The sequence below is a fragment of the Anabrus simplex genome, chromosome 2, assembly GCF_040414725.1.
Source record: "Anabrus simplex isolate iqAnaSimp1 chromosome 2, ASM4041472v1, whole genome shotgun sequence".
NCBI lineage: Eukaryota > Metazoa > Arthropoda > Insecta > Orthoptera > Tettigoniidae > Anabrus > Anabrus simplex.
Window position 1 is genome coordinate 326774195 of NC_090266.1, and position 144179 is coordinate 326918373.

The following is a 144179-nucleotide window of genomic DNA, read 5'->3' on the forward strand; positions in this document are numbered from 1 at the left end:
CAATAGATTTTTGGTCAAGTAATGTTTTATTCTTTTCGAAATTTATTGACAGTTTAGTTCGTCTGTGATGTATCTCTTGCTCACGGGTTCGTCTTGTCTAACAACTTGTTTGCAGCATACTTAATGGATGCTTTACAATTATTGCAATTTATTGCATATATCAGAGAAATGAAATGGCGTATGGCTTTTAGTGCCGGGAGTGTCCGAGGACAAGTACGGCTGGCCAGGTGCAGGTCTTTTGATTTGACTCCCGTAGACGACCTGCGCGTCATGATAAGGATGAAATGATGATAGTGAAGACGACACATACACCCAGCCACCGTGTCAGCGGAATTAACCAATGATGCTTAAAATTCCCGACCCTGCCGGGAATCGAACCCGGGACCCCTGTGACCAAAGTCCAGCACGTTAACCATTTAGTCATGGAGTCGGACGTATATAACAGAAAAGGATTGATACAAGAGTTGATTAAATTAAGATAGAGGCTATATAATCCGCATTACATTTGTCTGCATAACTAAACCCCTTGCTCAGACAGCCCATTACGGGCCTTCGGCTTGCCTAACGGCTGAGATCCAGGCAGATGGAGTGTCACTTAGTCAGATAATGACTTCTTCAGCCGTATTGCCTGCATTTCTTGACCTAACTCACTGGTGCATACCGAGAAAGAAGGATTATCTGTACAAAAAAGCAGTGCGCAGAGATAAGAAATGAGGTTATGAAAAAGAAGCAGCAATCCAGAAAGGAGTGAGACAAGGCTGCACCCATTCCTCTCTCCTTTGCAATGTTTATATAAAACAGGTTAGGAAATCAAAGAGGAATTTGGGGAATCACAATCCAAGAAGAGGAAGCGAAGACTCTGAGATTTGCTAGTTATATTGTTTTTTATCTGAATGTGTAAAAGATATGGAGAAATTGCTGAGAGGTATGGACACAGTCTTGGGAAAGAAGTAGGCCTACAAGATGAAAATAAATAAATAGGTCCAAAACAAACATAATGAAGTGCAATCGAACGAAGTCGGGTGATGCAGGGAATATTAGATTAGGAAGTGAAGAGTTATAGGAAGTGGTAGATATTGTTACTTGGGTGGTAGAATAACTAAGGATGGCATATGTAAGAAGGAAATTACATGCAGACTAGCACAAGCAAAGAAGGCCTTTCTTAAGAAATATTTACTCACTTCAAACATTGATATATGAATTAGAAAGACGTTTTTTTAAAGACTTCCGTCTGGCGCGTGGCTTTGTATGAAAGTGAATCTTGGATAATAACTAGCTCAGAAAGAAAGAGAATAAAAGCTATTGAAAATTGGTGTTACAGAAGAATGTTGAAGGTGAGGTAAGTAGATCGAATCACGAATGAAAAAATACGGGATCGAATTGGTGAGAAGAGAACGACTTGACGAAATCTGACCAGAAGAAGAGACAGAACACATCTCAAGACATCCAGGACTTGCTCTGAGGGAAGCGTAGGCGTTATGAACAGTAGAGTAGACCAAGGCATGAATGCGACTAATCGATTAGAGTAGATGTGGGCTGTAGTAGTTACGTATAAATAAAAAGGTAAGCACAGGGCAGGGTGACATGCAGAGCCACCAGCACAGTCTGTGGACTGATAACCGAAACACCAACAAAAACACGGCTTAAAACAGAGTTCATGAGGGCTTGATTGTTTCCATGTTTTCTTCAGCTTCTGTTTAGCAGTAGCCAACCACCTGAATCAATTTCATGAACGTGTGCTGAGCAATGGGGTCATTTTATATTTTTAAATGGGTCAGATAGATCTTATTGGTTCCAACAAATTGGAAAACGGAACGGCAGTAGATTCAGCCAGAAAAATAAATCAATAAAACATATTTTTCTTCCCGTGACTTACAGTAACCATCTGTGTACAGCATAGGGAAGCAGTCTGTTACCGTTCATCAGATTTAGGACTACACTAGCTGTGCCCTCTCTACAACGTTACACAAATTCTCTTGTTGCAAACATCTTTTACGTCAGTATGTTTAGCAAATGTGGTTCCAGTTCTCGTCGAGCTGCTATTTGATATTACTGAGCAACATTTGTATGGAGCAGAAGTGTCCGGCTGCATCAATGATCCATACACAGTGAGTTCAGTAGACGTCTGGTGATCGGCTCTATTCAAAGAAAACAAGTCGTACGATAAATGAGAAGGTTGTTTGTATGAACTGTGGTCTACACCTCTCTACCTGTCTCTGAGCGTGGCTCACCGTGAGGCCCTTTGAGTGACATGCCTCAATTAGCCTCGTGTATTAACTGAAATTATAAATTCTTGATATTATTAATATCTTGAGTAATCTTTGATATATGTATGTGCTCTTCGTATTTATTTCGAAATTGAAGGGTTATTTTAAAAACAAAACTTTTGAATGTTTTTAAAATGGAAACTTCTTAGGAAATAACTTTGAAAATTTGTGGTCGATGATATATTTAATATTTACAAAATTCCATTACCTACATTATTAACATTCCAATAGGGCAATAAGACATTTACATATATACAAAAGAGAAAGTCATGTCGGATAGTCGGAATTGTTGACTATACTTCAACGAGGCGTTTGACTACCGGTACTTCTGTCATTCTCTACTACAATATCGTAGACCCAAAGCCAACTTTTGTTTGCCTGTATAGGCGAATCTGTGCTGGTCTACCTGAATACCCCGCGTACCCACATGCTCAGGTGTACCTGTGTTGGCAAAGCCAACTTTTGTTCGCCTGTATTGGCGCATCTGTGCAGGTCTACCTGAATACCCCGCGTACCCACATGCTCAGGTGTACCTGTGTTGGCAAAGCCAACTTTTGTTCGCCTGTATTGGCGCATCTGTGCTGGTCTACCTGAATACCCCGCGTACCCACATGCTCAGGTGTACCTGTGTTGGCAAAGCCAACTTTTGTTCGCCTGTATTGGCGCATCTGTGCAGGTCTACCTGAATACCCCGCGTACCCACAAGCTCAGGTGTACCTGTGTTGGTTTCAGTTGGCCAAGGCATCTACAGATGACGATGATCTAGCTCTAGCGGGCTTATTATTTACAACAAATTTCTTCAAACGCAAAATAAATAGCACATTGTGGTGCAAGGAGTGGTTGAAGAAAAGAAACATCTATTCGCATGTTAACCTGTTAAGTGGATTGAAGGTGGTTCCAGAAGTTTGGCATAACTATGTGCACATGAATGAAGAAACGTATTTGAAGCTCTTCCCTTTAGTTGCACTGTTAATTCAGAAAGAATATACCGTTATGGGGGTGGCCATTTCACCACGCGAAAGATTGACTGCAACTTTACGATATTCAGCACAAGGAAGAACCTACGCAGACCTGAAATTTACTACTTTAATTTCACACCAGGCTCTCTCCACCATTATAGCAGAGACAAAGTTCTACATAAGACTTATCTAAAATAATCTTGCATTTGCTGCGTCCCTTTTTCCACGATTGTGGTACTCTTTGCTCTTAATTTTCCACAAGCAAGGTTCACTATGGTACATCTCTGTGAATTCCTCGTTGCACTGATTGTTATTGGTTCTCGACGCCACTGCGGTTGTTAACTTGCGTTCCAACTTGGCGCCTTTCTTTTCATTCGAACCTGACTTAGATGGCGCTACACACACACAAATTTGCCTGCACAGATAAAACTGAACAGGCGTATAGAATGCTTTCTTCGATTGTGTTCCGGCAGCCTGTTCAGGTGACAGGCGAACCTGTCAGGTAGACCGGAACGTGCGTAGCGGCCTTTTGATTCACAAACAAAACAATAAACCCGAGGCGTTGATCTAACAAGAAGTCTGGTGCCCAACTAGATGGCCTTCAGATCTTGGAGTGTCACGTAATCAGCTTGACGACATCCCAGCTATATTGCTTGGTTTCCATGATCGGAATAGGTGAGCTCGTATCACACAGCTCCTCGGTTGACCTCACGAGGCTGAGAAAACCTTATTCCTGGTCTCAGTCTGAAATAAAATTTCTTGGACTGGCCAGGAATCGAACCTAGTACATCCAGGTTAAATGCAGACACGCTACCCGTGTGTCACGAGGCTGTTCTACCCATGTAGAGGAATGTATTCACTGGTGCCTGTTTTTGTGGTGGATGGCAGTGTATGTATATTATGAAGAGGTATCAAACTATGTACTGAGACCAACATAAACACTGAGATCTCGAGTTGGAGGAATTAATCAGGTGTAGTTAAATTCCCCTACCCAGCCTGAAATCGAACCTGGGCCCCTCAAAACAGAATACCACGACGCTATTCATTCAGCTAAGGAGCCGAACAATTAAATCTACTGCAAAACTTGTGTATAAAGCATGCTATACTTCAATGCAGCAAATAACACTTCGCCGTCGCTGTGGTGTAGTGGTTAGTGTGATTAGCTGCCACCCCCGGAGGACCGGATTCGATTCCCGGCTCTGCCACGAAATTTGAAAAGTGGTATGAGGGCTGGAACGGGGTTCACTGAGCCTCGGGAGATCAACTGAGTGAAGGGGTTTGATTCCCACCTCAGCCATCCTCGAAGTGGTTTTCGGTGGTTTCCCACTTCTATTCCAGGCAAATGCCGGGAAGGTACCTCACTTAAGACCGCAGTCGCTTCCTTCCCTCTTCTCACCCCCTGCCCCCACAAGTCCTCTGTTCAGCAAAGCAGGTGAGGCCGCCTGGGAGAGGTACTGGCCCTTCTCATCAGTATCGTCCCCCAACCCAATATCTCACGCTCCAGGACACTGCCCTTGAGGCGGTAGAGGTGGGATCCCTCGCTGAGTCACCCCACCCTGGAGTATGAACAGATTAAGAGAAAAATAAATAACACTTCACTCCAAGAAGGAAGGGTACTTTCTCAAAAGCAGTAAGAGACTTACTTTCTTCCTTACTGTTACCGTATTATACCCACACACAGCTAATATTTAAAAAACCAGCACTGCAATCCCATTCTTGTGATCATTAGCCAAAGTACTTAGGTATTTGATGGTTGTGTGTGGTTTTGTGACATGTTTGTTTATATTTCACTGGAATTGTTTCCAGCGAAGTTGAAGAAAGCTGCCACGTGATTAAATATTCGACACATTTGATTCCCGCCTCTGCAAACAATTTAAGAGACTGGAACAGCGAGCACTTAAATTCCTCAGATTCACGTATCACAACTTATTTTTTGAATTTGTTTTACGTCGCACCGACACAGATAGGTTTTATGGCGACGATGGGATAACAAAGGTCTAGGAGTGGGAAGGAAGCGGCCATGGCCTTAATTAAGGTACAGCCCCAGCATTTTGCTGGTGCAAAAATGGGAAACTACGGAAAACCATCTTACAGGGCCGCTGACAGTAGGGTTCGAACCCACTATCTCCCGGATGCAAGCTTACAGCTGCGCGCCCCTAACCACACGGTCAACTCGCCCGGTCGTATCACAACTAAGTACAGTAGCAAAATAAACTCTTGGTTATGCGAGAAGTCATTGACACATAGTTTTTGCATTTGAACAACATTAAATGTCACCGACTTCAGCCAAGATCGAACCCGTTATTTTGGGAAGAGAAGGACAATGATGGCCTGACTTCCACTGACGTTAGCTCATAAGGTGATAAGGTTACCTTCCATAGAACTCACAAACTTTCCTCAATTTCTAGAAAAGCATGTAGAGGCCATTATTTTGTTTGATAGCTATTTTTGTACTGTTCGGAGTTTCTACACTGACAGAGGTAGGTAGACAGATAGATCTCTTTATCAGGTATCATTTTACGGATCACATACACCACTTACTGACAATGAAAAGCAAATATCCTAGTCTTCATTATTCAATAATCATGCTAGCTTGAAATGCTCACCGATGGGAAATGATAAAGACATCAAAATGTGACTTGGAACATGCCTGTATATTGCAGCGTTCAGTACTTTGCTGCATTATCGAGAAGTCACGAATGTAGGACACAATTAAAAGTTGAGTTCATGTTACAAGTGTTGCTAGGAGGATCGTTACGATAAGGTACCGTCGTGTGCAATCAGGTTCTTACATCCTCTTTTCACATTGTTCGCATAACACGTACAGTTGCGTGCAGAAAATCTGGCCCACTCCCATCGGTCACAATAGCGTTTTCTCTTTCTCTAGCACTTGACTTCATCCTGCCACTACTACTTCCCTCTGACTGCCTTGAAGTAAATCCGCAGAGACAAAAATAAACCAATAAACGATATTATACCCGAGCGGAAAATAAAGAGGTCAGAAACAGCTTCCTTTAATGAAATTTGCAGTGACTGGAGTAAATTCAGGGATGAGCTAGCCCAGTGTAATATTATAAGAGCTGGGCCGAGTGGCTCAGACGGTTAAGGCGCTGGCTTTCTGAGCCCAAGTTGGCCGGTTCGCTCCTGGCTCAGTCCGGTGGTATTTGAAGGTACTCAAATACGTCAGATCCGTGTCAGTAGATATACCAGCATGTAAAGGAACTCCTGTGAGACAAAATTCCGGCGAATACCTGCCCAGAAAGCCATAAATGTAGCCAGTGGGACGTAATGCAATAATATTAAACGAATATTTTTAGAGACTGTACCTTTTAGAGAGAGGTGCTTATCCATTGCAGGGCCTCTCAGGGGGCATGCGCCCGTGCCGGCGCAAAGTGCAGGAGACGACTTCACTAGGTTGACCAGAGTGCAGGATCGAACCTGGGACAAGGGACCGGCTGAGAGCAATTCTGAGAGCCTTCTTTAAATTACAATCAGACATAGGGCTACTCGCACGCAATCTAGTTTTCGTACAAGTCAAAACAGGAAAAAAATACCTTTCACATATGCATGTAGAACCAAACATAGAAATAATCGTATCTGCTTCTCGTTGCAGCTTAGGAAAATCTTCCTTCGACAAATTCTCGTAGAATTCGAGCAAAGGCTTTGTATTGAGAAAATAATAGATCTTTTAGATGACCACATAATTATTGCCCACAGACTAAGCATTTGGCTTTATCGTCACGACTGAGAAAAAATTACGAAAGTTCCCAGTTCGATTGAAATGTACTTTCGAAAGTCTTTGCTTTCTTCGAAACAAGTTGCTCCATTATTATGCTATTGTCTTGCACTTATCTATTTCACTGACCACCGAACGCTTCGTCGCTCTCAGCACATTACACCATCCGAGTAAAGCCGAGTTGAGCCGAGTCGGACCGATGCACAGTGCACGGAGTCTCTGCGCCTCGATTTACACGCGTGAGATTTTGGGCATTTGAGAGGCCCTGCATTAGAGGGAGGGAAGTAGCCTGAACTTGTCAGTCATGGTGTTAGGAGTATGCAAGAGGGACAAGAGAGATGAGTCTGTTAAACATTTAATTTTCAATCTAAATTGCCGTTCCTACATGGGCCACATGTTCTGCATGTAAGCGTATATCGTCGCTGCACGAGAATTACCGCGCATCTGACAATGCTCTTCCTATCCATATTCTCCTTAAAACTAGTCATCGCCAATAACATACGGAAATGCATTCCATCAGAACAATATTCGTTGCATCCATTTTCCTATGTTTATGTGTAAGGGAAAATCAACATTACCATACCGCACTGTATGAATGATGTTTGCATGACGTATTTACACACTCCCACAATAATAATAATAATAATAATAATAATAATAATAATAATAATAATAATAATAATAATAATGTATTTACGTTCCACTAATTATTTCTTATGGTTTTCGGAGACACCCAGATGCCGGAAAGTCCCGCAGGAGTTCTTTTACGTGACTGACGTATTTGAGCACTTCAAATACCACCAGACTGAGCCAGGGTCGAACCTGCCAAATTTGGGTCAGAAGACCAACGCCTTAACCGTCTGAGCCACTCAGCCAGTTAGATTTCTACAGTATAATGCATTTAAGGTTCATTTTCCTTCGCACATTAGCATAGGGAAATGAACACAACGAATATTTTTGTAATGGACTGCATATCCAAATGTGGCTGGGAGGCGTGATCAGCCTTAAGGAATATAATGGATAGGAAAATTGTTGTCAGATACGCGGTATTGCTCGCGCAGCGACGGTATGCTAGTCCGAGCCCACGTTAGTTCAACCACGGTCCAGGGCACGCGTCCATCTCTCGGTGCGAGATATTGCGAGCTTCCAACTAATCGCCACATCGTGTGTCCTTCATTCTTCTTACATTCGGTCCATTAATGAAGGGGCTAAAATCAATAGAAGTGAGGTTCAGTTAGCGTGAGACTCGGCCAGGTTCCATGCAGCCTATAGCTTTGCGTTTCTTTAAAGTAGCAGTATATTGACCGCGTAAGTTTATTTTTAATGAACCTTCCATCGTGCAGCGGTAGTCGCACGGAAACAGGTAGAAAGAAACCATCTGCCAATGAGGTCTTTCCAAATATTTAATGCATGGAAGATATACGTATTTCCCTATCTCAGTCAAGTTGGATCGTGGGAGGTCAACGAAACACACATCCATGCAAAGGGAGATGGGTGGGAATAGAAGGAAGAAACTATTTTACAGGTTTCATCACTTGTAACGCGATGTGGAGGAAATAGTAGTAAATTTTATGCTGCTATCACAAAATAAGAATGAATATAGATAAGGAATTCAAGAAAATTAAAATTGCTGTTTGCATTACGTCGCACCGACACAGATAGGTCTCATGGCGACGATGGGACAGAAAAGACCTAGGAATGGGAAGGAAGCGGTCGTGGCCTTAATTAAGTTACAGCCCCAGCACTTGCCTGGTGTGAAAATGGGAAACCACGGAAAACCATCTTCTGTGCTGCCGACAGTGGGGTTCGAACCCACTATCTCCCGGATGCAAGCTCACAGCCGCGCGCCTCTAACCGCACGGCCAACTCGCCCGGTAGGAAATTAAAATTGGGATATCAATAATCAATAACCAAATAAAATATACTATTTTTATTATAGAGGTGCCACTGAATGCGATTATTACTTTATATTTTAGATTCCGAAATTCGAAATCAACACGTTCGATTTACACATTAATAATAATGTTATAGTGTTTACGTCCCACTAACTACTTTTGTGTCAGGTTAGGTGGCTCACACGGTTAAGGCGCTGGCTCTTTGAGCCAGAGTTGGCTCCGGTGGTATTTGAAGGTGCACGAATATCCGTCCCTTGTCGATAAATTTAGTAGCATGTAAAAGAATTCCTGCGGAACAAAATTCGGGCACCTCGGCGTCTCCGAAAACAGTAAAAGTAGTGAATTGGACGTAAAAACAATAATATTATTAACTACTTTTGACGGTTTTCGGAGACGCCGAGGTGCGTTCCGCATGAGTTATTTACGTGCCAGTAAATCTACCGACACGAGGCTCACGTATTTGGGCACCTTCAAATACAACCGGGCTGAGCCAGGATCAAACCTACCAAGTTCGGGTGAGAAGAGACGAGCGCCTAAACCGCCTCAACTCCTCGGCATCTTCGAGAACTGTAAAGTTAGTTAGTGGGACGTAAAACCAATAACATTATTATTATTATCATCATCACCATCACGAGGAAGAGACAGGGGATTATGAAGTGTTATTGACGGGTGTTAAAGACAGAAGGGCAGAGTGTGAGAGAGCACTGATCATCAGGATTATTATTGCTCGCAAGTCCGACTCGTTGGCTGAATGGTCAGCGTACTGGCCTTCGGTTCAGAGGGTCTTGGGTTCGATTCCCAGCCGGGTCGGGGATTTTAACCTTCATTGGTTAATTCCAATGGCGCGGTGGCAGCGTGTTTGTGCTGTTTCCAATATCCCTGCAACTCACACACCACACATAACACTATCCTTCACCACAATAACACGCAGTTACCTACACGTGGCAGATGCCGCCCACCCTCATCGGAGGGTCTGCCTTACAAGGGCTGCACTCGGCTAGAAATAGCCACACGAAATTTAAAAAAAAAAATTGCTCGCAACATAGTTTCTGTTAGGCAGGTAATTATGGGTAGATTTAGCAGTTGCAGGAATTAGGATGAGAATATTCGCAGTCTATTCACCATGTGTGAGGGTACAGATGAGGAGGAAATGGCAAGTTTTATCAAACGGCGAGTGACATCGTAGTCAGGATCAAAAGCAAGGACAGGATAGCGCTAATGGGCTATTCCAATGTGAGAGTTGGAAATATATATGAATGACCAGGAGGGATTAGCCAATAGGGGAGCGTCTTGAAACATCTAGGGTGGTAGTGAAACTATTAAAATATGTTTTCCCGGACATCAACATTCATTTAATATTTTAAACCCAAATGTGGGTTGTACTTATGTTCCATACGCTTCATCCGACACACAACGAGTTTACAAACCTCTCTGTTGTCTAAAATTAAGTTTTGTGTGGGTTATTAACTTTTCTGGCCACACCCATAAAGTGTTAACTTCTGTGGTTCGTTGTCATGTACAAGCTTTGCGGCGAGTCCATATTAATATAACCTAGTCTGTACCATTGACGTTTTTGTCATGCTGCGATGTGGCGTGTTCAACTCGTCCCTCCACTCCACTAGACGCAGGAGACACTTTTAGTGCAATATTCTGACAGATTTTGGTTCCCTACGACTTCGAAACTAGGCAACATATCTACCGGTTCTTCGGCAGGAACAGAAAGGAAACACAACGGCACTCTATGCGACGGTAACAGATAACTCTAAGCAACCCATGTCGGAAAGCATTTCGGTATTATATATAATGAAATTAAATTGAAAGGGTTTGGGGAATTCCACGTAGCTAGATAGATAGATAGAACGTGATGGCTTAGAGAATTTGTTCTTAGGTTCTTACCGGGCGAGTTGGCCGTGCTGGTTAGGGGTGTGCAGCTGTTAGCTTGCATTCGGGAGATATTGGGTTTGAACCCTACTGTTGGCAGCCCTGAAGATGGTATTCCGTGGTTTCCCATGTTTACACCAGGCTGTACCTTAATGAAGGACATGGTCGCTTCCTTCCCATTCCTAGCCCTTTCCTATACCATCGGCACCATAAGACCTGTCTGTGTCGGTGCGACGTAAAGCAACTTGTAACAAGAAAAAAATAAGTTCTTACCAAGGCGGCCACTGTTTGAATCCTGATCAATGCATGAGATTGCGCATATCATTCTGGGTTCCATTGCTAATGACTCATGCTACGTAAAAATTCCTAGTTAGGTTTTTGGTTACTCGTTTAAGAACGTCCATGTTCCACCAAGGACGATGCAGCAGACTATCACTTAGCGGATATCAACCTTAGCAGACAACGACAAGTCATTCCGCACGTTGCCATTTTTCTTTCTTTTCTTTCTTAATCTGTTGACCCTCCAGGGTTGGCTTTTCCCTCGGACTGAACGAGGGATCCCACCTCTATAGCCTCAAGGGCAGTGTCCTGGAGCTTCAGACTCTGGGTCGGGGATACAACAGGGGAGAATGACCAGTACCTCACCCAGGTGGCCTCACCTGCTATGCTGAACAGGGGCCTTGCGGGGGATGGGAAAATTGGAAGGGATAGACAAGGAAGAGGGAAGGAAGCGGCCGTGGCCTTAAGTTAGGTACCATCCCGGCATTTTTCTGGAGGAGAAGTGAGAAACCACGGAAAAGCACTTCCAGGATGGTTGAAGTGGGAATCGAACCCACCTCTACTCAGTTGACCTCCCGAGGCTGAGTGGACCCAGTTCCAGCCCTCGTACCACTCTTCAAATTTCGTGGCAGAGCCGGGAATCGAACCCGGACCTCCGGGGGTGGCAGCTAATCACGCTAACCACTACACCACAGAACGTTGCCATTTTAATAGAAAATAATCCATTGGATCACATGGGTGCGTGAACACTCGGGTGAGGGTTTGAGGTACGGGGTATTCTTCGTAATTTTATCAAATAATCCCTGAATAAACGGCCAGTATTTAAGAAATCACGAATGGTTAAAATATTATGATATGAATTTCACAATAGAACCAGTTCTTAAGCGTATCACAATCAGATACTATATGTATTAAATGATTCCTTTTTCACAGTCTTTAAATTGACATATAACTTACTGTATGAATCAGCTACTTCTCCGTGGCTGAGGACGTTAACGGGCCGATGTTCAGTCGTGCGCTCGAAGGTTCAAACCCGGTTATGACAAAATGTCTTATGCTTTTATGACAATCCTACATGAACCGTAGTAATTAAGACCAATACTAACTATGATTACATATCACATTCGACGTAAACAATTTATAACGATCCATTATGTGCAGTACAATCGCCTCGCCCTTTCCTATTCTCACGTCGGCGAAAACCTTCGATGTGTAAGTGCGGCGTTAAATCACTAGCAAAAATTAAAAGAGAATTGTTGGCAAAATTGCCTTGTTGTAACGACGACTGTGTGTAGTATCGAGCCCCTCCTAATCCCCGATAATAGTAAGCATTCCTTATGTATAGTAGTTTGCCTGCTGCCATTTCCTGATGGATAAAGTATTTTTGTATCCATCTCTTGGCACAGGCCAGAGTAAAGTGTAGCTTTCACCGAAGTCCCAGTCTCATCCATGGCTGTGACAATATGTAAGCTGCTGGGGTATGGGTGGTGCTGAGTAATGACATTCAGAGCACGACTAGTGCATCTGAGTGTTATGAAATGTGTTGCTCATAGGGTCAGCCGTGCTGCAATAGCACTTTCTGACCCAGTGAGGAAAGCAATGGCAAACTACCTCACTCCTCGTCTTGCCTAGTACGCCTCATTTTGGTGCTGCCATTGGTTTTTGCGGTTTCCTTATAATCGCATAACTTTTGGTGGTGCTATTTGAAGATCCAACCAGCCTCTGGGCTGATGACCTAACAGACATGTATAGTAGCTCAAATAAATGAGCGCATGGTATTGTATAAGTTCCTCACAGGTGCACTTTTCACACAAACAATTCAACCTGTAGATATAATGTTTGTTGTATGTATCCACAGAGTTTATGTTTACTTCAGAGGTGAGTTATATTTTAATATTAATTAACATTAAGTATGATAAAATATTAAATCCGAGGGACATTCAATACCATGCCCTCATTCTTTTTTGTTGACTCTTGCACTTGACTGAATGGGTCCACCATAACGCTGATATTGGTATACACAATGCGTTTATCCGTTGTCATTGCTTAGGTTGCGATATTCATTATTTATTTATTTATTTATTTATTTATTTATTTATTTATTTATTTATTTATTTATTTATTGCATTTTCGTTATAAAGATATTTGAGACTTCGGGAATGTCAAATCTTCATAAACCATGCCTGTCCGAGTACAAAATGAATATAAAAGCAGTCATGAGTAGAGGAAGGTCCGACTCTGCCATGCATAATTCCTCGTAGGTATTTTTAGATAGTTACAACGTGCAGGTCTGCACATTATAACTCTGTATTACTAGGAGACCGAAAGTTCTCACTTCGAAAATCTGCTTGTGAGTTACAGCATTATGGCCATGTTGTTAGCCTTTATTGAACGATCTAACTGCAGTATTTACATGGCGAAATCTGTCTCGTCAGTCGTATACCATTTGTGTGCCATATTTTATACTATAATTTGAAGAAAAAATACTTTTATCTCAATTGCGATGAGACGAGACTGTTCAACAAACATGTTTGTAATTTGTAGCAATATATCACGTCTTCTTTGATATCGATTTGCCATTTTATCTCATAAAAATTGGGTTGAGCCAATCAGATACGCAATTTTCCACTAACAGATACCGGGTGATTCACCAGCCCTTTGCATCCCGCCGCGTTTATTACAATTCTTAAATGCATCGTTCCCTCTCCCTAAACCGTGCTAATATAACGAGATGTGTGATTACGGGCTAGAAGCCAGCAGGAATCATGAGCGCTACTATTAATTTATTGTAAGTACCCCGCTCGTTTTACGAGTTCATTCGTGGTTATCATAATGACGCTGACGATTCTTTCTGTCTTCTATCCCGTAAACAATCATCGTGTCATACTACCCCGGTTTAGGGAGAGAGACCGATGTATTTGAAAAATGTAGTAAAAGCGGCGGAATGCCTAAAAGTAAATGGCAAGGGGCTGGTGAACCTCCCGCTATAGGGGTGGATATATTTTGCACAGGACAGTAATATTTCATAAATTTTCAGACTGCAGTAAAATAATTAGCGAATTTCATTTCATCTCATAGAATATATTTCAATTCCTAAATTTGGCTTTAACATTCCTTTAAAGTAGGGATTTCTAACCTTTTGTTTATGAAATACAGTAGGTCAACTGCATACAAAAGCGCTAATCCTTTCTCAGAATCTGGGATGTCAGGTGCCTTTCATTGTTCAGAGTTTCTAACAAACTATATGCAGTCTTGAAAGCGTTACCCCGCTTGGTTGTTGTGGTGAAGAGTAAATTACAATAAAAACCGTGGACATAAGTGAATATTTATGACGGAAATCCTTAAAACTAAGGGAACCTAGGATAGGTTACAACCTGATTCTAATAATAATAATAATAAAGCTAAGTGAAGACATATTTTCGTGATGATACGCGACCCTGGTATTCTTTTTTACTCTAATAGGTTTAATAGACATGTCTAGGCCCTGGTTTCTTATGAAATTACATATTCCATTCCTTTCTTGTAAACAACTAAACATGAAAAATGCCGGCCAATTGTGGTTCTGATATTGTTATACCTGTGTTTCGCGTTACATATTCCTACATATATTTCTAATAATATTACATATTTTTACATATTATGTGAAGAATGTAAACTTTTTTACTTAACTAGTTAATTGCTACAAAAGTAAATAAGAATTGTGTCAAAAGAAAAGAAATTTAGGTTATTCAAACTCTTCATCTGTTTGCAAGATCATTAGTGGCGAATGAGAGGAGCCCCCAGAAGATAATTCACCCAGCTAGTTTGATCTTTTAAAATATGCACAGGTGACTTCCTACGATGTTGAAGGGTCCTTCTCAGACTACAAGAGAATTTCATCGGATCAGCGCAAGAATATCACAATACAAAACACGCAGGGTGCCGGGGGGGGGGGGGCTAAGTGGACTAAATGCGCATCATGATAAAAAAAATGTTACTGTACAATTTATGTTACTTAATAGGGGTATAAAGACAGATTATAGATTCACTTTATTTAGTAACATTTATCTGTTTCATTTTCAGGGCATGAGGGAAACCGGATATTAGTTACAACACACTGTGTTATATACTCCACGATTTACAGTGCAAACAGTTGTATTTTGATTCTGCCTTTAATTTGAATACATAATATTTTCATAATTAGAAAACAGTAGACTATATACATTATCGAAAGCAACAACGATGACTGTCATAAAATACAGAGGTATTACAACAATTTTATTGTCTCATATGATAACCATATGCCATAATAAGAGGACTACTCGAAATAACTCTAACTACAAATAACTCTAAGCAACCCATGTCGGAAAGCATTTCGGTATTATATAATGAAATTAAATTGAAAGGGTTTGGGGAATTCCACGTAGCTAGATAGACGGGTAGATAGATAGATAGATAGATAGATAGATAGATAGATAGATAGATAGATAGAACGTGATGGCTTAGAGAATTTGTTATTAGGTTCTTACGGGGGCGAGTAGGCCGTGCTGGTTAGGGTCACGCAGCTGTGAGCTTGCATTAGGGAGACAGTGGGTTCGATTCCCAGCGTCGATCGTTTTCCATGGTTTCCCATTTTCACACCAGTCAAATGCTGGGTCGGAAAATTAATGAAGGCCACGGCTGATACCTTCCCAACCCTTCATCTTTCCCATCCCTCCGTCGCCGAAATCCTTCCATGCGTTAATGCGGCGTTAAAAAATTAAAATTAAAACCCACCACATTCTGACCATAATTTTAAACGTATCGCATCCCGTATAATAATTGTTGGAAGAAAATTGGAATAACCAGTCGTAACAAACTTTGTTAGAAGAAATTAACATTTCCATCACTTTGATCTTGGGGATATTGTGGCTTTCTGTTTGCCTCCAACAGTGATAGCGGTTAATTCTGGACACTTGGTAATGCTGAGTTGTTTCAGTTTAGACCAAGTTAATTAATTTTATTTCTCTTCCAGATTAAGGTCGGCTTGTATGTTTTTGAAGATTAGATGATACTTTTGTGAGTATTCTTGAGTGTGAGTATTCTTAATGTAATTGATAGGCGTGTACAAAGTTGTGAGAAATAATCTATGCTTTGATCATCTCTTAAGGGAGTAACATCAGTCGATATTAACTTTGAACACTGCGCAATTGATCGCTCCTCTTGGTGGTTGGAACCCCACCACGTCATATTCTATTCCTCAAAGGGCTTAGTGATCACACAGCGACTAACGTGAGTCGACTTGTAATTTATGAAGTAGTGATGTCTAAAAAGGCTTAATAATGTTTCTTGTAATTGGCTCGTTATATTGCAGGGTCTATCAGGATGTATACAGTAGATACCGTCTTTTATGAAATGACGACTCTCTTTAGAGTGTTCATTAGGCACTTCATTTCAATGAATGTTTCAGACAACTTCACAGTTTGATCTTGGGCTATCAAACTGTTCACTATGACACTGGTGTAACTGACAGCTTCCATTCGAGAAGTGGTGGACTCGAACCCCACCGTCGGCAGATCTGAAGATGGCTTTCTGTGGTTTCTCATTTTTCACTAGACTCCAGTTTAAGACTACGGCCGCTTCCTACCCAGTTCTAGTTTTTCTCCCATCCTAGATTATTATTATTATTATTATTATTATTATTATTATTATTATTATTATTATTATTATTATTATTATTATTATTATACTTGGTACTTTGCCAGGTAGAGGGAATTTCCCCATCATTCCAGAAAGAGAAAAAAACAATTTGGAGGAACGTATGACGGGAAAGGGAACAATATTAGAGGGTCACAACTACTACCCTCCTGCTCATACGACACCGATCGTCAACAAAAGACCACACTTCTTGAGATGTACAAAGGTGAAATGACCGTATCACATGATGAATGAGTGGTGACTTGTTTCTCTTCGTTCGAAGCCATTGCCTGGAACACCAAGAGACTAATTGGCGCGGAAGAGTATTTTATCACTGTACATGGTGGAATGTTTCATGCTCCTTGTGAATGACTGATATTGCAACAATGGTACGAGGAGGACAGAACCGGTGGGGGCACACTTGGAGCAGTATCGATGGAGCGCTACGCTATTGAATTAGCTCGTCCTGGCTTGGCGGGGTGCGGGTGGAGTTTAGAGAGCGGATTCTACAGCAGCACGGGAGATGTCACCTAGGAGCAGCACATTATATCACGATAGCTTGCTTAGAGAGAAATTCTTTGAAGCTTATCATTTGGATAGCTTGTTTGAGCATTCCTATGCATTGTCTGATCAATTTTGCTTTATAACAGATTTATGTTTGGCTATATGGCTAAATGGTTAGCGTGCTGGTGTTTGGTCCAGGGGGTTCCGGGTACGATTCCCGGCCGGGTCGGGGATTTTAATCGCCTCTGATTAATTGTTCTGGCGCGGGGACTGGGTGTTTGAGTTTTTTCCCAACACTTTCCTCTTCATATTCAGACAACACACTACACTACCAACCACCACAGAAACACGCAATAGTGATTACATCCCTCCACATAGGGTTGGCGTCGGGAAGGGCATCCGGCCCTAAAACAGGGCCATATCCACATGTGCGACACAGTTCGCACCCGCGACCCCACAGGTGTTGGAAAAATGGTAGGAAAAGAAGAAGAAGACTGTACTAGGAATTTTTATTCTTACTTCCCAGTGAATGTATGCGTATCTTTAAAACATCCTGAGACTTCTGACGAGGAAGACGGAAATGAACGGTTATTTATTGAAACATATATTATGCATCTAAGAACCATAATTATTTATCAGAGTATTCTATATTTCTTTCCATTACTTATGTCTATTTTATTGGTAAGCTACAAAATCCCATGCGTGTAGAAGTGGGCTGGCTTGATGGCGTAGAATTCGTACATACTACTGCTCTTTTCTCACCTCAATGATGGTGATTTTGTTCAGAGAATTCTGTAGGGGTCCACCTCTGTGGTGTAGTGGTTAGTGTGATTAGCTGCCACCCCCGGAGGCCCGGGTTCGATTGCCGGCTCTGCCACGAAATTTGAAAAGTGGTACGAGGGCTGGAACGGGGTCCACTCAGCCTCGGGAGGTCAACTGAGTAGAGGTGGGTTCGATTCCCACCTCAGCCATCCTGGAAGTGGTTTACCGTAGTTTCCCACTTCTCCTCCAGGCAAATGCCGGGATGGTACCTAACTTAAGGCCACGACCGCTTCCTTCCCTCTTCCTTGTCTATCCCTTCCAATCTTCCCATCCCCCACCAAGGCCCCTGTTCAGTATAGCAGATGAGGCCGCCTAGGCGAGGTACTGATCATTCTCCCCAGTTGTATCCCCGATCCGATGTCTGAAGCTCCAGGACACTGCCCTTGAGGCGGTAGAGGTGGGATCCCTCGCTGAGTCCGAGGGAATAACCAACCCTGGAGCATAAGCAGATTAAGAAAGAAAGAAAATAATATAGTGAGTTGTCTTGAACCATTATGAGTGAAGTTACTTGAGCCCCACATCGTCCAAAATACACTTAAAGTAAATAATATGTCGCAACTGACAAATTGAAATTCACTTAGGTTTCTAGAAGTATTTGGTTAGGTACTCACCTCCTATGCAAAGGTTTCGGAATCAAGTTGGAATTTAAGAGTGCTTAAATGCGAAAGAACTGCCTGTGAATTTTGTACCACGTTAAATAACCCCTTTTTGGGACAATATCCCGATATTTAGGCTTCTCTTAAGGTCGGTAACAGTTAAACACACAGTGTTACTTATAAATTATTGTAAGTTTTATTATACAGTTTGATCAATTTTATGCTCTTTCTCGCTTTCTGAAAGGCCTATCTTTCCTTTACCATTTCCTTAACCGTAACTACAAACACATTTAAGACAATTCCTACGTCCACACTTACACTATGCTCCAAACTCTTTCTTCAGCCTAGAACATTAAAATATTATGCATGAGTTGAATGATAGGATGTATCTTAAATTATTATTAGATTTTTAGAAACCAAGTCGATGAAGATTCCAAGCCAATACATGTGAATTGTTTTGAAATGGAAGAACGATCAGAATTCACCTAGAAATCGGGGCCCGGGCGAGTTGTCCATACGGTTAGGGACGCGCGGCTGTGAGCTTGCATCCGGGAGATAGTGGGTTCGGGCCCCACGGTCGGCAGCCCTGAAGATGGTTTTCCGTGGTTTCTCATTTTAACACCAGGCAAATGCTGGGGTTGTATCTAATTGAAGGCCACGGCCGCTTCCTTCCCACTCTTAGGCCTTTCCTATCCCACGTCGCCATAAGACCTATCTGCGCCAGTGCGACGTAAAGCAAAAAAAAAAAAAGATAAAAAATCGGGGAATATGTAATAATTACCTGTCACTATTAGGATCGAACGTCTTTCTCAAGGGGGCACGAGCGCGTTTATTTATTTATTTATTTATTTATTTATTTATTTATTTATTTATTTATTTATTTATTTATTTATTTATTTATTTATTTATTTATTTATTATGAACATAACAGGACATGAATTCCAGTTACACAGTTCACGACAGTTCCTACCTGTATTCAAAATAATTAGCAAACCTATCTAAATTACGTACAAGTGACACACAAACAAGGTTAAAAGCAACTTGAAACGTACCAGGTATATCACATCGCAATAGAATACTATCACATCGTATTGCAATTGTTTATCAATAAGAAGAAACTGAGATAATAATCTCTACGGGGTGGTTCACCAACCCTTATTTTTTGGAGACAGGCAACCCAAATAACGCGTATACCCTGAAGATCCTTATAATTTAGTTTTATGAACACCAAATAACTTGAAATTTCTCCTTGTGGTCAATAAGACTCTCCCCTACCTGTGTGTCATCACTGTAAATTGATCCGTGGACCTAGGAAAGGAAAAAGTACTATGCACAATTCCGCGCCAAATACTTACTTACTTACTTAATCTGCTTACCCTCCAGCGTTGGTTTTTCTCTCGGTCTCAGCGAGGGATCCCACCTCTACCGCCTCAAGGGCAGTGTCCTGGAGCGTGAGACATCGGGTCGGGGATACAACTGGGGAGTATGACCAGTACCTCGCCCAGGCGGCCTCACCTGCTATGCTGAACAGGGGCTTTGTGCGGGGATGGGAAGATTGGAAGGGATAGACAAGGAAGAGGGAAGGAAGCGGCCGTGGCCTTAAGTTAGGTACCATCCCGGCATTTGCCTGGAGAAGAAGTGGGAAACCACGGAAAACCACTTCGAGGATGGTTAGGAGGGAATCGAACCCCCCTCTACTCAGTTGACCTCACGAGGCTGAGTGGACCCCATTCCAGCCCTCGTACCACTTTTCAAATTTCGTGGTAGAGCTGGGAATCGAACCCGGGCCTCCGGGGGGTGGCAGCTAATCACACTAACTACTACACCACAGAGGCGGACTTATATAATCATATTGCTCTATTAATTGGGGAGTTGGGGAGTTCTTGTGAATTTTGAGGATGGTTGTCCGGTTGTACTTCCTTTTAAAACAGTAATCACCACCACCACTAAGGATCACAATGAAAACATGTGATTTATTTCGCCTTGAAATAACACAGGTACCCGTAATACGATCCAATTAATAGGTTATGCCATGTGCTCTGTAACGTAAGGAAGTTAAATGAACACTGTAAAGCTTCATTGAGGACTTTGACACGTATGTTAACTTTCGATTTGGAACGGCCGTACTCAAGCAATAAACCTCTAGCAAGTATTATGCATGGTGACGTCGTGGCTGAATCGGTTAAGGAAAGGAGCAGAAGATGTGTGCGTGTCAGCAAAGTCGTGGATCGAAACCCGCATAACGCAAACTTTATGAGCGACTGATGTGCTTCATTTAGCGGGGTACAATAATACGAGTAACAAATAAATTTTTGCTATTGGTCTTAAGGGGTGTGCTCTGATTTGGCGTCCTTCCCCTAAGGATGGGTGGGGGAAAGGTTTGGGAAGGAAATTGCCCTTGGTCTTTTATTAAGGTACCGTCCCGGCATTGCCTGGTGGTGAAAATGGGAAACCGAGGAAAACCGTTTTCAGGATGGCCAGCATGGGAATCGAATCCACAACCTACCGAATCCAACACACAGAAATAATAATCTACACCTACCAGGTCACATCCCAGCACTTACTTATTTCCTCACGATGATTTCGTATGAAGAGTACGTTGAATTGTTTCCAATTTATGGAGAAATTACGGTCGAGGTCGACCTCTGTGGTATAGTGGTTAGCGTGATTAGCTGCCACCCCAGTAGGCTCGGGCTCAATTCCCACCTCAGCCATCCTAGAAGTGGTTTTCCGTGGTTTCCCACTTCTCCTCCAGGCAAATGCCGGAATGGTATCTAACTTACGGCCACGGCAGCTTCTTTCCCTCTTCCTTGTCTATCCCTTCCAATCTTCCTATCCCCTCACAAGGCCCCTGTTCAGCATAGCAGGTGAGGCCACCTGGGCGAGGTACTGGTCATCCTCCACAGTTGTATCCCACGACCCAGAGTCTCAAGCTCCACGACACTGCCCTTGTGGCGGTAGAGGTGGGATCCCTGGCTGAGTCCGAGGGAAAAACCAACTCTGGAGGATAAGCAGATTAAGTATGTAAGTACGGTCGAATTGAAATGTATGCTATGTGCTCCGTAATAGCAAAAGTTCAATGAACACAGTAAAGTGGTCAACATTTCGAACACTTGTTACTCTGAATATGCAGGGTACCCTACATCCTACCTATAGACCAGCACGTCGTAGTCCAACCTGGTTGCGTAACTTCTTCTTCCTCTTCTGCTTTATCTGTTTACCCTCCAGGTTCAGTTTTCCCTCGGACTCAGAGAGGGATCCCACCTCTACCACTTCAAGGGCAGTGTCCTGGAGCTTCAGACTCTGGGTCGGGGGATACAACTGGGAAGGATGACTAGTACCTCGCCCAGGCGGCCTCATCTGCTATGCTGAACAGGCGCCTTGCAGGGGGATGGGAAGATTGGAAGGGATAGACAAGGAAGAGGGAAGAAAGCGGCCGTGGCCTTAAGTTAGGTTTGCCTGGAGGAGAATTGGGAAATGGAAAACCACTTCCAGGACGGCTGATGTGGGAATCGAACCCACCTCTACTCATTTGACCTCCCGAGGCTGAGTGGACCCCGTTCGAGCTCTCGTGCCACTTTTCAAATTTCGTGCCAGAGCCGGGAATCGAACCCGGGCCTCCGGGGATGGCAGCTAATCACACTAACCACTACACCACAGAGGCGGACTTATATAATCCTATTGCTCTATTAATTGGGGAGTTGGGGAGTTCTTGTGAATTTTGAGGATGGTTGTCCAGTTGTACTTCCTTTTAAAACAGCAATCACAACCACCACCTCTGTGAATTTCAGATTTAGTCTTTAAAATTAAGACGATATTTCTAAGCCGACTTGGGTTCTGTGGTGTATAGAAGGAGGCTGACCGCTCCATGTTTGAATCAACTAGTTCTTAATTCCATGAGATGCATGTTTTCTAATAAATGGGGTTAATTTTTGATGAATGGGACTTTAAGTCCCTGAATGATACATTAGTATCATTGTTCCGCCTTATGCGTACAGTTCTCATACTCAGTCATATTTTTAGAACCTAATTCTTTACATGGATAATCAGCTGTTAATAAGAACTTCAAGACAGCTCTCTTAGAACTCAGGATAATTCACCACAGTCATTCAGCCTGGATATATTGTCACTGGCAAGTGTTGTGTATGGGTGTAGCAAGCGATAGCAGTAATGTAAGATGTTGTAGGCCTACCGATACTCTGTCGCTAAGGCCATGTCCAACTCCTTTCAGAAGTGAGTGAGATGTTTTGATTAGTCTTCGAGGGGATATAAGCACCTCTGGAATTTATATTGTGGAACCAGTCGAGCATTTATCAAGAATTAATCGTTCAATACTGACTTTGAATAGCTGACGATTTGTAGCAAAATAACATGAACTTCCGCGGCAACCATCTTACCCGAATCAACCTATAAGCGTTGTTAGTAGTCCTCTCGAAATCAACCAACACTGAATTTTGACAGCCATTTCTGAGCATACTGTAGACTCTTCCTCGCTCACTCCTGAAAAATACTACCAGAGAATATTTTTGAAGTCCTAAAACTCCCTCTCCGAATAAAATAAGTTAAACTTACGAGAATCAATCACTTACTACTGATCTGCATTTAGGGCAGTCGCCCAGGTGGCATATTCCTTATCTGTTGTTTTCCTAGCCTTTTCTTAAATGATTTCAAAGAAATTGGAAATTTAATGAACATCTCCCTTGGTAAGTTATTCCAATCCCTAACTCCCCTTCCTATAAAATATTATTTGCCCCAAATTTTTCCTCTTGAATTCCAACTTTGTCTTCATATTGTGATCTTTCCTACTTTTGAAGACAACACTCAAACTTATTCGTCTACTGATGTCCTCCTACGCCATCTGTCCACTAATACCACAGCAACATATTGTGTAACATGCAGCATGAACACACAAAATTTTCCCCGCAGCTGGGATCCCCCTGTCTTAAGATCCTAAATTCAAGCAAGAATAAGAAAATATACCAATCATATCATTGAAATTTCTACCACTGCACATGACTTTTGGCCGGAAAATGATCGGCTGTGCTAATCAAAACATTACGGGTATTATTATTATTATTATTATTATTATTATTATTATTATTATTATTATTATTATTATTATTATTATTATTATTATTAGGGTCTATTATTATTATTATTATTATTATTATTATTATTATTATTATTATTATTATTATTATTATTATTATTATTACAACTACACGGACTACATACAGGTAGAAAATCAACACACGTTACTTCATACCCAAGAACCCAACAGGAAGTAATTTGAAACTCAAAAACGCATGGAAGCAAGGAGGAAGGCAGGCCCAAAGTGAAAGGATGAGGAAGTTTTGGGAAGATAAGAAGGATAATAAGAATAAGAAAACCAGTGCTAAGAAATGTTTCTACGTGTGCCTTAGGGGGTAATACGCAGTATATATTATAATATTTACTAGCGGTTAATTTCACATTAACACAGGCAAGTTTCAAAAACAATGTAGGCATACAACTACATGCTTCTTACAGCGCAATTAACTCTCTCGGTGATGATGACGATGATGATGATGATGATGATGTTGTAATAGTAATTATTATTATTATTATTATTATTATTATTATTATTATTATTATTATTATTATTAAAATTATTATTATTATTATTATTATTATTATTATTATTATTATTATTATTATTATTATTATTATTATTATTATTATTATTATTATTGTGGTGGTGGTGGTAGTAGAAGCACTGGTAGAATTCTTAAGGATTAATCAGGGAGGAGGCGTGGTAGCTGAGTGGCGTCGACGCTGGACCCTCACGGGGGCAGCTGAGGCTCAAATCCCGGCCATTGTATGTGGTTCTTGAAATGATGTGGTATATACGTGTAGATCGGTTTCTACGTAGAATTGCATATGATCACTATATCAACAGTCACGTAAAATTATAAGTTTGCTTGCTTGATTTTTCATACGTAAATTGTTGGATGTTACTCGTATTCGTGATTACATTTTCTTCGCACTGTAGCACTATTTATTGCTTGGCAAGGTGATATTGGCTTAAAATTTTATTCTAGTTTAATACTTCTGTCCTTTACGTCTATGGCGATTTCAGGAGCTTATCTGCGGATGTTTTTGTCTTTCCTACACTATGTCTCTTATCAGAAAACGGGATTTGCTTATCTGTGCTATGAACAGTACTCTCTTGCAATTGAGGAATGATTGACTACGTGCAATGATACGAATCCCATTAGCTCTATTTACATTCGCTGTCAGTGGGGGTGCGCTGATCTTTTCAGTCCGAACAGTAGCAAGACTGGTCGTAGTTCTTGACGTTGCCGCATGGTATCTGATGGCAGCACAGAGCATGTTGCTTGATGCGCGGTTGTTTTGCCGCAGTCTCCTTACACACAGCTGCAGTGGTGGGTCGAAAAGTAGCGGAAAAAAGTGGCCCCAAAGCTCCGTGTGGATTGTGTTAGGTTGTGCGTGGGAAGTGCGTGCGGCGCGTGTTAAGTGAGAACTGATTACACCTTCTCACTAATGGCGCGAATGCACAAAAGCGTGTGAATTAATTTGGTGCAAGTATAACACGTTTGGAAACATCCACCGAAATACGATGGAATACCATACATTGAAAATTAACTGATGTCAGATACTAGGATGTCTGACAGTTTATTTGTGTACGAGTTTAAAATATAATGTTAGCAAGAGGACCCAGCTAGTCACGCCTCAGTGACGGTATGTTGCTTGCTATTTAAAGCCACGTGACCTCGTTTGAAAGTTTTAATTTTTTTAAAGTCTTAATGCAATAATATATAAAATTAACTTCTTCGCAAACCTTTGCATATTACATCTCTTATTGCATGATGTATTTATTTTCTGATAAATAAGCCCAAGCTACAAATCATTTGCTGAAGTATACCACAATTTAGGGTAGAAATCACGTCAATATTAACCTCGTGTTTAAATATTAGAGGCTATAGAGCAAATATGGAAAATTCTTTAATCTGGATGGAAAGGTCCATTAACTTGGGATGGATGACAGATCATGCCAGGAGGTGACATGTCAAACGTCAGTTGAGAGTAGCGATCTAAACTGGCGCCTATTTTGAGCATTATTTGAACAACTATTATGAGTTCAAAATTGTGAGTGCTGAGTATCTTAAAAATACTTACATCAGGGTACCAATATTATTGGAGGTCAAAGATAAAGGTATCTGGTCTTGGCTTGCCGTTCAATATTGGTACCGGTAAACGTATACACAGTATGAATGGCTTCAATAGATGTTCGATAGGTAATATCACGATATATTTTATCTAGTCGTAATGTGTCAAGGGTGAAAAATTGAACAGAGCTGTAAAAATATACTGTGTCTGAAAAGCTTTTTCATTCGCTTACTGTTTTTATTGGGTCGTGCTGTAACATTATCCAGTGACTTGATAGCTCTAAATGATTTGTCGATTTTTTCAAATGATGAATATCTGAAGAATTATAAACGAAGTGTTTGATCGGTGGATGACTTCAGCGCTTTCGAAGTCATTAATTGTTGGAGTTTTCGTAATCTTAAAAGTCGTAATCTGTATCCACCAAGCAGCGTATTTTCATAGTTAACTGCACGCACTTATTTAAAGGTATCACTAAGTTACATTCATACTCGACTAGGTTCTCTACGCTGGCAAGTAGAACTAAAGCCAGAAAAAATGAAATGAATCGATATCGTAGTTTGAGAGGGAAAACGTACGTTTGTCATGATTACTTACTGATAATTTTTTATTAAATAAAGGTACTGATATTTTTTCAGACTTTTACTGAAGTAGATCATGGAAGAAATTATAATATAGCCTAACTCAGAACTACAGCGAGGTACCTGTATATAATAGGTTGTATAGCGCTATGCACGACGGGTTTCTTAGGTTAGTTGTTGCTAACACGGCAGAATTTCACGAATTTCTAGAATGCAATAATTTTCTTTCTTTCTTTCTCTGTCTCTGTCCTTTCATCCTTGAGTGTTATGGTGTCGAGGCAGTAACAACAGGAGCCTTCCCTCGAATTTCCTGTCCCCACCCTTCGTACAACGATCAGGTGACATAAGCTTAAGCTAATTAGTAATACAAGGGGTCAGTATATGCCACTCAATATAAATACTGTAATTCTAAACATTATTTTCTACACATTGTCGAAATTTTGAAGCTGTCTCGTATTGGAACCAATAATATAGAGTCACTTTAGTTATTCCCTGATTGACGCTTTAAAGCACGTGTGCCTACTTGCTGAGAAATATTGCCGGAACCAGAGGTGCAAGTATTGAACATGGAACTAAGTACTTCCAACACATCTTTAAACTATATAACTTTGTGACCCTTTCTTGCAGGTGTAATGGCTGAGAAATCCAGTGCGTGAACAGTCTTGCTATTGGTAAAGTCTGATCCTAACACTAGTGACCGAATGCTCTAGTTCCTTCAACTTAGAATATGATATGTAGTGACCTAAAGAACAAATGTTCGTTAGACTTTTATAGAACAGTTGTTCGAATTCACTTTTAAGAAATTATCGTTGCTTCAATATCCATACGTATTACTTGAGTGCCATCTGGGGATCTGTTTTACAGTTGTTACGTTATTAGCATGTGTGCGTATGTACTATCATTTGGGGATAAGATGGGGTGAGGTGATCTGAATCTTGAAATAATATACACTCCTGGTATTTATCTCTAGGGAGCTTGAGAAACTGGAGGAGTCAACTCTGAGAACTAAAAACAAACATTGAAGGGCATGTTAGCCATGTGACATAGTAGCTGGCTACTTACTAAGGCGGTCACGGTTAAAAATCTCGGTTAGTGCATATAGGATTTTTGAAAGAAAAGGTTGCATCCCTGTGATTCGGAATCCCTGTAAAACCGGAGGTCCTGATCACGCCAAGTCATGTAAAACTACAAGCTTGGTTATCTATCATAACCAGAATTTAGTGGGTCTCATTTGGTCCGTCAATGATATTCTGAGAAAGACGATCCGTAGAGGTACTTGCATAGACGAGGAAAGTTTCACTTCTTTTCAAATATCTGTCTTACAAAGGAAGCAAAAATATGACAAATCCTTCCTTATTTATCAAAATACCCATTGTAGGTGAAACACTGCCCCCCCCCCCCCTGCAATCCCTCCCGAGGATAGTTTACACGTATTACGCGCATCATCTCACAATCTCATTAATGAGAATAACAGCTGATTCTACTTTTCGCCACACCTCTTGTGCAATGTTCGTATCCTGTGTCTAGTACGTCGTTCCTGCTTTCCCTCAGACGAGAAGATAAATTGAGCAAGAGGTGGGTATAATTCTGGCCTTTGGCACATTGCCATATAGACTGGGATTAATGTATCTGCGTGATTTTCAAACAGTATACATAATACAGCACTTTTCTAAGGTATGCTTACGTCTGAAAGGTGAGACTAGTTAATATAAGGAAAGGACGTCATTTCTATTCCAGTCTTCTCAGCATAGGAGGGTTCAGCTCAGTGAATGTAAAAAAGTGTCACCATTTGAAAAATATAGCAGAATGTGTAAGTACTCCCAAGGCCGAGGTCTTTATGAGTCTAACGAAACAATATGAGAAAATACATATCCAATTTGTTTGTTTTGTTTTTTGTATTGGTTTTACGTCACACCAAAACAGACAGGTCTTAGGCGACGATGGGATAGGACTGAAAACGAAGCGACTGTTGTTTTCATTACGGTAAAGCACCAACAGTTAAGTTACCTGGTGTGGAAATGGGAAGCCATGGAAAACCATCTTCATAGCTGCCAAAGGGGAAGGGGAGTTTGAACCCACTATCTCCCAAATGCAGGCTTGCAGCTACACGACCCGAATCGTGCAGCCAACTCGCTCGATATTCCCAGTTTATTTCATATCAACAGTTCACTGTTATCGTGAATTGCCATCAAAGCCTTGCTTAATGTAGTTCTAGTTGACGATAATTTTCCAGGCAATTAGCGGTTCAAATTAGAGAATTCTGTTATTTTGAGTAGGTAAGAATTTCTGCTCCATAATATAGAGTGTGGGAGTGGAATGACTTTATAGCTACCTTCTCATCAAGGCACCTGTGTTTAGAAAATCTTTCAAACAAGTGATATTCTTTAAATGGAAAAATTACGTCCAGTGGTGCGAATTCTATGTAAAACAGTTTTTTATGGCTTATAAATGATTGATAGTCTCATAAAACTACAAGACAATTAGTTAACTTCCACGCACTGTAAATTAATTACATAAAAATTACTTATGGGAATGCATAAAACATATGAATTGACAAATCCATAGTCACAGGTAAAATAATAATAATAATAATAATAATAATAATAATAATAATAATAATAATAATAATAATAATAATAATAATAATAATAATAATAATAATAATAATAATAATAATAATAATCCTTTAGACGTAAAACACTAAAGTAAATGGAGAAGGCTGACATATTAATGAATCTGTTAGGATATACGCTTCGCTTGTTATGGCCCTCATCGAGGTCTACAATTAAAATTTTAGCTTCCGGGGTTCGATTCTGGTCCTTGCCATGGACAAGTTGAATCAAGGTGTGAGGCTTCAGGCGAAATGTTCTCGGTTTTGTGAGGACGATTTAGAATAGTAGTGCGTTCGAATACCACTCTGAACCATCCTAAATGTGATTGTTCATGGTTTCACACTTCATCTTCAGGTGATGTCGGGATGGTACCTAATAAATAGACCATGACTACTTCCTTCCCAAATAATCACTAATGCACACACACAATTACTATTCATATTAAGTATGCGAGGCTGTAGCCCTTGATGTTCTAAATACCTAGAATGAAATGAGCATAGCAAAGTCATCGCCGTACAAGCCATGAAAGACCTGAACTAGCGGAAGGAAAGGACTTCTACTACCCGTAACCGAATCACTAAGTGCGATAAAGTGGTTAGCACTATCCTCAACAACCTTTGTCTTTGTGGGCTGAGTGAACACCGCGACTACGAGCCTTCCCACAATACGAAGACTCGTCTCTATGTGTTTCGACTTCATGACGGGAAAACGAACCCATGTCTTTCTGACAGAAGCGAGCACACTTTTAGGCAGCCATCATAACGAAGGGACATCTAGTAACTACTGACAACTTTGATTTTGAATCAAGTGGAATATTCCTTAATATATGCGCTTTTATTGTGTTGGGCTAGAGATTTCATAATACTGTGTGTTCAATGCAAGTTAATGTTCCAAGTGGTCCTGTAGTTCATTTATTTATTTATTCTTATTTCTTTCCTAATCCGTTCACCCTCCAGGGTTGGTTTCTCCCTCGAACTCAGCGAGAGATCACACCCCTACCGCCTTAAGGGCAGTGTACTGGAGCGTGAGACTTTGGATCGGGGGATACAACTAGGAAGGAGGACCAAGTACCTCGCCCAGGCGGCCTCACCTGCTATGCTGAACAGTGGTTTTATGGGGAGATGAGACGATCGGAAGGGATAGACATGGAAGTGGGAAGGAAGCGGCTGTGGCCTGAAGTTAGGTACCATCCCGGCATTTGCCTGGAGGAGAAGTAGAAAACCACGGAAAACCACTTCCAGAATGGCTGAGGTGGGAGTCGAACCCCCCTCTATTCAGTTGACCTTCCGAGGCTGAATGGACCCCGCTCTAACCCTGGTTCCTCTTTTCAAATTTCGTGGCAGAGCCTGGAATCGAACCCGGGCCTCCACGATTGGCAGCTAGTCAGACTAACCACTACACCACAGAGGTGGATTATTTATTTATTTATTTATTTATTTATTTATTTATTTATTTATTTATTTATTTATTTATTTATTTATTTATTTATTTATTTATTTATTTATTTATTTATTTATTTATTTATTTTCGAAGTTGGGGACACCTTCCGTCATGAGTCCTGTAATGTATCAGTCTTTGTTTTTGGGGACTAGTGCTTGATTTATGTCAACCGAGAGAGTTAGCCGTGCGGTTAGGGTCACGCAGATGTGAGCTTTCATTCGGGAGGTAGTGGGTTCGAACCCCACGGTCGGCAGCCCTGAAGATGGTTTTCCGTGGTTTCCTATTTTCACACCAGACAAATGTTGGGGCTGTACCTTAATTAAGGCCACGGCCGCTTCTTTCCTACTCCTTGCCCTTTCCTAACCTATCGTCCGTCATAAAACCATCTGTGTCTGTGCGATCTAAAGCAAATTGTAAAAAAGAAATTTAAAATAATACATCGGGCCTTAAGATGTGGCCCTTTTTCATGACGTGAAGGTGAAGATAACTAACGAACAACCCACTAGCCATCGGAAGGAGAGAACTATTCATGTTTTGCCTGCCTTCTTCATGTGGGTCTTGTGTATACGACTGTGACCTCAACTAAGTGGCTTTAGGACATATCGTTTATTGCCGGAACGTTAGGAACAGGGAGGATATCCCGGTACCTGGCACGAGATACTATCGCATTTGTTTAGGTTGAGTGACAGTAAATACAAAATACTCCCTCCTCTCTCGTAATTAGTGAGTAGCGTTTCTTCAACTATTCACATCACGTGCACTGTATAGTCTAGATCAGTGACTTTCAAATTCTTCCGTCGAATATTCTTTTGAATTTGTGTTATATATCGATAGTAGCTACCCGTCTTGGCTTCACTCGGGAGCAGTTATGAATTTATAGTGATAGGCCGTTATAAGGTTTCCCTGTTTCCCTCCTGATGAAGGTACAAAGCTCAGCGCGGCGTTTTTCCAAAGCCCTTCCGACCACCTACTCGTTGCCTCACTTCCTCCCTATACGATATTTGAACCATTCCTGCGCTTTCACTAATACGACGATAACTCCTGAATCATTCTTGCAAATTAAATTCGGTGCTGTAAAAGTGATTTTTGTCTTAACCAAATGAAATGAAATGGCGTATGGGTTTTAGTGCCGGGAGTGTCCGAGAATAAGTTCGGCTCGCCAGATGCAGGTCTTTTGAGTTGACCTGCGCGTCGTGATGAGGATGAAATGATGAGGAAGACGACACATACACCTAGCCTCCGTGCCAGCGGAATTAACCAACTGTGGTTAAAATTCCCGACCCTGCCGGGAATCGAACCCGGGACCCCTGTGACCAAAGACCAGCACGCTAACCATTTAGCCATGGAGCCGGACTCTCTACCAAATTATTGATGTGAATAAAAATTTATTTTGATACGGGTTACCTGATTAATTTTAAAATATATTTTCTAAGGTTGAATTTTTACTGCAAACTGTCCGGCTCCAGGGCTAAATGTTTAGCGTGCTGGCCTTTGATCACAGGGGCCCCGGGTTCAATTTCGGGCAGGGTCGGGAATTTTAACAATAATTGGTTAATTTCGCTGGCACGGGAGCTAGGTGTATGTGCTGTCTTCATCATCATCATTTCATCTTCATCGTGACGCGCAGGTCCCCTATGAGTGTCAAATGAAAAGACCTGCATCTGGCGAACCGAAATTGTCCTCGGACACTCCAGGCACTAAAAAGCCTTACGCCATTTCATTTCATACTGCAAACTATTACATAAAAACGCCTATTTTTTACTACCTGCTTTACGTCGCACCGACACAGACAGGTCTTATGGCGACGATGGAATATGAAAGGCCTAGGGGTAGGAAGGTAGTGGCCGTGGCCTTAATTAAGGTACATCCCCAGCGTTTGCCTGGTGTGAAAATGGGAAACCACGGAAAACCATATTCAGGGCTGCCGACAGTGGGATTCGAACCCACTATCTTCCGGATGCAAGCTCACAGCTGCGCGCCCCTAACCACACGGCCACCTCGCCCGTTAAAAACGCCTATTGAGGGCATTCTTTTACAGATTGGTATGTACTGCCTCAGACTTTTGTGTAGAGTTTTCTATGCTCAACATTTCTTCCACATATACTTGGTGGTCTATCGCTGAAGACTTAGGCAGCGTAAACCAAGAACATGCTCGGATGACCGTCTTTTCTTGACTTCCTGCACTAAAATCACCATTACTCGGCTCACATTCATTATAGAAAAAAGTGTTTTATACGCCTAAACTCTCCCCGTTTAGTGCTTTATACGGCAGTGAAAACCAAATCAAAATAATCATCCGCACAAACAAAGACGACACCTACCAATATAAAGTTAAACATTAATAAAACTGCGGGACAATTCAGCCGCCGTTATTAGAACAATGCAGGCTCCATGAGATCAGAATTCAGGACAGGTGTCTGTGAGAAATCGGTACGAGTCACTGCAGGTAGAACAACAGGAGGAAGATGGGGAACAGGGAACTGTTGCTGAGAAGTGTGGACGTAGGAGGAGGGGAAAAGGTAGGAGAGGGAAATGTAGAGTAGATGATAGGAAAAGACAGGTGGAAACGGGCCATGGGTGGGGGGAGGTGCAGGGAGGCGGAAGTAGCTCCTGCAGCTTTCAGGAAAGATAGGACTGACCAAGAGGGGAGGATCAAATGAAGTGGGTAGGGTTGAGATTCTGGTCATGGGGAATTCCATTGTTAGACATGTGGGGAAAGTGTATGGAGAAAATGGAACCAGGGTAGAGTGTTAACCAGGAATTAGGTTGAGGCAGATGTTGAAGACAGTGGAAGAGAAGGAGGGAAATGAGAAGGTGGTAGTGTTCCACGTTGGTACCAACAATGTAAGGCAAGCAAGTATAAGTATTTGCATAGTTGCGGATGTGTGGGATTTGGTAAATGCAGCACGGGTGAAGTTTAAGGAAGCGGAGATTGTTATCAGTGGAATACTGTATAGGAGGGATACTGACTGGAAGGTGATTAGGCATTTAAATGAAACTATGGAGTGGGTATGTGGGAAACTGGGAGTGAGATTTCTAGATCCTAATGGGTGGGTAGGAGATAAGGATCTGAGCTCAGATCGCTTTCACTTAAATCGCAGTGGTACGTATAAGTTAGGAAATTTGTTTAGAAGTGTTATAGGGAGGTACATTCAAGGAAACGGGGTGGTCTAGGGAGCAGTGATAACGGTACAGGGATCTGGAAGTCAAGTAGGGATGACATACATAAAAATGTTAGTGCTGAACTGTAGAAGTATTGTAAAGAAAGGAATAGAATTAAGTAATTCAATAGATTTATACTTACCATATACTGTAATAGGAGTTGAATCATGGCTGACAAATGATATAATGATCTCAGAAATTTTCTCATGGAACTGGGATGTATATCGTAGAGATAGGATAGGTATGGTAGGAGGGGAGTATTCATTCTGGTGAAAGAAGAATTTGTAAGCTACGAAAAAGTTTAATATTACAAGTATGAAATTCTAGGTGTAAGGCTCATTCCTAAAGATAAGAGGCAACTTGTTGTCTTTGGAATGTACAGTCCAAGAAAGGGTAAATCTGACGCTGATTCAGAATCACTTGATAAGATAATCAGCTATGTGGGAAGCGACATGGAAAGGAATGTGATTGTAGCGGGATATCTCAATTTACCAAATGTCAATTGGGAAGGTAATTCGAAAGACAGGAAGCATGACCAACAAATGGCAATAAGTTAATATGAGAAGGAGAGCTGATTCAGAAAGTGATAGAACCAACTATAGAGAAGAATATACTATACGTGGTGCTGGTAAAACCAGATGAACTCTATAGAGAAACCGATATAATAGATGGTATTAGTGACCACGAAGCTGTTTTTGTCGTAGTTAAAAATAAATGTGACAGAAAGGAAGGTCTTAAAAGTAGGACTATTAGGCAGTACCATATGGCTGATTTTAGTGAAATATGGAAGGGTATGTATAGTTAATTTAAGGCCGAAACAGGTTCCAGGAAAGACATTCAAGGAATCACTAATGAACAAGGGTAGTGTGCATGTGAGGGTCTTCAGAAGGTAGAAGTATTCAGACCGCATGAGGAAATTTAATAAAGTAACTATGATCGGTGAAAAACGATACATAAAAATGTAAACAGACCCTGGAATGCGTTAAAAGCAATTGTTGAGGAATGTGAAAACAGGTTTGTACCTTTAAAGGTGATAAGGAATGGTAAAGTTTCACTTTATTATAACAGAGAAATAAAGAGACTAGGAGGCGCAGATTGGAAAGAAATAGAGATGGAAATGGCTGTGGAAGTAAGGAGAAATTCAAGGAACTAAATAGGAAATTGAATCTAGCAAAGAAGTCAGCTAAGGATAACATGAGGTAAGGTAAGGGTTATTCTGCCCGAAGGCAGGTCCGAACCTCCGCAGAGGTGTTCCTGAGCCGGAGGTTGCGTGCGGTAGGGTGGCCAGTTCCTTTCCGCTCCTCCATTCCCTTACCCCCCACCAACAGCGCGTGGCAGCCCATCCAACTCCTGACCACGCCCAATATTGCTTAACTTCGGAGATCTCACGGGATCCGGTGTTTCAACACGGCTACGGCCGTTGGCAATAACATGATGGCAAGCATAATTGGCAGGCATACAAGTTTTAGTGACCAGGCGAGTTGGCCGTGCGGTTAAGAGCGTGCAGCTGTGAGCTTGCATCATGGAGATAGTGGGTTCGAACCCCATTGACGGCAGCCCTAAATATGCTTTTCCGTGGTTTCCCATTTTCACACCAGAAAAATGTTGGGTCTGTACCTTAATTAAGGCCACGGCCGCTTCTTTCCTACTCCTTGCCTTTTCCTAACCTATCGTCGCCATAAGACCTATCTGTGTCGGTGTGACGTAAAGCCAATTGCTAAAAAGTTAGAAATGGAAGGGTATGTATAGGTACTTTAAGGCAGAAACAGGTTCCAAGAAGGACATTCCAGGAATAATTAATGAACAAGGGGAGTGTGTGTATGTAAGGGACTTCAAAAGCCAGAAGTATTCAGTCTGCAGTATGTAAAGATTGTTGGTTACAAGAATAATGTCCAGATAGAGGAGGTGACTAATTCTAAAGAAGTATTAAAATTACCTATGGTAACTGTTACCGTGTTTTTGTGGTAGTTATGCGTGAAAGAAGGTGCGGGGTGGTGAACGGGTCTCAAGCTACTAAAGTAAAATTAATTAAAATTTAACCAGGTTATATTTTCTTTTCAAAAACAAAGGAATAACAAGCATGGCAGGTACAAAGTAGCAAGTCCGAGGGTAGTTACAATATTTACAGGATTTGGGCTTCGAGCCCTGAAAACACAACGCTTGGGCAATCAGCTCAGTTTTACCTCCAAACACAAGTTTCAACAGAGGGGCAGAAAACCCCATTCATGCCTAGGAGCCCTAGCTCCAAATTACACTGCAAAGCCTCCACGAGGCATACAACACTCAATTTTCAAAAGAGCCACTCGCTCTCAAATTTAAGCCTCTCCCAGGCCACACCAAACTCCACCTTCAAGTTGTCCTCAACGGACATAAACACAGGGGTAAAATACCCAATCTACTGAGGTCTATAAAATGAAAAGAAGGTTAATTAAATGACCTCTAAGGGAACAATTTGAGAGGAGGCGAACTTGCACTCCTAATACACTTTGATTAAGACCTACTTGGCACTAGGCCGATAATACCAGGGCTAATCCCATACTAAAGAGGTGACTTAAGAAGAGAACAATTTGTTTAACGTTAACGAGAATAGGTTGAGAAAAATAAGTTCACCTCAAAACAATATGAGTGGGAGCTCGAGAGGGTTAGCACTCTCTATCCCAGTATGTAGCTTTAAAAGAGAATATATGAAAAGAGTAGTTACATTTAGGAAAAGGTTACATGGTGGAACGCTTAGAACCCGCCCCGAGAGTTAAACTGCTGAGCAAGCAAAGAAAGAAGTTATTAATCGGCCATTACCTTGTTGTTGACCGCTGCCGAGGAAAGAGGCGCTTCCCGCCTCCTGCTATGTACTTAATACACTGAAAGATGGAACAGAAGTGGCCCGGAGACCCTAAAATCAGCAGTTTATATCCTCTCGCGGAAGGTTCTAGGTGTCAGGGGAATGAAAACACCCTCCCACAAACTTTTTATTGGGTAGGATACAGCAACATATTCAAGTTGGGGGAAGATACCTACGATTGGTCAGAAATTAATAACAGAAATTCGGGATTGGTTAAATGCAAAACAAGGGGAAAGAGAGGGGTATACAGCCAACTTAACCAATAACTGAAAAAAATTTCGCAAAGACAAACATTTGAAATAAAAATTTCTCCAACAAAATAGTTCTTTGACTTCGCACTAGGGTGCACTATTGTTGATCTTCAGTAGTGTCCTCTAGAAGAGAAAGTTCACACTTCTTACTTCAAGCAAAACAAAAACACATCAAAAATGACACAGTTCAAAAACTCAAAATTTTCCACGTGGTGACATCTTTTGAGAAGGTAGCGAATTAATAGCGTATATAAAGTTCAGACTTCCTCCAGCAGAGGAGTTTCAACTGGCGCAAATTTTAAATTAGCGGCGTGGAGGTGTACCGCCCGGTACAGTAACAATGACATTTACAATAAGATACAGAAGTTGAAAACTAGAAAAGCGGCTGGAATTGATTAGATTTCTGGGGATATACTATAGACAATGGGTTCAGTAGTACCATAACTGAAGTACTTATTTGATTATTGTTTGCATGAAGGAGCTATACCAAATGAATGGAGAGTTGCTGTAGCAGCCCCCGTGTACAAAGGAAAGCGTTATAGGCATAAAGCTGAAAATTACAGGCCAGTCAGTTTGACATGCATTGCACGTAACCTTTGGGAGAGCATTCTTTCTGATTATATTAGACATGTTTGCGAAATTAATAACTGGTTCGATAGAAGGCAGTTCGTGTTTAGCAAAGCTCAACTTTAGGATTCCGGCAAGGTATAGCAGATATCTTGGATTCAGGAGGTCAAATGTACTGTATAGTGATTGACGTGTCTAAGACATTTGATAGGGTGGATCAAGGGAGACTACTGGCAAAAATGAGTGCAATTGGACTAGACAAAAGAGTGACCGAATGGGTTGCTATATTTCTAGAAAATAGATTTCAGAGAATTAGAGTAGGCAAAGCATTATCTGACCTCAAGGCAGTATTACTGGACGTTTATGTTTTCTTACATACCGTTATATAAATGAGATGTGTAAAGAAGTGGAATCAGAGATAGCCTAAGGCTTATTGCGGATGATGTAATTCTGTATAGAGTAATAAATAAGTCACAGGATTGTGAGAAATTGCAAAATTACCTCGATAATGTTGTGAGATGGACAACAAGCATTGATATGGTGATAAACGGGGTTAAAAATCAGGTTGTGAGTTTCACAAGTAGGAAAAGTCCTCTCAGTTTTAATTACTACTTTAATGGGGTGAAAGTTCCTTTTGGGGATCATTGTATGTACTTAGGTGTTAATATAAGGAAAGATCTTCATTGGAATAATCACATAAATGGGATTGTAAATAAAAGGTACAGATCTCTGCACATGGTTATGAGGGTGTTTAGGGGTTGTAGTAAGGATATGAAGGAGAGGGCATACACTTCTCTGGTAAGACCCCAAATAGAGTACGGTTCTTTTGCATGGGACCCTCGCCAGGATTACTTGATTCAAGAACTGGAAAAAATCCAAAGAAAAGGGTGATTTTCGACGAAAGAATAGCGTTACAAAAATGTTGCAAAGTTTGAGCTGGGAAGAATTGGGAGAAAGAAGACGAGTTGCTCGACCAAGTGGTATGTTCCGGGCTGTCAGTGGAGAGATGGCGTGGGATGACATTAGTTGACGATTAATTCTGTGTGGTGTCTTTAAAAGTAGGAAAGATCACAATATATAAAGCTGGAATTCAAGAGGAAAAATAGGGGCAAATATTCGTTTATAGGAAGGGGAGTTAGGGATTGGAATAACTTACCAAGAGAGAAGTTCAATAAATTTCCAATTTCTTTGAAATCATTGAAGAAAAGGCTAGGAAAACAGCAGATAAGGAATCTGCCACCTGCGAGACCGCCCTAAATGCAGATCAGTAGTGATTGATGATCGTTAAAGAGTTTCTGTTGAGTCATAATTAAGTTAGGTCAGATACGTGAATGTGCGCAGTTGTATGGCGACGAAGTGCCAGCTGGAGGTGTTTAATAACAGAATAATATTTCTTGTGGAGGACTGAAGTAATACTGAACAATCGTAAATTCTTTATATATGTGTGTCTTAAAGGTGTGCTCATCTCCTCCTGTGTGTAGCAGCCGCACCCACCAGCGTTACTGTCAGTGTCTATAGTAGGACACATCCTCACGAAAAGAATCAAAAGGGAGTTACATTATTTATCCTCTCGTCGCATTTAATGAGCAATTCTGATCAAAATACTGTATATGCCAATGAAGTGGAAGGGCAATCCTTCAACAACAACGTGACCGTTTACCTCAAAGAGTCGGTATTTTCTTATCCACAGCTATATGTCGCGATTACCAAAACAAGACATATTAACATTTTCTGTCAAGCCCGTGAGGAACTAGGCCTTATATTAGGAAATCAGAATTGTTTCCGAGGCTGGTCGAGGATGCTCTTCAGAAGGTGATTCTCGTTAGAGTTTTGAAATTGTAAGAGGTTGATACGTAATTTAACATTATATAGACCATCTCACTAACATTCTTTCACCTTTAATCCTAGAGTTATGAAAAGACGGAAAAATCTGGAAAAAATCATAAAATGGGAATAATTATCGCACGTAACGGTTGAACGTTTTGAGTATAAGAGTATGACTGAAGCCAATCGGCAGCAGGAGGACCCCAGCTGGTGTTACTTCATAGCCATGAACTCAGAAATGTGATGATGGTGATGATGATGATGATGATTACGACGACGGTTTTTTCTTTTAAGGAGCCAGACATCGAGGTCATCGGCCTACCAAGGCACTATGTATGGCAGCTATTCTGATGATGATGATGATGATGATGATGATGATGATAATAATAATAATAATAATAATTATAGTATTAATAATAGTCCGCCTCTGTGGTATAGTGGTTATGATGATCATCTGCCACCCCCGGAGGCCCGGGTTCGATTCCCAGCTCTGCCACGAAATTTGAAAAGTTGTACGAGGGCTGGAATTTGGTTCACTCAGCCCCGGGAGGTCAACTGAGTAGAGGGTTTTCCATTCCCACCTCAGCCATACTCGAAGTGGTTTCCCGTGGTTTGCCATTTCTCCTCCAAGCGAATGCCGAGATGGTACGTAACTTAAGGCCACGGCCGCTTCATTCCTCTTCCTTGTCTATCCCTTTCGATCGTCCCATTCCCCAACAAGGCCCCTGTTCAGCATGACAGGAGAGGCCGCCTGGTCCTCCTTCCTAGTTGTATCCCCCGACCCAAAGTCTGAAACTCCAGGACACTGCCCTTGAGGCGGTAGAGGTGGGATCCCTCGCTAAGTCTGAGGGAAAAGCCGACCCTGGAGGGTAAACAGATTAAGAAGAAGAAGATAAATTAGAAGTACTGAAAATGAAACGTATACGGAAAACACTCGGCCCGCTAAGAACTACAGAACTCTGGAAATTAAGAAGTAATGATGAAATATACCGGCACACATAACAGATACACTGCGGAAGAGGCGATTGATAGCTTTTGGCCATTTATACGAGTGGATGACAACAGGTTAACCAAACAGATCTTCAAATATCTTTAGAACAAGAAGTCAACAAAAACCTGGATGCATGAAGTCAAGAAGTATTTGGAAAGAAACAATATAAGGGAAGAAGAAGCAACAGAGAGAGAAATCTCTAGAAAGAAAGTGTTAAAAGTGGAAGGATTCCAAGGTCGGGAAGGAAAGAAAAGAGGCTCAATATGGTCCGAGGAGAGGAAAAGGAGGCATAGTGAGCCAATGAAGGAGTATTGGGGGAAGGGGAAGGAACAACAAAGGATGAAGCATTGAAATTGTCTCGTGGTCTCCTGAAGACCCTAACGGAGAAATAATAATAATCATCATAGTTCAACTTCCTGTTAACTACTTTTATGATTTTATGAGACACGAAGGCGCTGGAAATTTGTCCGTCAGGTGTTTTAGGTGCCGGTAAATATACCGATGCGAGGTTGTAATATAAGAGCATCTTCAAAGACCACCAGACTGAGCCGGGATCGAACCCGCAAACTTAGGCTCACAAAGCCAGTGCTCAGCCGTCTGCACCGCTCAGCGCGGCTTGAAAGATTGAGAGTTAAGTCGTTTGAATGCATGAACTTTTTGTCGATATACAGTATATACTATTGTGTGAACTCATGGCCTATTTCGTCTACGCCGAGCTCGATAGCTGCAGTCGCTTAAGTGCGGCCTTATCCGGTATTCGGGAGCTAGTGGGTTCGAATCACACTGTCGGCAGCCCTGAAGATGGTTTTCCGTGGTTTCCCTTTTTCACACCAGGCAAATGCTGGGGCTGTACCTTAATTAAGGCCACGGCCGATTCCTTCCCACTCCTAGATCTTTCCTGTCCCATCGTCGCCATAAGACCTCTCTGTGTCGGTGCGATGTAGAGCAACTTGTAATTTCATCTCCATACAATTATTGTCATTATTATTATTATTATTATTATTATTATTATTATTAGTAGTAGTAGTAGTAGTAGTAGTAGTAGTAGTAGTAGTAGTAGTATTAGAAGTTGTAGTATCTACTTGAGCTAGCAGTCAATTATGAATTATTTTCTCTCTGACAATGGAGATACTACGATAGTGAATGGTGGGAGCTCTCATCGACCAGAGCACATCAGAGAGTCAGCCAATTTGACGAGTGACGTCAGGAACGGGAGACTGAATGGTTCGATTCCACTGTCGCGGATTTTTCTAATGGCTTTCTGTTGATTTTATTTTAACTGCAGGCGAACGGTGCCACGGCTTCGTTAACGTGCCCACGAACGCTTGTCTCCTCTTCCCCAGCTCCCTAGACTTATTTACTCCAAGTAACTGCTAGGACACTGACCAAGTAACATAACGTATTAGGTAAGATTTTCTATCCGCTCTTCGTTAAGGCGGCCACGGTTCGAATTCTGGCCAATGCACACGGGATTTTTGAAGTTAAAAATTATGTCCCTGTAGTTCGGACTCCACGTATAACTGGTGGCCCCGGGGCTAATGGCACGATATCAACAGTAACGTAAAACTACAAGATTCCTTCCTTCCTGCCTTCCTTCCATACTTCCTTCCTTAAAATAACATTCGCTACAAATTCCCCTAAAGACCGCCTGTCATTTTATTAACATAATAGAACTACGAAAGATTAATGACACAATGTGTATTGGGCAAACGCATATAAACAATAAGAGAAAAAATATTTTATTACAAAGAACCATAGCACGGACAAGGAGTACAAAGTTTGATACTTGTTCTTTCCCACGTAAATGTGACCAGTTTTGTGTCAGAAGCGTGTGTAGAGCTAATTCTACGAGTATTTTACCGTATGTCCTCAGTCCGAAGGCTGGCCGGATCCTCAAATAATACCACCAAAAGTTATGCGGTTATTGGAAAATCGCATAATATGATGCAAACTTTAACGGGGCGTACTACACAAGATGAGGTGTGAAATACACTACATTTCCATTGCTTTTCTCACTGACAGGGAGAGGCCAGACCGTGCAACCAACCTATTTCAATGAGCTTCAATATGCCTGTGGGGGAGGCACACAACAATAACTCGTGTATAAAGGTTTACGTCAATATACTTTCGTTTTCGGAAAAAAAAGAAAGAAAAAGAGGTCAAATGTCATGACGCAGGATCCGCTTGGGACAAATTGGAGGTGACAAAACATTGAAAGGCGAACAAATTTGAAATAAACACGTCAGGTCCGCTACCTAAGAATTTCCAAAAAATTGATGAAGTTAGAGTCTCGTCGCAGCTATGTTTCTTGTACAAAGTAAATTAATATTTGAGGAACTTGAAGATAAAAAGGGGAACAAGAATATTAAGAAAATTGCAGTACATTTTATTTTCTACCTGAAATGAAAGTCCGCCTCTGTGGTGTCGTGGTTAGTGTGATTAGCTGCCACCCCCGGAGGCCCGGGTTCGATTCCTGGCTCTGCCACCAAATTTGAAGTGGTACGAGGGCTGGAACGGGGTCCACTCAGCCTCGGGAGGTCAACTGAGTAGAGGTGGGTTCAATTCCAACCTCAGTCATCCTTGAAGTGGTTTTCCGTGGTTTTCCACTTCTCCTCCAGGCAAATGCCGGGATGGTACCTACTTAAGGCCACGGCCGTTTATTTCCATCTTCCTTGTCTATCCCTTCCAATCTTCCCATCCCCCCGCAAGAGCCCATGTTCAACATAACAGGTGAGGCCGCCTGGGTGAGGTACGGGTCAATCTTCCCCGTTGTATCCCCGACCCAAAGTCTGAAGCTCCAGGACACTGCCATTGAGGCGGTAGAGGTGGGATCCCTCGCTGAGTCCGAGGGAAAAATCGACCCTGGAGGGTAAACAGATTAAGAGGAAGAAGAAGAAGAAGAAGAAGAAGAAGAAGAAGACCTGAAATGAATATAGGCCTGAACGTTCTCAGAGTTACTGCTGGATCTCTCTCTCTCTCTCTCTCCCTCCCTATATATACATAAATGTATATGTATGTCCGCCTCTATGGTGTAGTGCTTAGTGTGATTAGCTGCCACCTCCAGAAGCCCGGGCTCGATTCTCGCCTCTACCACGAAATTTGAAAAGTGGTACGAGTCCTGAAACGAGGTCCACTCAGCCTCGGGAGGTCAACTGAGACGGGGTGTTAGATTTCCTCCTCAACCATACTTGAGTGGCTTTCCGCGGTTTCCCACTTCTCCTCCAGGCAAATGCCGGGATGATACCTAACGTAAGGTCACAACCGCTTCCTTCCCCCTTCCTTGTCTATCCCTTCCAAACTTCGCATCCCCCACAAGGCTAGAAGGGGGATTCATTCCATTCAGCATAGCAAGTGAGGCCGCCTGGGCGAGGTGTTGGTCCTTCTCCCCTGTTGTATCCCCCGACCTAAAGTCTCCCGCTCCACGACACTGGCCTTGAGGCGGTGGAGGTGGGATCCCTTGCTGTGCCCGAGGGAAAAACCGACCCTGATGGGTAAACAGATTAGGAAGAAAGAAAGAAAGGAAGAAAGAAAGAAAGACATATTTGTGGTACAAATGTGTTGCATTGTACGCGGGTGATTCATCAAGTTTTTCGGATATTTTAGGTTTGCGGACCTGACATGTTTAGGTAAAATGTGTTCGCCTTTTAGTGTTCTATCGCCTCCACTTGATGCGAGGCAGATCTTGCGTCATGACATTTGACCTCAACTTTTTCGAAAACGAAAGCGTCCTTATATACGAGTTACTGTTGAGTGTCCCCCAATGGGTACATTGAAACTCGTTGAAATCGGCTGGACGCAGGGTCTGGCCTCTCCTTGTGAGACAGAAAGTGCTATTGCAGCTCACCCTCCGCCTAACATCTTCCACAATCCAGGCCCATTAGTCGTGTTCCGAATGTCATTACTCAGCATCACCGTCAACTCTTGCTGTGGGTTTAATACCCCTTCATCTATTGTCGATATTAAAGGACTCCAGAGTACAGGAATTTTTCCCTTTGAAGGGTTTCTTTAATGTAGCAGTAAATATATTTCAAGCACCGTCTGCACCGGGATTAAATCCTGAAACCATGAATACAGGAGGTTGTGGCCTTTCCAACTGAACTACGCGTCAGCAAGTGTTATAACTGTGAACGTTATGACGTACTATTAAATACTAATTTCTAAATATGAGATTTAATGGAAGTTAGTTAAACCGTCGTTTTAGAGTAAACATGAATGAAATAATTTGCTCCAGAGGAGTGCGACAGGCTTCGGCAGCCGGCACACTTCATATCCTCGCCGCTAGAAGGGGGTTTCATTCATTAGATTTCTGACCCGGTCGAATGATTGGAAACAGGCCGTGGATGCACATTTCATTAATGAAATAGTGGAAATTTACTCTCTGGCTTTCCTGTTCGAACTTAGGGCAAAGTGATCAGCAACTCCGTGCAATTAATATCATGTTCGTGCAAATAAAATATCTTCAGAGGTTAATATTTTAAAATATTAATCCTTAAATCGTTAAACATAAATAGCAAACAGTCTAGTTGAAGAAGTCAACATGCTCCACTATGACCTTGCGCAAAGGAAAAACCAAACCAAACATCCTGGCACAACAGCCCCAGAGGGCCATGCCCTATCAAGCGACCGCTGTTCAGCCCGAAGGCTTGCAGATTATGAGGTGTCGTGTGGTCGGAAAGACGAATCCTCTCTACCTTTATTCTTGGATCTCTAGACCGGGGCCATGATCTCACCGTGACATACTTCTTCATTTGTAATCACATAAGTTGACTGGACCTCGAGCCAGTCCTTAGATCAAGGTCAAAATCTCTGACCTGGCTGGGAATCGAACCCGGGGCCTGTGGGTAAGAGGAAGGCAGTCTTTCCCTACACCGAGAGGCCGGCCCTTGCAAAGCAAGATTGCTTTAAATTCGCGCTTTACACTTCGTGGACGTCAGTCATCATCCGGTGTTGAGGTTGAGAGGTAGGTGTGAGTCAAACATGTATTTAAGGAGACGAAGAAGACATTATCAGCAGCTTACTGAGTTTGAACGAGGCTGTGTATTAGGGTTACGTGGAGGTGGACATTCTTTCCGTGATATTTCAAAAAATCTTGGCAGGGCTGTATCTACAGGGAATCGGTGTTAGCAACGACGGTCACGGGAAGGCACTGTCTGGAGAAGACCGGGGTCCGGTCGCACACGGACCACTACGGAGAGGGAAGACCACCGTATTCGCCGCATGGCCGTGGTGGATCGTACTGCATCTGCAACAGCCATTAGAGCTTCAGTGGCACCAGATTGACACAGCGAATTGTAACAAACGGTTTACTTGAAGGACAACTCCGAGCCAGACAGCCTGTAACATACATGCCACTAACTCTAAATCACAGCCATCTGCGACTTCAGTGGTGTCAAGCTAGAGCTCATTGGAGGGTGGGGTGGAGACCTGTTGTGTTCTCAGATGAGAGCCGTTTCTGTCTTGGTGCCAGTGAAGACCGTAGGTTGGTAAGGAGGCCAGGTGAGCTCTTGGAACCAAGCTGTCTGCAGCTTCGCCACACTGGATCTAACACCAGAAGTTATGGTCTGGGGAGCGATTTCCTTTCACAGTAGGAGAACTCTCATCGTTATCCCAAGAACTTGGACAGCGGATCTGTATGTCAGACCGGTGGCTGAACCGGATGTGCTGCCATTCATTCGCAGTATGCAAGGGGCTATTTTCCAACAGGATAACGCTCGTCCTCATGCCGCTGCTGTCACACAACGTACTGTACGGAGTTTCGACCAGTTGCCCTGGCCTGCGAAAACACCAGACCTTTACCGGACAAGTTGGCCATGTGGTTAGGGGCGCGCAGCTATTAGCTTGTATTCGGGAGATAGTTGCTTCGAACCCCACTGTCGGCAGCCCTGAAGATGCTGGGACTGTACCTTAATTAAGGCCACGGTCGCTTCCTTCTCACTCCTAGTCCTTTCCTATCCATCGTCGCCGTAAGACCTATCTGTGTCGGTGCGACGCAAAGCAAATTGTAAGGAATTGTCAACAGACCTTTCGCCATTTGCGCACGTATGGAACACTGTGGGGCGGCAAATCCAACGTCATTCAATACCGACATTATTCGTTGCTGATTTGACTGACCAAATGCAACAGGCGTGGAACTCCATCCCACAAGATGACATACGGCGCCTGTACGACACAAAGCATGCAAGTTTGCATGCTCGGCTATTAGGGTGCCACCACGTCACATGACTTCTCGCGCATACTTCAACATGTGACCTGGAAACTTTAATCAAATAAATATCTTAACTAGACAATTGCTTGGACTAAATCGTATTATTATTATTATTATTATTATTATTATTATTATTATTATTATTATTATTATTATTATTATTATTATTATTATTATTATTATTATTCTTATAGTTTTGACAATGAAAGGAATTCGGGCCATCCAGATATCTTCTCATGCCTTGCCAGTACGGATTTAACGCTAATGATGTAGAAGGGGTAATGAAAGGAAAAGTTTGACTAAATCCAGCTGGCTCCGCGAATTAAAGAAATAATATTGGAGTTGATTCATATTTACAAGCCTGCGGAATGCTGTAGTTTGTGTGAATTAAAACTACTGCAGATAAAAAAATGGAGAGTATTAAGTTCGCGTGCAAGGCAAGGAGGAAGATAGCGAAGGACACCCTTCAGAGCAAGAAGCCCAGTTCAGCGCTTCAGATCGATGTGACCGAGAACAGCTCTGCTACTGACTGGTTCAGCTGCTCTTCGCCCTAAAATCGGGCAAGATGGTCGACTTCTCGTGATGTGGTCCAAGTATGTATAGTCGCTCAAAAGGAGAAAAGAAAGAGCTCGTGGTATTGAATATTTTTCGGACTTATTTTTAATTACTATCACAATATAATTCACCACCCATGTAGATACAAACCCTGTGGATGCCGACAACAAACGGTATATCCACAGATACAACTGTTTTTGAGAAAAGGGTACGTGCTACGAACAAATACACAATATAATACGCCCATTCCTTTTTTCAGCGACTGTACAAGTTGAATTCCTTCAAACGATCAGAATAGGAAGTGTAAAGGATGTTCCTATTCTTATTCTTCGTTTTCGTCTCCTTCCTCGTTACAATTTACTGGGGCCGGCACTTGTCGTGGATTTGGCCCAATTCTACGGCAATATGCCCTTCCTAACGTTTATGCTGACGGATGTATTCACTATTGCATGTTACTGTGGTAATTAGTAGTATCGTGTTTGGTATGTGTAGATGAGGGAGTGTATTAAGACGAACATGCAGTCCTGTAGCCAAGACGAATTAATCATAAGCAGATGAAATCGTGAACCAGCCGCGAATCGAGCCCGAGACCCCTTACACTGAAGGCCAGCAAGCTAACCATTTAGCCATGGAGATTGAAATGATGATAAAGATGATGACTGTTGTAAAGGGCGTAATATCTAGGACATTGGATATTGAACTGTGAGTTAGAAACACTTCTAAGATGGTTGAGAGCGGGATACGAGCCTACATTCCTTCTCACAAGACTGTGTAGAGCCTGCTCGAACCCTTATAAAAAGACTTGAATCTTCCATGAGAGAGATAGATATCAAAATCTGCGGGGAATTAATATACTAAAGGATGGTAGTCGAATAGTATTCTTCCCTTTTATAACATCCTTTCTCAATGTAAACGGTCTCAAAGGACAGCGGGGAGTCGGTTGTTTGCCCAGCAGGAAGTCAATGACATGGATCTGTTACTTTCAAAAGCCCTTAAATGTCAATTATCTCATATGAGATCAAATGTGTTCTCTTGGAAACAGGCAACCAAAGACTAACCAACTATGACACTGAGGTTGACGTTTTACAATTTGCTTTACGTCGCACCGACACATGTAGGTCATATGTTGAGCCCTGCGCGGATAAAAAAAATAATATCCGCAACCGCTCCGCATCCGCACTTCCTTTATCCGCACCCGCATCCGCATCCTCGAATGGTTATCCGCATCCACGCCTTGTTATCCGTGAATATTGTAAATATTTAACTGCAGTACGTTACACCCAAGGTATTGAAACAGATCTGTTTACATAGTACAATAGGCCTGACACCTGGCACCCCTACAGTCACAGCTTTATGAGAGATTTTCTCTTGCGACAACTACCGACGTATATACATTTGTTCCTTCCTTCCATTAATTGCGGGCAGGAGTCAGGTAGTCTTAGGTCAGATTTACGGATTTATGGGCTCAAGGCTCTTTATATCTTACCATTCTCCCATACCAATGTCAAGGATCACTTAACGACACGCAAAAATAAGAGTATACCTGAGTGAAAATCAATAAACGTCATTATTTAGAAATGATCAGCAAATTTATTCGCACTGACGTACAGTTTGTATCCGCCATGGCACTAACTTCGCGGATATCCGTGCAGGGCTCTAGTCATATGGCGACGATGGGACGGAAAGGAGCGGGAAAGAATTTACCGTGGCCTTGATTAAAGTACAGCCCCACCATTGCCTGATCTGGAAATGCGAAAAATTGACAACCATCGTCAGGGATTCCGACAATGGAGTTCGAACCTACTATCTACCGAATGCAGGCAAACAACTACGTTACTCAGACTGTGCAGCCGCTCGCTCGGTAAGGTTGACGTTATCGTTGCCCTCCAGTAGACTGAAGAACTCCTGTATGACGACATTATTATTATTTATCTATACAGGGTGTTTAAATAAAGGTGTCCGATATTGCAACAGGGTTGGGATTGGTCAAAACGAGAAGAAATGTTCCTATATACATACGTCTGGAAACAAATACCTGTTGAGATATGCGCCATTGTACCCGTGTGGAGGAGCGATGTGTTCGGTGGTATATGCGTCTTCCCGTTGAAGGTGTTGGCACGCGTCGGATGTTCAGTCATCGTATGTGGTTGTGCTGGCAGTGCGTATTTCCGTTGAATGCCTTTGCACGAGTCTGATGTTCCGTCATAGCATGCGGTTGTGCTGGCAGTGCTGTGCTGTACCCAAACCAGACTAGTGGTCCCGTGCTTTGAGGACGACGTAAACAGTACGATGGGGTATTCCTCGAGGGAAATGGCAGACATGGTATTTTGCTACTGATTAGCCAACGGTAGTGGACGACACCCAACGACATCCACACCGCAACATTCCATCGGAAAAGATTTTCTCTCGGCTATTCCAGCGACTTGCAGAAACGGGTTCATTTGCTGCCAGGACAACGGATCGCGGTAGACCACGTACCGTTCGCACGCCGGAAATGGAGGAACAGGTGTTGCAACACGTGGAACGTCATCCTCAAACAAGTGTACGAAGAATTGCAGCTGCTGAAGATATCTCTCACGTGGTTAGGTCTACATGAGCAGTTACTGTATCCGTACCATGTCAAACGTGTACAAGCTCTTCGGCCTCCTGACCACTCTGCGAGAGCACAATTCTGTCAATTGTTTCTACGCCAGAGGGCGGAAGATCCACAATTTACAGCCCGCATTTTATTTACGGTTGAGGCAGAATTCATCAGAAATGGCATCTTAAATTACCACAACATGCACATGTTGGCGGATGCAAATCCTCGAGCTGTCAGGGATTCGAGGTATCAGCATCGGTTTAGTCTCAATGTGTGGGCAGGAATTGTGGGTGACAAACTAATAGGGCCATGCATTTTTACGAACAGATTAACTGGTGCTGTGTATCATCGATTCATGCGCGCTGAAGTACCTGGACTGCTGGAGGACGTTGGGCTTCCAGAACGCCAACGCATGTGGTTTATGCATGATGGGGCACCACCCCATTTTCTACACATCGTGCGACAATACCTATACCAAACATTTCCTGGACGATGGATTGGTCGAGGAGGTCCATTAGCTTGGCCTCCCCGTTCGCCGGATCTCAATCCATTGGATTTCTGGCTATGGAGATATTTTAAAAAATTGATCGACCCATCGACAATGTTCAGATGATACAGGAGCGTGTGACCAACGCGTGCGCCCACATCCGCGAGCAACCAGGCATGATTTTACGCGTTCAGGATTCTTTGCGAAGAAGAGCCGAGCATGTGTACAAATGAGTGGTAACCATGTGGAGCATCTCCTGTAACGTGCAAATGGTATCCGCGGACAAACCGGCTCACATCACAACTCCTGGTTGGTGGTGTTGATGGCTCTTTGCACAACGCATGTTCTGTGCAACGTGTGTGACAGTCATGTGTTCATTAGAAGAAGCTGGTAGGATGACGCCCATTATGTGACAGCCATGTGTTCATTAGAAGAAGCTGGTAGGATGACGTCCATTGTCTAAAGTGTAAATACGCAACACAAATAAAATGGCTCAAATCTAAACAGCTATCTGTTTCTGGACATATGTTTAGGTCTATAGGAACATTTCTTATCGTTTTGACCAATCCTAACTCCTGTTGCAATATCAGACACCTTTATTTAAACACTCTGTATATTTAAATAAGAATGTTATTTGCTTTACGTCTCACTAACTACTTTTACGGATTCAGGCGACACCGAGGTGCCGGAATTCAGTCCCGCAGGAGTTCTTTTACGTGCCAGTAAATCTATCGAAACGAGACTGACGTATTTGAGCACCTTCATATACCACCGGACTGAGCCAGGATCGAATCTGCCAAGTTGGGGTCAGAAGGCCAGTGCCACAACCGTCTGAGCCACTCAGCCCGGCCACTCTGTATATTTATTTAAAACACTAGGCTGATTTTTGTGACCGCAAGTTTGAGAGAAAGACTGAACCGAACGACGTCGTAAAGCATTCTTACGAAAGCTCTTGGCTTAAAGATTTGCAGAATGTCTTTAAAAGCATAAATATTTCTGGCCCTATAATTTTAATTTTTTTTTTTGCTAGGGGCTTTACGTCGCACCGACACAGATAGGTCTTATGGCGACGATGGGATAGGAAAGGGCTAGGGGTTGGAAGGAAGCGGCCGTGGCCTTAATTAAGGTACAGCCCCAGCATTTGCCTGGTGTGAAAATGGGAAACCACGGAAAACCATCTTCAGGGCTGCCGATAGTGGGATTCGAACCTACTATCTCCCGGATGCAAGCTCACAGCCGCGCGCCTCTACGCGCACGGCCAACTCGCCCGGTAATTTTAAATTATTAAAGAATGTAGTATTCTCATTGGCTAAGGCGCTCGCCAGTACTTCAAGGCCGCGTGAACCGTGAGAGCCCTGAGCAGGAAGTACGATAGGGGAGGTAGAAGGGAAGTAGGTACTCATGCGCAGTCAGACGTCTTCCTGCCCAGCTATACTCCCTGGAAAGTAATAAGCGCTGTTTTTCTGCCCAGCGGTTGACAGTGCACATTACAATCAAAATTCCTCTAAATTTAAATGTGAGTTCGGTGTCTGGATTAAAATTAAATTCCAAAACGGCTAAGGATATTCGATTAACACGGCTCAATATGGTATAAAGCCCCACTGGCAAATAGTGATTCATTAATGCGTGTGAATCGTCTTCCAAAATATATCTTAGGTAACGACATTCCATAATTTCTGGTGGAAACAATAATGTTATTGGAGGGAGATTTCATAATGGTTTTGCCTATTTTGCCACATGATTATCGCCAAACAATTGTCTATACAGGCCTATATATAAAGAGCATGTCCTGACTGACTGATTCATCATCGCCGAGCCAAAACTGCCGGCCATATAGAAATGAAATTTTGTTACAGTGTAGGTGCCCACTAAGGGAGGAGTTTTGGATATTCCATCGCTATGTGGGGTGAATTTTTATAATGAGTATATCTACAGTATATCTCAAAAACTAAATATGTTAAATGCATGAAAATTGGTACATGAAATCTTCTATAAAAGTAAAGAAACGCGTATTTTTTTTCGAAAATCTACTTAAGGGGGGTTGAAAAGGACCGAAAAATGGACTGAACACGTTACAGACGTGAAAGTTTGTATTTGGAATCTCATTTTAAAATAAAGAAACACGTATTTTTTTGTTTTCGGAATATCCACTTAAGGGGTTGTAAAGAATTGGAAAAGTGGGTAAATTTTTAAAATCTACACTATATCCCCAAACTTAACATGTCACAGACGTGAATATTGGTATTTGGAATATCCTTTAAAATTACGGAAATAAAGAAACACTTATTTCCTTTACGGAAAATCGACCTAAGAGTGGGGGATGGACATAAATGAAGAGGGAGTTGAATTATTTTTATGAGGATACTTACATCTCACAAACTGAAGATGTTGCAGACGTGAATATTGGTATTTGAAATTTCATTTAAAAATAAAGAAACACATACTTATGGTTTTCGGAAAGTCCACTTAAAGGGGTGGGAGTGGAAAGAAGTGAAGAAGGAGCTGAATTCCTTTTATGAGGATAGTTACATCTCAAAAAATAAAGATGTTACCGACGTGAAAATTGGTATCTGGAATTTCCTTTAAAAACAAAGAAACACATTTCTCGTAAGATTCATCTCACGGGATTAAAAGTGGGTGATTTTTTAAAATGAGTATTTCTATAGTATATCTCAAAAACTTAACGTGTTACAGACGTGAAAGTTGGTATTTGTAATCACCTTCAAAAATAAAGGAACATGCATTTTTTGTTTTCGGAAAATCCACTTAGGTTGGCCGGGGGCGGGGGAGGAATGATAAAGAGGTTGAAATCGTTTTATGGGGATATTTATACCTCAAAAACTGAAGATGTTACAGAATAGGAAACAGGTATTTGGAATCTCCTCTAAATATAAAGAACTATTCTTTATATCTCGACTTGAAAGGGGACTGTTTCTCCCATGTACAGTTCTATGACGCATGTTCCAAAGTTAGCTCTGCCAGTAGTAGCCCTGTCATCTTAACCCCAAAAGGTAATACTACAAACGTGGTTTACAGAGAGGTTCTGGGGTAAATGAAACTCAATTTTCGGTGAGTTTTTATACTTTAGGGATTTTCAGAAAATCTTAGTGCAGTACCAAGCAACAATTACTTTCATCAAATTATGAAATCGATGCGAGCGAAGCCTCGGGTAACAGCTAGTTCATTTATAATTGCATTAAATATCTCCTCTTTGACTCTTTTTGAAAATACGCACTTATATTAAAAAGCAGACAAAATCGCATAAATAAATAAATCAACAAACAAACGGAATTCGCTGATTTGTTTACAATAAATCGGTAATGGCTACTACCAGCCAGAATTTTAGCCATGCTGGTATCGAAAGTTAATATTATTAATTGATTAATTAGTTAATTAATTTGGAAGTTCACCCCTGTGATGTAGGGCTAGAACAGGGGCCAATCAGCCTCGGGAGGTCAACTGCGTAGAGGTGGGTTCGATTCCCATCTCATCCATCCTCGAAGAATTTTTCCGTGATTTCCCACTTCTCCTCCAGGCAAATGCCAGGATGGTATTATCTTAAGGCTACGGCCACTTCCTTCCTCTTCCTTGTCTATCCCTTCCTATCTTCCCATCACCCCAGAAGGCCCCTGTTCAGCATATCAGGTGAGGCCGCCTGGGCGAGGTACTGGTCCTCCTTCCCAGTTGTATACCCGACCCAAAAATCTCGCGCTGCAGGACACTTCTCTTGTGGTGGTAGAGGTGGAATCCCTCCCTGAGTCCGAGGTAGAAACCAACCCTGGGTTGTAAACGGATTAAGAAAGAAAGAATGAAATAATTTGGAAGTTATTGAGCTTATACCCTGTAGTTCAAAACCATGCACTAGCGTCAACAGATTCATACTAAAGATGTAAACTACAGTACAGTACTACTTCAGTTTCCTACATCATTCTTGAATTCCTTGGAAGTAATGGTTTGCCTCGTCATATTATTCTAGAAACTAACATCGGATTTTCTTTCAAGAGGCATCAATTTCCAATTCGCTTGTCATTTTGTATCACCACCATTAAGCCTTAACGGATGTGAAGGTGTCTATTTACCTCAGCCACTTTTCAGCCATGGTCAGTTAAATATTGCAATGTCAAGAGAGTGATATTTTGAAGTCCAATAGTGTCGAAATGTAATTGTAGAATGAACACACCGAGAAAGTGGCTGCTTGGTTTGGGTCACGTAGCTATCAACTTGAATTCGAGAGATAGTGGATTCTAAACCCAGGCTAATACTGGGGCTGTACCTTAATTAAGGCCACGGTCGTTTCTTTCCCACTTCTATCCATTTCCTATCCCATCGTCGCCGTATGACCTACCTGTGTCGGTGCGACGTAAAGAAAATTGTAAAAAAATAAAGTACAAGGAATGACTTACTGTGTATAAGGAAATCCTTCAATAAATATTTGCCCCATTGACCGTCATGTCTTGACGGGTTTCAGCTAGTTATGATCATTATTAAAATAAAAACAATTAAAATCTCTCTCTAATTTTTCCCTTGTATTTTTTAAAATTACAGGTTACCTTAAAATATGTATTTCTTAACATATCTGCGAGACTGTTTCCATCTGATAGCCAATGGAATATTCTTTACCCATCATTTTCTCAAAGAATTTCTTGAGGAAGGTAGACAGATAGAGAGCAGTAACGATTTCAGTGAAGCAAGTCGGAGAAAGAACGACCTTCCGTGCGCCTTTTTAGCATACACTGGCTAAACCATTTAAGAAATATACATGTATACTATGAGGGTAAGAATTGTTCAGCATAAAATGTAGAGAAAGTCCGCGACAAAGTGCGTGCCCATTACAGCCCACTATAGATGTTGTTGTTTTATTAGAGTTTGTATAAATTTTTATTTACCACAAGTAACTAAAGTAGATTAAAATATAATTACAGCATGTAATTTTATTCTATACTATCGGAGTTATCATCGTTTTCATTTCGTCGTGCATTCTCCATTCTGAAATATGCGATGACCGGCTTCAGAACGAGTGAGTAGATTGGGAGCTAGCGGACAAGCCTCTCACCCAAGCTATCAACGGCTTCAGAACGAGTGAGTAGATTGCGAGCCAGCGGACAAGCCTCTCACCCAAGCTATCAACGGCTTCAGAACGAGTGAGTAGATTGCGAGTTAGCGGACAAGCCTCTCACCCAAGCTATCAACGGCTTTAGAACGAGTGAGTAGATTGCGAGCCAGCGCACAAGCCTCTCACCCAAGCTATCAACGGCTTCAGAACGAGTGAGTAGATTGCGAGCCAGCGCACAAGCCTCTCACCCAAGCTATCAACGGCTTCAGAACGAGTGAGTAGATTGCGAGCCAGCGCACAAGCCTCTCGCCCAAACTATCAACGGCTTCAGAACGAGTGAGTAGATTGCGAGCCAGCGCACAAGCTTCTATCAACGGCTTCAGCCAGCAGTTAACGGTCGAGTTAAGACTTCAGAAATGAGTGAATGCGTTGCGAATTTTGCTATTAATTCGATTCATCTCCCATTTTCTCTATTCCGCATGTGAACATGTCTTTTCACAGTCTGTTTGGAGTATGCACCTCGGATTTCCTTCACGCAGTCTGTGAACATTCCGTTCCGCAGTCCACACAGTCGAGTTGAGACTAAGGGAGTTGGCAACTGTTTGGAGTTTCCCTGGTAATTTGATGCACCTCGGCTCTTCTTAATACCGTCTGTGAACATTTCCTTGCACAGGCTACACAGTCGAGTTGAGGTTGTGTGGTGCGGAGGATGTGCTTGAAGCTTTGCTGTTAAATTCTTGCACCTCGACTTTCAAAAATACTGTCTGTGAACATTTCGTTGCCCATGCTACGGTACAATAATTAATAGTTTTCCAGTGATTTTTCGTTAACTATATAAACCTATGGTAGTCCTTCATGCCGAGATGGAAAGTGAATATAGGTCGTAGTACATTGCACTCAAAAAATACGTTTATCACACAACGAAACTGACCAAGAAAGAGATTCTCGATTGTCACAGGACAGAGAAGGAATGATTTCACAAAGACAGAGTGAGTGATCTTTCTCCAAAATCCCTCCCCAGGTTCAAATATATTACTAAGTAGACACATTAGTCGATAGTGAACAAGCTGTACATTACCCTACAGAACTTCTAAATTTTTCCATTTTTCCGGCTTGCCCCCACACAAGCTGATTGTGAAAGTGGATAGGGGGATGCCTATGATATTGTTACATAATCTAAACCCGCCAAAACCGGGCGAGTTAGCCTTGCGGTTAGGGGCGCGCACCTGTGAGCTTGCATCCGGGAGATAGTGGGTTCGAATCCTACTGTCGGTAGCCCTGAAAACTGTTATCCGTGGTTTCCCATTTTCACATCAGGCAAATGCTGGGGCTGTACCTTAATTAAGACCACGGCCGCTTCCTTCCAACTCCTAGCCCTTTCCTATCCCATCGTCGCAATAAGACCTATCTGTGTCGGTGCGACGTAAAGCCACTAGCAAAACAAATTCGCCAAAGACATGCAATGGGACACAACTGGTAGTGAAAACTACACTTTTAACTGGCTGTGGCAAAGGAGATATGGTCTTAATACCGAAAATCCCTATGATTCCTTCAGATTTGCCTTTTAATTTCAAATGAGTCAGCAGGAGGTCTAAAACAGAACCGAATCGAGCGCTGACTGGCTGTTGTCGGTTGCATGTCTGTGAGTTACAAGCGCGGGCGATTTGAAAAGTAGGGTGGCTCGCTACGTATATAGGTTTAACCTCACATGACGTCATAATCTAACTCTAGCTACGCGTGCAGGCTTAGGCCCGGGTTCGAACCCATGCTTAGGGGCGTTAACCTAACACACGTGAGTTCGATGCCCAAGAGTGCAAGCTTAAACAGGCTTAAGTTAATTGGACATGATGGTCACCATAATTGTTCTTATGGGACATTGTTCAGGGCGACCTTAGGGCTTCGGACCTGAACTTCGACTTTTGAACAAGATGGCGATTATAAATTGTTCATAGGGGACTATGGAGGTGGTGTAAGGGCGAATAAGTATGCACTGCTTGTAAAGGACTAACTCAGAAGGACAACATCATTGACACGGTGGAAACAGCCCTTAAATTGAAAGTTCAATATCTCTTCAACCTATCGTCGTAAACATTGATTTTTTGCTCAAAATTTATAAAAAATGTTCCTCTAATAGGTGATATATATCAACTCACCCCTCGACTGTATCCCTTCAAAGTTTCGGGGTAAAAATTACTTCTAACGTTAAAAAAGTCTTGGATGATACTTTAAATGTCTTTAAGAGTAAAAAGGAGGTTGGGGTGAAACACCTTAACTTAAAACTTCAGTTACGAAACTGTTGCGAAGTTTTCGGCTAGGAAGACTTTGGAGTAACTAAGCGGTACGTTCAGTACTGTCAATGGATAAATGGCGTGGAATGATTTTATTAGACGAATAAGCTTCTTGATGCCATTAAAGCCAGGAAAGATCATAATATGTAGATAAATATGGTATTAAAGTGGACAAATTGGGGCACATGTTCATTTATAGGAAGTGGAAATATGGATTGGAATAATTTATAAATATCCAAGTTGTGTGAAATCATTAACGAAAATTTTAAAAAAATGTTCTGCCTGTTTCCAGTCATTCGACCGGGTCAGGAATGGGATGAATGAAGCCCCCATCTACTAGTGAGGATAGGAATTGTGCCGGCTGCCGAAGGCTGTCGTAATCCTCTGGGGCAACGATTTATGACTGACAGGTGAAATGAAATGATACTGGAGATTGTCGCTGGAATGCAATATGACAGGGAAAACAGGATTACCTGGAGAAAAAACCTGTCCCGCCTCCATTATGTTTAGCAAAATATTCACATAGAGTGACTGGGATTTGAACCACAGAATCTATCGGTGAGAGGCAGGCACGCTGCCACCTGAGCCACAGAGGCCCTCGTTAAAGAAATGGCAAGCTAAAAACTGATCGGGAATCTGCCACCTAGGTGACAGTCCTACATTCACATCAATTCCTAAATACAGATCAATTTTGATTGATTGATTGATTGATTGATTGATTGATTGATTGATTGATTGATTGATTGATTGATTGATTGATTGATTGATTGATTGATTGATTGATTGATTGATTGATTGATTGATTGATTGATTGATTGATTGATTGATTGATTGATTGATTGATTGATTGATTGATTGACCTTTGTAGGTTTCCGCATTAGAGAACTTCCGCGTAATACGTCTGGATGTTTAAGTTCGGACAAAGAAATGACACTGAATTACGATGTCAATCCTTAACCCAATCGTGCCTAATCATTTTTAGTGATCCTTTCGCTACGGCTGTTAAATTACTGCTAAATCTTAAACTTGTTTAAATTCTTATGAGGAGTGTGCTAATTTTAGTGTGCATGTGTTCGTTCGAATAGCTGTAATTTAATTTTCATGTAAGTTTCAGGCCTTGAAATGATTTAATTAAAGATTTAATGAGAGGCAAACAATTGATAGGGTATCTGCCACCTTGTGACAGCCCCAAATGCAGATCGGTGGTGACTGATTGATGATTAATATAACAAATTAACATGACAAGAGTATCAAGAAGTAGTAAATTTTAGAACTAATTTATATATGAACATTCCCTTATTGAGTATATATGCAAACAATTATGCTCTGCTACAGTAAACACAATGGAATCATACAGCAAAATATCCGAGACGCGCGTGCAACGTCCCCGACTGGGTACCCGTATGCGGGTTCATTATGGTAGAATTCAAAAGGCACACTTCTAAGACTAAATAACCTCCCCAACCAAATATATAAAACTCGTATTCACAGAGTTGGGTTAGTTTATTACACGTCGTGGATATTCATATCGTGAAAAAGTACAGTACGTTGCAGAAGATTTTTCCAATCGTGTGTTATTTCCTTAAATATATTTATATTTTCAGAGAGACTAAGGCGCAGAATTATGATTTACTTTTCCTGTTATTATTTTGAAGATATTTTCTCTTTAATTAAGGGACATATTACATTTAACCCTTCTCGAGATGCAGACATTTTCCCAGTAGTTTATTTCTGTTCAGAGAAAGGAATTGATGATCGTGATCTGTTGCTATATTAGGTGCGACGGTGTGTGCCCGCGGCTTGTCCTGTAGGAGAGCAGCACCGAGCTCGAGCCACCTCTCATAAACTTCGTTAAACTGGATCGGCTGCTCCAAGTGCACTTAAGTCGCGGCACTTGAGTCTACCAGAGACAACACAAAGTATTCTGTTGCCTTCAATACAGTTTGGTTGCTTGTCCTGGAGACAAAGGCCAGGCCTACGAGAACTAAGAGAAGAGCTCTGCATGGAGACTCTAAGCACCTTCCCCGTACACCGGCCACTCATACTTCTTTTAGGCTTACTTTTATTAACATCTTCGTCTCCTATTCCTATGCTTTTATCTTTCTTTCATTGCATTCTATTTTAGTTTTCTATTATATTCCTGCTCTCCCTCCATCGTCTTTGATTGATCTGATGACATTGTTGTCTATTCCACAACTCACAGACGTGTAAACGTGAAACATCCTGCTTAAAGATAGGATGGTGACATCGAATCAACTAGGAACGAGCGAGAGTATCATATAAATAATGCATGAACGGCCAATTGGAAAGTTTTAACCGTCATTTTTACAAGAGTCACAATCAGAAGTGTTTTCCTTCCGAGGATACAGAGCAAAGTTTTCGCGAAAAGTAAAGAATGTTTACATTTATTTATTTGAGACGACAAAAACCCAAAAGATTGTTACGTCTATCAATAAGTACCATGAAATCATCCGTGACGATTTTCTCAGTCCAAAATTCTCATAGGGTATTTGAAGTGGAGATGAAACACGATTGGAATAATTGCATATCTGTGTAGTTAATGAGATGGTCATGAAGAAACGAGATAGGCTAGAAAGGAGATCACATGGAAAGTCACTAGAAGTATTCATTACATTTGTTCAATAACGTATTCCGACTCCGAATCTACAGTACTTCATCATCCAAATACCGTGCTCAGTAATCAGGTAATCTTGGGCACTTCTTCGTTCTTTATGTTTCAAAAATACTTGTTTAGTGTTCGTTGTACTTTGTACATTTGTTCTCGAAACTATCTATTAGGACGGAAGCAAACTTCTCCCCACCGGAAAAAAATTGCCAAAAGATATCAGCCTGCTCCAGATCATCTTGGGTGAACCAAAAGCTGCAACAAAACTATAAGTTTTGTATGTCAGGCATGGTGGAATGAAAATGATATTAATAATATTATAAATAATAATAATAATAATAATAATAATGATTCTATTCTATTACATTTTTACTGCTGTTGGTCTTAGGAGGCACCAAAATGCTGGGAAATTATCCTGAAAATATGTCATTTAACAAATCCATTGACACGAATTCCTCGCTATTAAGCTCTCATAAATCCCAAATGTCTGCACTAAGGTTATGTCCCACAACCCAAAATACAGAAGGTGAACACCGAATTAGTCCGCCTCTGTGGTGTAATGGTTAGTGTGATTAGCTGCCACCCCTGGAGGCCCGGGTTCGATTCCCGGCTCTGCCACGAAATTTTAAAAGTGGTGCGAGGGCTGGAACGGGGTCCACTCAGCCTCGGGAGGTCAACAGAGTATAGGTGGGTTTGATTCCAACTTCAGCCATCCTGGAAGTGGTTTTCCATGGTATCCCACTTCTCCTCCAGGCAAATACCGGGATGGTACCTAACTTAAGGTCACGGCCGCTTCCTTCCCTCTTCCTTGTCTATCCGTTCCAATCTTCCCATCCCCCCGCAAGGCCCTTGTTCAGCACAGCAGGTGAGGCCGCCTGGGCGAGGTACTGGTCATCCACCCCAGTTGTATCCCCGACCCAGAGTCTGAAGCTCCAGCACACTGCCCTTGAGGCGGTAGAGGTGGAATCCCTCGCCGACTCCGAGGGCAAAACCGACCCTGGAGGGTAAACAGATAAAGGAGAAGAAGAAGAACAACGCCGAATTAATTGATCCACGCAGCCAGTCAATCTCCACGGGTAGGAGATGCAGTAGTTCTGCAATTCTTGTCTGTTTTGTACACATTCCGAAAGATTCGTTCGCAAGCAGTTTCCTCTAAATGCATTACTGTGTGAACATTTCAGTGTGTTATCGTCTGGCCGTAAAAGTCTACGCAGACGTCCACTCACAGTGATATTTCGCTAAAAACGTGTCTTCGTCACCCAGTATTAAGTGTTTATTTGACTACAAGCTTCATGCACAGCACATGTGGTAGCCATTACATTTTAGATGCTTACGATAAGCACACCCTTCATTCTATTACATTCCTCTCTTTTCATCAGGATACGTGTACACGAGCGTCCTTATTCGTTTACATTGTAAGTCCTTGATGGAAATCGGCCGCCGTGATCTAGAGGTTAGCTTCTCGGTCACATAGAGCGCGTTAAATTCCCGGCCCTGTCACAGTCCTCACACTGGTTCCAGGGACTGACAGAGCGTTTAAAATACGTCTCTCACAAATTCTAAAACTGTTCTTCCATCCTTTCCCAATTCAGTTTGATGTGTATTCTCAGGAATTGATTCAGAAGATGAATGACCGGGCGAGTTGGCCGTGTGCGTAGAGGCGCGCGGCTGTGAGCTTGCATCCGGGAGATAGTAGGTTCGAATCCCACTATCGGCAGCCCTGAAAATGGTTTTCCGTGGTTTCCCATTTTCACACCAGGCAAATGCTGGGGCTGTACCTTAATTAAGGCCACGGCCGCTTCCTTCCAACTTCCAGGCCTTTCCTATCCCATCGTCGCCATAAGACCTATCTGTGTCGGTGCGACGTAAAGCCCCCTAGCAAAAAGAAGATGAATGGTGATCAAATGAGCGACAATGCTGCCTGTGTATTTCCTTCATCGCTTTCTCAATCTAAAAAACCCGTAGTAATAATAAATTATATTTAATACATTAATTCATATGTAAACAAAAAGTGAATTTTCTTATTAAATTAAGATGAACTCTTTAGTATTTCATCTCAGCAATGTCCGTTATCTTTTTCTTCTCCTTTGCTGGGCTTCTCCGATTATCTGTGGTCGACACTGACGTGGATTATACCGGTTTTACGGCTGACGCCAACCCTATGTGGAGGGTTGTATTCACTGTTGTGTGGACTGGTGGACGGACGTAATTGGATGTGTAGCACGGGCTGCGAGGCTGAAATCTTATATACGGGAGACAGTGGGTTCAAATCCCACTGTTAGCAGCCCTGAAGATGGTTTTCCGTGGTTTCCCATATTCACACCAGGCAAAAGCTGAGGCTGTACCTTAATTAAGGCCACGGCCGTTTCCTTCCCACTCCCACGCCTTTCCTAACACATCGTCGCCATAAGATCTATCTGTGTCGGTGCGACGTGAAACAAATAGACACACACGTAACTGCTGCTCCGTTTTCTTGTTCTTTTTTTTCCCATTGAAAATGGCCATGGCTAGGTTTGTATTTTGATTTTCGATCGAGGTTGGATACACAGCGTTTAAGGATCAAGTATGTATCTACTTTACTTCATTCTTTTAATTTCTGTATAGTGCTTCATAGTGTTCGAGAAATTGCATCAAAATCATTGAAATCTGGAAATGTTGGGCAATTAATTACACTTCGTTTACTTATCCAGTTGTTCCTAATACATTTCATTATGTGCACTGCGTGAAATATGGAAGAAAGGAAAAGATTTCGAGTCACAGTCGCAGAGATGGGGTACAACAGATTCTAACTGCTGGAAAAGGGCTCAAAAGCCCTTCTTTCTGTCTATGCGGCTATTGCCAGAAATTAAAGGCATTGCCCTCAATTTCTTGCGTAATCTTCAGCCACAAACCATGCAGTTGCAAGCTGTCTTGTGTTTAACTGGTACAATTGTCACATCATCTATATAATTTGAAATTACGCCAGATGCCATGCATAGGGAATCTAAAGTTTCACAGTTGCTACCAAATTCAGGCAATGTTTTAATCAAGTTGTAAATTACATCGCCACTCTTAACACCCATTTCCGTTTCTTTCTTACAAAATCTACAAGCGCATCAAGTACATCCACTGAACGTAATTTATATAAGTGTTTTGGAATCTTACCTCCCGGTCTAGAAAGCAAAGTACAACGGCCGGGAGGATTCGTCGTGCTGACCACACGACACCTCGTAAGCTGCAGGCCTTCGGGCTGAGCAGCGGTCGCTTGGTAGGCCAAGGTCCTTCAAGGGCTGTACTGCCATTGGGTTTGGGTTTGGTTTAGGATCTTATCTAATTCTAACTTCATGTTAATTATAATTACGTTATATATATACATACAAGCCTGCTATCGATAACTGTAGAGCCAGGCTGACTGGCTAAGACGGTTGAGGCGCTGGCCTTCTGACTCCAACTTGGCATTTTCGATCCTGGCTCTGTCCGCTGGTATTTGAAGATGCTCAGATACGTCAGCCTCATGTCGGTAAATTTACTGGCACGTAACAGATCTCCTGCGGAACTAAATTCCGGCACCTCGGCGTCTCCGAAAACCGTAAAAGTAGCTAGTGGGAAGCAAAAACCAATAACATTATTATTATTACTATTATCATTGTAGAAGCTATAAGATTGCAGTTAAATCTTCTTCTGCTTCTCCTTCTACAGCTTTTCCCACACCCGTCGGGTCGTGGGTGCGAAGTGTGTAGCAAATGTGTATTTAGCCCTGTCTTACTCCCGGTTGCCCTTCTTGACGCCAACCCTATGTGGAGGGATGTAATCACTGTTGCGAGTTTCTGTGGTGGTTAGTAGTGCGGTGTGCTGTCTGAGTGTGAAGAGGATAGTGCTGAGACAAATACAAAACCCCAGTCCCCGAGCCAGAAGAATTAATCAGACGCGATTAAAATCTCCGACCCGCCGGGAATCGAACCCGAAACTCTCTGAAACGAAGACCGCAACACTGACCATTCAGCCAAGGAGGTGGAACATTGCAAATAAATCTGCGAAGAATAAATAAACTGTTCAATCTTTAACTTGCAGTATCCATTCTTTTCCAGTCAGACTTTTGCGGTAATGAGAAATTACATTATCAGTACTAAAAATTAGGTTAGACATGAGGCTCACGGCAATTGCCAGATTGGGTCGTTGTTCCTCTTTCTTTCTTAATCCGTTTACCGATAATGGTTGGTTTTCCTCCTGACACGGCGAGAGATCCCACCTCTACGACCTCAAGGGCAGTGTTTTGCAGCATGACACTTTCGGTCGGGGGTTACAACTGGGGAGGAGGACCAGTACTTCGCCTAGGCGGCCTCACCTGCTATGCTGAACAGGGACCTTGTCGGGGGATGAGAAGATGGAAAGCGATGGGCAAGGAAGCGGCCGTGGCTTTAATTTAGGTACCATCCTGGCAGAGAAGTGGAAAACCACGGAGAACCACTTCGAGGATGGCTGAGGTGGGAATCGAACCCATCTCTACTCAGTTGGCCTGCCGAGGCTGAGTGGACCCCGTTCCAGACTTCTTACCACTTTTAAAATTTCGTTGCAAAGCCGGGAATCGAACCCAGGCCTCCGGGGGTGGCAGCTAATTTAGTACACTAACCACTACACCACAGAGGCGGACAGGGATCTTGCGTACGGAGTGAAAATGGCCAAACGGGCACCAGTGCAATCCAAACCGACAACCTTCCGATTTCGCGTCAGATGCCCTTACCGTACGCGCACCTTTTAGTGATACATGCACACCCTAGTGCTGAATCGGTCGACCTCGGTTATCTTCGAGATTCGTATTGGCAACCTTTGAAACACAAACTATGAGTCGCTTATGCATCGCTGTGTGACATCTGGCGTACACTTTACGTACTAGTACTGTTGTTGTTCACACAGCAATGCCAAAGTATAGAATTCATGCTAGGAACAAGATTCGCATCGAGAAATGTTATATAATGTTAAGTAATATATGTGTGACACAATTGTTGGCGTAAGATATTAAATGTTTAGAAAATTCATATCGATCGATCATATCATCGATTCAATTCAGATTTCATTTCCATTCAGTTGGCAGTATAACCGGAACCGGGACAGCTCCCTCCTTACTCCTCAACCCCGTACAAAGTAATATCGCTAAAAGGTGCGCGGACTATACCTGTTGATCTAGGGTGACCTAGGTCATATTTGTTCTGTAAGTGCATCCAACGCGAAATGGGAAGGTTACTGGTTCGGATCCCACTTTTGTCCGGTTGGCCATTTTTGTTTTGTTCGTAACATCTCTTCGATATACTCTATACTATGTATACTGAACATAATATGTCGAAAGTTTATAAAGTTTATTTCGAGTACAGTTTATTCAATTTATATGAATTTTCATATCTGGGCTGTTAGCCAACCTTAAAATTTAGGCTACATTTTGTGTTATAATTAAGAATGAAAGAGAGGGTTAGAGGATCAAAACAAAAACAAATGTCACTAATATCGGAGAAAGACCGGACAGGTCTAACTTTAAGCGACAAGACTCTAAGGTAAAATGATTCTATGAAAAGTGGGCTCAGTGAAATTTCCGCTCAAATGGAATTTTGTGAATAATCTGCTCAAATGGAAGCCTGTGGGCTTTCCCATATGCTGGTCCTGCAGCGCACCTGCGTATGACATACCGTTCTGCGAGCCTTCATGTACAGGAGATCTCGGTTAAATTTTGATGGGAGCAGAAGGAAAACTACATACCAAAGGTTGGATGAAAAAATCAAGAACGTAGTAAAGAGGCACGAAGATACAGGCAACGTTAGAGCGTGTCTCAGAGCGATCTTATTCTCACAAAAGATAGAATAAACTCGATGAGACGTAGTCCCAATGCATGACATATAAGCTAATGCTTGATCTGAAAGTACTCGGTATTTTATTTCTCCGGTAAGAAAATAATGGCAAAGTTTTTATAAACTGATTTTTAACACAACTGTACATTTGAAACATATTTCAATTATTTAGCTAGTCCAAAACATAGTAGAATTGTGATGGAATCTATCTATCTATCTATCTATCTATCTATCTATCTATCTATCTATCTATCTATCTTCTTCCTCCTTTCCTACCGCTTTTTTCCCACACCTGTGGGGTCGCGGGTGCGAACTGGGTCGCTCATGTGGATTTGGCCCTGTTTCACGGCCGGATGCCCTTTCTGACGCCAACCCTATATGGAGGAATGTAATCACTATTACATGTTTCTGTGGTGGTTGGTAGTGTGGTATCTTGTCTGAATATGAAGATGAGAGTGCTGGGACGGACACAAACACCCAGTCCCCGAGCCAGAAGAATTAATCAGAAGCGACCCGGCCGGTAATCGAACCCGAAACCCTCGGAACCGAAGGCCGGTACGCTGACCATTCAGCCAATGAGTCGGGCATCTATCTATCTATCTATTGAAGTTTTCATTCCTCCCCTTAAGGGGGAGGTGGGCCACCTAGTAGGGAACACCTACTCTCTGACCAGAACCCGTTAACATAATAAACTTCATAAGAGAGTAGTTAAAAGTCAGCTAAACGACGGAAGTGTATGCGGGACAACTTTTAAGCGGATATTTCACTGAGCGGAACTATCACGATACCGGGTAAAATAACCGTAAACATCACGTTTTAATGCATGTCAGCGTTTTCCGGGCTTGTAGGCCGTGGTCCAGGAGCGAGTGAATGTCCCGACGTTTCACCGAAGACTTCGTTCGGCATTGTCAAGGGTTCCGACTGACTTCGACTTCCTGATTCCACTCAGAGCTTCGCTGCTATCGAACCCTTGACAATGCCGAACGCAGTCTTCAGTGAAACGTCGGGACATTCACTCGCTCCTGGACCATGGCCTACAAGCCCGGAAAACGCTGACATGATTTGTAACGCCGGCCGTGAAAGCCTCAATTGCTACGTTTTAATGCCTTACGCATCATTTTGGAATATTTGTATTGCGACACGTCCCGTCCGAAGCAAATACATTTCATTCTTCCCTGGGGCATGGTGTGGCGGAATTTGGGCTGTGTTCAAATATCAATTCACGCCATTGTTCGCCGACACTCTTTTCCTATTCCTCACTTGATCTGTCTCCCACCGGAACAGGCTTCCCACACGGGTGCACTGCGGTTGGCAAACATGAAAACCTGGATTGTATCTTCATTTAAACTAAACATCTTCTCATTAGTATTTCCTTATCCCCCTACGTGTAAGCCCTTGCTAACCATTTATATTAGGTATTTTCTTTTCAAAACCCCTCTCAGTGATCACGGTAATAGTCCGCCGCTGTTTTAATCAATTTAATTACTACGCGGAAGTTTGTGTGAGAGTAGTTTAAATGAAATGAAGCCAAATGGTTTCCTTAACAAGAGATATCAACACACGTACAAATAATTCCCACGAATCGGCAGACATTTATTCTTCTCTGGCACTAAAGGTGGTAGGTTGCTGGCAAAACCATTGCCGAACATTCTGAGACTCTTCGTGATATCGTCCGTGCTGAGTAGCTCAGACGGTAGAGCGCTAGCCATTTGGGCTCAAGTTACCGGGTTCGATCCTGGCTCAGTCTGGTGGTTTTCGAAGCTTTTCAAGTATGTCTGCCTCGTATCAGCAGATTTACAGGCACGATTAGTGATACCGGACTGTCGATAAACTTAATAATGATAATGATTATGTTACTTGTTTTTACGTCCCACTAACTACGTTTACGGTTTCCGGAGACGCCGAGGGGCCGGCATTTAGTTCTGCAGGAGTTTCTTTTTACATGCCAGTAAATCTACCTACACGAGGCAGACGTATTTGAGCACCTTCAAATACCACCGGACTGAGCCAGGTTCGAGCCTGCCGAGTTGGAGTCAGAAGGCCTGAGCCACTCAGCCCGGCACGTGGCGAAACTTCTCCACCTACCTGATCCTGACAACATGGTCACAGTCAATAAGTGTGGACTATATGCATGATAACCGAGGGTCTCTGCCTGAATTTGGAAAGGCAATCCATAAAAAATCTAATAGTGTGGCATCTAGCGTTTTCGCGATGAAGAATGGCTCCTGCCCTGGCCACTTTGACTTGCAGAGATTTGCGAGTTTCCGTTAGCAGGCAGCATTCTCTACTTTCCCTGAGTCAGTCAACGTGGCTGTTTGGTCGATAAACTTGCACGAACCGCTGAACAATCTGTGACTGTCAACCTCGTCGTTTGGTCTCCATCCCACCTGTCAGTGTAGAGCCAATCCCCTTGCTGAATGGTCTGCGTACTGCGTACTGCTGTCGAGTCGGAGATTTTAACCTTAAATGCTTAATTCCCTTCGCTCGGCGATGGGGTGTTTGTTCTGTCCTCAACATTCCTGCAATTCAAACACAACACTATACTCCACCACAATAACATGGAGTTTCCTATACACGGCAGATTCCGCCCACCCTCTCCGGAGGGTCTTCCTTACAAGGGATGCACCTGGCTAGAAATAGTTTGTTTGAAATTTTTTTTTTGCTAGTTGTTTTACGTCGCACCGACACAGATAGGTCTTACGGCGACGATGGGACAGGAAAAGGCTAGGAGTGGGAAGGAAGCGGCCGTGGCCTTAATTAAGGTACAGCCCCAGCATTTGCCTGGTGTGAAAATGGGAAACCACGGAAAACCATTTTCAGGGCTGCCGACAGTGGGGTTCGAACCTACTATCTCCCGAATACTGGATACTGGCCGCACTTAAGCGACTGCAGCTATCGAGCTCGGTTACTAGAAATAGTCACACGAAAGTATTATTATTATTATTATTATTATTATTATTATTATTATTATTATTATTATTATTATTATTATTATATTAGCAGAGCCAATCTACGTTTTCTACGGCCTCTGACCCATTTTCATTAGAATGGCGATAAGAAACACGATGAAAAGGCTCTATTTTATAGACTCATGTCGACAACGACATTGAGTGGGGTGAAACAGCCTAGTCTTACAATTCAATCGAGGAGATAGTAAACTATCTCCAATGATCGATCTATAGTAGTTCCTTCTTTAAAACAATTTTTCCTTACGTCGCACCGACACAGGTAGGTTTTATCGCGACGAAGAGGGAGGAATGGGAAGGAAACGACCATGACCTTAATTGAGGTACAACCCCACCATTTGCTAATGTGAAAGTGGGAAACCACGGAAAACCATCTTCAGCTGCCGACTGTGGGGTTGGAACCCACTATCTCCCGAATGCAGCCACGTGAGAAAAACCGTGTAGCCACTTGCTCGGTATCACATTTGTACTTGTTCTTTCAGTTCTTTTGTTCATAATTCCGTTGAATGTAGTACCCACTTGTAGTTCATCTGATAAAAAGAGCTATTTCGCATTGTACCTTGTACTTTGTTTTCTATTGTTTACGTTAGAACCGTGAAAAATAGCGGTAAAAATACCTCAGCTGTCGAATACACTTCTTCATATATGATTGAGTAGAAATACGTCTGAATAAACCAGGAGCCATCAATTTAGTGCACTATCACTGGCCACCACGGGTTTGCCTTTCAAGCGGCAACAGGGGTGAAGGGGAATAACGTCCTGCCAGTAGTCTTTCTTTCTTACCTGCTTACCCTCCAGGGTTGGTTTTTCCCTCGGACTCAGCGAGGGATCCCATCTCTCCCGCCTGGAGCGTGAGACTTTTGGTCAGGAGAAGGGAGAAGGAGAAGTGCTGGGAGAAGGACCAGCACTTCACCCAGGCGGCCTTGAACCCTTGAACTTACCATTCCATCGTTGGTCGGCCACGGCTGCTACAGTAGAACAATTTAGAACTCTTAAATCCTGGGTCGTTGCGGGAATAAATTCGGTCACGATCTTAACCAAACGATGGGGTTCAGAAGAGAGCCTAACTACTTGAAATGAGGAGCAAAAATGTGCTTACTAACTTTTATTAAATTGAAAGAGCACGATAACATCATTAATTTAATATGCATTCTTGCAAAATAAAAAAAAATATAAATTATTGATTTTTGAATGTTCCAAACACAGTCACATTACATACCGTCACTTTGTTTCTTACAATGTCGAAGAGTTGCTTCGGAGAAGCTAATATGTTAGTGGACAGCGAAACTGAAAAACTGAAAAAGGGAAGACCTGAAAACCGGGCACCTATTATTCCAAACGAGAACTGAGAGTTAATCCACACGATCCGTGGAAAATCTGACTTTCAACAAGTAGAACGCCTGATTTTCTCTCAATTAAGGATATCCACCAGTCGAATACCCTTAACGGATACGGAACACCCGCCGAATGGACCCTTAATCGAACCAAACTGACTATCAGTTGCTTTGGATAGGTTGCGAAATATTATGGGAAAGCATGGTGTTCACTACAAGCTAACAGCATCATTCACAATTGAAATAAAATCCCACCATGTATTTGTCATTCATGACACCCTTAAGTGATAAGGTAATCCCGATGCTATATGTGCATCACCCCAAACAGCTGTTCGGAAGGAACCAACAACAACAGGATCCGAGAGGATCTTACGTTATGTCGTTCTAAAGGAACAAAACTGCGAAATGCAGGAAACAATTACTAATCATGCATTTAGAAGAAATGCCAAACACTGAAGATAATTAAAAAGTGGAAAGTCACTTGAAAAATATTATTATCGAACCGATTTTCAGGTTAGAAATGGGTTTGTTATGCTTAATAAAATTACCAGTCCACGCTAAAATTTACTACAACTTTGAGGAATTCTTTCCCTTGAAAAACAATGCTACCAGTACAGATCTCTCTATTTACTGTCTGTCCCAACACACTACTTGTAAAGTGATTACTTACTTACTTTAACTATGAATAAAATGAAAGTACGACAAGATTGAAAATAAAATAAAATACTGGCTGACGAATCGAAACCGCATTCGCAACTCAAGTCTCACACTAATACACTGAGTGTCAATATGCACACTATCAAACGAGAACGGACGTTAAAACGAGAAAACAATGAAGTCCGTAAAAATAAATCAACATCTCGAAGTCATTAAAGCTTAACACGCACGGAGAATCACAGTAAAAATTATTAAATCTCCATCAGGTCGATATCCAACACTTGGACAACCCTCACGCGTCAACAGCTGTCCCGTTATCTCAATGGAGAGCTACGCATTGACCCTCTTCATAAAATCATATCGTACTGTAACTGCTACCTTCATCCAGGCCGCTTCGACAAAAAAAACAAAAGAAACATCTAAACTGAGACTTGAGTGTGTACAGCTACCATCCCAGACCTATCGTCGGGCTCACTTGAAATCTGTACACCCTAACACTAATCATTATGTACATGATGCCTTCCAAATTCTATCGTCGGGCGTGAACTAGGACGTATCATCAGTGACTCCAAGAATAACATGTGACGTCCTAAATCTATCGTCGGGCGTCAAAGTGGGTCGTACTACACCTCCCTTAACATATCAGGCGAACTAGCAATTTCAAACACCTCCGACATTTAATACAAAATCTGGTCAGACAAATACCACACGATCGGAACCACGTCTCTTACTATCAAATGAATGCAAGTCGAAAAAAAAATACAGTAAGTCTCTACCATTACAATACGTGAGCTCAAAAATAAATATACGTGACGAACGATTCTCCACCTCGAACACAATCTCAGCCTGTGCACTGAAATGTTAGGGAAGCAAATGAAAATTCCCAACACACGTTTACAATTTAGTGGATGCCTTCAAAATAATAATCATCACTACCGCATTCGAAATTCTCAAATCGCCTATCATCAATTCCAACTATTTTATCAATGACCTCTCCAGTGAACAAATTCAGTACAACCCAACCATGGGTCCAAAGTGCTCTTTGATCCTTGAGGTCGCTCATTATCTTATTATCCATACGGGCTTTACGTAACAAGAATTACTGGATGTTTACTACCAAGACTTTAACATTTACTAAAGTCGTTTTCACTTGGAATCTTTCTATAAATTTACGATGCTCCACACCATAGTCATCTCAAATTCGGATTGATTGCGGAAAACAATACAGCCTGCCTCAACACAGCCTGTTTCCTAAATACTTCCTCTTTAAAAATATAGCTTGTCTCAAACTCCTTCTCCTCGCTTTATTCCAGCGGTATCACTTCCATCTCTCTCGTCTCCACATACATATAAATCCGTCGCTCTCAATCCCTTTTCCTTCAAGACCCTTTTTCATACTTCGATCCCCTGGTGAAAACGACAACCATTATTAAACACATCTCTTACTTTACTATTATTACGACTTTCGAACCTCGAGAGTCCAAGAGCACCCAGCGACTTTTCGTATCATTGATATACACGATGTCTCAAAATTTCCTTCCCATTAATGACTGTGACTCTAACAAATTTCACCGAAATCATCTAAATATGCCTGCGATCCTTGTAAAAATATACTGGTTAAATGCACTTTAACATAGAAAAATTTCCTTATCCCGCGGTAGACATTATTATTATTATTATTATTATTATTATTATTATTATTATTATTATTATTATTATCGACCAACATTTCTGAATTCAACTGACATCTGAGATTAAGATATTCGCCACGACTAATTTACACTTATAACGTTCCAAAAATCCACGCTTGGGATGATATCTCATCGAACATTCAACACAAAATTTTAAGCGTCGCATTTTACCGTTCTTGACATGAACTTTACACACTGAAAATTTCACACGCTGACCAAAAATTACAACACTTTTCGCCTGATAATTACGAATATCAACCCGACAATCATCTGGAAAATTTGTTGGGACAGAACAATAACTAACTACAACATAATATAAAATAGACAGACCTGCACAATGGTGACATTCCCAGCATTCTGGTAACATCATCACCAGCTGACCTCGGGCTTAGCCGCTCATTTTCACAGATAACATTTTCATTTCCAAAATCTCACTCATACAAACACTACCCTTCACACACACGATATTAAAATTACCATATAAATCAGGCACTTTCTCTGTAATTTGCACCACGAACTTCCCTCGCTCTGCAGTCGACTACAACTGTCTGATGCGTTCCCAGCGTGGTTTCTCTCCGTTGCTTCAATGAAAACAGGTGTTCAGCAGATAAGGGAGCAGAACTACTCTGAATAGCTTCCCCCAAAAACCTCTTCACTTTCCAGCGTACATGAGATTATATAAATAAAACTTGCTGTGTATATTTCAACCAGCCTACACTTTCCTAGTTTGTCGGCAAAGGTTCAGAACTTTTCCAATCACTTTCTCTTCTTAACCAAGTATATGGACCTTAGCCACGGACATGTATTTAATTATTTGTCGGTCAATCTGGCGCGAAATTCTAATGACGACGGGCACAAGCTCCCGCGGCTTCAAGTTCCAGATCGACACTGAAAAATCTACGGTGGGGGGTTTCTTTTATAATCTCAGAAGGGACGCTATCCCCTCTATGAGGCTTGATTGTGTAATCTGTCAATTTTGCGTCTAATAGACGGATTTTGATGAGACTTGTCCCAGAACTCCGGACAGACTTGCACTTATGTTAGACGTTAATTTTATAATTTTTCTACAATCATAACCGGGGAAATAAATTATTTCTGCCCGTGCGTTTCGCGCGTTTTCTTCCTCCCCTGACCTTGGCACGTGTAGCTGGTTCGCTGATCTCACGCTAACCTGCACTTAGGCTTAACTGCATTTAACTTTTTCCCTGGTGTCTCTGTCTTCACGGAGGGTGTACGAATAACTTTGCTTATTTATTTCTTCATTTACTATATTGCCAAAATCCCTCGTTGTATAGAATTCCATGAATTTAAAGAATTGTCGGGCACTCGAGTTCCACCGAGGTGTCCCGGCAATTCACGAGCTTGCCGTGAGTGAGAACCTTCCCACGCGACATCGGGGCTCTTAGGAGCGCAACATGGCTACCTTCAAACATAAAAGTACTTTCTTAATACCAAATAAATATTGGAGAAAAAAATATTTTTCTCACCGTAGAATTATGGGTTCAGCCTCACCTGTTATGCTGAACAGGGGCTTTGTGGGGGAAAATAAAAGATTGGAAGGGATAGATAAAGAAGAGGGAAGGAAGCGGACGTGGTCTTCAGTTAGGTACCATCCCGGCATTTGCCTAGAGGAGAAGTGTGAAACCACGGAAAACCACTTCGAGGATGGCTGAGGTCACAGTAACCACTAAACCACAGAAGCGGATGGACAGGAATTATAATACTTTTTCCTCATTAAAATAGTTTAGAATGAAGTAGCAGTTTTGTTTTAAAGCGATTGTGAACATGAAAACACTGATCTTTCCTGTGCCAAAATATTTAAAAATCGAGCCTAAATGTAAGTTTCGGTAATATTATTTTTGTTTCTAATGCGTTCCTCATAACACCTGAAATTATTAAAGATACATTTTGTATCTGAAAGCGTACGGAACAAAATTCAGTCTTCGCTCTGATATCTGTATAACAAAGAAAAGTAGCCTTTCATTCAACAACAGCAAACTAAATTATTGTACTGAAAGCAGACGAAGAATTACAAAACGAGTAGGAAATAGGAAATTGCAGAGAGCTTTAAACTCCTGCATTAGATTTATCTTTTCATTGAATTTTGCCTCGCATGTATCCCCTTTTTATGCACGACTTTCTTGGTTAAAAGTAGAGCAGCAGAGGAATCACCATGTATCAACCCTTATCTATCGACTCTTGACTGAAAATATACCTGAATATCTCTCCAGTAATTTCCGTTTTCTATCCTCCTTTCATGACCGTGACACGCGATCTGGGTCAACAATTGCAATACCTCCACATCATACATCTGCCTTCAGTAATTCTTTCCTTGTGTCGGGCGCTAGAATATGGAATGCTTTACCCCCTGAAATTAGAAATTGTTCCTCATTAATTACCTTCAAAAGACAGTCTAAAGATTTCCTCTTGAATACGTAGGCTATATCATGTAGTTATGTGTGAATGTGTGAGTGAATGTCTGGAGTAAATAGTTCCCAAAAGTTTACATAAATTACTGTTATTTTTTATGAATTCCACCTAGAGTAGTTAATATTGAATTTATTTATTATTTTTCTAATTTTAGACTTAGGATGTAATCTTTTAGTATTAGACTATATTAAGTTATATTAATATTACACTGACTGACAGAGCAAATGCAACACCAAGAAGGAGTGGTTCGAAAGGGATGAAAGTTGGGGAAAAAACAGAGACGGCACGGACGAATAATTGATGTTTATTTCAAACCGATATGCAGGTTACACAATGCGCACGGCATCGACTCAGTAGGATGTAGGACCACCGCGAGCGGCGATGCACGCAGAAACACCTCGAGGTACAGAGTCAATAAGAGTGCGGATGGTGTCCTGAGGGATGGTTCTCCATTCTCTGTCAACCATTTGCCACAGTTGGTCGTCCGTACGAGGCTGGGGCAGAGTTTGCAAATGGCGTCCAATGAGATCCCACACGTGTTCGATTGGTGAGAGATCCGGAGAGTACGCTGGCCACGGAAGCATCTGTACACCTCGTAGAGCCTGTTGGGAGATGCGAGCAGTGTGTGGGCGGGCATTATCCTGCTGAAACAGAGCATTGGGCAGCCCCTGAAGGTACGGGAGTGCCACCGGCCGCAGCACATGCTGCACGTAGCGGTGGGCATTTAACGTGCCTTGAATACGCACTAGAGGTGACGTGGAATCATACGCAATAGCGCCCCAAACCATGATGCCGCGTTGTCTAGCGGTAGGGCGCTCAACAGTTACTGCCGGATTTGACCTTTCTCCACGCCGACGCCACACTCGTCTGCGGTGACTATCACTGACAGAACAGAAGCGTGACTCATCGGAGAACACGACGTTCCGCCATTCCCTCATCCAAGTCGCTCTAGCCCGGCACCATGCCATGCGTGCACGTCTATGCTGTGGAGTCAATGGTAGTCTTCTGAGTCTTCTGAGCGGACGCCGGGAGTGCAGGCCTCCTTCAACCAATCGACGGGAAATTGTTCTGGTCGATATTGGAACAGCCAGGGTGTCTTGCACATGCTGAAGAATGGCGGTTGACGTGGCGTGCGGGGCTGCCACCGCTTGGCGGCGGATGCGCCGATCCTCGCGTGCTGACGTCACTCGGGCTGCGCCTGGACCCCTCGCACGTGCCACATGTCCCTGCGCTAACCATCTTCGCCACAGGCGCTGCACCGTGGACACATCCCTATGGGTATCGGCTGCTATTTGACGAAGCGACCAACCTGCCCTTCTCAGCCCGATCACCATACCCCTCGTAAAGTCGTCTGTCTGCTGGAAATGCCTCCGTTGACGGCGGCCTGGCATTCTTAGCTATACACGTGTCCTGTGGCACACGACAACACGTTCTACAATGACTGTCGGCTGAGAAATCACGGTACGAAGTGGGCCATTCGCCAACGCCGTGTCCCATTTATCGTTCGCTACGTGCGCAGCACAGCGGCGCATTTCACATCATGAGCATACCTCAGTGACGTCAGTCTACCCTGCAATTGGCATAAAGTTCTGACCACTCCTTCTTGGTGTTGCATTTGCTCTGTCAGTCAGTGTATATTATATACACTGTGTTAAGTTAGAATGTAAAGTTTGGATTCAGTATTAAGCCGCATAATGTGGTTAAGTGTAAGAGAGGGCCAAGAGCCCTAACGTCGCCACAAATAAATAAATAAATAAATAAATAAATAAATAAATAAATAAATAAATAAATAAATAAATAAATAAATAAATAAATAAATAAATAAATTTGAAAACTGCCAATAGTCATAACTCATATTAGTGTTCTATTAACACTTTACCGACTTGCCACTGTGCACTGTCTCCGCCCACATACACAAACACCGCTGCCCTGCCGTCGATCTGGTGCACAGTAGAAAATTATAGTCCAGTTGAGAATGCAAGGAATAAACTCTTCTACCGAGCGAGTTGGTCGTGAAGTTTGGGGCGCGCAGCTGTGAGATTGCATTCGGGAGATAGTGGGTTCGAACCCCACTGCTATCACACAAATGCTGGGGCTGTACCTTAATTAAGACAACGGCGGCTTCCTTCCCGCTCCTAGCCCTTCCCTATCCCATAGTCGCCATGAAACCTATATGTGTCGGAACGATGTAAAGCAACTTGTATAAAAAAATTAATAAAAACTGTCTTGAAGCCAGAAGCTTCAGTCCTACACTATGTGTTACCGTAAGGTTTCCCAGGAAAAGAATCTTCAGTTCTACATCTAAATATGAACTGTCGCCTTCATGAAGAAAAATCAATCAGTTCAAATAATCGCCACTAAATGAAATGTATGGCTTTTAGTGCCGGGATATCCCAGGACGGGTTCGGCTCGCCAGGTGCAGGTCTTTCTATTTGACACACGTAGGTGACCTGCGCGTCGTGATGAGGATGAAATGATGATGAAGACAGCACATACACCCAGCTCCCGTGCCATTGGAATTAACCAATTAAGGTTAAAATCTCCGACCCGGCCAGGAATCGAACCCGGGACCCTCTGAACAGAAGGCCAGTACGCTGACCGTTCAGCCAACGAGTCGAACATAATCCCCACTGATCTGCACTTAGGTCTGTCACCCAGATGGCAGATTCCCTATCAGCGGTTTACCTAATCATTCCTTATATGACTTCAAAGAAGATGAAAATGTATCCAACATCTCCCGTCACAAATTGTTCCAATCGGTAATTCCTCTTCCTATAAAGGAATATTTGCCCCAATTTGTCGTCTTGAATTCCAACATTATCTCCATATTTCCTACTTTTAAAAACTCCATTCAAGCCATTCGTCTACTAACATTATTCCACTCCATTTCTCCACTAGCAGCTCGGAACTTTCCGCTTAGTCGAACAGCTTGTCTCCTTATTCTCAAACCTTCCGAGTCCAAAGTTTACGACATGTTCATAAACCCAACAGTTCGGAACGAATCATGTTACTGTCCCTTAAATCTTTCCCAGTTCTCGAATCAAGTAATCCTCATGAAATTCCCGTACACTGCAGCCATACACTAATTGGGGTCTTACCAGTGACTACGCCCTCTCTTTTACATCCTTACTTACAACGCCTAATTACCCTCATAACTGCATGAAAAGATCTATAGCCTTTATTTAAAACCTTTTTAATGTGATTACCGCAATGCAGAACTTCCCTTGTAGTAACATCTAGGTACTTACGGTGACCTCCATGGAATACATTCGCTCTATCAACACAGTAAATGAAATGGCGTATGGCTCTTAGTGCCAGGAGTGTCCGAGGACAAGTTCGGCTCGCCATATGACTTGATACCCTTAGGCGACCTGCGCGTCGTGATGAGGATGAAATGATGATGAAGACGACACATACACCCAGCCCCCGTGCCAGGGGAATTAACCAATATGGTTAAAATTCCCGACCCTGCCGGGAATCGAACCTGGGACCCTTGTGACCAAAGGCCACTACGCTAACCATTTAGCCATGGATCCGGACATCAATACAGTGATTAAAACTGAGAGGACTTTTCCGTTTCAGTGAAGGAGTAATGTTAGTTTCAAAGTTTCTTTTATAGCTGTAAATTGCAAGGACCAGTCACCAGCATTGTGATCCTACTGCCGAACTCTGGGCCGAAAAATAATTACAAATTGACTTCTTAGTAAGATGTAAGGAATGGTATCAAACATACCACATATGCATCCTACTGCAATTCTACTCGCTCATCCGTGGGGAAACGAATTCCTTACCACGTATGCTTTCAGAAATTTTTCGCAATTCTAACGAAAAGAATGGAAAATAAACGGGGAAGTTTTAGGAGATGTCCATTTTTTGAAACAAGTGTTGAGTAAGAGTAGAAATATTTGACGATTTTTTTGCAAAGAACTGGATGTTAATTTTCGGAAAACATACTGATTTACTGTTTAGCAGAACTGCACAAACTTATCGTTGAAATATATAGTAGACTCTGAACAACGCAGTATCCTAGAGCGTGAGACTTTGGGTCGAGGGATATAAGTGGGGAGAAGGATCAGTACCTCGCCTAGGCGGCCTCACGTGGTATGCTGAACAGCGGCCTGCCACGAAATTTAAAAAGTAGTACGAGGACTGATACGGGGTCCACTTAGCCTCGGGAGGTCAACTCAGTAGAGGGGTGTTTGATTCCCTCCTCAGACAACCTTGAAGTGGTTTTCCGTGCTTTCCACTTCCCTTTCAGGCAAATGCCGAGATGGTACCTAACTTAAGGCCATGGACGTTAGATTTTCTCTTTCTTTCCTATCCTTTCCAACCTTCTTATTCCCCAGCAAGGCCCCTGTTCAGCATAGCAGGTGAGGCCACCTGGGCGAGGTACTGGACTTCCTTCCCAGCTGTATCTCCCGACCCATAGTCTCACGCTCCAGGACACTGCCCTTGAGGCGGTAGAGGTGGGATCCCTCGCTGAGTCCGAGGAAGAAACCAACCCTGGAGGGTAAACGGATTAAGAAAGAAAGAAAAGGACAATAACAAGCTTAGCAAATATTTTAAGTGGACCATCTGCGTATCGTAGTCAGTCAGCCGCTCGCTCCTGCTTAAGTTTGTGGGTTAGAATCCATGCACAGTCGACTGCGATTTAAAGTCCTTGAATGCGTCAGACCTATGCCAGTAGTTCTGGGTGTAGTGAAAGTTTAGAAAATTACATTTCTGTGCAAAATTCTATCACCCTTGGGTTTTAAAATCTACGGTAATTCAAAGAACGGGGCGTGTTTAGCTCAGTGGTTTAGCTCCTGGCCTCCCACCCGGAAGGCTGAAGTTCGAATCCCAGTTGATTCAGGGTCGAGCTTTTTAACTCAAGAGTCAGGTGACGTCAGGAAAGGCTACCGGTCTTAAGCCCCCGACCGAAACAAAAAAATGAGCCTTGGTGGCGAGCGCAGAGAAACTAGGAAATGCTGAGAAAATATTTTTTAAGTAATTCAATGGACGTTACTAGCATTATTAAATATATGATTTCATGCAGGAAGTCAACTATTGAAATACTTTCAAACTTCATTGGATTCACTAAGCACTGAATATATGACATGATAAGGAAAATATCTGTTAATGAACTGAAAATATAACTCTTTGTGAGTTGTTCTTTTTTCGGGCACTTACCCCATACTCCGTTGAGATCGTGGGTGCGATATCTGCATGCGGTCCAGGTTTACTGTTGGGTGCCATTACTGTCGTCAATGTAATGTGGATGGAGATACGTGCTTTTATGCTGAGTGGATAGTAGTGTGGTGTGTTGCGTGGGAACGAAGTGATATGTATTAATGCAAACAAGAACACCGATCCGCCTCTGTGGTGTAGTGGTTTGATTCCCGGCTCCGCCACGAAATTTAGAAATGGGTACGAGGACTGGAGCGGGGTCCACTCAGCCTTGGTAGGTCCAGTGAGTAGAGTGCGGTTCGATTCCCACCTCAGCCATCCTCGAAACGGTTCCCCGTGGTTTTCACTTCTCCTCCAGTCATATGCCGGTATGGTACGTAATTTAAGGCCACGGCCGCTTCCTTTCCTCTTCCTTGCCTATCCCTCCCAGTCTTCCCATCCCCACAAGGGCCCTGTTCAGCGTAATATGTGAGGCAGCCTGGGAGAAGTTCTGGTCCTCCTCCCCAGCTGTATCCCCGATCAAATATCTCACGCTCAAGGACACTGCCCTTGAGGCGGTAGAGGTGGGATCCCTCGGTGAGTCTGGGGGAGAAACCAAACCTGGGCGGTTAACTAACTATAAAACACTCAGTCCCCAAGACAAGGTAATTAAACACATGCGGTTAAAATCCCCGGAATCGACATCCCTCACTGCACTGGCAATTCAGTCAAGAAGTCGAATGAAAATATAACCGAGTTGTTAAGGATAAAATTATGAAATTTATTAACACAATGATAAGGATCTAAATTTGCTAACTTCAACAGTATGTTGATTTATTTCTCTTTTAAGTTAAGTATTTGTGAATTATAAAATTTCTCATCTTTCCTGATTTTCAAAAACCTATAAAATTTGAGTGATCTTCAGCAACCAAGACTAGAATAGTCTGAGAATGTTTGGTGTGAAGAAAACACCACAGATAACATGATGTCATGTGTGCCAGCACTTGATGGAAATTCGAGGCAACAGAAGAATAAATGGATGACAGAGAAGCACATGTCAAATTACCAGAGCTTAGCTTTGACTTCTTAAACAGTTCAGAGGAGAATGACGAGAAATTGAAGAGCTGAAGTCGCTCAAAGTGCTGGGAATCGAATGATAGTACTGCAGATAGTAGGCAATATGAGAGACTGGAGGGTAAAATTCATTGTTATTACTTGTCAGCGTTAATAAACATATCAAATGCATTACTCATATAGCGTGCCATAGATTCTTCCTTGTATTCCTACAGGACAAAATTCCGGCACCGCGGTGTCCCCGAAAACCGCTGAAGTAATTAGAGGGACGTAAGCCCATGTTCATTATATCCACCGGAGTTGTTCTGAACGTTGAGGCTAATACAATCCATGAACTACTGAGACTGGTGGGTTCGAATCCAACCTCTGGCAATTCTCGAAACTGTTTTCCGTAATTCCTTATCCCAAATCTAGGAAACTGCTGAGATAGTATTTTTATCAAACCTATGGTCACTTCCTTTCAAATCCTAGCCTATACTTAGTTACATAAGCACTCACGAGAAAGCACACCCGAGTAACAAATTTCATCGTTCAAGATTCACACACACACACACACACACACACACACACACACACACACACACACACACACACACACACACGCGCGCGCGACGTACCCTGCATAAAGTTTTAGATTACATTGATCCAAATGAAAATCCACAACGTGTTTCCAGTCATTCGACTGGGTCAGGAATGGAATGAATGAAGCCCCCATCTAGTGGCGAGGATAGGAATTGTGCCGGCTGCCGAAACCTGTCGCACTCCTCTGGGGCAATGATTAGGCCTAATGAATGACGGATGAAATGAAATGATATTGGAGAGTGTTGCTGGAATGGAATATGATAGAGAAAACAGAAGTACCCGGAGAAAAATCTGTCCCGCCTGAGCTTTGTCCTGCACAAATCTCACATGGAGTGACCGGGATTTGAACCACGTAACCCAGCGGTGAGAGGCCGGCGCGCTGCCGCCTGAGCCACGGAGGCTCTATTGAGCCAAATATTTAAAGAAAACGAAACAAGAATTATTATTATTATTATATCGACCATGGGCTTGCATTGGGAAACATTTCACTATATTTTAGTTTGTCCTAGGGTAGACGCACTTAATGATTTCCTAATCCTGCAAAATGAAATGATTCAGCATTTGAATGAGAATTATTTTATATACTTTATGCATCTACATTTATTTATAAATATATTTACATTTGTGCCTGTGCATTTTTTAATTTCAAATCTTCTTCTTCTTCTTAATCTCTTTACCGTCCAGGGTTGATTTTTCCCTCGGACTCAGCGAGGGATCCCACCTCAACCGCCTCAAAGGCAGTGTCCTGGAGCTTCAGACTTTGGGTCGGGGGATACAACTGGGGAGAAAGACCAGTAGCTCGCCCAGGCGGCCTCACCTGCTATGCTGAACAGTGGCCTTGTGGAGGGATGGGAAGTTTGGATGGGACAGGCAAGGAAGAGGGAAGGAAGCGGCCGTGGCCTTAAGTTAGGTATCATCCCGGCATTTACCTGGAGGAGAAGTGGGAAACCACGGAAAACCACTTCGAGGATGGCTGAGGTGGGAATCGAACCCACCTCTACTGAGTTGACCTCCCGAGGCTGAGTGGACCCCGTTCCAGCCCTCGTACCACTTTTGAAATTTCGTGGCAGAGCCGGGAATCGAACCCGGACCTCCGGGGGTGGCAGCTAATCATGCTAACCACTACACCACAGAGGCGGACTAATTACAAATCACAGAACAAAATATAAAGGAAAGGAAAATCCTTAATGAATTTGCCATTATAACGCTAAGCCAGCAACCGTCAACGATATCCAAATTAAACATAATGTTAGAGCATTGCTAAAACTATACTAAAATTATAAGAAAGGAAAGAGTTGATGGATTTCGTCTGTCTGTCTGTCTGTCTGTCTGTCTGTCTGTCTGTCTGTCTGTCTGTCTGTCTGTTAGGTCATCAGCCCAGAGGCTGGTTGGATCCTCAAATTGCACCACCAAAGGCTATGCAGTTATAGGGAAACTGCAAAAACCAATGGCAGAGCCCAAATGAGGCGTACTAGGCAAGATGAGGAGTGAGGTAGGTTGCCATTGCTTTCCCCACTGGACCAGACGGTGCCACTGCAGCACGACTGATCCTATGAGCAACACCTTTCGTAACACTCAGACACTAGTTGTAGTCCAAATGTCATTACTCAGCACCACCCATACCCCAGCAGCTTCCATACTGTCACAGCCATGAATGAGACTGGGACTTCGGTGGAAGCTACACTGTGCTCTGGCCTGTGCCAAGAGACGGATACAAAAATACTGCACTGGATTTCTTAACCACGGAATATTCGTGCGGGCATACAATTCAAATTGAGCAACATTAGCCGGACCAAACTGGAACTGATAGTTGAATGCGTGATCCGCTAATATGTCAGCCAACTTGCTCCCCCTGACGAGGTCCAATTAGAAACTGTACGTTTCAGCGTAATAGAAGGAGCAAGAAGCAGCTCTTGCTGGATAGTCGAGCCGAAGTGAGGGAGAAATGAAATGGCGTATGCCTTTTAGTGCCGGGAGTGTCCGAGGCCAGTGAGGGAGAATATACTGTACACTCGGCCCAGCCTATTGCGGATAATTTGCAGTAATGTTTTGTCTGTTCACTTTCTTCTTCCCAAGTCAGCAGAAATGTACTATAGGACCAGGGACGTCACGAATGTGGTACGGGCCCGCCTGCCAAAATAAAAAAAAACCCGACCGCTTCAAATAAAGTTTTATTAAATAAGTATAAATATGTATACATGTTCTTACAGCAGGTATAAATAATGCAAGATATTGTCGAGTTAAATGATCAAAGGGATTATTCGTTATTGTAAGATTATGATTAAATAATGTTTAATAGGTTTCATTTGACTGCCTCCGTACTTTAACGGCTAAGCTTCTGAACTGCCAACCATGAACCAGTTAGATATTCGTGCTTAACTTTTTTTTAACAATTCGCTTTACGTCGCACCGACACAGATAGGTCTTATGACGCGGTTTCCCACTTTTACACCAGGCAAATGCTGGGTTTTACCTTCATTAAGGCCATGGCCGCTTCCTTCCCATTCCCAGGCCTTTCCTATCCCATCGTCGCCACAAGACCTATCTGTGTCGGTGCGACGTAAAGCAACTAGCAAAATAAAACTAGAGTAATACAAATAACGTTAAACCTTTAAATATCTATGTGCTGTGGCCTACCTGATCAATTATAATTATGTAATAAATGACATCGTAACTATTCTTTGATGGCCCTGTTTCAACGGGGTTTGTTCTTTAACACGAAAAACGCAGAGCAGTGGAGAAATCTCGACTTCAAAACATAAACACATCTATTTCATTCGCGCCTCAGTTCTATAGCTGTCATCACTGGACGATATCTCCGTGTTCTCGGCGAGCTCATTCAATCTCTTCCAAACATCACTTCATGTAATCCAGCCTTCACTGGACTAGTAACCAAACAAAATTATTCCTTGCAATCTACATTTCGGAATACACAATGTCTTGCCTTCAATTATTATATCAACTGGTTCAAACCTCACCAGAATTCATAACTATTATTCATAGAGAACACTTAATCTCTTTTCATTCAAATATACTTGACGATATCTCGTTCCACATTATCGATGGTTCACTTCCTCTCACTAGCGTTCTGGGTGTTAACGCATCTTATCTCAAACAAGGCTCAAGATTAAACTTAATAACGAAATATTGTAAAAGTATGAATTAACTCACAGCACATGTCATTAACCTGACAAAATCAAATCACTTATCGATGAACAAAGACTCTAAATATACACTGTAATGTTCGTTGATGGTCGCTGGATCAAATCCGTAACACAATATAAATGAATTTCTCTAGAAGATTGGAAATACTCATGCAACATATCACTACTACAAGTAGCATGCCCCAAGAACTACTCAGATGTACTAAATGCCATCTATCCTTATTAAAATTTTAACACACACTGATATTACTTCAGAAGATCAATACCACACGCTTATATCATTTCAGAAGGTCGTATAACACAACACCCGCTTAGAAATATATTCTAAGGATCAAAATAACATTAACACACGCAGACTATATATACAAACTACACACCCCCAAGGCATTAGTACTACAGAATTAACTATCTGAATCTAACTGACCCTTGCTACATTTCAAAATCAAATGAAACTTAACCATCACACGCAAGATGTTATTATTTACGAATTTACACAACAAGCTGATTCATGCGTAGTGGAATTAGATAAATTCAGGTGTACTCATCTTAGTCCGGTTCGCTCCATGTTCAGCCACGCACCACCTCAGCCATCGGGTCGGCCGATCGATGCGGTGCTCACTCCATCATGACGGAAACACAACCGTCAATAGTAATTCTCCTCTTGAGGTCCATGTTCTTTTACAGTTTACGTACTGCACAATTGATACACACGTGTCCGCACACAATTGGTAATCACTGAGCATAGCTAATACAAATTAATTATAATACAAATCATGAACACAACAATACATTCTTCTCCCTCTCGCGTTCAGTTCCCGGAACAGTCTAATTAATATCCTATGTCAGCAAAATCCGCGATTCAATGGTAAATCAAACTCCAACGTGCCCCTCAACTTTATCTATAACCATGTTTACTGCTACTTGGCGAACAAGTCTATCGGCACTTTACACGTAATAATTCAAACCTAAGGCAGTTTTTATATAATTCATTCCTTTATGGGAGAAATCCCTGCGGATTAAGTCCAGAAATAAACAGGTTGTTGCTCCTTTACGTCGATAAATGCTCAGTCCACGTTTTCCCGGCTACGATCACAATATGCGTCCGAAACGTTCAGTCCCGAAGTTAAGAGTTGAGTGCAGCTTCTCACCGCTTAAGTGTTTCATCTTCATAAACACGTACCAGCATCGCATGCGTTTCTTTCGGTGTCTTGCCAAGCTTAAGAACAAAACTGTACATTGATCTTTTGTTCGTTCATGTTCCTGTTCGCAGTTCAGAACCAACGCACTAAACACGCACTGTGTCAAACAGGTCTTACACGAAACACACCCGATGCTCAACTGAACAACGTTGGGAGCAGGTGGTCAAAATCAGCTGCTACGCAGCTGCAGCGTTGTGTGTCGCCAGTGTTGCCGAATTGACCGTTCTGATTTCATTCACCGAAATTTATTGTCACAGGTCGTAATAATAATAGTGCATGGTATCTGTATAGGCTTGGTGGTGACCTAATGAGTATGAAATTAATGCCGAAGACGGCATAAACTCTCGTTGGCTGAATGGTCAGCGTACTGGCCTTCGGTTCAGAGGGTCCCGGGTTCGATTTCCGGCCGGGTCGGGGATTTTAACCTTCATTGGTTAATTCCAGTGGGCCGGGGGCTGGGTGTTTGTGTTGACCCCAACATCCCTGCAACTCACACACCACACATAACACTATCCTCCACCACAATAACACGCAGTTACCTACACATGGCAGATGCCGCCCACCCTCGTCGGAGGTTCTGCCTTACAAGGGCTGCACGCGGCTAGAAATAGCCACACGAAATTATTATTACACAAGCCAGGGGAATTAAGAGTGCGAGGGTGTTAATTTTGAGAATTGAACCGCGCCCGTCGAACCAAAAGCAAGCATCCTATCCATTTAGCATCAAAGCCGGACTTTAATTTGCTAAGGAATTTAAATCGGTAAAGCCTAGACAACCAGTTCCACTGATCAGGTGTCGAGTATTAACAGTAGCAGAGGCCAGGGCAGTAGCTTGTGAAGCAGCCTTGACTACACAGCAGGCTTTTCCGTTGACTATTGGCTGCAGCTGAAAACGCTTAAGGCTCGACGTTCACTAAACCAACCATCGTAATGGGGTAACCTAAGTCTAGTGGTAGCCCACTTCTTGATCCCAGCATACGCCACTGGATCTATTGAAACTGTTGTGTACGCTACGTCATGTGTAGGGCAGTAAGTGAGTCAGTGATTCAACGTACAGAGCAGTTTCGAATAAATTGCATGACAGCTGCGGCATAATGATTTTGTTGCGAAAAGAGTATGGAGAGAATTGTTTGATGCGGTACACAGGGAACAGTCTAGATGTTGGACATTGACAAATGCTAGCGAGAAATACGAGTATAATTTCACAAGGATGCCGGCGATTGACCCTTGTACTTCAGTTTCTGTGTTAGGGCGGTATTGACGAATAGTTTCGCATAACTGCAATAGTTTGTCACTCAAATAGGGAATATTTAAGCTGAACTTAAATATTACAAACAAGTGATCCGCCTATTCAATACAGTTCAATACTGTTTATTACAGTAATGGCTTGCGTGCTTATCGCTCTCTCCGAATGCTGTTGATGACTAATCAATAATCATCTAAGGACCGACGGGCGACAACAACAGCACCGCAACGCGTGATAAAAGGGGGAACGGAGAATGATTCCCTGAATCATGCTTCTGTATATGCGAACACGAAGGCTGAATGCTCGTAAGTCGACGATTTGGTGAACGGCACCATCAGTACTGTATTCGCACAAGGCACACCGCACCAAGGCAAGGCTGTGCTATTGGATGTGGCAACAAATGTCCTCTAGTGCATATTTGTACCGCGCATATCCGTTACCTCAATGACATACTGAGACCAGCCGTTGTAAGTCATGTTTGGAGAAACTTGGAACCACTTGATAAGCAACTACCACGTAGTTCGGAATGAACTGCTATATGGAGGCACATACAGACAATGAGTGCAACGACTGTAGCTGATTCTTAGATAAATACTGATTACGGTTTACGTGTACTTCAGACTGCAGTAAACAAAAAAAGTTCCTATTTCTTACTTTTAATTACATTTGTTTACATTTGCAATTGTTTACCTAAAATCGGGGTTTATTTCAGTTAATCTGTTTTCAGCTGTGCCAGCAGATGTTCATCAGTCAAAATGGGTCTGTTTTGTCTTGGTGTATTTCATTTGTGAAACTACTGTAGTTGCTCACACAAATAAGCAGGAGGAAACATAGCCAGATTTTTAGTTGCACATAGTCAGCCACCGTAGCCATAAGGGTTAGCTCTATTAGCTGCCGTCCTCGGTGGTCTAGGTTATGTTCGCAGTATTGAATAGGTGGAATAGGTGGAAACCTTTAGCTTTTGTTTTACACTATATTGCTCTTCAATACGTATTATAATGAAATTTATTACCCATGATTATGTAGAGTTGTGGTAAATTAGTTCTAATATGGAAACAAAGCGTTTTCGGACGCATATCCAAAACCAATTCCCATGGTGCAAGAGCCTACCAAGCGACCGTTGCTCAACCCGAAGGCCCGCAGATTACGAGGTGTTGTGTGTTCGGCACGGTGAGTCCTTGGCTTTTTAGACCGGGACTAATATCCATAGCCCTATAACATAATATCTTCTTCTACGTGTGAGGAACGTGTACTGAACGAATGGCCGTGACGTAGTTTAATAATGATAATGTTATTGGTTTTACGCCTCACTAACTACTTTTACTATTTTCGGAGACGCCGAGGTGACGAAATGTTGTCACGCAGGAGTTCTTCAACGTGCCGGTAAACCTACCGATACGATGCTGACGTATCTGAGCACATTCAAATACCGCCGGAATGAGCAAGGATCGAAGCTGCCAACTTGAACTCAGAAGGCCAGCGCTCTACCGCCTGAGCTATTCAGTCCAGCAAACTTATTTTTACACCCTGTATTTTAGCAAGGCAATGTGAGGCTACACGTAGCGGCGACCTCATATGACTTCCTGAGAGGTAACGCCTTTACATTTCTGTCCAGACCATCGAATTGCTAGACTGAAAGCGTTTGGCACCCGGTCACTGCAACCGTTTGACATCAGATGTTGTTGAACGTTCCACGTGGGTGAATAATGCGTGGATGGCTATTCGTCAGAACACCACTTAAATGTTACTCGTACCCATGTCCACATGATTACCACATGTACAAAGAAGAGGTGGGCCCACCCCTCATTGATTATTTTGCACATACTGTAGTTAATAATGATTTCTGCATTAATGAACATCAAAAGTCTATCAAAATTAGCCCATGGTATTCGGATATTTTTCAATCAATCAATCAATCAATCAATCAATCAATCAATCAATCAATCAATCAATCAATCAATCAATCAATCAATCAATCAATCAATCAATCAATCATCTGCATTTAGGGTTGTCGCCCAGGTGGCAGATTTCATATCAATTATTTACCTACCTTTTTCTCAAATATTTTCAGCGAACTTAACATTTATCGCACATTTCCCTTCTTCTTCTTCTTCTTCTTTATCTGTTTACTCTCCAGGGTCTGTTTTTCCCTCGGACTCAGCGAGGAATCCTACCTCTACCGCCTCAAGGGCAGTGTCCTGGAGCTTCAGACTCTGGGTCGCGGGATACAACTGGGGAGGATGACCAGTACCTCGTCCAGGTGGCTTCACCTCCTATTCTTAACAGGGGCCTTGTGGGGGGATGGGAAGATTTGAAGGAATGGACAAGGAAGGGGGAAGGAAGCGGCCGTGGCCTTAAGTTAGGTACCATCCTGGCATTCGCCTGGAGGAGAAGTGGGAAACCACGGAAAACCACTTCCGGGATGGCCCAGGTGGGAATCGAACTCACCTCTGCTCTGTTGACCTCCCGAGGCTGAGTTGACCCCGTTCCAGCCCTCGTACCACTTTTCAAATTTCGTGGCAGAGCCGGGAATCGAACCCGGGCCTCCGGCGGTGGCAGCTAATCAAACTAACCACTACACCACAGAGGCGGACTGGACTACATTTACGACATTTTATTCATGACGACTAGGGACGGCGTTAGGAAATATGGAATTCCTTCCCTTCAGCAATAGGGAACATGCATGATCCGGGGTTTTAATTAAAAATATGCTAATCTGATTCAAAATTGCATGCAGAATTCAAAAATGTGATCAGAATGTACAAATAATAACTCGAAACATGATAAAAATCTACGAAAATGTCACATCACGCAAGTACGCGATCTCATTGGCCTGACGTCATCGTACAGGTTGACTGAATTAGCAGACGAAGTAACACACAGTGTGCTGTGAGAAGCAGGATACACTTCGCGTATTTCTACTTTACGTTAGTGTCTAGTATGGTTAAATTCGAGGTCTATACATTGGATAATAATCTGAGTGGTATATTTTAGACTTAAAATGAATCCTGCGCAGACAGTGAGGCAGAAAACTTATAAATGGTGTAGAGTTCCGATGTGCAATAGCATACCAAACAAATTGTTTATAAACGTTCCAAAGACGCTAAAACTAGGGAGAAATGGATTTTGGCGAGCTGGAGAAATGCTGGTGATATATCGGAAAAGTCTACAGTTTATTTTTTGAAGATTTTAACGTAAGATGAATTTGTTTGAATTTTCAAATCACTTTTCCATGTCAGCTGTTCTAGTGGTAATACTTTAAATTTTAATGTATGATGCTTTATTTAAATGCTTCAATTACATCTTGGAATATGAAAGTAATAAACAGTGCATTAAATAATGCTGATTATTAAAGTATTCTCCAAACCTAACCTATGTTTTGGGTGATCCATGTCAAGATAATAAATCAAAGGGGTTATGAACCATTGTGACAGCTCTAATTCTACCAATATATCTTGGCATGGGACAGTTATGTATGTCTTTATTGAAGAGCTTAATTGGTAAAGAAATTTAGGCTATATCTAAATACTCTATAATGTAACAAAGAATAGCGTGTACGTCATGAAAGGAAACAACGTGAATTTAACAAATGTATAACTCTACACAAAACCAATGCTTGTCTGTTGGGGTCTTATAGGTTAATAATGCTCAATTATAATAATTATCATAATATTAATGAAATAAATAACATAATTGCACACAGGTGAAAATAGTGATGTAGGTGTTTAAAATATTATCCAACTTATCCTAAGTTTTAGGTTATACAAGCCAAGTCAATAAACCGAAGGGTAAAAATACCGCGCGAGTTGCCCGTGCGGTTAGGAGCGCGCAGCTGTGAGCTCGATGCTGAGGCTGTACCTAAGGCCACGGCCGCTTTGTTCCCATTCCTAGTCCTTTCCTATCCCATCGTCGCCATAAGACCTATATGTGACGGTGTGACGTAAAGCAAAAAAATAAAAGTCACAGCACCCAAAGACATTCCTGTATTGAGCGACTAAAATGTCACCAGGACACTTTTCTTTCCTGATATGCTCAGCTTGTTAAAAGCCAAATGTAATTAATGTTATTGGCTTCACGCCCCGCTAACTACTTCTACGATTTTCGGAGACGCCGATGTGCAGTAATTTAGTCCTGCAGGAGTTATTTTACGTGCCAGTAAATCTACCGACACGAGGCTGACGTATTTGAGCACCTTCAACTACCACCGGACTGAACCAGGATCGAACCTGCCAAGTTGGGGTCAGAAGGGCAGCACCTCAACAGTCTGAACCACTCGGCCCGACTTGTGAAAACTAGATGAAGTCATATTTATCTTTATCATGTTTAACTTTTTCCCTCCACAAAGATATTTAATTCTCTTTCATGGGCCCCGTAAGTGGGTAGGCCAGTTGTCCCAACCATAAATATATATATTTTTTGGGAATGATAGATTATAGCCCTATAGTACTATGATCTTTCTTTCTTTCCTTCTTTCTTTCTTTCTTAATCAGTTTATCCTTCAGGGTTGGTTTTCTCTCGGACTCAGCGAGGGATTTCACCTCTACCACTTCAAGGGCAGTGTCCTGGAACGTGAGACTTTGAGTATGGTGATGAAACTGGTGAGGAGGGCCATTACCTCACCCAGGCGGCCTCACCTGTTATGCTCAACAGGGGCCTTTTTGGAGGATGGGAGGATCGGAAGGGATAGACAAGGAAGAGGGAAGGCCGTGGCCTTAGGTGCCTGGAGGAGAAGTAGGAAAATACGAAAAACCACTTCGAGGATGGCTGAGGTGGGATTCGAAACCCTTCTACTCAGTTGACCTCCCGAGGCTGAGTAGACCCCGTTCCAGCCCTCGTACTATTTGTTTTCAACTTTCATGGCAGAACCGGGAATCGAAACCGGGCCTCCGGGAGTGGCACACATTAACCACTACACCACAGAAGCGGACTAGTACTATAATTCTACCTATATGTTTATGTTAGTGCTGAAATCCGATTTCTTGCTTTACTAATGCTGAAAGCCCGAAAATGTAATGTTATTCTTTAATAGGGGAGTCAGTCTAGAAGGAAATGTTGAAAGTGATGTGATATCTATCCAGGTTCGTTGTTATCCTAATACTATGGGTTACAGTACATTGCACGTATATAAAAGACACCACTTACAAACTTGCTTGTTATCCGCGAATTTCTGCGGCCATAAAAGTCACTATTTTTCAAGAATGATGACATTTACACATGATAGATTGTCTGACTGTGCTGTTTTGAACCTTTCTTCCGTCATTTCTAAGTTATTCGCGATCATCAATAATAAACAATCGGCTTTTAGCAACGGCTGATGCACAACGGCTGGTAGAGCTCCATGCGGTACTGGATCGTGACGTCACAGCGCGCCGCTTACGTCAGAGGCCGTTTCACTCGCCTTGCGGAAAGGCACTATTAAATATTTTTTTAGTGGTAGAAAACAAGGCAACATACCACAATGTAATACGTTTACGTACTATTTCATTGGTGTACTTTTCAAAAAAAATATTTTTGAAAATGATGCATGTTCCCAATTAACTTGTTACTTGTTTATAGCATAGGAGTGACCCCTAGCACCACGTGACTCATTGCAAGTACAAATATCATATCTTAAATTTCCGACTTCCAGACGGGGAATCGGATCCACGTTCATCCGTCTACTGAGCATGGTCATTACCACCTAATCTAGGAAACTTTCAAAATTATTATTAGCAGTACTCACCTGTTCTATTACATTGGGATTACTACACCATCACATCGCTTCCTTGGTTGGCTTGCACGTTCACCGGATCTATAGCCCATGGAAAACGTATGATCCCTATTGAGACGAAGACTGGCTAGCCACAAGCCACTCGAGGCCACAACGGACGAACTTTTGGAACGCATCAACGTGCCATGGACGGAGATAACTGTTGTATACAAGGAACTTGGTATACAAGGCACAACATAAAAGTGTATTGCTTCAACACATTTATACAATATGTACTTAAAATAGAATGAAACTTTTCTTGAAGCTTGTGGAGTTGCACACGTTTAATGTTAATACAAGGTAGTAGGCTGAGGGCCTGAATAATATTTACGAATTTAGATTCCTATATACATTCAATCTTGTCTTGATGAGAGTAAGGTAAGGGTGTGTTCTGCCCGAAGGCAGGTCCGAACCTCCGCAGAGGAGTGCCTGAGCCGGAGTTTACGTGCAGTAGGGTGGCCAGTTCCTTTCCGCTCCTCAATTCCCTTACCCCCACCAACAGCGCGTGGCAACCCATCCACTTCTCGACCACGCCCAATGTTGCTTAACTTCGGAGATCTCACGGGATCCGGTGTTTCAACACGGCTACGGCTTTGATGAGACAGTCTGTTCAAATGAGAGAATGTTCTTGATAGTCGAAAACTATCGGTCATGTATAATAACAAGTGGAACTTGTAGAGAGAGTTCGTATTAGCAGAATGCTTACGGGAGGCGTATAACTTGCAAGGAACTTGCGTCTAATTTTCATATATAGCAGAATGCTGTGATTGGAGTCGGAGCACTGTAGGGGACTTGAGTGAGTAGCAGAATGCTTGCATGGGGTGCTCGACGTGGCTACGGGATGCAGGATGAATGAGGCAATGTCCAGAGGTGAAACGTCACGGCCAGGAATCAGTCCACCTGTTCAGAGCACATTTTTAAGAGGGTACCTCCGTGTCTGACTTGCGGTGTAGTCTGGTCGTTGGACACTGTAGGAGTCCTGGAGAGGCGAGAAACGTTGCTCCTTTTATAGCGCTGGCTGACGTCACAGACGATCACGTCAGCGCACTGCAGTCTGCCTCGTGGTCTCTGGAAACATCGATGTGTCGGGCGGGCTGCGGAGATTGTAGGCGCGGAGGACACACAAAACAATAACCAAGATCAGAGGTGCTCAAGCTCGGCATTTCGTCCCGCGGGTGCCCAGCGTATGCTGTTCAACCACAGTGACGTTGTGGTCAAGGTTGGGTGAAGATCCCGCAATCACTCTCGATCCCTGCGGCGATGAATGAGTATGAAAGGAAGCAGAATATAATGAAAGAAAGGGGGCAAAAATCCACGTCATTTTCAATTTACATTGCAAGTAAGTTATTTATGTTCATTGCAGTGTACGTATTTTGACCGGATACAATAAAGAGCCCTACAATCTCAGATATTTTTGTAATGCACGTAATGAATTACAATTATCACTGTTACGCTTGAAGAGGTGCTTTAGAAGCATTTCTAATGTAATACAGAGTTAAAATGGATAATCTGTGGTTTGTGGTTGCTTGGATTTAAATTATCTGATAAACTCACCAACAATCCAAACATGCTTACCGGGAATACAATCAATTAGATTATTTCCTTGAAGGCATACCGTTTATCTATTTGGTAGATACATTTACACTGTTGTACTTTAGTCTTGGATAGTAAATATCTACGTCCCCACTCGCGATGAAACTCCATCGCCATTTACAGGCTAACTCTTATCATTGGACGCCTGATAAGTTTTAACACTATTTTCAAATCCAGTGAACAGGGAAATTCAAACAACACTACAACACTGTGCAAAATCAAGCGGTAAGCCTGTTGAATAATGTAAAAATATTACTTTCTGATGAATGTATAACAGGAATTTTACTTTTTTAAATGGAAGTACTGTCATTTTCATCCAAGGAATTGTAAATCGTACCTTTTACGCTTAAACCCACAGTTGTCCACAGAGAGCAGGGCGAGTTAGACTTCTCAGTGTTGTTTACATTAAGCAAGAACACAGCAGTGAACAGTGATCTATCACCAAGTCTTGCTAATATTGTCTGAGATATTAGTGTTTTGATTTAGTTAATTGTTAAGTTTTAACGTAATCGTGGAAAGCATTCGGAAAAACACATTGAAATGCAGTTTCCAGCCAAGTTATACAAGAACAATAGCAATACACACATAGGTTTGTGAAACATTACAAGTAATCAGCTAGCAGCTCTCCAACTGGCTAATGCAGTATATATCAAGCCAGTTTCATCAACCATTTTGGAGAGAATATTACAGAAATTTGAAACAGGTTGCACACTCAAACTTTTTAGTGGAGATACAGTACCGGTAGTTATTGAAGCAGCTGGAATTGAGGCGACTAGAGTTCGTCTGTTTAATATTCCCCCCGAATTGCCCAATGAAAGAATCAGAAATTATTTCACGAAATACGGTCAAGTTAAAGATATTTATGATGAATCGCGGTCTCAGTTCTAACGTCTACCAGTTCCCAATGGTATTCGACAAATAAAAATTCAGTTAAAGCAGCAGATTTCATCCTTCATAACCGTAACAGGTTACAAGTTACATATGGGGGACAAGAAAAAACCTGTGCTATATGCAACGCCGCGGATCACCTGAGCATTGACTGTCCTCTCCGTGCGGGCAATGTTTTGATACAGCCAACATCACTTGCGACAATATTCCTATGTACCTACAACAACAGCAACCACTCTCGAATCTGACTTAGAGTTGACGAGTACCAAACTCGATAGCTGCAGTCGCTTAAGTGCGGCCAGTATCCAGTAATCGGGAGATAGTGGGTTCGAACCCCACTGTCGGCAGCCCTGAAGATGATTTTTCGTGGTTTCCCATTTTCACACCAGGCAAATGCTGGGGCTGTACCTTAATTAAGGCCACGGCCGCTTCCTTCCAATTCCTAGGCCTTTCCTATCCCATCGTCGCCATAAGACATATCTGTGTCGGTGCGACGTAAAGCAAATGGCAAAAAAAGGAGTTGACGAGTGGAACGTTTCCTCCACTCGCAGACAAGTCTAACACAGACGACCTCGCCACACTGAACTCACAACCGCACACCGTACTTGCTGGGGAACAACTTGCACCTAAGAGCGGAATACAGTAGCTAGCCCTGTTAATGTGTCAACTAGTGATGTGCGCGAGTGACGCTTGGACTCGCGAGAATCGAGCCTGGCGGTTCCGAGCATATCCCAGTAACCCGTACTAAGGACTCGACTCTCCACGATGACGTCACGTTCCGTAACTCCGATATAGGACCTGTTACCGAGCAGTCGGAATAAATACTCCAATCATTAAGTACTATCACAACAGCTATGTAAATAATGACCATAAAGTGAAACACGCGAGTGTAAGACCGTAACATATTTGTTTCTAAATGCCATTCATTTCGTATGTTTGTCACACAATTAAATCCTTCTTCTTTTTTCTCCTTCTTCAATATTGATGAATTTCTGCAGTGGTCACGCCTTCCTTCCATAGGGACCAGGTCGTATAGCGCTGTCCCTGACGGTTGCTTTCCACGTTGTCTGCCCCTACGCTGACAGTGTTGTTATGAAATGGCTATGACTAGTGCATTCGTTGGCCCCTGTGCGTGTGCTGCTACCAAACGGTGGAATAAGACACTAGTTACAAATCACCACCTTCAAAAGTGAAATATGAACCATACAAGAACGTACAAGAAGTAAAGTGTAAAACAATATAGTACGCCCCTCGCAATAATAATAATAATAATAATAATAATAATAATAATAATAATAATAATAATAATAATAATAATAATAATAATAATAATAATAATAATAATAATAATAATAATGCTTTTCAATACGCCTCATTTGCTTTAATGTTCGTTGTCTATTTCTTCTGTTATACTGTCCATCAAAGTACAGAAAAGATCTTTCACGAAGTTCAGATTTGTATAAATCCCTAAATATTGAGTTTGACTTATATGACATTTTACCCAAAATATATTGAGTATCAGCACACTGTCAATCAATTTTTTAAACTAGTAGCAAAAAGTTGAAATTCATAGTGTTCATTTTAAGTGAACCTGATTGCGACATTGGTTAGGTGGCGTCAGGTAAATCAGCAGGGGCTGCTGGGAGTAGCAGCCTGCTGTCTTAATCTGAACTAATTAGAAGTCAGATGAACTGTAAATCAGTGGCCGGAGACAAACGGGTAGACCGCACAAGATCCCTTGCTGGAATATTGCTGCCTGGGTCATGTAGCTGTCAGTTTGCATTCGGGAGATAGTGGATTCGAACCCTACTGTTGATAGCCCTGAAGATCGTTTCTCATTGTTTCCCCATTTTCACACCAGGATGTGCCTTAATTAAGACCACAGTCACTTCCTTCCCGCTCCTAGCCCTTTCCTGTCCCATCGTCGCCATAAGACCTCTCTGTATCGGTGCGACGTAAAGCAAATTGTAAAAAAAGGAAAAACGGGCAAGTTGGCCGTGCGGTTAGGGCCGCGCAGCTGTGAGCTTGCATTCGGGAGATAGTGGGCTTGAACCCCAACATTGCCGGGCTGAGTGGCTCAGACGGTTAAGGCGCTGGCCTTCTAACTCCAACTTGGCAGGTTCGATCCTGGCTCAGTCCGGTGGTATTTGAAGGTGCTCAAATACGACAGCCTCGTGTCGGTAGATTTACTGGCACGTAAAAGAACTCCTGCGGGACTAAATTCCGGCACCTCGGCGTCTCCAAAGACCGTAAAAGTAGTTAGTGGGACGTAAAGCAAATGACATTATTATTATTGAACCCCAATATCGGCAGCCCTGTCCTATTTTTATACCAGGCAAATGCTGGGATTGTACCTTAATTAAGGCCACGGCCGCTTCCTTTCAACTCCTAGGGCTTTCCTATCCCATCGTCGCCATAAGACCTGTGTCGGTGCGATGTAAAGACCATTATCACATGTATGACTAAAAAGGAATTGGAAAGCAAGAAGGTTAGAGCTTGTCAGCTGGAACTCTGTATTTTTCACACGTTCTTTGGAATGCTGTTTCACCAGAGAATTACGTACTCTTACTGCTGGAAGAGAAGTTCATATCAAGTTTGTATAGACTAACAATAAATAATGCTATGTGTTTGTAACGTCCCTTCGATTATCTTTGGTCTTAAAGAGATTCAGGATTTCGTGAATTTAGTCCTGAAGATGAGTTCAATCAAATACCAGTGAATCTACGGGTACGAGTCTTTCGCACTTAAGCGCACTCAAATGCCCACCGACTGGGCTGAATATCGATCACATCATCCAATCAGTGAACCATATATAGCTGCACTTCCCGTAATTCATTCCGCGGAATAGTAGCTGTGTATGCAGGATAGCTCTGAGAGGTAAAAGTTTATATGTTACTTTTGAGATGTGTCGATGTCGGTCTTCTACGGATTGGCACTTGGAACTTGTGTCACGAATTAGAAGCAACATATCTACAGATAAAAATAACGTAGGCAACGCTCATTTGTTTTCTGCTATTTTTTAGCCCAGTGAGATGTTGGTTGACTTCCGTGGCGTAGTCGGTTACCCTTTGTTTTTCTATTCCCAAGTTGAAGGGCTCGATCCTAACCGAAATTGGCGACATTTGAGGGTGTTTAAATGCACAGTGGGTAAATAAGTATTCATACACTGCTTGTGCGGTTTGTCACATATCTTTAATAAAAACACAAATACGTCATGCCCTAGTGCAGGAATGATATTTCTTAACGAAGTGTGAAGAACCATCTACGGATATAAATTGTGCTGCCTTTACAACAAAATGAAACAAATATTTCCTGTTCGCAAAATTAATATTCATACATGTTGAAGCACTGCCCTTAAACCCGCACAGTTTGACAATCAGTACTTCGCATGCATTCCCTGCGCATCTGTAACTGCTTGTAGCATTCGTGACATGGAGCTTACAAGGTTTGGTGTGGTTTTGGCATCAATTTTCGACCATTCATTCTTCAGTTGGTCATTGAAGTCTTCTTTTGACGAGCATGTCCGTTTCTTTACTCTCCGTTCCAACATTGCCCACGGATTTTCTTTGGGATTAAGGTCTGGAGACTTTGGAAGCGTTGGAAGTTGCTCGCGAACATTACACAGCAGCCATTCTTTTCTCATACTTTTTTTACCTACTGTAACAACTCCGTGTCCTTGGATTCTGGCTCGTCAAGGAAGATTTCCGGGGTACAGTTCCGATACTTCTGAACATTTATAGATATTGAAGCGACAATAAAAAAGTTTTTTTAGCATGTGGCTATTTTATTGCCGGGAGTTTCCGAGGACATGTTCGGCTTGTCAGATCTGTGGTTGCTTTTCCCGATACACCACATGAAGGTGAGCAACGTGTAACGCTGTGTGAAGGTGGTGTGTGTGGGAGCAGGTATAATTGAACGGGATAAGGAGGGAAGGAAGCAGCAGTGGCATTGAAAAGTCTACCTTCCCGGTACTTGCTTGAAGTTGAAATGAGAAACCACGGAAATCCATTTAGAGGATGGCCGCCTGGCCATTTGAACCCACCTGTCTCCAGAGTACAGAAGTAGCAACCGTAACTGGCCGTGTCGCAAAAAGCTGAGCTAAATTAAAACAGTTAAGTTGTTCTTCTCCATCTTCTTCTTTGACTGTGGTATCGGGATAGAAGTAGTGGATCGGGCTAAGTGACTCAGATGGTAGAACGCTGGCTTTCTGACCCCAATTTCGCGGGTTCCATCCCGGCTCTATTCGGTGGTATTTGAAGGTGATCAAATATGCCAGCCTCGTATCAGTAAATTTACCGGCACGTGAAACAACTCCCGTGGGACTAAAATACAACACGTCGAAAACCGCAAAAGTAGTAAGTAGGATATAAAGCCAATATAATTATTAGAATTGGCGAGGAAGCTGCTGGGGCCTGTATTTTAGATACCATCCCGGCATTCACCTGGACTTGAAGTAGAACATCTCGAAAACTACGGCCAGGATGGCCGGTAATGGAGTTTTAGCCCACTTCACTTCACAGCTTTCAGGCTGCCTAGAAAAAGCACCAAAAGCGTGCTGATTTACCCACAAAGATGCGAGTTCGATTCTACTCCAAGAAGTCGAGTTATTTATGAACGTGTCTTGAGAGGTCACTCGGCTTACAGCAGAAATGAGTGCCAGGTTCATTCCTGGGTACGGAGCGAACCACTCCGTTTCACTTAGTTCAGGGGTCACGAATGTTGGAAATGTCTTTCTTCCACTCTGCGACCAGTAACGAAGATGGCTTTGTTTTTCCTTCCTTTTTCTTGCTCTTCTCATTTGGCAATAATCTTACTTGTTCAAGGATCGTAAGGAACGCAGATGAGTCGGAATTTTGCCCACAGGAGCTCTTTAACGTGTCAGAAGCCAACGACACGGAGTTGTCGCACTTAGACACTCTCATATGCTACCGAACCCAGTTAGGGTGGAACCCACTATCTTGACAGCAGGAGTACAAGGACTAACTGACCGCGCCATTTTCCCAATTTGTTCCCGGAGTCAAACGTGGCTCATTGCAGACCCCAAACCAATCTTGTTATCGTCTCAGAACTAACAGTTGAATCTGGGAAGCTCTTTTGCTCACCCTAAGACTACAACGCCGGGAATTCTATAGAAAACTCGGAACTATAAAGGAAGGTATTATTCCAGGAGCGAGAGCTCTAAAGCCCGAGGGAATATCCGAGTTACTGAGTGTGGGAGCTCCCATGCACGCTCTACCTCATCTCCCGGGATCTGTTGTTGACATTCATCCTTCGCCCTTATTGCTTTTAGATAAATATCCTCGGGTGGTTATGTAGCCGGGCAGTAGCTTGTAGCTGTAATTCTTCTTCAATAAATATAGGCGTAAGTTATACTGTACATATACAGACAATATTCCCCTTCATCATAGCCTCATATGAATGGATGGTAATTTCCTCCTTCGAGCTTTCTTGATGAATTACGTCGTAAAACTGGATTGCAGACCAATATTCTGATCTAGTGTACATTGCATTCTGTCTATAGCTGTATTAATTCATCTCTAAGAGACAAATTCGGTACAGCTATATCCACTGGAGCGTTACGGATATTGTGAGAAGAAAACGGAAGTGACGGAATCCCATATTGTACTCTATGTAAACTCTATTCTCTGGAATGATAATAATAATAATAATAATAATAATACTAATAATAATAATAATAATAATAATAATAATAATAATAATAGTGTATGACCTTCGGAGAGGCCATGTGCAGGTCTTTTTCTAATACACGGCCCATAGGCGCGCTGCATGTCTGTGAGGATGGAGCCGTACTTGAGGTGATTTCTAATGATGAAGACCGGGCGAGTTGGCCGTGCGCGTAGAGGCACGCGGCTGTGAGCTTGCATCCGGGAGATAGTAGGTTCGAATCCCACTATCGGCAGCCCTGAAGATGGTTTTCCGTGGTTTCCCATTTTCACACCAGGCAAATGCTGGGGCTGTACCTTAATTAAGGCCACGGCCGCTTCCTTCCAACTCCTAGGCCTTTCCCATTCCATCGTCGCCATAAGACCTATCTGTGTCGGTGCGACGTAAAGCCCCTAGCAAAAAAAATGATGAAGACGCCACACACCCACACACAGCTCCACGACAGACGAATTAACCAATTAAGGTTAAAATCCGCGACCAGAGCGGGAATCGAAACAGGGACATCCTGGTCCAAAGGCCAGAACGCTAACTGTTTAGCCATGGATTCGGATAGCATATTCATGATATACACCAATAAATTCCTACGTTCCACTCTGTGAAAATACTACCTCATATATTCATAACCTACAATGATAAAATTCTATGTCCCACTCTTTGAAAATCTGTTTTCTCGGATACACGGACAGAATACTGTCTCCACGATCAGTTAATGTTAGACTATCACCTGATTATCTGTCCGACTCGTTGGCTGAATGGTCAGCGTACTGGCCTTCGGTTCAGAGGGTCCCGGGTTCGATTCCCGGCCGGGTCGGGGATTTTAACCTTAATTGGTTAATTCCAATGGCCCGGGGCTGGGTGTTTGTGCTGTCCCCAACATCCCTGCAACTCACACACCACACATAACACTATCCTCAACCACAATAACACGCAGTTACCTACAAATGGCAGATGCCGCCCACCCTCATCGGAGGGTCTGCCTTACAAGGGCTGCACTCGGCTAGAAATAGCCACACGAAATTATTAAACCTGATTATCTCCACTTTTTTCTCTCCAAGGATGAATATGTTATGATGTTCGACACACATGACCTAAAAATATCCAATACTTCTAGCCATTACAGAACCAGTAGAACATTGCACCCAGGAGGACCACCTGATGTCTACGTGTTGCGGTGGAAAAGAAGAGGGTGAATTTTAAAGTTCGCCTTCCATTTAAGTGCAACAAACGTAATTGGGATTTCAATATATATTCCAAATGTTGAGAAAACTATCCGTTTTAAAGAAAACATCTACATTTCTCCAAAACACGAGGTATTTTGAATTACATTTAAAACACCGGGTGAGTTAGCCGTGCGATTAGGGACGCGCAGCTGTGAGCTTGCACCCGGGAGATAGTAGGTTCGAACCCCGCTGTTGGCAGCCCAGAAGATGGTTTTCCGTGGTTTTACATTTTCACACCAGGCAAATGCTGGGGCTGTACATTAAATAAGGCCACGGCCGCTTCCTTTCCATTCCTAGGCCTTTCCTATCCCATCGTCGCCATAAGACCTATCTGTGTCGCTGCGACGTAAAACAATTTCTTACTAAAATTAAAACACGTTCTAGATTGATTCCCTATACGTAACATCGCCGGCACGTCTTTTTAGCCAGCACAACCATTGGCAATATATCGCCAGTCCGTAATTTTTGCTAGGGTAGGGCACTGACAATATATCGCAAGTTGGCCCTGTTAGGGGTAGAATTCGTAGCTGAATTCTCATAAGAAGTACGTGTGCTTGAAATCCCCCCCAGTATTGTATGTTATCGGTATCTATAAGAAAGATTTATTCAGTTTTATATGAATTAACTGCTTTTTAAAGTGCAAAAAATGAATCGTAAATATCTTCCAAACACATTTCCAGGAAGAACATGTTGTTTTCAAGTCGGCTACTGAACACACTTTTGTGTACTGTAGAGTTTGTAAACCAACAGCTGGTTTCGTACTCGTCTCCTTAGGGTGCTCTTACAGAATTGGTTATGGTGGTGGTAGTAATTGTTGTTTTAAGGGGCGAAAAACGTGATTATAAGCCGCAAGATAATGCTGAAAAATCAACTGCTTTTCATAGCATATGGCAAAATCTCATTAGTTAAGTGAAGATAGTTAATGACCTCTTGTTTCACATACTTTTATTGGTTTCTTTGTACTTTGTTTTCTTAACCAGTTAGTCTGTGTAGTTAACGTCCTTCAGTTGCTACAGGATTCAACTCTTTGACATACGATTATTTCGGTTGAAAGTACGCTAGAAAATGCCATTATTTATTTACAACTCAGTACGTTAAATTGGCAACCAAGATATATTTGGGTTGCCTTTTAGATTCCAACATTTTTACTGAAATCTTTTAGTGTCATAATTTATCTTTCTTCGATTGCGAGGCCGATGACCTTAGATGTTAGGCACCTTTAAACAACAAGCATAATCATCATCCATGCAAGTTGTTTGAAATAAAACATCAACGCCTGTGGGGTTCGAATTCCGCGTAGAACAGAAGTCCAGTGGCTATGAGCAAGATATCAAGAGTCACGTAATACTACAAGCTAGCTTTACTTTTTTAAAGAAATTTCCTTACTGTGGTCGCTTTGTGGATTATTTTATGCTGAACTGTACCAGGTGGCATTAAAAAAGTTAATGACACTTAAAGCACACTTCTCATGCCGGAGAAAACTACGTGGTATTTGTACTCCAGAACTGACAGACTCGGATACATGGACCTGTGTAAGTAGTTTATAGAAGTGGACGAAGGGACTTTCTGTTTTGTGTCCTCTATGATGTGTTGTATATTCGATACTGACGTTTAGAAAATGGCGTGGTGTGCTTTTTGAGAATATTCCTTGTGGATTAAAGCTGTTTTCAAGTCGTTCCGAGCTTTAATCGGTTTGGTTGATACACTAGGTCTGGTAGTTTAGTGTCCCTCGACACCAACAGAAGGAATTGAACTGCAGACGGAAGATGATGATCATGGAGATTAACCGAAGCCTCCGTGACGGAAGAAAATTTACTTTACAGTCTTCATGGACGTAAATATAATTCAGTAATGTCAGTGTTTAATTTTTGTTTGGTCAGTATACATTAGCATTATTTTTTGAGCTGATAGAAGTGCTATATCAATACGTAAGGCTAAATACGGTCATTTTAATTCATATGATATAGGCTACTCAGAATTTTACGCAATTTCTATTACTGTTTTGTATAGTAAGTTATGAGTGTGAAATACTGAAGTTTAATATAATTCATATATTTATTGTAAAATAGTGTATTAATAAAATTCTTCTTCTTCTGCTTCTTTATCTGGTTACCCTCCGGTGTCACTTTTTCCCTCGGACTCAGCGAGGGAGCCCACCTCTACCTACTAGGACAGTGTCCTGAAGCTTCAGACTCTGTGTTGGAATACAACTGGAGAGGATGACCAGTACCTCTCCTAAGCGGCCTCGCCTGCTATGCTGAACAGGGACCTTGCGGGGCGATGGGAAGAATTGAAGGGATAGACAAGGAAGAGGGAAGGAAGCGGCCGTGGCCTTAAGTTAGGTACCATCCCGGCATTTGCCTGGAAGAGAAGTGGGAAACCATGGAAAACGACTTTCAGGATGGCTGAGGTGGGAATCAAACCCACCTCTACTCAGTTGATCTTCCGAGGCTGACTGGACCCAGTTCAAGCCTTCGTACCACTTTTCAAATTTCGTGGCCGAGCTGGGAATCGAACCCCGGCCTCCGGGGATGACAGCTAATCACACTAACCACTACCCCACAGAGACGGACTTATTAATAAACAATCGTTTTAATTATTATCAAAGTGTCCACAAGTTCCGTTGCGAGTTAATGGAAGTAAATCCTTGTACAACTCATGCTGTGCAATGGGTTCATACTGTAAATAAATGAGTTGAAGGAATGAGCTAAAATTCCTCAGTTCTTCTCAAAATCATGTTAATGTCCCTTGGTTCTCTTTAGCGTAAGACCATTCATTTGCTCACTTTAATTGTTGATGTAACCCTGAGCACATTCGCCGCAAGTCCAGAGTGAGGAGATACATCCTGATAACTCGTTACGTCACTCTTGTTTATTTCCTTAGTAGATTTATGGTCCGAGTTGTACTGTTTTTGCTGATATGTAGCTGATGCTGGCAAAAACTTCAAACGACTGTAGTGTTCTTCTTTTAGAGCCACTGGTTTCAATATATTTATGAATGCCGAGGATCAGTTGATGTTGTCGCTGGTGCTCGCGATAAACAGTTTTCAAATATGCACAAGTTTGTGGAGCCTTTTCGTACACCATCCCCTTTCCTCAATGAGAAATTTCTAGAATGGCAATTTCTCTAAATTTTACTGTAGTTGTGTGATTGACGGGATAATGCTGAGATGCTGAACTTAGGGTACCAAAAACGAGCTCGGTTCACCCAGTAGGAGTGGGTGCGATTTCCCGTCAGGTAGTGGAAGGAAATAGAAATGAGACTTTCTTCGCCATTCTCCAATTCGCTCTGCAAGAGTTATGCGTGGGCTTCTTGATATCCTGTAAACTGTAAGTGATATCTTAAATAAGACAGTGCCGTCTTTGAAAAATAATCACGAAGACTTAAGAATACATCCATGAGGTTGCCGTTATAATAAATTGCAACGCAAACTAGAACAGTATCCAGAATTGAAAAGATGACCAATTTGTTAAACTTGCAGTACATTAAATTACTACTTTTTTACTATTTGCTTTACGTCGCACCGACACAGATAGGTCTTATGGCGACGATGGGGTACGAAAGGCCTAGGAATGGGAAGGAAGCGGCCGTGGCCTTAATTAAGGAACAGCCACATCATTTGCCAGGTGTGAAGATGGGAAACCACGGAAAACCATCTTCAGGGCTGCGGATAGTGGAGTTCGAACCCATTATCTCCCAGATGCAAGCTTACAGCTGCACGCCCCTAACCGCACGGCAAACTCACTCGGTCTAAATTACTATTACAGCCTTCTCTATTTGAATGAGAGTGTCTGTATCTGTTACTTTGTGTAAGTTGATATAATAAAACTTTAATTCACAACACGTAGGGTGCTCTTTCGGGTAACAATAATTACGAATCCAAACCAAACTCCATGGCGCAACAGCCTGAAGGGCCATGGCCTATCAAACGACCACTGATCAGCCCGAAGGCCTGCAGATTACGAGGTGTCATGTGGTCAGCACGACGAATCATCTCGGCCGCTATTTTTGGCTTCCAAGACCGGAGCCGCCATCTCACCGTCAGATAGCTCCTCAATCGCAATCACGTAAGCTGAGTGGACCTCGAACCAGCCCTCAGATCCAGGTAAAAAGTCCCTGATCTGGCTGGGAATCGAAGAGGTAGGCACGGTACTCCTACACCGCGGGGCCGGCATAACAATAATTACAAGTACAGTATGTAACAACAAATTTTAATTATTTTATTTTTATTATCGGAATGTTAAACTTACAATTTGTACCGGGACTTCCAAATAATTTAGCTTCGAAAATTTTATTTTTGTTCTTCTCTGTGGTGTAGTGGGTAGCGTGATTAGCTGCCACCCCCGGAGGCCCGGGTTCGATTCCCGGTTCTGCCACGAAATTTGAAAAGTGATACGAGGGCTGGAACAGAGTCCACTCAGCCTCGGGAGGTCAGCTGAGTAGGGGTGGGTTCGATTCCCAACTCCACCATCCTCGAAGTGGTTTTCCGTGGTTTCCCACTTCTCCTCCAGGCAAATGCCGGGATGGTACCTAACGTAAGGCCACGGCCTCTTCTTTCCCTATTCCTTGCCTGCATCTTCCAATCTTTCCATCCCTCCACAAGGCCCCTGTTCAGAAAAGCAGGTGAGGCCGCCTGCTCGAGGTACTGGTCCTCCTCCCCAATTGTATCACCCGACCCAAAGTCTGGCGTTCCAGGACACTACCCTTGAGGCGATAGAGGTGGGATCCCTCGCTGAGTCCGAGGGAAAAGTCGACCCTGCAGGGCAAACAAATTAAGAAGAGGAAGAAGAAATGTTATTCTTAAAATCACAGGAATAGAACCTGCTTTTGGGTGGTTAGGCCGTGTGCATTATGCAGAGTTTCGTCCAGACGTGCCATTTGGACTCATCAGCTGGAATGGCACGCCCCTCCAGGACTCTGCTTAGCAGTGGCAGACCAAACTGTGTGGCCCCGCCGTGTTAGCAAATCAAGTTTGCTAACCTGCTAAAGGAGAAATGACTTCTCCGTTTAAAAAATGCTCCCCCATTGGATATACAATATCAAAAAAGGCTTTCACGGCCGCAGAACACGGCGGGGCCACACAGTTTGGTCTGCCACTGCTAAGCAGAGTCCTGGAGGGGCGTGCCATTCCAGCTGATGAGTCCAAATGGCACGTCTGGACGAAACTCTGCATAATGCACACGGCCTAACCACCCAAAAGCTGGTTCTATTCCTGTGATTTTAAGATCTGCGGCCGTGAAAGCCTTTTTTTGATAATGTTATTCTTGTTTAAGTATTTACCAGTTGATGTCCAGGACCTTAGGTTGAAGCGTAGGTATTATTGTAAAGCATCGTTCAACTTCGAACAAATATTTTTAACGTGACTCGCGTATTCACTGTCGATTAACAGCAATTTCTGTGTGTATTTATTTAAAATATAATAGTTTCCTGCTAGTGGTTTTAACATCGCACCAACTGAGATAGGTTTTCGGCGACGATGCCTTGGGAAAGGGCTAGGACTTGGAAGGAAGCGACTGTGGCCTTATTTAAGGTAAAGCGCCAGCATATAACATGCAACATGCAGTTCATCCTGTGCTACCAACTCGATCGGTAAATAAAAATGACTGAAGTCCTCTTTTAGAAATTCGTATGAGGCCGTATATTGGTTCTTACCCGAGTTACTGATTACTGTTACGAATTGACTTTGTGGTATGGTCGTGGAGGTGTAAGATGGCGGGTTCGAAGCACACTGTCGACGGCGCTGAGGGTGGATTTTTCGTGGTGGCCTTAATTTAGTTGGAGTTCATTAGGTCCTCAGTCCAATCCTAGTTCTTTCCTATTGCAGTGTTTCCGAAAACCTACCTTTGTTAGTGCAGCAATACCGCTTGCAAATCAGAAGCACTTATTACTGTTCACGTGCCACCTCTTTAAATGATCCGAGAGGAATGTTCAGCTGACTGTTGAATAGAGCAGCCATTCCCAAACTGTGGCTCGCAGAGCGTGGATAGGCGCGACGATAATGCAAGGTGTCGGCAATAATATTGTAAGTTGTAAGTATTTAAGCAGCAAAATTGTATTGTAGACATACAATTCATATATCACTATTCTAAATTTATAATAATGTTATTTGTTTTACGTCCCACTAACTACTACTTTTACGGTTTTTGGAGACGCCGACGTGCTGGAATTTAGTTCCACAGGAGATCTTTTACGTGACACGAGTCTGACGTAATTGAGCATCTTCAAATACCACCGGACTGAGCCAGGATCGAACCTGCCAAGTTGGACTCAGAGGGCCAGCGCCTCAACCGTCTGAGCCACTCAGCCTGGCTATTCTAAATTTAGGAACATATGTCTACACTGCTGTATAACTTACATGCAGTATATGTAATTCTTGGCCGGTAAATGATACAAGTTGGCAGTATCTTGTGAAGACCTTGTCTCTGCCTCCACGTCTCTTATCGACTTTTATGTCCATGACGTCCCCTACATCCTACAATTTCTAGAAAGGAATTGCGGCACTGCGTTTAATGCTTTTCGTGACAGCGTACCTGTGTGAGTGTACATTCTCTGCTCTCACACAAATAAAAACGAAATACAGAAACGGAACTGACGTTGAGGCAGATTTTCGCTTTGGGTACTACGCCTGTAAAACGCTTGGTCTTTGGAAAACAGGTCCATACGTCCCATTGATCCAACAACTTTGCCAAGCGAATTTTCTCAAGTAAGAGTCCAATTCTAGACTTTTGTAATTATTAGGCAAGTGTGACAATTTTTTATAATTTCTGTGTATGTGTAAAGTATCTTTATGTACCGTAAATAAAGTTACATTAAAATGTTTAAATATTAGTCCTAAATCATACGAATATTTTCAAACATTGTAACATTAAAAAATTAGGTTTTTATTCACTAAATTCAGTATTTTTCACTGTGACTGGGGGGTCCTGGAATATTAATGGGATATGCTAATGGGTCTTCAACACAAGAAGTTTGGGAAACACTGGTCTAGAGGGTTCAGTCCTAAGGCAATGCAGTTCATTAACAAATACTCCGAGCTGAACGTAAATAGAGGCAACCACCGAGCTAAATAAGACTGCGGCATTATAAGACAAGTGTAGCCTACTTGGTTCATCTGGAAGGACTTGTGTTCCATACCCCGTAAGGAAGTAGAAAGTGTTAAAAACGAAGTGTCCACGTTTGGAGATGGACATGACCCTCAGGTCCACAAAAATGAGTTCTAGATTATTTCCCGGGGCCAAAGCGACCGGGCGTAGAGCTAACAACGTTATCCAACTTAGCGGATGCCTTTACATTCCACTCCTTCCAAAGCCTTCATGGCCTTTGCTTTTGCTTTACCATTATCTGGCATATTATGGAAACATAGAAGTTATTTAAGAGAGCATACAAGTGCTATAAATGGGAATCTTCTAACATGAGAGTACCGGAATGGATTACTGCCAGATATTCCATTTTCATGCATCATTACTTAACAAATACGACTAAATCCAAACCTCTGGACTTATCAAGGGAAGTCTGGTTAGAGAGATCAAACCAGCAATGCCATTGTTAGAATTGTAATAGCTGTAGTAACAACTTTGTTCTCGTATTTACTTGTGAAATCTTAACGTACCATCGCCCACGTCAACTTCTGCCCGCTAACCTTCTTCGGGGTGATTTAACTTTGGATGTTTGTAAAGCACATTTAGTTTGTTTTTTATTCAGTTTGTTGTCAATAAAAGAACGCCTAACTGACTTTCACTCGTGGAAAGGGTATGCGAGTATCCGTTGTCAAGGTGGGGAGTGGTTTCAATATTTCAAGAAAGTATTCAATCGATTTTTGTCAGTTGGAACCATGGAACGGTGGCATGGGTCCTCGCCGGTCGCCAGCACTTGGCGTTCGGTCGATAGTATAGTGACTCAAGACGCGCAAACGCAGACTGGTGCAGCACGAGCTTTACGTCAATCGATACAATACGGTGAGCCTTAATTCACATAGCACTGTTATCGTGCGCTTAACCAAAGAATATTCATCCAACATTGAGAGTTTTGCGCCGTAAAAGAAAGATACATTCACCTCAGTTGTCGGGAGAAAGCATAGCATGCCCACAGAACAATTAGAGCCAAATTTAAATATTTGTCTCAAAATACTCCGTCAATTACTCTTTAAAAACTCTTCAAGTAAGAACTGAGAGTCGTTATAGAAATTACAAGCCACTTCATGATGTCAGTTACAGTATACTCCAGTTAGCTGTGAAGACATGCCTGAGATGTTTAGGGTGCGGTATCGATGTTCATAGTTCGAATAACACTCATGAGGTGAAGGTGAACTTGAATCATGGCATTATGATTTGCTCACCAAGGGGTGATGGTTAGAATGGCGAAATGGCGAATCCCAATGCATGTGGTATTTTAGAAATGAAAAGTCACATCCCCGTGGTTCATATTCCACGTAAGAACTAGGGGCTCCCATGGTGTCAACAGGAACGTAGAAATACAATGCCTAACAGTTCGGTATACTAAGTAGTTCACATATGACCATTTTCACAAACGTGCCGTACTTACTCATATAGCTCTTCAGCAACTCTTGATAAAGTCTTTTTTTACTATGTCCGGGTAATTTATGTAGTCACTGAAGCCACTATGGCTCACTTGATAAAATGTTTCGGATTTTGAAGACAAATATTGTCCTGACACCTAAATATTGTTCGTAAGAGACTGCAGGGTATCGAACTTCATCCGTCAGAATGAGAATAGAACAGCTAAGCCACAGGGGTACCGCGACTTGCCTTTCAGCACCTCTTTTGTCTTTTATTAACTCCATGATCTGGTAGCGAACTGGAAGAAATCTCGTAAGTTACTAAACGGGGCTCTCTAGCTGATGTGGTAAATGCGTTCTCTTATCCTCGTCAGATAGTCGAGGTATTTTGAAACGATATTTTCACTTGCATTTGAGTTACGTAACACTGAGCTCACTCAGTCCATAACAGAAATGAGTACCATGTTCATTCCTGAAAGCAAGCACGTCTAGGCATAGGACTGACCTCTCTGCTCCACATAGTGCAGAAGTTACCAATATTAGGAGCTCTTACCGTTTACTCCTCCATAGACCTTGATGGTCTGTACGGAGATATCATCTCTCGTAGATAATTATAGATTATTATTATTATTATTATTATTATTATTATTATTATTATTATTATTATTATTATTATTATTATTATTATTGTTGTTGTTGTTGTTGTTGTTGTTGTTATTTTACTGCTTTTCCCACATCTGTGGGGCCGCGGGTGCGAACTGTGTAGCACATGTGGATTTGGCCCTGTCTCACGGCCGGATGACCTTCCCGACACCAACCCTATGCGAAAAGATGTAATCACTATTGCGTGTTTCTGTGGTGGTCGGTAGTGTAGTGTATTGTATACATATGAAGAGGAAAGTGCTTTGAGACAAACACAAACAGCCAATCCCCGAGCCAGAAGAATTAATCACATGCGATTTAAATCTCCGACCCGGTTGGGAATCGAAACTGGGACCATTTGAACTGAAAGTCTCAACGTCGACCATTCAACCACTGAGTTGGACATTTTTATTATTATTATTATTATTATTATTATTATTATTATTATTATTATTATTACTAACTTATTATTATTGTTATTGTTATTATTAAGACATATTTGTCGAGTCTCTTGAAATGACGGAGTATTTAAGTCAAAATGGACTGTTCTAAATGTGTGTGTCTGTCGTTGAGACGTACCCCTTACTTTAGTCTTCAGCTTGGGCACTCCGAGCTGAATTCCTTGTGATTTCGTAGGCAGCAGTTCTTCAAACAATAATCAATTAAATAAGAATATGAATACTCCTACGAGAAATTTCACTGTACTGCTCAGCCTATCACCACGTGGATTGGGCTGTTCCTATACCACACAGATGTCACAAAATAAGTAGTCCCCTGTGTGTGCTATAGAGGTTGTTCCACATTTACTGGCTGGTGCGGCGTAACAAAACTCCACAACCAGTCCAAGTCGGACCATGGTTTGCAGGTCCTGTAATAGAAATGAACTGCTTAGTGTAGATCATTTCGTGTACGAGGAGAAGAAGCTGAAGTGATTGACTACCACAGAAATTTCAATTGGATACTACAAATACAGGGTGTATCCATGATGATGTTACGAATTTCCAGCGATGATTCAGGACGGCAAACGTATCAATTTGAGATGAGGAACCGTAGTCCGGAAACGCTCGAGTCAAAAGTTATTAGTAATCCATTTTGTTTAACGTCCGTCCGTTCTTAACAGACGCCGGGGTGTCGGAATTTCGTTCACCTCATCTCACACCACTTGATTTCTTATTGTGGGCTCATGTAAAAAGCCATGTGTATTATACTGCTGTTGAGACTGAAGAGGATCTCTTACCAAGAATTCTCGCTGCCTGCGACGCTGTTCAAACGACACCAGGGATATTCGAAGGGGTACGGCAGAACTTTGTGAGATGATGTCATGCCCGCACTGACGCAGCGCTGACAGTTTCGAATATTGTGAAACTTGTGCAGGTAAACAGACTTAAATGAGTAGAGTTTTGCTTAACTTTTGACTCGATGGTTTTCATAATATGATTCCTTACCTCAAGTTGATCAATCATGCCTGAAAGTTTGTAACATCATCACGGACACACCCTGTATGTTAGTTCTAAATATACGTTTAAATTTTCATTGTTCACGTCAATCGACATTTCTGCACTGTTACGAAAGAGTTCAAGAGTTCAGCGAAGTGGAGATTTCTGCACATTTCGAGCATTGTGTAATTCCATTTTTTATGTCTTCAGAAAATTTTATTTAATATTACAGAAACAGTAATTATTATAATGAAGGTTGGTATACAGTAATTCAAAAACTAAATTATATATGTGTATTGTGGCTTTGAAGCATTCTCTTAAAAGAACCTTATATCTGGCTTCTGATTCCTAAAAGGAACCTAATAATAATAATAATAATAATAATAATAATAATAATAATAATAATAATAATAATAATAATAATAGTAATAATAATAATAATAATAATAATAATTTAAATATACAGGCTAATAGAAAGACAAAACTGATATAGACAGTCATTTAACATTATGTTATTTGAAATTAACTTTACAGTATACTGTATACTAAATTTTTTAGTCAGGTTCGATCCTGGCTCAGTCTGGTGGTATTTGAAGGTGCTCAAATACGACAGCCTCGTGTCGGTAGATTTACTGGCACGTAAAAGAACTCCTGCGGGACTAAATTCCGGCACCTCGGCGTCTCCGAAGACCGTAAAAGTAGTTAGTGGGACGTAAAGCAAATAACATTATTATTATTATTATTATTATTATTATTATTATTATTATTATTATTAAAAATTTTTAGTTGTATGTTCCTAGTTGTATGTTTCAATTCTAAGAGAGGTTATTTTGTATGTTTTAAATACAGAGGAATGTATCGTCGGACAAAGCAGCTGGCTTTATAGCCTAGTGTCACTCTGCAAATTACGACATTTAAGAAATAAATAAATGTAATAAATAAAATATTTATTTTGTAATTTACAACATGTTTTAACCACAAGGTGAATATACTCCTGTAATTTAGTTACTAAATAAATTTCTGGGTGCCGTGAACTGATTACGCAGAGTAAATTTACTATATTGCACAAACTATCCAATCCATTGTGTGTGGGTATGTTTAATGCTTCCTCTTTAATCCTGTAAATTCATCTTATTGAATCAGAATTCTCAAACCAGGTGGTATGCACTAAAAGGGCCTTCTTCCACGCCCGTGAGTTACAACAAGAATTCAAAAGTTCAGGAACTCCGTGCATACGCTAAACCACGGGTATGTACAGTAATCAAAGTAACGGTGTCTCAAATGCATCCTATCGTCCCATCTTTACGTAGTCGGGATGGTTTCGTCCGTGAGCAGTGAACAACGGCATGCACGGATGTCTTTTTCTACTGTTAGTCGTGTTCGTACCATGAAGTAAGACCATGTACTCTCAATATTAAACTCTCAGCATTTGGGAATAATACCCTCGGAGACGTTTACAATGCTACTGTGACTCTACAATGATGAGATCAAAAGTATTCTAGTGACATCGGTAACTAAAAAACATCCATCGCCGACAACAAACAATATCCATCCGAAATTCATTTCTTAGGGTTGGACAGTAAACAAGCTGTATTTCGATATTTTACGTCGTTTAAGGGATTCAATCAGTCGTAAGCGTCTGAATATTTAGTGAAATGGACAGTAATACCTTCTGTGCCCGCACATCAGTCCCTACTGGCTTCGGAGTTTTTCGCCATGCGTGGAATTTATACACTTAAACACCTATCCACATGACACTTAGCTCCTTGCGTCTTTTACCGCTTTCTGAGGGTGAAGAAACATTTGACGGGATGCCATCTTTTATCAGCATTTTTTTTTTTTTTTGCTAGGGGCTTTACGTCGCTCCGACACAGATAGGTCTTATGGCGACGATAGGATAGGAAAGGCCTAGGAGTTGGAAGGAAGCGGCCGTGGCCTTAATTAAGGTACAGCCCCAGCATTTGCCTGGTGTGAAAATGGGAAACCACGGAAAACCATCTTCAGGGCTGCCGATAGTGGGATTCGAACCTACTATCTCCCGGATGCAAGCTCACAGCCGCGCGCCTCAACGCGCACGGCCAACTCGCCCGGTTTATCAGCAAAGGGGCAAAAGCAGCATCACAGGAGGTTGTAAAAGATAGCCTCTAACAGTGCTTCCGACTGTTTTACTGATATAGCAAAAGTGTATAATCGCGCAAGGGGTTTACTTTGAAAGTGCTTTTGTGTCTTCGTTTTAAATTACTGACGGTAAGTCACCGAACATTTAGATCCTGCCTCGATCATCACGAATACAATGACACGCTGTACTCAATACACTCTGGTCTCAACAAACGGATGTGAAATTACAAAACATTTAAAGGATTGTCAATGAGAGGAATCAACGTTTGTATTACCTTAAAGACTAAAGTAAAGTAAACTCGTGTCCTCATCCCGAGGTGGTGCAGCTCTTTTGAGGCACACCCCAATGGAGGTGAGCTGCATGAACCATTTCAACCACATACCAGCCCTCCTGCCATTTTAAAATTTCTGGCCGTACCGGGAATCGAACCCGGGCCACAGAGGACGGCAGCTAATAACACTGACCATTACACTACGGAGGAGGACACCTTAAAGACTAAAATGATAACTCGCGTGAGAAGAAATATCCGTCCATTTAGCGACATTTGTGTCCTGAAACGAAATACATTACGAAATCTCTTTCTTAATCAGTTTACCCTCCAGGGTTGGTTTCTCCCTCGGACTCAGCGAGGGATCTCACCTCTGCCACCTCAAGGGCAGTATCCTGGAGCGTGAGACATTGGGTCGGGGATATAACTGGGGAGGATGACCAGTACCTCGCCCAGGCGGCCTCAACTGTTAGCTGAACAGGGGCCTTGGTGGGGGATGGGAAGATTGGAAGGGATAGACAAGGAAGAGGGAAGGAAGTAGCCGTGGCCTTAAGTTAGGTACCATCCCGGCATTTGCCTGGAGGAGAAGTGGGAAACCGCGGAAAACCACTTCCAGGATGGCTGGGGTGGGAATCGAACCCACCTCTACTCAGTTGACCTCCCTAGGCTGAGTGGACCCCGTTCCAGCCCTCGTACCATTTTTCAAATTTCGTGGCAGAGCCGGGAATCGAACCCCGGCCTCCGGGGGTGGCAGCTAATCACACTAACTACACCTCAGAGGCGGGCCATTACGAAATCAATTAATACTATCTTGTTATTGTGTTAAAAGGGAAAATACTTTATCGTTTTATACTATATTCAATACTTCTTCCTAAAGCAAAGCAGTGTCTCCTTACAAGCCATGAATGACCTTGGAGGAGTGAAATGTATTCTTAATTTCGCCACAAACCATGAAAGCACACTGTTGTTGATATCGTTGAACATCGATTTGTTCACAAGCGCAATATCAGCTGCTAATGAAACTCCTTGTCTGCAGGGGAATGGCTGGGTGGTGCAGATGTGTCCTGAATGAGTAAAGTCAAAATTCCAATATAAATGGTCCGCTATTGGTCATTATGAATTTTTCAGCTAACTCATTCTTGGTTGCCAGCGGTTCGCCCCAGCGTGCCAATTTGTGCTCATCGGTCGGTAACCAGCACACCTAACAAGGCCATTTATATTGGAATAACCTATGGGAGATAGGGACACCCTTGACCTCGAACGATCTGGACCATAGGAAAACATGCTTAGAATACAGATCGTCCATCACAATACCCTTGGTCTTAGTCAATGGTACATTCTTCCTCCAGATACATCTGAATAATCAACTATTCGAGTCCTGAGGGAGGAACCCACCGGGAGCTTAAGGGCGCGAAGCTGTGAGCTTGCATCCGGAAGATAGTGGTTTCGAATCCCACTGTCGGCAGCCCTGAACATTGTTTTCGTGGTTTCCCATTTTCACACCAGACAAATGCTGGGACTGTTCCTTAATTGAGGCCACAGACGCTTCCTTCCCACTCCTAGCCCTTTCCTTTCCCATCGTCGCCATAAGACCTGTCTGTGTCGGTGCGACGGAAAACAAATTGTGAAGGAAGGAACTTGGGTAACGCAAGGAAACATAATATCAATACCGGGTTTAAATAACAATTAAGTAAAAGGTTCCACCTGATCGATACTTTTTATTATTTAGCCTTTGGCTAAATTTTATGTCATTAAAATCTTACAGTACATGTTTCGATTGCTTAGCAATCATCATCAGCTGTTTTGCTTAAAGCTTAGGTGAAAAAGCATAAAACATTTCATAATTAAAATTAAAATGTGTTAGTAAGAGACACTTAATTGGTGAGGGAGGGTGGAAGGGGGGGGGGGATGTTTGTTAGTTAAGATTAAATTGTACAAATTAAATTTTTTTAATTTTATGCTTTTTCACCTAAGCTTTAAGCAAAACAGCTGATGATGATTGCTAGGCAATCGAAACATGTACTGTAAGTTTTTAATGACATAATATTTAGCCGAAGGCTAAATAATAAAAAGTATCGATCAGGTGGAACCTTTTACTTAATTGTTATTTGAATACAATATTGATACGGAATGAAGTGGATAGTATGTAATAATACCGGGTTTAACAATAAGGAACGGCGTAACCTGCAGGACACACTCCTCACATGTAGAAGAAGAAAATACGTTATACGGACAAGGGTCCGAAAACGCTTTTCTCCATGTCAGGACTTATTTTCTACAACTCTACATAGTAGGACGCGTTAATCACACAGGAACAGAACGAACCAGCATACCACATTAAACTCTTCCCTTTAAGTGCGGCCAGTATCCAGTATTCGGGAGATAGTAGGTTCGAACCCCACTGTCGGCAGCCCTGAAAATGGTTTTCCGTGGTTTCCCATTTTCACAACAGGCAAATACTGGGGCTGTACCTTAATTAAGGTCACGGCCGATTCCTTCCCACTCCTAGCCATTTCCTCTCCCATCGTCGCCGTAAGACCTATCTGTGTCGGTGCGACGTAAAACAACTAGCAAAAAAAAAAAAAACTCTTCCCTACATGAAATTTTCAAATTTCCCTCCGTTAGCATTGATATATGCATAAGCAGTCAGCGCATCCGGGATCAGTGCGAGGCGGTTTCATGCATAAAGCACGCATAAGAATCTTGGACGCCAATATTCGACCAATGGCAATACACAGGTGTCTACGGTAACAGAACAAGGGTAAGGTTTCCGTAGTTTCCGTCGTACAATTCCATCCCTGTGTTGTTCATTGTGTGGTCTATATCGAAATACACGTATCACAAAATAGATACGGGCCGTAGAATATAGGAATGGAAGTTATATTCTTCCAAGTATATGTACCGGGCGAGTTGGTCGTGCGGTTAGAGGCGCGCGGCTGTGGGCTTGCATCCGGGAGATAGTTCACTGTCGGCAGCCCTGAAGAGGGTTTTCCGTGGTCTCCCATGTTCACACCAGGCAAATTCTGCGGCTGTACCAGAATTAAGGCCACGGCCGCTTCCTTCCTACTCCTAGGCCTTTCCTATCCCATCGTCGCCACGAGACCTATCTGTGTCGGTGCAACGTAAAGCCGCTAGCAAAAATAAGCTTCCAAGTATAGAGGCTATGAATAAGAAGAGACGAAAACTCCTCCTTATTGATCAATCCCAGTGCCTGAATGTTGAAGGCTACCACGTAATAGACCTTATCATTGTTCGTGGAATTAAAATATAAAATATGACTCGTCCATTATAGGCTACGAGCAACAGACACGAAGGTCGAGTGTTTAACTGACAGCACCAAATATTTCATGCAGCGAATTCATCTGGTGACGGAGAACTGACCACTGACGTACCTGTTACATTCCATTTTGAGCAGCCCAGGATATCAATTGGAGTATCCACATTTGAAGAAAATATAGAATATCGAATACATTTTAAATATATTTTAGTCCAAGAATGGACTTACATTGATGACTGAAGGAGAAGAAGACCTACTTTTGGCCATTCTGAAACTTTGGGAGAATACATTATTGTACCTCTTCCAGGTATCGTGTGGAGTCCATATAATCTCAAGTTGACCTGGAATTCTCTGAGTATGTTCTAAAATACAAGTAGCCTATTGCGCTGTCTATATCTCCGAGTCGATGAAATAGGGTATTCTTATTGCAAGCAATAGGAAATTATAATGCATCCCTTTAGGCAGTCTCTTACATCAGGGCTTTAAGGCGAGAGTATTCAGCCAAGCGTATGAATTGTTGTGATCGTTTTGAATATTCCTGTCACATAGTTGAATCAGTTATATGTACTCTGTGATTTTCCGGATCATGAACAAACATCGGTCATGGCTTAATGGCATTTCCTGTATTTTAGGTTACTTCATGTAATGATAATATTGGTTTTACGTCCCAGGGATTTTAAGAGACGGTGAAGTGTCAGAATTTACGACCTGGAGGGGGATTTATTGGTGTGCCAGTAAATTCTGCATTTAAGTAGTCTTGAATACAAACAGACTTCACCCTGGAATTGTGCAAGGTCGTATAGACTGGGTCAGATATCATCCCATCATGTCCCAAACACTTTCAATGGGAGAGAGGTCTGAAGTTCGTGCTGGCCAGCGCAATTGTCGAACAGCACGTTGCGGATGTACATGCTCATTTGGAAAGAGTACATCACCTTCCTGTTGTAGGAATGCCAGAAGGACGGCTCAATTGATATCCTGGTTGTAGTGGGCATTGTTTAACAGACGCTTCACTAACACCAGAGGTGAACGGGGATTGTAAAGTAGTGTGCCCCACACCATTATGGCAGGAGTTGGTCCCATATGTCGGGAGCGAATAAACTTTGGAAGATGACGTTCACCATGTCGACTGCCCACCCGTAAATGGCCATCACTTTCACGAAGACAGTACCATCTGCCGACAGTGGGGTTCGAAACCACTATCTGCCGAATGCAAGCTGATAGCTGCGTGACCCAATCCGTGCGGCCTCTTACTCGGTGTGGCAGTATGGAAACTGTTTAGGTTGGAATGGTGGTGAATAATGACATCCAGAGTAAGGTGCTACTAATAGGGCCACTCGTCGTGCATTAGAACTCTCTGACCCAGTGAGGGAAGCAACAGCAAATTACATCGCTCTTCATTATGTCTCGTACGTACATTTCATAATAGCGCCGCCATCTATGTTGGCGGCTTTCCTATAACCGTGTAAGCTTTGATGGTGCTGTTTGAGAATCAAACAAGCTTCCGCCGGTCTGAAGATTTATGAGCTACACACACTTTGTCAGTGTTTATTTCTTCCACTCCTATGAATTATTATTTTATTATTCATGAAACAAGATATAATTCGTTAATCTACATACAATCTACTTTTGTAGTCGTTTGCTAACCCATCGTCGCCATGAGACCTGTATCGGTGAAGCCATTGATGGTCTCTAATGTCCGGACACAGGTTTTGGCGATTTCGGCCACACGGTGCATACACTGCAAGGTGACCTTAAAGCAAATGTGTTGTTAATCATGATTCAAATAGAATGCACGACTACGACAAAACAATGGCCATGGGAACTTTAAAGCAGTAATCCAGTATAATGAGAGCGATGTGGTTTCGCAATGTTTGTATTAAGAGAGGCGTTCATGGCGTGAACAATGGTGCGTGCTTGTCGTAGGCAAGCGGTGACATTCTTGGCTCTGCTTCATGGCATGCCGAGTAGAATTAGCTCATCTTTACTCTTTAACTGATTGCACGATTGAACGACGGCTGTTAGTCAAAGAACACGTTCTCAAGTTTCTACGGGGGAATCCTAAGATTCTGTATCAAGCGAGGTATTTTGCTGACAGATGGCGTGCACATCGACATTATTCGGACACATAAACTTGAGTTGTTCTTTCGTTCTGAAGATACATGACCTCCACTTTCACTTATTTGCCATCTGAATCCTCTAGATTCAAAATTCCCTACATCCACTCTCATAAATTGCTGATGAAGTCACTTTTTCTTGTACAGGGTATTAATTAGTTATTGTATTGTACAACATTAATTACCAGAATATGCATGGAGGATCTAATTATTCTTCTTCTCCTTCTTCTTCTTGCTTTTCTACCACTTATCCTACATCTGTGGGATCGCGGGTGCGAAATGTCTCGCACATATGGATTTGGCCCTGTTTTACTGCCGGATACCTTTCCTGACGCCAAACCTATATGGAGGGATGTAATCACTATTGCGTGTTTCTGGTGTGTATGGTAGGGTAGTGTATTGTCTGAATATGAAGAGGAAACTGTTGGGACAAACACAAACACACAGTCCCCGGGCTAGAAGAATTAATAAGAGGCGATTAAATCCCCGATCCAGCCGGGAATCGAACCCGGGACCCTCCGAACCGAAGGCCTCAACGCTGACCATCCAGCCAATGAGTGGGACGCATGGAGGATCTAATTATAAGTAATAAAATATACTTTAAGATTTGTACAGCCGGGGTGAGTGGCTCAGACGGTTTAGGCGCTGGCCTTCTGACCCCAACTTGTCAGTTTTGTTCCTGGCTCAGTCCGGTGGTATTTGAAGGTGCTCAAATACATCAGCCTCGTGTCGGTAAATTTACTGGCACGTAAAAGAACTCCTGCGGGACAAAATTCCGGTACATTGGCGTCTCCGAAAACCTTCGAAAAATAGTTAGTGGGACGTAAAAACAATAACATTATTATTAGATTTGTCCAGTATTGTGAAATCCATGTTAAATATGCATTATGACCTTCAGAGGGTTTTGAATCTAAAGGATTCATCTGTACGAATGATATTCTAAAACACTTGCTAGATTTTATTTCACATTACCGGTATGCAACAGAAATTAAAGATTGTGTACAGGACAGAGGGAAATACTGTGTACAAATATTTTCATTCTGGTGTTGTTCATTCAGTGTCGAACTGTGCAGGGTTTCATTACGTTGAGTACTAATATATAAAGTGAGTTTTACTCATCATTCTCGCTCTTTCTCATAGAACTCTGTCACACATTACTTCACTTGAACTCATACATTAAAGCCAGTTTCATCTAGAGATAAATAGTAACTTTGAAGCAGTACATTTATGGTGTAGAATTAAGAGCAGAAACAGTCAAATTTAAGTGATTTGATCCGGGACCATGGTGACATTCGTTGGCCACCTAAGCGTCATCATTTTCTGTTAGTTTCACAAAACTCAAGAAGGCCCTAAACTTCTGTCCCAGTAGTTACGTATAAATCAATATGCAGCACTTACAACACAGAGACGTTCAGTCAAATTTCAACCACAAAATATGCATATGGGGCTAAATGCTGTCTCCTCTCCCGTAAATAGAGAAAACCAGCAGTAATTTCAATATTTGATGGGTTTAACAGTTTTCTTTCACATCCGTTACATTGTTTTATGTCTTAAATATCGAAGCCTCGTCCCCTTTAGAAGTTAGATTTGCTAAAGCTGATGATGGTTAATAAAGTTCCTTCGCATTGGCAACAAAAACTTTCATGTTCTATTTTAATTCGATGCTCATTGTTTTGTAATTTACCTGTCCTACTTCGGAGGGCTGTAAAACCGTCGCTCCTTACACACAGAGACGATATTCTTATCATTACAGTAAATATGGTATCCAACCGACGAAAGAAGAACGTTCAATATGGAATTTCAATAATTAACAGAACAGGATATACAGAACTATTTTTCGCCAAAACGTATTTTACTTTACATATTTGTCAACCGGTGAGAATTAACGAATTACTTGCATGATGTGCTCTACCTGAGTATGGGTTTCAGTTTATACAACAAACCAAATACAAACCTTCATAAGCTTCCTCTGGCAGGTCAAGTTGCCCATCTGGATGATTTGAAGCATCATTTCTCTTCCTTTTTCTGCTATGGAGACAGTTTCCCATATTCCGTTGTAAGTGGCCCGGAAGCTCCAGAACGGTGCTCTCTGAATCTTGATTTAATTACCGGCAGGGATGGAAATGGTGATTTCTTTGCATACTTCTCATCCAAGAAAATCTTCTAAGTCCGACACGTTGTGTGGTCAGTTGTTGTAACGTCTAACTGTGAGGGCTTCTGACAAGCGGTTTTGATGTTATAGAACCAGGAACAATCGCCTGGGCTTTTGAATTCACCAAATCTATGTTCCTATCGTTCTCAAGATAGCAATGGCGTCTTACTAAGAAAGTTATAGTTTTTTCTCATCGTTCTCCTACAACAGCATGGAAACACTCGGAAGTAGTCGCTATCTTAAAATCAAGTAAGCAATTTTGTAGTCCCGACAGCTACCAGCTGATAATCCTACTGCTAGTACTGGATATATTCCTTGATAATGTCATAAACAAAAGCATTATGACATTTTTCAAAGCTACTTCAGCTACCCCACCTCATCACTTTGGATTCAGAGCTCAACATTCAACAAATCATCAGCCTCTTAGATTAACTCATCGTATTATTCGTGGATTCGAAGCAAGAGAACACATAGTAGCAGCATTTCTCGATACAACTCAAGCGTCTGACCATGTTTGGTACAAAACCCCCCATCTCGCAAAGCTGATGTGCCTCAGGGGAGCACTCACTCCCCTATTATTTTCAACATGTTTACCTCCGACATCCCCTCCCTACCAAAATTTAACACAGCCCTATATGCTGATGACACTGTTATTTACACGTCACATTAATGTATAGACACTGCTTCTGCTCTCTTACAAAACTCATTGGATATCCTCGCTCACTGGCTTACGAAATGGCACATACAATTAAAATCTGCCAGGAGCCAGATGGAGATCTTTACTTTGCATCGACACAGATAAAGATCTTCACACTGCGTCGACCAACGGAACATATTCCCGTAAGACTATTCGGAATACCCGTACCATGGTTTTCCCATGGCAACGCAGTTGATTACATCGTGATCTCAGATTACGTGGTACTCACATATCAATACGAAACTCAACGAAGCCTACGCTAGACTTAGAAAATTGTATCCAATAATCAATAGAAAATCAACTCTATGCACAAACTGTACTCTTCTCATCTACAAATCCTTTTTATGTCCACTGCTCATGTACGCCTGCCTGATTTGGGGAATAGCATCTCCATCCAAACTCTACCGCATACGAGTGTTGCAGAATGAGGTATTACGTGTATCACGCTCCATGGTATGTGTGAAGCAGATTCACTGCTTCATATATCACTGAAGACATTCGTAAAAAATATTCTTCTCCACACTGATAACTGTTTCTGAACCTGGACTTAAAACCAAAACCTACCGTTGACTGAAACATCATCTCTCTCAATATATATTACTCCCAGCAACTGATTCAGAAGATGAACTAGAATGAAGTAAGTTTCAGTAGTGCATGCATCTTAGTTCAGTGCATCCTCAATCTCAAAAGCCCGTTACAGTGCTTTGCCTTTCAATATAAATGAAATAAGTGTAACAAACCGTAAATTTACATACCCAAAGATGTACCAATTAGTGTCTCAGAGTCATCGATCACTTGTTAGAAACTGAAGAGAACAATTCAACTTAATAACCTGTTGTGAATTGCACTATGACCCTTGAGGGGTCCGCTGGAACTGACCTCACGATAGCAATATCCTCAGTTAGTTGTATTTGTTTGTATTCTGTTCCTTCATTATGTGGTCGCTAATCTGATGCAGCAATGCTGTAATTTCAAATTTAATGTCAGAGGACAGTTTTACATGAGGCAAGTATGGCGTTCTTACTCTATTTAGAACTAGCGAATGTACCCGTGCTTCGCTACGGTATTCTACATTGTATTCGAATATCGAAGTAAATAGTGTACATGCAGTAAATAAGATTGTTTTAAAATTGCATGCCTCTTAGCGTTATCCGAGAAAGAGCATGGGGAGGTCCCCGTACGTTGTTTCCAATGTAAAGTGTTTGTTACGGATTTGTGATATAACGGCAGGCTCACTTGCCAACTGGCATTCACAATCAAGTTGGGAAGTTTACATTATAATTGCAGGCCCCATTGCCTACAACGCGGACAGAATCGATTTCGGGAGTTTTCGTTAAAATGGCAGCCCCCCTTTCCTACTTCCAGACAGATTACAGTTGAGGAGTTTCTATTATAATGGTAGGCAATTACCCTACTATCACTCGAAATTGAGTTGTGCAGTTATCATTGTAATGACAGGCCCATTTTCCTACTGCCAGCCAGCGTACTGCCAGTCACACCAAGTTGGTGAGTTTCCATCAAAATAGCAGGCCACTATGCCTAATGCCAGTCACATTTTAGATGAGGACATTTCTTTATAATGGCGGGCACCCTTGCCTACTGCCAAACACAATCGGGTAGGGTAGTTTTAAACAAAACTGCATGCTCACTTGCCTTCTGTAAGTCAAATCGAGAAGGGAACTGTTCATTACAATTGTAGGCCTTCCTTACTAATGACAGTTATACAGGAGTTGGAGAAGGAACCCTTTCCTACTGCCAGTCAAAGTCGGTGTGGGGAGTACTGATTACAATAGCAGACCCACCCTTTCTCGATCGCTAAAAATCGACATCAGTGAATATATATAGATCGACATACGAAAGTATATGCGTGTTTACAATATTGAAGACCTTCATTTACAGATTAAATGCTACTAAACGTACGTCATATCGACAAAGGATTATACCATAAGACACGCCGGATTTAGTGGCCTAAATGGCTGGTCCTATGATATGTCATCTATTCTTGGGTCAGATTGAGTTAGAAACCTGGAACAGGGTAAAGGTTTTGTAAGATTATCTCACATTACATTACTTTTCGGGTAATAATGTGACAGCTACATACGTAGCATTTGGCTCATATATGGCTACTGGGTGGGCCAATTTTCGTGAAGAGTTTGATGATTCTGTATTTCATATAAGTAATTGAAAGTATGAATTATGCATGTGAAAATTCCAAATTGACTTAACATCGATTAATAGAGAAAAATCAAACGTAAAAGGGATACAGATACGGCAAAAAGTCATAAGACCAAGGTTGTAGATCATTCCAAATTGAACGGAGATTGTGCAATCCGTTATGTGATAGGAATTTCCGAAGGTCTGCACCATCATTAAAATTGCCTGCATATTTCGATATTCTTCGGGGATAAAAAATGAAAAATTTAATGATATAGGATTTTTCCATTCGTTACAGGCTAAAAAGTATAATTTTGTCAAATTTCAATTATCTTCCTATTCTTCTGGCAGATTATGCCACAATGTGGATTTTGGGCGAGGCGGGTAAAAATTAGGACTTTCAGGAAACTAAACCAAAAATTATGGAGATGGTTATTATTACCCCTTAAACGGAAAGCTGTACGAAAATTTCGCCAAAATAGTCAGTGTAGAGGCACACAGTCGTTACGATTTGATTTATATAGATAAGGAATCTGCTCCATGTAAAACACCTTTTGGGCTATGTCCGCTGGACTTAACCTGCAAAAGTGACCATTCATGATATCTCCCTTATTAATCCTCCTGACGAAAAACTGCACATGAAAAAAAAAGGTTAGGGGTGGAATTCCATCAGGTTTGGTCGATTTCCAGTCAGGTTGGTCTTGTTCTGTATATATTGTGGAAGAGTAAAATCACCATTTCGGTTCCCTATAAACCGCCAGTCCATTCCGGAACATGAAATGTTATTTACGTTTAAAACCTACCTTTGGACAGGTGGATGCTAAATATAAATTTGATTCGAATGTCTTCAGTAGTTTTCAAGTTGTAAGGAATACGCTTTACACGCACCCGCTCGTGAGTCAAGTCCGATGGGACTTGTACAGAAAAACGGTCCGTTAATGATATCTCCCTTATTAATCCTCGTATCGAAATGATGCACATGAGAAAAAAGGTTTAGAAATTATTATCTACCAAGGTAGGTAGACTTCCATAAAGTTTGGTTGTGTATATTTTTTGGAAGTGCAAAATCACTGTTTCGGTTTCGTATAAACCCCCAGTCAGTTCAGGGATTTAGAAACAATATTTGCCCTAAAAACCTATCAAGGACAGGTGTATTCTAAATACGAATCTTGGTGGAAATGCATCCAGTAGTTTCTAGCACTCGCGTACATACGGCGTAATTAAGGAAGAAAATAATACAGTTAAGAATGTTGAAACTAATAGAAAATGGATTATAACTGAGGACAGCCGGATAACGACAAATATGTAAATGCCAAGTGAATGTATTGGAAAATCAAATGCCCCTCAATAAATTATGCTAGTGTGAGTTATGGATATAATAAAGCGGTAACAGAGGAGAAATTTAGGTCCAGTGATTCTTAGGTAAACAAATAATAATAATAAGATGACTAATGGTGTTATTACTTAATCTATTCGAGGGCGGTTATAACCTCCAACGATATTCCGCCAATATCCCGCAGATGAGCCGATTGACGCCTCTCTTGCCATCTACCCAAGGAACAACCACGAATTTAAAAGCATGATGAGGAAAATGGCAATACGTTACTTCCCTACTGGCATGCAGTCAGAGACGTTGCCATGGTAACCTGTAGGTTCGTTGTCGGTCTGTCGGTCACTAAATGCAGAGCATGATACCAGCAGAAAATTGTAAATTTCTCCGTCATGTGAAGAGTAAGGTAAATTATGAACATAACGAAAGTTGTTTATAATGAAGAGACGTTTCACGTACGGTAAAGGAAGTTTACAGAAAATCAATAGTATAAGAGAAAATGGAGGAAAACCACTGTGGTGTTCCTATAAACACCCCGTCTATTCAAAGATTTTAACATTATATGCATATCGGAACCTTCCCCGGGATGAGTATACTCTAAATATGAAGTTTGGCTGAGATCTATCCAGCCGTTTCGACGTGATGGTGGAAAAACCATTCTGGTTTTCCTATAAACCCCCCGTCTATTCAAGGATTTTAAAATGATATGCATATCGAAACCTTCCTCGGGATGAGTTTACTCTAAATATGAAGTTTGGTTGAGATCTATCAAGCCGTTTCGACGTGATGGTTGAAAAAACATTCTGGTTTTCCTATAAATCCCCCGTCTATTCAAAGATTTTAAAATGATATGCATATCGAAACCTTCCCCGGGATGAGTATACTCTAAATACGAAGTTTGGTTGAGATCTATCCAGCCGTTTCGACGTGATGGTGGAAAAACCATTCTGATTTTCCTATAAACCCCCCGTCTATTCATATATTTTAAAGTGATATGCATATGGAAAACTTCCCCGGGATGAGTATACTCTAAATATGAAGTTTGGTTGAGATCTATCCAGCCGTTTCGACGTGATGGTGGAAAAACCATTCTGGTTTTCCTATAAACCCCCTGTCTATTCAAGGATTTTAAAATGATATGCATATCAAAACCTTCCCCGGGATGAGTCTATATAAATAAAATTGTAGGGGGTCCGCTGTCTGTAATTTCTTTTGTTTTGCCAATTTTTCAGATATTTATCCGTTTTAGGTCAACTCAAGACCGAATCGGTGGTTTTTACGTTTCGTGTCTGTTTGTTTGTCTGTTTGTCTGTTTGTCTGTTTGTCTGTCTGTTTGTTTGTCTGTTCCACCATCACGTCGAAACGGCTGGATAGATCTCAACCAAACTTCATATTTAGAGTAAACTCATCCCGGGGATGGTTTCGATATGCATATCATTTTAAAATCTTTCAATACTCGGGGGGTTTATAGGAAAACCAGAATGGTTTTTCCACCATCACGTTGAAACGGCTGGATAGATCTCAACTAAACTTCATATCTACAGTATACTCATCTCGGGGAAGGTTTCGATATGCATATTATTTTAAAACCTTTGAATAGACCGGGGGTTTATAGGAAAACCAGAATGGTTTTCCTCCATTTTCTCTTATACTATTGATTTTCTGTAAACTTCGTTTACCGTACGTGAAACGTCTCTTCATTATAAACAACTTTCGTTATGTTCAAAATTTACCTTACTCTTCACATGACGGAGAAATATACAATTTTCCGCTGGTATCATGCTCTGCATTGAGTGACCGACAGACCGACAACGAACCGACAGGTTACCATGGCAACGTCTCTGACTGCATGCCAGCAGGGAAGGAACGTATTGCCATTTTCCTCATCATGCTTTTAAATTCGTGGTTGTTCCTTGGGTAGAAGGCAAGAGAGGCGTCAATCGGCCTATCTGCGGGATATTGGCGGAATATCGTTGGATATTATAACCGCCCTCGAATAGATTAAGTAATAACACCATTAGTCATCTTCTTCTTATTTGTTTACCTAAGAATCACTGACCTAAATTTCTCCTCTGTTACCGCTTTATTATATCCATTACTCACACTGGCATAATTTATTGAGGGGCATTCGATTTTCCAATACATTCACTTGGCATTTACATATTTTTCGTTATCCGGCTGTCCTCAGTTATAATCCATTTTCTATTACTTTCAACTTTCTTAACTGTATTATTTCTTCCTTAATTACGCCGTATGTACGCGAGTGCTACAAACTACTGGATGTATTTCCACCAAGACTCATATTTAGAATACACCTGTCCTTGATAGGTTTTAGGGCAAATATTGTTTCTAAATCCCTGAGTTGACTGGGGGTTTATACGAAACCGAAACAGTGATTTTGCACTTTCACAAAATATACACAACCAAACTTAATGGAAATCTACCTACCTTGGTAGATAATAATTTCTAAACCTTTTTTCTCATGTGCATCATTTCGATACGAGGATTAATAAGGGAGATATCATTAACGGACCGTTTTTCTGTACAAGTCCCATCGGACTTGACTCACGAGCGGGTGCGTGTAAAGCGTACTCCTTACAATTTGAAAACTACTGAAGACATTCGAACCAAAATTTATATTTAGCATCCACCTGTCCAAAGGTAGGTTTTAAACGTAAATAACATTTCATGTTCCGGAATGGACTGGCGGTTTATAGGGAACCGAAATGGTGATTTTACTCTTCCACAACATATACAGAACAAGACTAACCTGACTGGAAATCGACCAAACGTGATGGAATTCCACCTCTAAACCTTTTTTTCATGTGCATTTTTTCGTCAGGAGGATTACTAAGGGAGATATCATGAATGGTCAGTTTTGCAGGTTAAGTCCAGCGGACATAGCCCAAAAGGTGTTTACATGGAGCAGATTCCTTATCTATATAAATCAAATCGTAACGACTGTGTGCCTCTACACTGACTATTTTGGCGAAATTTTCGTACAGCTTTCCGTTTAAGGGGTAATATTGACCATCTCCATAATTTTTGGTTTAGTTTCCTGAAAGTGCTAATTTTTACCCGCCTCGCCCAAAATCCAAATTGCGCCATAATCTGCCAGAAGAAAAAGAAGATAATTGAAATTTGACAAAATTATACGTTTTAGCCTGTAACGAACGGAAAACATCCTAGATCATTACATTTTTCACTTTTTATCCCCGAAGAATATCGAAATATGCAGGCAATTTTAATGATGGTGCACACCTTCGGAAATTCCTATCACATAACGGATTGCACAATCTCCGTTCAATTTGGAATGATCTACAACCGTGGTCTTATGACTTTTTGCCGTATCTGTATCCCTTTTACGTTTTATTTTTCTCTTTAATCGATGTTAAGTCAATTTGGAATTTTCACATGCATAATTCATACTTTCAATTACTTATATGAAATACAGAATCATTAAACTCTTCACGAAAATTGGCCCACCCAGTAGCCATATGTGAGCCAAATGCTATGTATGTATCCGAAAAGTAATGTAATGTGAGATAATCTTACAAAACCTTTACCCTGTTCCACGTTTCTAACTCAATCTGACCCAAGAATAGATGACATATCATAGGACCAGCCATTTAGGCCACTAAATCCTGCGTGTCTTATGGTACAATCCTTTGTCGATAAGACGTACGTTTAGTAGCAGTTAATCTGTAAATGAAGGTCTTCAATATTGTAAACACGCATATACTTTCGTATGTCGATCTATATATATTCACTGATGTCGCTTTTTAGCGATCGAGAAAGGGTGGGTCTGCTATTGTAATCAGTACTCCCCACACCGACTTTGACTGGCAGTAGGAAAGGGTTCCTTCTCCAACTCCTGTGTAACTGTCATTAGTAAGGAAGGCCTACAATTGTAATGAATAGTTCCCTTCTCGATTTGACTTGCAGAAGGCAAGTGAGCATGCAGTTTTGTTTAAAACTACCCTACCCGATTGTGTTTGGCAGTAGGCAAGGGTGCCCGCCATTATAAAGAAATGTCCTCATCTAAAATGTGACTGGCATTAGGCATAGTGGCCTGCTATTTTGATGGAAACTCACCAACTTGGTTTGACTGGCAGTAAGCTGGCTGGCAGTAGGAAAATGGGCCTGGCATTATAATGATAACTGCAGAACTCAATTTCGAGTGATAGTAGGGAAATTGCCTGCCATTATGATAGAAACTCCTCAACTTAATCTGTCTGGAAGTAGGAAAGGGGGGCTGCCATTTTAACGAAAACTCCCCAAATCGATTCTGTTCGCGTAGTAGGCAATGGGGCCTGCAATTATAATGTAAACTTCCCAACTCGATTGTGAATGCCAGTAGGCAAGTGAGCCTGCCGTTATATCACAAATCCGTAACAAACCCTTTACATTGGAAACAACGTACGGGGACCTCCCATGCTCTTTCTCGGACAACGCTAAGAGACATGCAATTTTAAAAAAATCTTATTTACTGCATGTACACTATTTACTTCGATATTCGAATACAATGTAGAATACCGTAGCGAAGCACGGGTACATTCGCTAGTATACCCTAAATATGAAGTTTGGTTGAGATCTATCCAGCCGTTTCGACGTGATGGTGGAACAGACAAACAGACAGACTAACAGACAAACAAACAATTTTATTTATATAGATTAACGTGGTGAGGAGAACCTACTTTGATAAATAAGCTAAGTGCCATTCAACGCACTTGACCGGCATGCCTCCTGGTTCAAGTACTTGATCAAGTGCTCGATTGGTTGGGATATTCAAGTTACTTGTTCAAGTAACTTGGAACGGCTATTCTAACCCTCTAAACCAGCCTGTACTCAAACTTTCGAGGCTTAGGAGGTAGGTCTGCATTCCAAAAGAACAAAACACCAAAATTAGTGGAATGTACTTGTTTGAGAATAATCTTTGTCTCCATATGTTCAAAATCCGGCGATTTTTCGTAATATCTATCCAGAATCGTTATGGGAGAAATATTAATATCTTGAAATCTCGTAATATTTCTTAAGAGCTACATTATTTGAAGAGATGTTGAACAAATAACAGTATTATTTATCATCTTGTGATATCTGACTTAGCTTTACCATGTACGCATCCTGCGTGAGAAAATACTCATGCTCAACAAGGAAATATCGGAAAACTGTTTCCTAATACTGAGGAAGGGATCACCTTCTTGAATAAAAGACAGTAACGATCCATCAAGCAACGGTAGAAACTGTCAACTGTGGAACGCGACCTAATTCCATGTGACACAGCTTCGTGTCGCGTAGCACTTAAATGTAACACTCAATCAAGAACCGCTGTTCAAAACTTTATAGTCAAGTTCCTTGTTCTGTGGACGAATTACAATCTTTATCTCTTCTGAACAAATGTCCCCAACGTTGCTAGTGGGAAACCTCAAGCATTGAAATCGTTATCTTTTCAAATGAAGTTCACCCCTTCTGCGATATATTCAGAACATACTTACTTTATAGTATGTTTCGTATTCTAGTAAAATAAACACTCGATGTTACGGGGTACGTGTTGACCAAGTACTACAGCAAAGTAAGTCCACCAAATAGACGATAGAGGTGATGCTAAGGAACCTTTAGGTACTGGTTTATATTTGGTTCAGTTTTAGAATCCCTTTACTTCTTACTGCTGGACGTACTTTTTTGTCTAGGGGAAGGGTATAATTTCATGTGTACTATTGTTGGAATGAAGTTAGTTTTCATACATTGTTTGATTATTTATTTGTTTAAACGTCAGTCCATAGAGTGGTTTGATGCAGGTCTCCATGGTATCCTATCCTGTGCTAATCTGTGCTTTATCTCTACGTATTATTATTATTATTATTATTATTATTATTATTATTATTATTATTATTATTATTATGATTATTATTATCATCATCATCAGCAGCAGCAGCAGCAACTTGGTAGAATAGTGGTTACTTGTCTGCCGCTTATTTTGAAACTCAATCTCAATTCCCGGCTTGTCGAAGGAAGGCTGGAATGGATTTCACTTAGTCTTCTGAGCATAACTGACGATCTGGCTGATATGAGAGCCAGCAAAATCCTTAAAAGACGTCAGGAATTTCACCTAATGATGTTGTCATGGAAGCACGTGACCCTACAATATCTACGGGCATTCTTCCTCGGCACCAGTGATTTTGGCAGCTCAAGGCCCTTAACGGGTCTTATCTGCCACAAGGATAAAGGATATTATTATTATTATTATTATTATTATTATTATTATTACTATTATTATTATTATTATTATTATTATTATTATTATTATTATTATTATTATTATTGACGTATGTATGTAGGCTATGTATGATCTCTTCACATCTACAGACGTATAAGAGATATGTTTAAAACAAAGAAATGTACACGAACTTCACGTCAACAGCAATTGAATTTCCATTCTTGGAGATATTTTTCCCATTCTTATGAGTTCTGATCAACACACAAAGAACGTCCATATTCCCTTTATCACGAGTGTCATTTCCACCCGATCATTAAAACTCCATCTCTACTTCCGACATTGATGATACCACCTGACATATTGTACAGTAGGTTGATAAGGGATTTACTTCACATCAAAAATCAAAGCTGCCTTGTTTAAATCAAGGATATTTATAATTTGAAACATCTGGTAAAAATTTCGGATATTTCACTGCGATGAACGGAAATGCCACAACTTATCCAGTCGAATCCACGTCATGGAAAGAGTACACTGATGTAATTACCCTCAGTATCTAACAGGAGAGGGAGCTTTCCAGATGAAGCGGTAATGGTACACTTGATTCACACAGAAGAACTTCACTTCACGAAGATAAGGAAAATTGAGAGCGATGCTTTTATTTCTACGGAGGTACATGAACATGGGATTCACCCAGTTTATTACACAAATGAGTACCTGGTTAGTTTCTGGAACAAGAGCTTACCACTCCGTTCCAATTAAAGCCGAGTTAAGAAACGTTAGAACCGTCACCTGTTCCCCGGGAGATGGTCATTTCAATTTCATCTCGGTAAGAAAATACATTTCAATATTAGTTGCGAGTGTATCATCAAATTCCACACGCCCTCTGCAACGCTCTGTAACCAACGCACGATTTTTAGTAAGATGCCAGAAAGGTAGGTTTGGTCTATTTTCTTCATGACAGGGAGATTTGGCTGTGTGATTAGGGGCGCGCAGCTGTGAGGTCGCGTCCGGGAGATAGTGGGTTCGAACCCCACTGTCGGCAGCACTGAAGATGGTTTTCCGTGGTTTCCCATTTTCACACCAGGCAAATGTTGGGGCTTTACCTTAATTAAGGCCACAGCCGCTTCCTTCCCATTCCTAGGCCTTTCCTCTCCCATCGTCGCCATAAGATCTATCTGTGTCGGTGCGACGTAAAGCAAATAGCAAAAAAAAAGTATTTTCTTCATGTACGATATACAGTCGCTGAGAAAATATTGAAATGTCGTATGGCTTTTAGTGCCGGGATATCCCAGGATGGGTTCGGCTCGCCAGGTGCAGGTCTTTCTATTTGACTCCCGTAGGCGACCTGCGCGTCGTGATGAGGATGAAAATGATGATGAAGACAACACATACACCCAGCCTCCGTGCCATTGCAATTAACCAATTAAGGTTAAAATCCCCGACCCGGCCGGGAATCGAACCCGGGACCCTCTGAACCGAAGGCCAGTATGCTGACCGTTCAGCCAACGAGTCGGACTGAGAAAATAATGAGCGTATGGTATTGCAGGTTCCTCGCATTTAATACTTTATCGGACTTAATTTGAATGACTATCAAAATAAATTCAACTCTATGTAGATACAAACCCTGTGGATACCCACAAAAAACATTATATCTAAAGATTCAGTTGCTTCTAAGTAAAGTGTACCTGAGAGAAACTTATACAATACCATATGTTCATTCGTTTTTGAGCGACTATACATTACTTATATCTGTAACTCTGTCAAGAGAACCGATATTTCTCCAAAAAAATCTATAATAATAAGAAGAATATAGTATGGCTTTTTTTACCACCTTTTGCAGGCAGTTTGGCCGCGTGTCAATTTTAATGATCTGTTTTACTCTAACGGATGGCAGAGAAACTGGAACTCTGTTGGGCGACCTAAGGTTGCTTGTAATTAATTATCCCTGGTAAACAAAAAATATGTCACCAGAGATCATTTGCATATCAATATCGTACGACATGAAGTGCGGAAAAAACTTTCTCCATCGTTCCGAAATCTGACTATATGTACAGTCTTTGAACTCACGACCTTAGCATTCGTGAGGCTGACACTCTACCACTGACCCCACAGAGGGAACTGTAGTACCTATAGTCCCTATCAGTCAGAAAACCCGATGATGTTGGATAAATCATAAAGTACTCTTTACACTGAAAGGGGTGGTTTTTCTATTAGCTGCAAGAACTCATAGACGAAAAAGTGAATCTAGGTCAAGAGCTTGTGTAGCAAGCACTATCGATTCCGTGAGTTCTAGCTACTGCTCGTGAATGAATTAATGAGATTCCATTCGGCAGGCCCTTACGAAGGCTACGTATATTTCCTTGCAATAGAGTCCGTTTCAAAATCATGGAAGATATATTAGTTTCTCACTAAGGTGGCCATGGTCCAGAACCTGGACAACGCAGCTGAGGTTTTAAAAATGGAAAGTTACTCCGCAGTGGTTAATATTCTACGTATACCTGTATGTCCAGTGGCTTGTGAATTTCGTAAAATTGTATTGCTAAATATCCACACATAGTCTCAGATTCTGAGCAGGTTGTATTTAAGAATTTAACTTGCTGGATTCATTGAATAATTATTGACCTTTTCATTGTTCCTAGAGTGAATAAGAATCGAGCAGTAACTGTGAGTGGTAATTCTATGGGTCTGAGTAAAGAGGAACAGAAGACGGCTTGGGGAAGAATCATTAGAGCAAGTAAGCGAAGGAGGGTCATTAAATCGTCCAACGGTGATCAACCGTTAAGGATTACAGTTCTCATGTCAAACGTTTTGCCGTAGTTCCCCTAAATGAATAATCTAATTTAAGCAAGCTTGTAGTTTTTTCTGACAATTGGTATCGTAGTTACAGACACGGATACGTGAAATCCAAACTGCAAGGCCGTAAAGTAAACTTTCATTAGAAGTCCCCGTGCATCCTCAGATAAAAAAGGACATTATCAAAATTATTTCTGAATCAAGTACTGCTAACACTTGAACATGCACTTTGTTAGTTTATTGCTATGTTTTGTCAGTTATATGAAAATAATGTATAAACTTATTTAATGAAACAAGAATGTATTCACTCACTAACGTTTGGAACGTGAAGAGCGGGGTATATTTTCTTGTGTTTAAATAATGCTTCGAAGTTTCTTTTTAATTCTTGGAAGAAGTTTAACAAGCTTGATGTGATCAAAAAGTATGAAGTCCTACTCAATACTGGAGGTATTTTGGGGGGTTCCTTAGGGTTTCTAAACTCTGAAACCTGAATTCTATACAGCAGTTTTGCTTCGAGAGAGTGACCCTTAAGGACCCATCATTGCTGATATGGGTGACTTGGGCCAAAGGTTCGCGTTTCGTTCGTTAAAAACTGCGGACCTTGTTCTACCTGTCTGTTTGCTTCTTTGTCGTGTTAAGTTTCCAAATCTTAAGGCTTCCGTTCTTTGAAAGGCAATGACTTCTTGTCTTTTCGTCGTCCATAATTAACCGATATGCAATCGGTAGATCCATTATTAAATTAAAATAAGGACATGAGTCGACATTTTCTAATATTACTCTGCCATTCTCCGATGTACTAGTATTCGAAGTAATGATCGACAGTGATACGTTCAAATTACTGTTCAACCTGTGCGTTATCATCACCTCCATCTGCTCTGCTACGTTACTTGTCAAATCTATGTATTACTACGCCAGCGAAAGAGAGGTGAACCACACTCGTTCCACTAAACTACAACAGGAGGTGGGAACAGATAAAAAATAGACAGCTATTGCTATTTTTACGGGATCTCTGCAAATGACCATTTACTTCCAATAATCATAGCTGAGAGGTCTCAACAATGTCTCGGAGATACAGAAATACTTTATTGTCCAGATCTCCATATCAGTCTCCTATAGAGAATGAGCTGGATTGCTAGGACGGTTGGGCAATTCTATTGCAAAACACGTTAAAACTCTGTATAAAACCACTTGGAAATAAAGTGTTCATTCATTTCAGCTCACCGGTACTCTCCTTTGCAAATGACTTTCCTTTTCCGATCCTATCTTACTCGGTTCATCTTGTCAAAACTATACGGCTGTGATCTGTTTTTCAGATATAGGCTAAACTAACAACATTCGATTTACACATTCTTCTCAGCCAAGTGTGAATGTGTACTCTCCCTTTGAATATGCGTATATTCGATAATCTCACAACTTTTGAGGACACATTGTACCGTAGGCGTAATACCATGGACTCAGAGTGGATACATTAGATGGGTTAATTGTCAGTTCTACAACTCTAAACTCAATTCCCACTACTCTCAAGTTGGTTGGAATCTTTACTTAGGCTGATGGAGTATCTCACTATATTTGCTCTGAAAAACAGTTATAGGTATTCGTGACTAACAAATCTTTATGCATTCAACAGCAAAAAGGACTTCATTGTAACTATTTTAAATTATATATTCTCTCTGGAAAGTGACATAGGTATTCGTGACCAATGAATATTTATGCATTCTTCAGGAACAAAGACAGCATTATCAGTGTTTCCAACTCTATACTCGTTCTGGAAAATTGATATAAATGTTCGTGACTGATACATATTTATACATTCAGCAACAATGAGGACTGCTTTTGGTAGACATTTAACGCAACTCTAACACTGACAGATTTTCAGCGACCCTGGTAGAGGAAGGACCTAGGACTAGAAAAGTTGTGGATTTATTCGTAATTAAGGTACATCGCCATCATTTACTTCGTGTGAACATGGAAAGCCATGGGGGACGGTCATAAGCACTGAGGATAGTAAACGTTGAACCCATCATCTCCCAAACGCAAACTCTGACCAACGCGAACCGTACCTACTCTCTCGATTTGCACTGTACTGTTTTGTATGAGCAAGACTACGGCATTTAAAATCGATTATATTACAGTACTTTTGTTGCATTTAGGACCATTAATTGCACTTACATCTTGAGAAATATGCCTTGGTATTCAGTAATTCAGTATACTTCGAAAATTTTGAGAGATTAGTAGTACATATTTTCAACCAGACGTTCAGTATCCATCACAGTTCGTTATGACTGAAGTTACCGTTCCTTAAACATACCGTATGTATGTTCAATAAGGAAGGGATCTGAGGACCGGACCTAGCAGAGAAGGATTCCATTATTTCAAAAATACTTCTGGGAAAACCTAGCAGTTCTTTTGGACAGGTATTATCATTTATTTATTTATTTATTTATTTATTTATTTATTTATTTATTTATTAATTTATTTACTTATTACGTAAAGGGCACCTGAGCCATGGCTCATATAGGTGCAATACATATCTGATATACATGTAGCAGAATTAGGAGATAACACAGCATCTTAAATACTTTACATAAGAATAAACGGAAAGTGAGTTAAACTCATTATAGAGGTACGATACATTTACAGAGATGCCAACTATTACGATTTAATCGTAATAATTACGAATTACCCATCATAAGTACGCCTTTACGAATCACACACCGCAAATTACGATTTATTGTTGATTTTTAAATCTAAGTGTATGAAGTGTTCAAAAGGATACACAAGGTGGCTTGAATTCTCAGAATATTATTTTCGGATTTTTCAGTAATAATTTATACCCCTTTCCTGTCCCTCGTTTAAGAATATTTCGAGTTTTCACGCGCCGAACGCAGTGTGTGCTTCCAGTTCCGGAAATATAGGCACCTGTGAAGTGGTATATCTTGCGGAGTTGTTGTCTTTGTTCGTCACATAATCAGACTTCCATGCAAGTATGCGAGTTCTTTTGTCTTTGTTTTGGCGGTAAAGTGGTGACAAACTCCGTTTAATTGTGAATACTGTGTGCGTGACTGTTGAAGATGTATTTATTGCGATTTTGGTTGCCAAATTTACATATATTGCTCTTCTAGGATATATGCTAATCGTGTGTTACGAAATGCGAAAGGTTTGAAATAATGAAGCGATTTCTTATGCAGGAAAATACGTGTGATTACGTTACCGTGATTAGTGACGCTAGTAATAAACATAGTTGAAAAATTTAGGGAGGTATACTCGGAAAAATGGCCTTGTTTAATGCATTCCTCAAAATCTCATTCACACGTGTTTTGTAGTGTGTGTAGCCGCGATGTTTCGGATGTGCATAATGAGGAAGAACAAGACTGAATTTCGTGCTAATATGAACTCCGAACTGTTAAGTGCTCTGTTAGTGCAGAGGATGCACACGATATGAAAAGAAAAAGCATGTCACCAGTGTACGTTTACCAAACAGGAACTACAAGCTTTAAATTAAATGATATGTAAGTTAGTAAGATTATGAAAAAAATATCTACGACCCCCCCCCCCTTGCCCTAACGGCTGCATTACGAATTACCTTTATGGAAAGTTGGCATCTCTGCATTTAATGTATACATGTTACATAGTAAAGATATCTCAGATGTTCATAGCATCTTATGTAAATATTTGACAAGTTTCTGCATAAATACAGTAAATGAAGCAGCCTGTCGAATATGTTCAGGAAGTGAGTTATACACAAGTGCTGAGTAGTACCATACAGATTTGTTGCCATATTTAGTTGAGTTAATTAATTCAATGTGAATTTTATTGATACCTCTTGTATTGTATGAATGCATGTCAGAATTTGTCACACATAAAGTATTGGAGTGAGCCAGATTATTTATCAATTTATACCCCACAGGATTACAGAATGAAACGAATTCCTTACTTTCTCTGTATCCATAGCCCCAGTAAAATGAAGACTGACAGTTATTGCTCTGTATTCGATATTGTCCACAACATAGCAATATTAACATTGAATCACTTAATGATGAAGTCCAAACTTGAGAGCTCTCCATGTCGTTGTCGATTTCAGGATGTGAGCACGTCTCACGTTCCCCTCGGTACTACATTACAATGATCCTATGTCTCTAGGTGAGATCAAGATTCATGAAGAAGATGGGCTGACATATATAGTACAAGGTATACATGAACTATGAACCATTGCTCACAACAGTACTGAGTATTCATGACCATATCACATATCACATCGAAATATTGTGAGAGAGAGAAGAGTGTTAATGATCTGAGACTTCTCAGCATGCGCGCGTTCTCGGTGATACCCAGGTATTAATTACCCTCATTATTAGCTTTCAGAGATGAAGGTGGTTGAACAACGTGGTCTCTTAATCTGCGTTTTAACTGGGGCAAAAGAAGTCATGAGGCTGATGTAGATTTTATCGTGGTGCAATCAAAATCATCAATATTTATCCCAGACACATTTTCGTGTAGTTCTTCTGAGCCTAAATTGGCGTCCGGCTCCTTGGCTGAAAGGTCAGCATATTGGTCTTTGGTTCAAAACGTTCTGGGTGTGAGTCCCGGCCGGCTCGATGATTTTAATCCTAAATGATCACTTCCTTTGGCCTGGGGTCTGGGTGTTTGTTCTGTCCTCAACATCCCAGCACTTCATACATAAAACTATCCTCTACCACAGTTGCCGCCTATCCTCGTCAGAGTTTCCCCTTACAATGGAAAAATACTATAAATGAAGTAAAGAATGACTTCGACCGAACTGAAACAAAGATTTTACAAGTGAAATGAAATGTCGTATGGCTTTTAGTGCCGGGATATCCCAGGACGGGTTCGGCTCGCCAGGTGCAGGTCTTTCCCTTTGACTCCCGTAGGCGACCTGCGCGTCGTGATGAGGATGAAATGATGATGAAGACAACACATACACCCAGCCCCCGTGCTATTGGAATTAACCAATTAAGGTTAAAATCCCCGACCCAGCCGGGGATCGAACCCGGGACCCTCTGAACCGAAGGCCAGGACGCTGATCGTTCAGACAACGAGTCGGACATTTTACAAGTAATATATCCCTATTCTGCTCACTGCTCAGCTATGGCTGGATGTAGTAATTCGGAGCCAGGGAACATCAGGCTCGTGATAGCCACACGAAATGAAATTAAACCCACGGTGGTGGATTATATTTCCGTTTCACGTAGCTGTGAGGTTGCATTCGGGGGATGGTGGGTTAGAATAACAATGTCGGCAGCCCGGAAAATTGTTTCCGTGGTTTCCCATTTTCATACCAGGGAAATGCTGGGGCTGTACCTCATTTAAGACCACGACCGATTCCTTCCCAATCCTAGCCCTTTCTCATCCTCCTTCAGTGTGTTAGTGCGACGTTAAACTACTAGCAAAAAATCTCTCCGTTCAGTTCGGTGGTTTATGAAGGAACTCAAATACTCCAGCCTCGTGTCGGAACATTTTCCGGCAGATGAATGAACACTTGTGAGACAAGATTCCGGCATCTTGGCGTCTCCAAAAGCCATAAAAAGCACTTAATATGACGTAAAACCAATGATATTATTCTTATTCAGTTACTAAAGGGTCTCGTCAATTTCTATTGTTTTACAACTAGTGAAAGTGATTCCACAAAACTCCTCTGTCTCTGTAGATTTCGCGTCAATCCACTTAGTCTAAGTCTTCAAGAACACTTAACAAAATTACAGGAGCCAAGCGAAGAACATAGACTGTGGCTCAGTATGCTACAACACACTGATAGAAACTAGCTTGTGATGTTCCCGACGGTGCTGGGACCTTCCAAACCACACACGCGGGAGTCTAGGTAAGAGAAACCGCTGGCTCCACCAACTGGGTCCAGGTAAGTTGACTTGCCTAACACGTGCTTGTTGGAAACTACGTGACATAATTTACCACGAAACCAGTCACAGTCATCAATCAACGTACACCGGTCACACTTGCCTACAAGTGCCCGGATTTTTATGCATTAATAGGTTAGAGTGCAAAATTACTGAAGCAAGTAGCAAATATAGTCTACCTTCACAACGACTATGCTATGGGGTTTGCATAAACATTAGGGGTACGGCCCATCAGAACCCCTATAATTTATGTTACTCTTGCTACACTATGGAAGAGCGGGTGGCCGACACTTCCTACTAACCAAATTAGTTTGCAATCTAGCCTGTTACTGCATAAAAATCCGGGCTTTGTAATGACACTTTGCAGCTGTTCTCTCAGTCTTTCCATCTTCGCTTACACATTGCGTCACAGTACCTTAGCTGACCTCAACCAAGCAATGTTAATAGTAGTACCGAAGTAGAGAACAAGGAGAACAAGTAAATATACCAGAAGAAGATCCTCGCACTCTCCGATAAAATGCAGATTGTTTTTCGCGCTTCTCCTGTCTGTAAGCAGAAGGGAGATGGACGGGTCTGAGACTGCAAGATCGTAAAAGAATGGGATACTTAATACCAGTCAACTTGCGATCGCCACATCCGGCTTTGACTTAGCGCTGCATAGACGATGAAGCAAAACATGAACTCACTGATATTCTCCCAGTTCTACATTAAATTCTGTCCATAAGTCTTCAGCCTGGATCTTCAAATAGCACCACCGAAAGTTAGGCGATTATAAGGAAACAGCAAATCCATTGACAGCACCATAATGAGACGTAGCCTACAAAGCAAAATGAGGCATGGAGTTGTTTGCCATTTCTTCCCTCACTGGGCCAGAAGTGTTATCGCTGTACGACCGGCCCTATTCATAGTACCTTCCACAATATCCAGACGTACTACTCGTACCACGTACCATCTATACCTGAGTAACTTCCATGTTGTCATAGCAATGATTGGGACCGAGATTTCGGTGGGAGCTACATATTTCTTAGACCTATGCTGAGAGACTAGTCCAGTCATACTGTAGCCGTCAACAAATATCAACAGGTGGGCATTATAGGATGGGCATTATATTAGGTGTATACCTATGGTGTAGAGCTAGCATGCCTGTTTCTTAAACAAATTCTCTTAATTCAAGTCCTGGTCCAAGAAATCTAACTCTGGACTGAGGACTGGAACGGAGTTTACTCAGTCTTCTCAGACCAACTGAGAGACAGTTCATATGATTGTCAGTGGAGCCGGTCACGAAACCTAATCAATACGGCTGAGGATGTCGTCATACTGGCAACGTTGCATATTCATAACTACATGGTACCTGGCTGTGCAGCCCAAGAACATGAATGAGTTCTATGCGTAACAGGTTTAGACACACTGATCCATTGAACTTACCGTTCCATCCTTGGTCGTCTGCCTCGTCTGCTTCATAGAGCAACAGTGTACTCTTGGATCTTGGGGTCGTTGCGAGTTCTTTTTCTGTCACATCACCGAACAAACGATAAGGTTTTTTTTTTGCTAGTTGCTTAACGTCACACCGACACAGATAGGTCTTATTGCGACGATGGGACAGAAAAGGGCTAGGAGTGTGAAGGAAGCGGCCGTAGCCTTAATAAAGGTACAGCCCCAGCATGTGCTTGGTGTGAAAATGGGCAACCACGGAAAACCATTTTCAGGGCTGCCGATAGTGGGGTTCGAACCTACTATCTCCCGAATACTGGGTACTGGCCGCACTTAAGCGACTGCAGCTATCGAGCTCGGTACGATAAGGTTCAGAGGAAATCATAACTACTTCAAGTGACGAGCAAAAATGTGCTTACTAAAAATATGTATTCAATATAAATCACGATTATTTATTTATTAAATAATCAAGAAAAGTCAATTAAAATTTTCACAACATTTTTAACGCAGTCACAATGCATAGCGTGAGCGGTAAAGTTTTATTGAAATTGTTTATTATTGACTTCCAAAGAATGAAAACGTAGTGTAAAATTCGTGCATAGCAAAAACCAGAAAACGAGAATAAAACCTGAAAATCGGGCACCATTGATCCAAACGATAACTGAGAGTTAATCCACACGATCCGTGGAAAATCTGACCTTCAAGAAGTAGAATTCCAGTTTTACATGTAATTAAGGTTATCCGCCAGTCTACTATCCTATCGGATATTGGAACATCAGCCGAATGGATCCTTAATCGAACCAAATCGACTATCAGTTGCTTTTGATAGCTTGCGAAAGATTATTTGAAAGCATTGTGTTCATTACAAGTTAACAGCTATTGTCGCAATCAAAAGTAAT